Below are 144179 nucleotides of genomic sequence, written 5' to 3'. Positions count from 1 at the left end.
ATTACTAGGGAAGCAGGAAGTGGTGAGGTGTTGAGGGCTTAGCTATGGATCCTGCAGAGTGGAGGTAAGGGGCTGCCAGGGTGGGAGGCTAGGTGATCACTTACAAAATTGGGCTGGGCTCTGGATGTTGATCTGAGAGGAGGCAGGGTCACCCTAAGAGCAGGACAGGGCTGTGTAGGTGTATACTAGTTTGGGGTTGTGAGAGCTGACTGAAGAGTGGTGGGCTGAGCTCTCTTGCTGATGCAGGGCTTGAGTGAGGTCTGGCCTTTCTCTGAGTGCTGGATTGTGTCTGTATAACTTTTGATCCCTACTTAATGTTACCCAGAACTGCTGAAGGAGAAGGGGGCCCAGGGCTGTTTCTGCTGTGGCAGTTGTGGGCTGGGCTGTGTGAGTGGTGAGATAAGTGAACAGGGAATGCAGAGCACCAGGCCAAGGCTATGATGTGAGTGGTCACTTTCTGAGGAGGGGGCAGAAGGCTGAAACCTCACTTGACCTTCATTTGGCAGAGAACACCTGTAGCAGTGGGGCACTGTGACCTGCTGAGGTAGTGTAGGGGGTGGGGACTGTGGTTGCAAAGGTCAGGGAAGGGCAGTGGGTTTCAACCTTCCTAATGCTGTGACTCTTTAACACAGTCCCTCATGTATTTCCTTGCTATTTCACAACTGGAATTTTGCCACTGTTACAAATGGAACCATAACATACATGTCTGGTGTGGGGGCCGCGACCTATAGGTTGAGAATCCTGTCTGTTAGTGGATGGGTGGGTGAAGTATTGTACAAACTCAAGGAGAAGCTGTGAGTGCTGAGATAAGGGGCTGTGGACGTGTGTGTGTGGGGCCGGGAAAGAAGCTGTCTCTGCTGGGGTAGCTTGTGCTGGAGGTGTTGTGAGTGGGGCTGTGATGACTTAGGTAGTAGTGGTAGGTGGGGCTTGATGCTAAGGTGCAGCTGAGGCTGATGATGTAGGCATAGTGGGCAGAGTTACAAGCCAAGGTAGGAGCTTTGAGCAGTGACAGGTCTGCCTCCTGTCTTACCAGTTGATGGACAAGATGAGGGCTGGGTGAAGTGAAAAGTGTTGGCAAAACTACTGAATGCAGTGGAGAAGAGGGAGCCTGTTTGTGTGTGCTGCAGCAACTCTTGTGGGTGGGGCTGTGAGTGCTTTCCTAGGTGGGCTGCATTTGGACTGGATATTCCCAAGAAGGGCCAATCATCTTACCTATCTCCTTTTTGGAAGGAATATTAAGTGCTCACGTGTCCTGCTCTGGTTATCTTAAGTAGACATATTTGGAGTTATTAACAATGTTATGCCCAAATTTTGAGAGACTCTCCAAACACAGCACCGAAGGGCCGAGTCCAAATGCAATGGCAAGGATTTCTTTATATTGCAGGTTCGAACCCAGGACACACCTCCGATGTGCTGACACAGCAGGTACAGGGAAGTGGCCTGGAGTCTCCATTGAGAGGGTTGTTTTTATAGGTTTTAGACAAAGAAATGGGTTCTACAGTATAAGATTGGATGACACCTGGGCAGAAAAGCTGCAAGCAGAGAGTTACAAGACTTAGACTTGGATAATAGGTGTAGGGCAAGTTGGCCTATAGAAAAGATTGGCTGAAGCAGTCATGGGGGCATTAGGAACTTTGGCCTGGCCTCTCCTAATTGGTTGTTGCTATGTGCCAGACCACCTGCTGCTCAGCTTGACCAGCAGAGCATGTATTTGGACTTTCCCAAGGTGAGCTGATTGTGTTGCCAGGGAATGTTTTTTCTGTTTAGGCTAGTTTGTGCTTAGTCTGGAATCTGGGTTCAGCCCTTGGCTAGGTTTAACACAAAATGGAGTTTATTTTGCAAAATGGAGTTTTTTTTTTTTTTTTTTCAAAAGGGAGCTTGTTTGGTCCTTACAAACAAGATAGTTTAGACTGAGGGTTTTATTTTACATTTTAACCCATTTGTGTGTGTCTGTAGATGTAGGCAGATACCCTGAAAAACTTATTCAGTGTTTGTCATATGAGCCATTCAGTTGTAGAATAATAGAATTATCCATATCCTAGATGGCATTAAACAGGAAACTCTAAAAACCCAACATCTACAGGAACTCAGAAAATGCTAACATCAGGTTGTTTCAGTTTTCTTTAGGGGTTTTTAAACGATATTCAATAAGACTACAAATCCTGGGTCAGAGACTCTGAGTTCAATTTCCAGCAACTAACCATGTGGTTCACAAGCATCTATAGTGAGATCTGGTGCCCTCTTCTGGCGTGCAGGGGCACATGACGTCTAAATAACAAATACATCTTTTAAAATTTTTTTCTTTAAGATCCTAACCTACAGCTTATATATTAGCCCTCTGATGTCACATAATGTCTTTCCTTGGGCTGTTTAGCTTTGTTTTCTATATGTGTCCTAGTGTCAGATGGTCTCCTGACCCAGGACAGGCATGCTGGAGGATATTTTAAAACAAGCATGCTTGGGTTGGGAGACGGGGTGTCTAATCCAATTCCAGAGCCAGCTCTTTAATAGAGGAGTACAGCATGAAGCAATAGAATGTCAACCAAAATTAATGAAAAGAGATGGGGAAGAATACGCCATTCTCACCAAAGGAAAAGCCTACCCAGAGGGCATTCCAATTCAGAACATCTTTGAACAATGTACAAGAGCACACAGATTTATTTAAAAAAAAAAAAAACGAAAACAAAACCAGAACAAAGTTGCTACTAAAGCTAAAAGCATAGAACAGTGCAGACACCTCAAGTGTGGGAGAATTCAGTGCCCCATTCTAACCAATGGACAGATCACTGAGGCAGAAACAAAATAGACAAATAATGAAACCAACAGATGGAATGAATCCAATGGACCCAATGGTTATCTACAGAACTTTTCACCCAAGCACAAAGGAATATTCTCTCTTCGTTGCGCCAGGTGGAACCTTCTCGAAAATTGGCAGTTTATAATCGGTCACAAAGCAAACCGTAAGTTTGCTCAGAGTCTTTGTGTTATTGTCTTGAGGGTTTCTCAGAGCCTTTGCATAAACCCAGTGCTCTGACCTGTCTGGCAACCCAGGAAGTCTCATATGCCTGAGGTGATGGCTCTTTCCAGATAGCCCCTAGATCACATAGGAACTTTGGGTGTGTGGAAGTTGACTCGCAAAAGATGCCTTTTCTTATTTTGAGACAGAGTTTCTCAGTTTTCCGCCTGGTTGTCCTGGAACTCACTCTGTAGACCTGGTAGGCCTAGATAAAGAACACTAGCAAGATTTTGGCGTTATGGATGCGAGGTAGCTTGATAGAAGTTATTGGAAGCAGATGGCATGGGATTGAGGCAGGGATCCCATGCCTGCCCCACCATGGGAGGTAGTTTAGAGGATTGATATCTGCCCTGCCCCACATTAACTAAGGCCATTTTAAAATATAACACGTGTCTGTGTCTTGATTGATTGCCAGCAGGATCTATAGGCAATAAAGATAATTTAAAAAACAATACTGTTATACCCATAGTCTGTTTCCTGTGGAGCTCAAAGGGGAAGATGCTGTAGATGGCCTCTCTTAGGCATCTTGAGTTAGGATGAGCAAGGTATCTCTTGGTGGTGATGACTAGTACCTGGGATTTGAATAATATCAGCAGTTGGGGCCATCTTTGTAGGGTAAAAGGGATTCAAAGTTTGGACCTTCCCCCAAGGACTGTGGCTATCTGAAGCTAAGAAAAATGAGGTGGCACAGTTTGGCTATGTCCCGGTGTCCACCCTGCAAGGCACTAAGGGTCTTTCTTACTTAAAGGACCTCAGGAAGAAAGGTGGGGTGGGCGAGTCTTGGGCCAGTCTCATTCTGGTGGAAAGGGAAGACCTAAAGAAGAAGAGGTAAGATGAACGCACATCAGGTGTCTTGAGGAAACCCTATTTTTGATAGGCTTAGCTGGGTCATGTGCATGTCATGCAAGATCCGTCCCTCCATCTCCCCCCACCCCCCATGGTCGACAGATGACAGCACCAGCTCACTTCTCCTGAGAGGGTTTAGGATCTCGTGGAGGGGAGGAACTTGACCTGAGCTGGAGACATCTGTGAGGCTTGTGAGTTCCCAGTCTGGATACATCCAGGTGAGAAGTCCAGGGACTATTTAAGGAAACTCCAGGCAAGCACACAGGCAGGCACTCACAAAAGCCTTCCCAGGACTGCTATTACACAAACAGCCTTGGGCAGGGCTCTCAGTCTGAGCCCTCTGGCCTCTTTCCTAGATGAAGTTGAGCAAAATGACCCAGCTCATCTGAGGAAAGATCAGTGTGTCAAGATTCAAACTGAGAACTGACAGAGTTTCAATGTCCAAACACAGGATTCCAGGACCCTCCCTGCCCTCCTGCACCCAGACTGCTTCTGTGCCCCTTAGCTGGTCAGATAGGCCTTATCATGCCTGGTCTCCCCTTTAGGCCTATTTCTTAAGCTTTGTCCTGGTGACCCTGAAATCCAATTTTAGTTCTTCTGGTCTCTCATTCCCTCCCATTGACAGGTCCACATAAGACCTAATCACGGGTATCCTTGAAACTTATTCGCTGAGTTGGCCTGGTGTAGGGCCAGGTATTCCTCTGACTTGGCCTGTTGTAGGACCAGGTACTGTGCTCCCATGACCATTATCTGGATGGCACCCACTTTTTGCTCGATATGAGGTGGGCACAAAGCACGATTGGTTTAAACAGCACAAAGAGCTTTTTTTCCTTGTGGCCATTTGTCCCTCCTGCCAGAGAGTTGCCCTTGACTTAGCATTTCAGCCTATAAAGTGGGACAGTGGACAATGTCATTCTCTTTTGTCATTTTTTTTCTTGGTGACATTAGGGATGCTGTTATTGGGGCCTAGAAAGACTGAAAAGCTAGTCAAAGGCTAGGTAATGGGGCACTTACGAAAAGCATCTGTTTAGCTGATCCAGTTGAAGAGACAGGGAGTAGTCACATCTGGGAGACTGGTTTACATCAACTTCCAGCAGGTCCAGTTCTCAGCAGCTCTGGATGGAGTCTCTTAGCCAGGTAAAAACCTGCTGAGACAAATACAGACTAGGGACAAAAGTTAAAGTTGTGTCTATAAGACAGCTGGGGTAGGCTTATGCCTTTAGACCCAGTAAAAGCATGGACATTCTTTTCTCAGTCCAGAAGACTTGGTATACAGATTGGACAGACTTGTTTCTAGCATGATGAGAGGCGCCCTCAGGTCTATATTCAGAATGCCACCAAAGGGAAATTAAAATCTTGGGCTTGGGACTGATTAGTAAGGTGTCAGTGCTCCAGCTTATCAGAACTTTCATCCCTGATCTCTCCAAGGCCTTTATCATGAAGTGGTGTTAGATTTTGTCACATGGTTTTTAGCATCTAATGAGATGATCATGTTTGGTTTTTCCTTCCATTTGTTTATATGATGGATTACGTTGATGGATTTTTATATGTTGCATCACCTCTGCATTCCTGGGATGGAGCCTACTCGGTCATGGCAAATGATATCTTTGATGTGTTCTTGGATTCGGTTTGGGAGTATATTTTTCATCAGTGTTCATAAGGGAAATTGGCCTGAAATTGTTTTTCTTTGATGGGTCTTTGTGTGTTTTAGGTACCAGAATGACTGTGGCCCCATAGAGTGAGTTTGGCAATGTTCCTTCTGTGTCTATTTTGTGCAGTAGTTTGAAGAGTATTGGTATTAGCTCTTCTTTGAAAGCCTGGTAGAATTCTGAGCTAAAATCACCTGGCCCTGAGGCATCCCTCCCCCACTTCCCCACCCCCCCCCCCCCGGTTGGGAGACATTCAATGACTACTTCCTTTCTTCAAGGGTAATAGAGGTATTTAACTTGTTTTCCAGATCTTGATTTAGATTGGTAAATGGAATCAACCAAAAAATTTTTCCATTTCATTTAGATTTTCCAACTTTGTAGACTATGGTTTTTTGAAGTAAGACCTAATATTTCTTTGGGTTTTTTCCCCCAAGTGTGTGTTGTTATGTTCTGTTTTTCCTTTCTGATTTTGTTGATTTGGATATTTTCTCTATGCCTTTTAATTAATTTGGGTAAGTGTATCTTTTGTCTATCTTGTTGACTTCTTAAAGGACCGCTCCTTGATTCTGTTTATTCTTCTGTTTCTAATTTGTTGACTTCACCTTTAGCTTGATTATGTGGAGCCATCTACTCCTCCTGGGTATGTCAGCCACTTTTGCTGTGAAAGCTTCCATGGGAGCTTTTAAGTGGCTAGTATGGAATCTCCCCAATTTCTGCATGAAGGCGCTTAGTGCTACGAACTTTCCTCTTAGTACTGCTTTCATTGTGTCTTATAAGCTTGGGTATGTCGTGCCTTCATTTTTATTGAATTTTAGAAAGTCTTTAATTTCTTTTTCATTTCTTCCCTGGCCCAGTTGTCACTGAGTAGGGAGTTGCTCATTTTCCATGATTGTGTAGGGTTTTTGTTATTTCTGTTGTTGAGATCCATTTTAACCCATGGTGATCTGAGAAAGCACAATGGGTAAATAAAATTTTTTGTATATGTTACAGTTTACTTTGTGGCCGACTATATACTGCCAATTTTCTAGAAGGTTCCATGTGGCGCAAAGAAGAGAGATTATTCTTTTTTCATTGAGTGAAAAGTTCTGTAGATAACCATTGGGTCCATTGGATTCATTCCATCTGTTGGTTTCATTATTTCTGTATTTTGTTTCTGCCTCAGTGATCTATCCATTAGTTAGAGTGGGGCACTGAATTTTCCCACAATTGAGGTGGCTGCATCGTTCAATGCTTTTAGCTTTAATAGCAAGTTTGTTCTGGGTTTGTTTTCATTTTTGGTTTTTTTGTTTTTTGGTTTTTGTTTTTTGTTTGTTTGTTTGTTTTTTAATAAATCTGGGTGCCCTTGTATATTGTTCAAAGATGTTCTGAATTGGAATGCCCTCTTGGTGGGCTTTTCCTTTGATGAGAATGGCGTATTCTTCCCCATCTCTTTTCATTAATTTTGGTTGAAATTCTATTGCTTCATGCTGTACTACTCTATTAAAGAGCTAGCTCAGGAGTTGGATTACACACCCTGTCTCCCAATCAAAGCATGCTTGTTTTCAAATTTTCTACAACATACCTGTCCTGGGTCAGGAGACCATCTGACACTAGGACAAAGATAGTAAACAAAGCGAAAGAGCCCAAGGGAAGACACTAGGTGACTTCAAAGGACTGAAATATAAGCGGTATGTTAGGATCTTACAGAAAAAAATTTTCAAGATGTATTTATTATTTACACAGCATGTGTTCCTGCACGCCAGAAGAGGGCACCAGATCTCACTATAGATGCTTGTGAACCACATGGTTAGTTGCTGGAAATTCAACTCAGAGTCTCTGAGCCAGGATTTGTAGTCTTATTGAATATCATTAAAAATCCCTAAAGAAAACTGAAACAATCTGCTGTTAGCATTTTCTGAGTTCCTGTAGATGTTGGGTTTTTAGAGTTTCCTGTTTAATGCCATCTAGGATATGGATAATTCTATTATTCTACAACTGAATGGCTCATATGACAAACACTGAATAAGCTTTTCAGGGTATCTGCCTACACCTGCAGACACACACAAACGGGTTAAAATATAAAGTAAAACCCTCAGTCTCAACTATCCTGTTTGTAAGGACCAAACAAACTCCCTTTTGAAAAAGAAACTCCATTTTGCAAAGGAAACTCCATTTTGTGACAAACCTAGCCAAGAGCTGAACCCAGATTCCAGACTAAGCACAAAATAGCCTGAACAGAAAAAATATTCTGTGGCAACACAATCTGCTCACTTCGGGAAAATCCAAATATACTCTCTGCTGGTCAACCGTGGGTGGCGACCCCCACACCAGCTATGTATGTTGTAGTTCCATTTGTAAAAGTGGCAAAATTCCACTTGTGAAATAGCAACCAAGTACATGAGGGACTGTGTTAAAGTGTCACAGCATTAGGAAGGTTGAAACCCACTGCCCTTCCCTGACCTTTGCAACCACAGCCCCCACCCACTACTAGACCTCAGCAGGTCACAGTGCCCCACTGCTACAGGTGTTCTCTGCCAAATGAAGGTCAAGTGAGGATTCAGCCTTCTGCCCCCTCCTCAGAAAGTGACCACTCACATCATAGCCTTGGCCTGGTGCTCTGCATTCCCTGCTCACTTATCTCACCATTCACACAGCCCAGCCCTCAACAACTGCCACAGCAGAGACAGCCCTGGACACACTTCTCCTTCAGCGGTTCTGGGCAACATTAAGTAGGGACCAAAACAGATACTGACATAATCCAGCACTGAGCTAAAGGCCAGACCTCAATCAAGCCCTGCATCAGCAAGAGAGCTCAGCCCACCACTCTTCAGTCAGCTCTCACAACCCCACACTAGTATACACCTACACAGCCCTGTCCTGCTCTTAGGGTGACCCTGCCTCCCCTCAGGTCAACATCCAGAGCCCAGCCCAATTATGTAAGTGATCACCTAGCCTCCCAGCCTGGCAGCCCCTTACCCCCACTCTGCAGGATCCATAGCCATGCCCCCAACACCTCACCACTTCCTGCTTCCCTAGTAATTAGGTGGGGTCCCCCTATGCACATGCAGGTTGGCCCTCACACCCCTGCCTGAGTCTGTCTACCTCCCTGCCTCAGCTGTTAGCACTCCAGAACACCGCCCCTCCCCCACTGCTGGTCCCCCAGCTATTACCTGTTCCCAAGGGCACAAAGTGTCCTGCTCTAACTCTTACTAGGTCCAGATCCACCCACCCTTCACCCTAGCATACAAGCCCCGCCCACCATTATTGACCTCAGCAGTCACAGCCCCACCCACAAGACCAGCACCAGTCCTGATGCAGGGCACCCTATCCTACTTCCAAGTTTTCTCATAGACTCCTTCTCCATTCAGCCCTGGCCCATCCCCTGACACTCCTTTTTGACTTCTTTCTGGGCCAGGTGTTATGGAGCCTTGCCCCTGCCCTCTTTAGAGGTCCTCAGGATGAGCCTGATGCAATGGTGTCCCCAATGGTTAGAGCAGCCTGCTGCAGTGATCTCACAGACTGCCGTCTGCAGAAGACCAAACCTTTAGTCCCAGTACTTGGGAGGCAGAGGCAGGCTGAGAACTGTGAGTTCTAGGCCAACCTGGTCTACAAAGGAAGTCCAGTACAGCCAAGGATACATAGAGAGACCCTGTCTGGGAAAAGAAAGAAAGAAAAAAGAAAAAGAAAAGAAAAGATGTGTCAGGGGCTGGGCAAAGGCACCTGAGTGGATGGTTGTAAACATCCCTCAACAGTTTTACAGAAGCAGCTGGGGCAGGCCTGACGATTGGTACTCTGTGGGGCTGTGCATCCCCTCACCTGGGGTGGGCGTCTTTTGGCCTGACCCTGGATGCATGGCCAGGACACTGTGAGGTGGAGGTCTGTGCTGCCTGGTGACCAAATACCTGAGCCCACCCAGGGAACCTAAGACTGAAAGCCTTGGAATCCACTCTAAGGGAAGGAAATAAGGAAACTCTGGAGCAGAGTTTGTGCCCTTTGCCCTCCTGTGGCTGTGGTCTCCCTCCTGGAGGGTCTCAAGCAGTGCTGGGCCTGCCCCTTCTCCTGCCACCCACTCTTCCTCCTTCCTCCTGAGTGTGGAGGCAGCCAGGTGGCAAGCTCTGTGCTGCTCTTCCTGGGCCCTCCCCTTCTTGCCATTAGGCTGTGAGCTCAGTGAGGAGGCCCAAGTCACACGCCCTGTGTGCCCTGAAACTCCACTGACATTGATGCTCTGCTGCTTCTCAACAACATGCCCAGCAGTGGGGTTTTGCTTAAGGATAGGCCATGCAAACCTGGGGTTTGGTGCTCTTGTGCCTGTCTGTGCAGTTTGAGAGTCTGGGGTCAGGGAGGGGAAGTGACACTCACTGGATAGGATGGAGGCTTCTAGAGAAAGGCCCCCACAAGGTCTTGCCAATAGAAGTGGCCTTGTCTGAGGGAACACAGAGGAGGGAGTGTCCCCTTGCCCTATTCATGTGTCACCACTGTGTGAGTTGACATCAGCCTAGACACAGCCATGACACCTGGCCCTAAAATCTCTTTTTACTGTTACACAAAAAAGGTGTCATTGCTTTTAATGCCAGCACTCACTCAGGGGACGCCAAAGCAGGTGGAACTTTGTGAGGCCAAGGCTGGCCTGGTCTACAGAGTGAGTTCTAGGACAACCAAGCCTAAAACTGAGAAACTCTGTTTCGAAATAAGAAAAGGCATCTTTTGCGAGTCAATTTCCATACACCCAAAGTTCCTATGTGATCTAGGGGCTATCTGGAAAGAGCCATCACCTCAGGCATATGAGACTTCTTGGGTTGCCAGACAGGTCAGAGCACTGGGTTTATGCAAAGGCTCAGAGAAACCTTCAAGACAATATCACAAAGACTCTGAGATAATGATCACTGACCAAAGGCAGCCTCACAGCTTAGCTGCTGTCATTCCAGATTCAGGCCAGATATAATGGGTCTGCTAAAATTCTGCTGTGCACTAGCCCTTTTGTTCTGACTCCAATTCCTAGAAGGTAGGTCCCTAGGAGCCCTGACTCAGTGACACATGGCCAGAAATGTACAGCCTCACCCCATCTAATTGTTGTGATGTGACTAAGTGCATTCTGGCTCCTCTTAGCTGTCCAGAAGAGCGAGGAGGGCAGGTCTCACAGGGAACAGAAATGAGTGCTCCAAGCTGGTCTGGCTTTTGGCTGCTAAGCAGGGCAATGAGAGTTTCTGTCTCTGTGGGTCAAGGCCACAGGAAGCAGCATGCATCTAGGTAGATAATAAATTTACTCACATGTCCTCTCTTCCCTGGAAAACTCTGAAGTAGAATCCATGGGTTGATTTCCACCAGGAAGGACGAGAGGGAGGGGAAGGGGCTCGTTCCCACAACAAGAACCGCAGTATATGTTTATTCCAGTATCTTCATCCATGGTTTTGCTGAGGGTACTAGGGTTATTTTCTGAGGTGCCTGGAGCATGGACCATGCCTCCATGTTAAGGCCAGTCTGGAGGCCCTCCCCCACACTTCACAACACACATTCTGGTTGTTGGGAAACTAACCGCCATTTTCTGATGTTCCTGGAAGAGAGATGGGCTCCCCATGCTTACTGAGGGGAGGTGAGTACTTTAGGAGAGGTGGTCCCCTAATGAGGCAGCTGATAGCCCTGGTCAGCCAAGAACCAAGTGGGGCCCGCAATGATAAACAAGAACCACATGGACAAACAGGCCCCATATGCTCCTTGACTAGGGCCTTTGCAAAGGCGCCACATTGAGGCTTTCCCCCAGGGGAAAGAGGACTGCTTAAATGGCAGGATAAAACTAGGTCCCTAGAGGGGGCTGTGGAAGGTTGGCTGCGCTTAGGGTGACCCCAGGAGCATAGTTCAGTGACTGTGGTGTGTGCTGCCCCAGAGTGGGACTTCTTGTGGGAATGAGCCCCTCCCCCTCCCTCTAGTCCTTCCTGGTGGAAATCAGCCCATGGGATCTACTTCAGAGTTTTCTAGAGAGCAGAGGTCACATGAATTTCCTGGTCAATGTGCAAGTCAGGGCCTCAGGGCCAAAGCACAGGCCTAAAGGGTCAAGTAAGTGTATATCTTGTTCTGGGTCCTAAAGCAAAGTTCACAGTGACTGTGGTCATCAGCCCCCTCAAACCTCTGCATCTCCATCTACATCCATGGAGATATCAGAAAGCAGGACCTGGGGCATCAGGAGCCAATTTATGAGGTTCCTGAAGGGAAGGAGCCTGGTAGTTTATTCAGCATTCCGGGGACTAGGGCTGGGGATCAGAGCTATTTTGTGACACAAGTATTCCAGCATCTGGGGACTTGTTGGGGAAGCCATTTTGTTCCATGCCCAAAAGTGAGAGGGTGAGGGAAACAGGCAGATGGGTTTTTTTTGGCACCCAGGGACATGGGCAAGGGCTCAGAACCATTTTGTGATGCAAGAATTTCAGCGTCCAGGGACTTGAAGGAGGTGCCATTTTGTGCCATGTCCAACAGGCAGACTATGTTGCTGCCCTTTCTGAGTCACAGTGGGCAGTTTATAGCTGGAAAAGGCCCTTTTCCAGATCTAGACCTTTTAAGAGAATGCAGTATTGACACTGGTTAGTGTATGTCTAAGGGCCTCATGAGAGTTGGCATGAATGCCTTGCCTGGGGCCAGTCTCAGAGGTCTCAAAGGCTGCATGAGAGGGAGCATAGGGGGTGGGGAGGCCAAGCACCAGCCAGAGGGGCCCACAATGTTTCAGCTCTTCCCCTGTGTGATCACTGCAACAAACAGGGTCCCCTTAGCCAGAATCAGCCTTCACCTGCCACTCCCTGTGGACACAAACAAAAAAGGGCTGATTTTTGGAGGTGGGGTTACTCCCTACAGTGTCTTAGCGCTCATTGTGTGTGTGGGACCCAAGAGCACAGCAGAAGCCACACTCCACCTCGCAGGAACCTCTGGACTCGAGAGACAAGATTCATACCACACTCTCACCTGGTTCTCAGGCATGGGGCCAGTTTTGGGTTTCAGAAGCAGGCAGGGCCCCAAGACAGACCCCAGACAGACAGGTAGACAGGGAAATTGAAGCTACACTGTATTCTTTTGAGACTCTAAGAAAGCAGCCTAGGCTGACTTGAGGTATTTTCCCTGCTCTGTCTTCCATGTCTGTGTTTTAGGACTTGAGAGTGTGAGAGCTGTGTTGTTAGCTTCCTGCTGCTTAGAGGTTGCCTGAGGGCCATCTGACAGGGAAGATCTCCTTCTCTGCCATTTCCCATGCAAAAAAATTTCCTGGAGGGAAAGGCAGGCTCTCAGAGGCAAGGTGAAAACGCGAGCTGAATTGTGGACACAGTTTTCACACACACACACACACACACACACACACACACACACTCACCTCAGACAGCAGGCACTCACCGTAACACAGAAGAGACCGACACATATAGGGAGAGATACACACAACAGAATCACAAGACAGCTTTCAGGCAGGCACATGTTCAGACTCATACAATCAAGAGACCGGGGACCTTAGACACAGGGAGCATGAAGTAATGAATTCAAATCTGGGCTCATCCTTGGAGTTGGAGCTCAGTAAGAACAAGGAAGGGTGAGTTTATTTAGCAGTAGTAAGTCTCAGAGGCTGAAAACATCCTAGGCCTGGGTTAGAGTGTACAGAGGTAAGGAGCTTCCAGGACCAGGCCTAGGCTAGCAGACAGAGGCAATAGTCCTCTGAGACAACAGTTGAAACAGGCAAATAAAAGAACCTTTCACAGAACCCCATTCAGAGCTTCTGGACCAGCCTCCCTCTATTCGCTTTTGCTGCTGTGTCCTAGGTGGACACCTTCCGCATGTCCACTTCCCATCGCAATTCTTCCTTAGTCAGGCAAGATTCCTATGAGCCAACTGCTGAGCTGAACGTGCAGGCTTTATTATCTGTACCAGTGGCCATAAAACAGTCACCATAGCTAGGGGATGCACCATTGCAGGCCTCACAGAGGAAGATGCTCTTGCCTAGATTCCCCTGGCAGATACTGCACTGCAACCCATCTCTTTTACTCTGTCAGTTTCTTTTAGGTCTCATGTGCCAGGTGACTTTCACTGAGGAGTTGGGCAGAAGGGATTGTCCACCCCAAACACAGAAGACACATAACAAAGAAGAATTCCATTTAGTTGGGCTTGTAGAACCAAGGAGTTTAGTGAGGTCACTACAGGACTGTGGATAACTCCAAAGCAGCTATTTCACTGGGGCATCCTGTACTGAACTTATAAGCAGGCACACTAAGGAAACATTCCACTCAGCTTCATAAGAGGTTATAACACAGAGAGTCACCCAATGCAGGGGACACGGACACAAATGTATACCACTGAGGACTTCCTTCGGGCTATATACAGGCACATATGCTCTTCCAAAGATTCTTCCCCTAGGCAACTGTTTCATTAGGTGAAAGGAGGAGGAGCTTACCAACCAAGGGCCCCTTGAGGATCCCATGACGCCTGCAACATCCCTGAATTCTTTGAGGCCTCAAAGCTCCCCTTTCCCCTTTTGAGGAAACCTTAGTAGGCTCAATCTCCACAAGGACTTGTGCAGGTGCTTACAGATGTACTACTTAAACACCATGTCCAACCTTGTTCTCTGCCAAATGAAGTTCAAGTGAGGATTCAGCCTTCTGCCCCCTCCTCAGAAAGTGACCACTCACATCATAGCCTTGGCCTGGTGCTCTGCATTCCCTGTTCACTTATCTCACCATTCACACAGCCCAGCCCAGCCCACAACTGCCACAGGAGAAACAGCCCTGGGCCCCCTTCTCCTTCAGCGGTTCTGGGTAACATTAAGTAGGGATCAAAAGTTATACAGACACAATCCAGCACTGAGCTAAAGGGGAGACCTCACTCAAGCCCTGCATCAGCAAGAGAGCTCAGCCCACCACTCTTCAGTCAGCTCTCACAACCCCAAACTAGTATACACCTACACAGCCCTGTCCTGCTCTTAGGGTGGCCCTGCCTCCTCTCAGATCAACATCCAGAGCCCAGCCCCATTTTGTAAGTGATCACCTAGTCTCCAACCCTGGCAGCCCCTTACCTCCACTCTGCAGGATCCATAGCTAAGCCCTCAACACCTCACCACTTCCTGCTTCCCTAGTAATCAGGTGGGGCCCCTCACATCTAGTTTGGCCCTCACACCCCTGCCTGAGGCTCTCTACCTCCCTCTCTCAGCTCTAAGCCTTTCAGAACACTGCCCCTCCCCCACCCCTGCCAGCACCTGTTCCCAAGGGATTCCACAGTGCACAGTTTCCTTCTCTAGCTCTTACTAGGTCCAGATCCAACCACCCTTCCACCCAGGCATACAAGCCCCGCCCACCACTATGACCTCAGCAGTCACAGCCCCACCCACAAGACCAGTACCTGGCCTCCTGCTGCAGGGCACCTTATCCTTACTTCCAAGGTTTCTCATAGACTCCTTCTCCATTCACCCCTGGCCCATCCCCTGACACATCTTTTTGACTTCTTTCTGGGCCACCTGTTATGGAGCCTTGCCCCTGCCCTCTTTAGAGGTCCTCAGGATGAGCCTGATCCAATAGTGTCCCTAATGGTTAGAGAAGCCTGTGGCACTGATCTCACAGACTACATGTCTGCAGAAGACCAAGCCTTTAATCCCACCATTCAGGAGACAGAGGAAGGCTGAGAACTGAGGGTTCCAGGCCAGCCTGGTCTACAAAGGAAGACAGGACAGCCAAGGCTACACAGAGAAACCCTGTCTCAGAAAAAAAAAGAAAGAAAAAAATAAAAGGATGAAAGAAAAAAGAAAAAGAAAAGAAAGTATGTGTCAGGGGCTGGGCAAAGGCACCTGAGTGGATGGTTGTAAACCTCCCTCAACAGTTTTACAGGAGCAGCTGGGACAGGCCTGACCAATGGTACTCTGTGGTGCTGTGCATCCCCTCCCCGGGGGTGGGGGTCTTTCAGCCTGACCCTGGATGCATGGCCAGGACACTGTGAACTGCAGGCCTGTGCTGCCTAGTGACCACAAGGCTGAGCCACCCAGGGACCCTAAGACTGAAAGCCTTGTAATCCACTCTAAGGGAAGGAAACAAGGAAACTCTGGAGCAGAGTTTGTGCCCTTTGCCCTCCTGTGGCTGTGGTCTCCCTCCTGGAGGGTGTCAAGCAGTGCTGGGCCTGCCCCTCCTCCTGCTACCTACTCTTTCTCCTTCCTCCTGAGTGTGGAGGCAGCCAGGTGGCAAGCTCTTTGCTGCTCCTCCTGGGCCCTCCCCTTCTTGCCATTAGGCTGTGAGCTTACTGATGAAACCCAGCAACAAAGAGAAGGGCAGAGCCAACAGTTAAAAAGCCTCAGGATAAAGGAGGAAGCATGCACCCAGGTATGGGACATGAGTAAAACTGGTGAGCCGCCTGGACAGAATCTTATTCAAGTCCTCTTCCACTAAGAATGGGAGGCATCCTCTCTGCACTACCACTTTGAAACAGGGTGCTGGTCTTCAGAGAGGTCAAACTGTGCTACATACTGGGAGGCGGGGCACCACTCCTGTTCTATCTGGTGGTGTTTTCCCAATGTAAATCTGTATCTCCCTCTGCAGACTGGTGCTGGAAGCAAATGAACACACCACAGCCTCTGCTGTCCCTCATCTGAGATGGAGTGCGGCTTCCTTCCACTGCACCTTCCACACCTAGACCTATAAAATCCCAAGTAAATTATTTAAAGTACACAGAGAATACATAAGCTATGTAAGGCATATGAAGAATAAAAATTAAAGGCAATATTACGCTGTTAAAGATTATAACATCCATGTTTAGCAATTAAAAACAGGCTGTATAGGATATCAAATAAAGGTTTTAAAATATCTGACTCTCATTACATAATAACTGAAAGTATCAGACTGATGTAACTGATCTTCTGGGTGATTTTCATGTGCTGCCTTGCACTGCCCTCTTGAATGATTCTGGCGTGTCATCAACTATCCCTATTTGTTTGTCATTGGCAGGTCCCTATGTGTCCCTTGCATCTTAATGACCTATAAGGCTTATGGCTTTGGGGTCCATGGAGACTGATATACAGTCTTTAAAATACCACTTCATTCATCACTTGAATTTTCCAGTTTCTAACAACCCACAGGTTGTCCAAGCAGATAGATAGTCCCCAGGTTGCAATAAAGAGCCAATGCTCTGCTTTCAAAGCACAATCCCCCTTTGGGTGCTGTGTTCCATGGCTCTAACATGGTGCGTGGTGCTAAAGGACTCTGTGCCTCTGGATGGACAACCGGAGGGGCTGGTTCAATTGTCCTGGGTGTGCCCACCTGGTAGGGGTTGATATCCTGAGATCCCCTCATTGAACCCCATCCTATTATAATGTCTACAAAAAAAAAAAAAAAAAAAAAAGACTCAACTAGACCTTTGGCTGTTAGCCACAGCTCTGTACCTCGTGATCATCTATGGGAATTTTAGAGAGGAAAAACAACTGTAACATGTTTGGAATCAGTGCCTATGTTAGCCCTCCACATATATTATTTACTCGTGAAGGCCCTCTGCTCCATAAAGTAAGGAATGTTTCCAGATTATTTGTATCAGCTGTTTGTCCCTATTTGTATAGATTTCCCATCCAAACTAGCCAAAGACACATTGTACAAGCTCTGGGATTTAATCTGCTTTACAACCCTCCACCTCCATTCAATATTATGAATAGAATGAATAGAATATTGATAATTCTTTTCACAATGCTAGAAGGTATTTGTTTGTTGGAGGACATAATAGTCTTTTGGATATTCAGACACCGGTAAACTCATCTGGACTTTAAAAATAAATAATATTTTCAAAGGAGAGAACTTCTGAGGCCTGGCCTGATCAACTGAGGCTTTCCCTGAGGCCCTGACCTATGGACAAGGCACTATATCCTTCTTCTCAAAATTAGGATCCTGTTTGGCAGAGCCAGTAATAGCCTGGGCCAGGCCTTGGGAGCTTTCCCCCCAGAAGCACTGCTGTATATGAAGGAAGGAATGTAGCTCAGTCTCTAAAACTAGAATTATGCATAGTAGAGCTGGAAATGGCCTGGGGACTGGGCTGGTTCTTTCTCCTGCTGCTTCCTGCTCCTGGTGCTACCCTTGCTGGTTTGTCACTTGGTCATGAGAAAAGAAGTGATGAGGAGATTTTGGAAGCCAGGTGCTGTGGTGCAGGCCTGTAATCCCAGCACTCTGGGAGGCAGAAACAAGCAGATCTCTGTGAATTTGAGGGAGGCCCAAACAGCCAAGGCTACACAGAGAAATCCTGTCTTGAAAAACCAACTGAACAAACAAAATAATAGTAAGAAGAAGATGAAGGAGGAGAAGAAGAAGGCTGATGAGGAGAAGGAGAGAGGGATGAGCAAGACTCAGGATCCAGGGCTCCTCAGGTCCTCAGGGGTTGAGGCATCCGTTCCTAGCAGCAGCAGCAGCTGGAGAAGGAGCCCACGGAAGATTTTTGAGAAGGAAAGCTGGAAGACCTTTCTATGCCAGCTCTGCTCTGGAGAAGACTGGAAAATCATGTAGAACACTTGCCAATCCATCATGAAAGCTGACCTCTCAACCATCTCCCTAAGAGAGTCAGCTGAGGAGGAAGAGGAGGAGTGAGAGGAAGAGGAGGAAGGGGAGGAAGAGGAGGAAGAGATGGAGAAGGAGAAGAAATATGCAGATAACACAAGTATAATCTGCGCACTGTTCAAAACAAAACAAGCTCAGGAAATCAGGTCCACTAAAGACTGGGAAAAACTCACCATTTGTCTGAAATTGGGCCACTTTCAGTTCTTACTACATTACAACAAATCTCATGGTGCTAAATAAACATCTTAAAGTTGAGCCCAGAGTCTGAGTGGTATGCTAGCTAACCCTTGGCACTATTCCAGAGGCCTAGGCTTCCAAACCCTTGGATCAGCCTTGCCCTTCCATGGACAGCAGCCGCAGTTTTATGTCCTCAGCAAACTGGGTGCAGAAGGCTATAACTACTGACCTGGTGCTGTCTCCTCACACTGCTCAGGTATCTAGAAGCAGAACATTCCATTCTCCTGTGTCCCTGCCCTCTTCAGATATTGCCAGGAGGTTTCTGAGCAGCAGCCAAGGGTCATAGCCAAGCATCCCTTAGCCCTGTATAAGCACACCTCAAACTACTGCCTGTCTGCTAAGAGATGGACATTACTGTACCCTGGCCTGCGTGATGCAGACCTTTCTGCTCAGAGCGTTGTGGTAGGAAATTGCCTGATACATGAGGAAGACAGACACTAGAAACTGTGCAATGGAACCTGCAAAGGTTTGCCAGAAAATTTCCACCACTTAACACTTTTGGTGGGGGCATTTTGAGACCTAGCTTCTAGGAATCGGGGTCAGAACATAAGGGCTAGTGCGCAGCAGAATTTTAGCAGACCCATTGTATCTAGCCTGAATCTGGAGTGACAGCAGCTAAGCTGTGAAGCTGCCTTTGGTCAGTGATCATTATCTCAGAGTCTTTGTGTTATTGTCTTGAAGGTTTCTGAGAGCCTTTGAATAAACCCAGTGCTCTGATCTGTCTGGCAACCCAGGAAGTCTCATATGCCTGAGGTGATGGCTCTTTCCAGATAGCCCCTAGATCACATAGGAACTTTGGGTGTGTGGACATTGACTCGCAAGAGATGCCTTTTCTTATTTCGAGACAGGGTTTCTCTGTTTAGGCCTGGTTGTCCTGGAACTCAGTCTGTAGACCAGGCAGGCTTTGACCTCACAGAGTTCCACCTGCTTTGGCATCCCCTGAGTGAGTACTGTGATTAAAGGCAGTGACACCTTTTTTTGTTGTAACAGTGAAAGAGAATTTAGGTCCAGGTTTCATGGTGCAAGCCTGTCATCTCAGAACTAAGGGAAGCAGAAGCAGGCTGATCAAAGTGAGTTCAAGGCTCTGGCTTCAATTTCCAGCAACTAACCATGTGGTTCACAACCATCTTTCATGAGAACTGGTGCCCTCTAATGGCGTGCAGGCACACATGTTGTCTAAATAATCAATATGTCTTTAAATTTTTTTCTTTTATATCCTAAAGTACAGCTTATATTTTAGCCCTTTGAACTCACATAGTGTCTTTTCTTGAGCTGTTTAGCTTTGTTTTGTATCTTTGTCCTAGTGTCATATGGTCTCTTGAACCAGAACAGGTATGTTGGAGGAAATTTTAAAACAAGCATGTTTGGGTTGGGAGACGGGGTGTCTAATCCAACTCCAGAGCCAACTCTTTACTAGAGTAGTACAGCATGAAGCAATAGAATTTCAACCAAAATTAATGGAAAGAGATGGGGAACAATATGCCATTCTCACCAAAGGAAAAGCCTACCAAGAGGGCATTCCAATTCAGAACATCTGTGACTAGTATACAAGGGCCTGATTTGTGGAGTTGGTACAGTCCCATCAATGGTTAATTTCTTTTTTTAATTTTAATTTTATTAATTCATTCAGTTTACAAGTCAATTGCTATACTGTCACTTGTAGCCTCCCATTCCACCATCCTGCTTTCATTCTATTACCCTCCACTAGGTCTGAGATAGAGCAGGACCTCCTCCCCCACTATATGGTCATAGGCTATCAAGTCTCCATATGCTCCTTGACTAGGGCCTTTGCAAAGGCGCCACATTGAGGAATTCCCCATGGGAAAGAGGACTGCTTAAATAACAGGATAAAACTAGGTCCCGAGAGGGGGCTGTGGAAGATTGGCTGCGCTTAGGGGGACCCCAGGAGTATAGTTCAGTGGCTGTGGTGTGTGCTGCCCCAGAGCGGGTCTTCTGGTGGGAACGAGCCCCTTCCCCTCCCTCTAGTCCTTCCTGGTAGAAATCAGAACATGGGGTCTACTTCAGAGTTTTCTAGAGAGGAGAGGACACGTGACTTTCTTGGTCAATCTGCAAGTCAGGGCCTCAGGGCTGAAACACACAGGCCCAAAGTGTCAAGCAAGTGTGCATCTTGTTCTGGATCCTAAAGCAAAGGTCACAGTGACTGTGGTCATAAGCCCCCTCAAACCTCTGCATCCCCATCTACATCCATGGGGATATCTGAAAGCCCGACCTGGGGTGCCAGGAGCCATTTTATGAGATTTCTGAAGGGAAAGAGCCTGGTGGTTTATCCAGCATTCCTGGGACTTGAGTTGGGGCTCAGAGCTATTTTGTGACACAAATATTCCAGCACCTGGGGACTTGAAGGAGCAGCCTTTTATTGCCATGCCCAACAGAGAGAGGGTGAGGGAAATAGACAGGGTTTTTTTTTTTTTTGGCATCCAGGGACTTGGGGTAAGGGCTCAGAACCATTTTGTGATGCAAGTATTCCAGCATCTGGAGACTTGAAGGAGGAGCCATTTTGTGCCATGCCCAGCAGGCAGACTATGTTACCGCCCTTTCTGAGTCACAGTGGGCAGTTTATAGCTGGCAAAGGCCCTTTTCAGGATACAGACATTTTAAGAAAATGCAGTCTTGAAAATGGTTAGTGTGTCTCCAAGGGCCTCATGAGAGTTGGCATGAAAGCCTTGCCTGGGGCCAATCTCAGAGGTCCCAAAGGCCTCATGGGAGTGGAGGTAGGGGGCAGGGAGGCCAAGCACCAGAGAGAGGGGCCCACAATGTTTCAGCTCTTCCCCTGTGTGATCACTGCAACAAACAGGGTCCCATCAGCCAGAATCAGCCTTTACCCCAGCCAGTCCCTGTGGACACAAAGCTAAAGGCCTGATTTTTGGAGGTAGGGTTACTCCCTACAGTGTCTTAGAACTCATTGTGTGTGTGGGACCCATGAGCACAGCAGAAGCCACACTCCACCTCGTAGGAACCTCTGGACTCAGGAGACGAGGTTCATACCACACTCTCACCTGGTTCTCAGGCATGGGGCCAGTTTTGTGTTTCAGAAGCAGGCAGGGCTCCAAGCCAGACCCCAGACAGACAGGTAGACAGGGAAATTGAAGCTACACTGTATTCTTTTGAGGCTCTAAGAAACCAGCCTAGGCTGACTTGAGGTATTTTCCCTGCTCTGCCTTCCATGTCTGTGTCTTAGGACTTGAGAGTGTGAGAGCTGTGTTGTTAGCTTCCTGCTGCTTAGAGGTTGCCTGAGGGCCAGCTGACAGGGAAGATCTCCTTCTCTGCCATTTCCCATGCAAAAGAATTTCCTGGAGGGCAAGGTAGACTCTCAGAGGAAAGGTGACAGCACAAGCTGATCTGAACAGACAGTTTTTACACACACACACACACACACACATACACACACACACACGAACACACACACACACAATCATCAGACAGCCGGCACTCACCCTAACACAGAAGAGACAGACACACATAGGGAGAGATACACACAACAGAATCACAAGACAGCTTTCAGGCAGGCACATGTTCAGACTCATACAATCAAGAGACCGGGGACCTTAGACACAGGGAGCATGAAGTAATGAATTCAAATCTGGGCTCATCCTTGGAGTTGGAGCTCAGTAAGAACAAGGAAGGGTGAGTTTATTTAGCAGTAGTAAGTCTCAGAGGCTGAAAACATCCTAGGCCTGGGTTAGAGTGTACAGAGGTAAGGAGCTTCCAGGACCAGGCCTAAGCTAGCAGACAGAGGCAATAGTCCTCTGAGAAAACAGTTGAAACAGGCAAATGAAATAGCTTTCCATAGGACCCCATTCAGAGCTTCTGGACCAGCCTCCCTCTATTCGCTTTTGCTGCTGTGTCCTAGGTGGACACCTTCCGCATGTCCACTTCCCATTGCAATTCTTCCTTAGTCAGGCAAGATTCCTATGAGCCAACTGCTGAGCCGAACGTGCAGGCTTTATTATCTGTAGCAGTGGGCATAAAACTATTACCATAGCCAGGGGATGCGCCATTGCAAGCCTCACAGAGGAAGATGCTCGTGCCTAGATTACCCCAGCAGATACGGCACTGCAACCCATCTCTTTTACTCTGTCAATTTCTTTTAGGTCTCATGTGCCAGGTGATTTTCACCAAGGAGCTGGGCAGAAGGGATTGTCCACCCCAAACACAGAAGACACATAACAAAGAATTCCATTAACTTTGGCTTGTGGAAACAATGAGTTTAGTGAGGTCACCACAGGACTGTGGATAACTCCAAAGCAGCTATTCCATTGGGGGATTCTGTGCTCAGCTTATAAGCAGGCACACTATGGAAGCATTCCACTCAGATTCACAAGAGGTTATAACACAGAGAGTCACCCAAAGCAGGGGTCACAGTCACAAATGTATACCACTGAGGGCTTCCTTCAGGCTATATAGAGGCACATACGCTCTTCCAAAGATTCTTACCCTAGGCAACTGTTTCATTAGGAGAAAAGAGGAGGAGTTTACCAACCAAGGGCCCCTTGAGGATCCCATGACGCCTGTCAAGTCCATGGGTTCTTGAGGCCTCAAAGCTCCCCTTTTCCCTTTTGAGGACCAGGCCAAGGCTATGATGTGAGTGGTCACTTTCTGAGGAGGGGGCAGAAGGCTGAATCCTCACTTGACCTTCATTTGGCAGAGAACACCTGTAGCAGGGGGGCACTGTGACCTGCTGAGGTAGAGTAGTGGGTGGGGGCTGTGGTTGCAAAGGTCAGGGAAGGGCAGTGGGTTTCAACCTTCCTAATGCTGTGACTCTTTAACACAGTCCCTCATGTGTTTTGTTGCTATTTCACAACTGGAATTTTGCCACTGTTAGGAATGGAACCACAACATAAAAAGCTGGTGTGGGGGTCGCGACCCCTGGGTGGAGAACCCTGACTGTGGGGGGAGGGGTGAATTATTGTACATTTTCAGGGAGAAGCTGTGAGTGCTGAGCTAAGGGGCTGTAGATGTGTGTGTGTGGGCAGGACAGAAGCTGTCTCTGCTGGGGTAGCTTGTGCTGGAGGTGTTGTGAGTGGGCAGTGATGACTTAGGTAGTAGTGGTAGGCTGGGCTTGATGCTGAGGTGCAGCTGAGGCTGATGATGTAGGCATAGTGGGCAGAGCTTGCAAGCCAAGGTAGGAGCTTTGAGCAGTGACAGGTCTGCCTCCTGTCTTGCCAGTTGATGGACACCTTGAGGGCTGGGTGAAGTGTAAAGTGTTGGCAAAACTACTGAATGCAGTGGAGAAGAGGGAGCCTGTTTGTGTGTGCTGCAGCAACTCTTGTGGGTGGGGCTGTGAGTGCTTTCCTAGGTGGGCTGCATTTGGACTGGATATTCCCAGGAAGGGCCAATCGTCTTACCTATGTCCTTTTTGAAAGAAATATTAAGTGTTCACAAGTCCAGGTCTGGTTATTTTAAGTAGGCATATTTGGAGTTGTTAACAATGTTATGCCCAAATTTTGAGACACTCTCCAAACAGACCACCCAAGAGCCGAGTCCCAATGCAGTGGTAAAGATGTCTTTATATTGCGTGTTTGAACCCAGGACACACCTCCAATGCACTGACACAGGAGGTGCAGGGAAGTGGCCTTGAGTCGCAATTGAGAGGGTTTTTTAAAAAATAGGTTTTTAGACAAAGGAATGGGTTCTACAGTATATGATTGGATGACATCTGGGCAGAAAAGCTGCAAGCAGAGAGTTACAAGACTTAGAGTTTCATGGTTGGGTAATAGGCAAGTTGGTCTATAGAAAAGATTGGCTGAGGCAGTCGTGGGGGCATTAGGAACTTTGGTCTGGCCTCTCCTAATTGGTTGTTGCTATGTGCCAGACCCCCTTCTACTCAGCTTGACCAGCAGAGAGTATATTTGGACTTTCCCAAGGTGAACTGATTATGTTCTCAGGGAATATTTTTTCTATTTAGGCTAGTTTGTGCTTAGTCTGGAATCTGGGTTCAGCCCTTGGCTAGGTTTAACACAAAATGGAGTTTTCTTTGCAAAATGTAGTTTCTTTTTCAAAAGGGAGTTTCTTTGGTCCTTACAAACAGGATAGTTCAGACTGAGGGTTTTATTATACATTTTAACTGGTTTGTGTGTGTCTACAGATGTAGGTAGATACCCTGAAAAGCTTATTCAGTATTTGTCATATGAGCCATTCAGTTGTAGAATAATAGAATTATCCATCTCCTAGGTGGCATTAAACAGAAAACTATAAAAACCCAACATCTACAGGAACTCAGAAAATGCTAACATCAGGTTGTTTCAGTTTTCTTTAGTAATTTTTAATGATATTCAATAAGACTACAAATCCTAGCTCAGAAACCCTGAGTTCAACTTCCAGCAACTAACCATGTGGTTCACAACCATCTATAGTGAATCTGGTGCCCTCTGCTGGCGTGCAGGCACACATGCTATCTAAATAATAAATACATCTTTAAAATTTTTTTCCTTAAGATCCTAACTTACAGCTTATATTTTAGCCCTTTCAACTCACATAGTTTCTTTTCTTAGGCTGTTTAGCTTTGTTTTCTATCTATGTCCTAGTGTCAGATGGTCTCCTGACCTACGACAGGTATGTTGGAGGAAATTATAAAACAAGCATGCTTGGGTTGGGAGATGGGGTGTCTAATCCTACTCCAGAGCCAGCTCTTTAATAGAGTAGTACAGCATGAAGCAATAGAATTTCAACCAAAATTAATGAAAAGAGATGGGGAAGAATATGCCATTCTCACCAAAGGAAAAGCCTACCAAGAGGGCATTCCAATTCAGATCATCTTTGAACAATATACAAGGACACACAACTTTATTAAACAAAACAAAACAAAAAAAAAGACAAAACAAAACCAGAACAAACTTTTTATTAAAGCACACGACGATGCAGACACCACAATTGTGGGAGAATTCAGTGCCCCACTCTAACCAATGGACAGATCACTGAGGCAGAAACAAATAGAGAAATAATGAAACCAACAGATGGAATGAATCCAATGGACACAATGGTTATCTACAGAAGTTTTCACCCAAGCACAAAAGAATATTCTCTCTTCTTTGCGCCACATGGAACCTTCTCGAAAATTGGCAGCATATATTCAGCCACAAAGCAAACCGTAACTTATACAAAAATTTGAAATTACCCATTGTGCCTTCTCAGATAACCATGGATTAAGATGGATCTCAAAACAAAAATAACAAAAACCCTACACAATCATGGAAAATGAGCAACTCCCTACTCAGTGACTACTGGGCCAGGGAAGAAATGAAAAAGAAATTAAAGACTTTCTAAAATTCAATGAAAATGAAGGTACAACATACCCAAGCTTATGGGACACAATGAAAGCAGTACTAAGAGGAAAGTTTGTAGCACTAAGCGCCTTCATACAGAAATTGGGGGGGGGGGTGGTTGCATATTAGCCACTTAACAGCTCCTCTGGAAGCTTCCACAACAAAAGAGGCTAACACACACAAGAGGAGTAGATGGCTGCAAATAATCAAACTCAAGGGGAAGTCAACAAACTAGAAACAGAGGACAATACCAAGAGTGAACAGAAGCAAGAAGTGGTTCTTTAAGAAAGTCACCAAGATAGACAAAAGATACACACTTAGCCAAACTAACTAAAGGCAGAGAGAAAATATCCAAACCAACAAAATCAGAAAGAAAAACACAACATAAGAACAGACACTGGTGAAAAACAAAAACAAAAACAAACAAACAAAAAAACAAAGACACATTAGGTCTTACTTCAAAAAATCATAGTCTACCAAATTGGAAAATCCAATTGAATGGACATTTTTTTTTTGGTAGATTGGTAGATTCCAGTTACCAAACCTAAATCAAGATCAGGAAAAGAAGTTAAATACCTCTATAACCCCTAAGGAAAAGAAGCAGTCATTGAATGTCTCCCAACCAAGGGGGAGGGGGGAAAGCCTCAGGGCCAGATGATTTTAGCTCAGAATTCTACCAGACTTTCAAAGAAGAGCTAATACTAATACTTTTCAAGCTATTGCAAAAAATAGAAACAGAAGGACATTGCCAAACTCACTCTATGGGGGCCACAGTCATTCTGGTACCTAAAACACAAAAGACCCATCAAAGAAAAAGAATTTCAGGCCAATTTCCGTTATGAACATTGATGAAAAAAATACTCACAAACTGAATCCAAGAACACATCAAAGACATCATTCGCCATGACCAAGAAGGCTCCATCCGGGAATGCAGAGGAGGTTCAACACATAAAAATCTTATAGACACAACTTTAACTTTTGTCCCTAGTCTGTATTTGTCTCAGCAGGTTTTTACCTGGCTAACAGACTCCATCCAGAGCTGCTGAGAGCTGGACCTGCTGGAAGTTGATGTAAACCAGTCTCCCAGATGTGACTACTCCCTGTCTCTTCAACTGGATCAGCTAAACAGATGCTTTTGATAAGTGCCCCATTACCTAGCCTTTGACTAGCTTTTCAGCCTTTCTAGGCCCCAATAACAGCACCCCTAATGTCACCAGGAAAAAAAGTGACAGAAGAGAATGACTTTGCCCATTGTCCCACTTTATAGGCTGAAATGCTAAGTCAAGGACAACTCTCTGGCAGGAGGGACAAATGGCCACAAGGAAAAAAAGCTCTTAGTTCTGTTTAAACCAGTCGTGCTTTGTGCCCACCTCATACCAAGCAAAAAGTGGGTGCCATCCAGATAATGGTCATGAGAGCACAGTACCTGGTCCTACAACAGGCCAATTCAGAGGAATATCTGTCCCTACAGCAGGCCAACTCAGCGAATAAGTTTCAGGGAGACCTGTGATAGGGCCTTCAGGGGACCTTTCAGAGACAGGGAATGAGAGACCAGAAGAACTAAAATTGGATTTCATGGTCACCGGGACAAAGGGTAAGAAATAGGCCTAAAGGGGAGACCAGGCATGATAAGGCATATCTGACCAGCTGAGGTAGAAAGAAGCAGTCTCACTGCAAGAGGGCAGGGAGGGTCCTGGAATCTTGTGTTTGGACAACGAAACTCTGTCAGTTCTCAGTTTGAATCTTGACACACTGACCTTCCCTCAGATGAGCTGGGTCAAGTTGCTCAACTTCATCAAGGAAAGAGGGCCTGGGGCTCAGACTGAGAGCTCTGCCCAAGGCTGTTTGTGTAATAGCAGTCCTGGGAAGGCTTTTGTGAGTCCCTGCCTGTGTGTTGGCCTGGAGTTTCCTTAAATAGTCCCTGGACTTCTCACCTGGATGTGTCCAAACTGGGAACTCACAAGCCTCACAGATGTCTCCATCTCAGGTCATGTTCCTCCCCTCCATGAGATTCTAAACCCTCTCAGGAGAAGTGAGCTGATGCTGTGACCACGGTGGGGACCGATCTTGAGTGACATGCACATGACCCAGCTATGCTTATCTAAAATAGGGTTTCCTGAAGTACACCTGATGTGCGTTCATTTTACCTCTTCTTCTTGATGTTTTCTCTTTCCAGCAGAATGAATCTGGCTAAAGACTCCCCCACCCCACCTTTCATCCTGAGGTCCTTTAAGTAAGAAAGACCCTTCCTGCCTTGCGGGGTGGACACCTGGACATAGCTGAACTGTGCCACCTCATTTTCTTTACCCCCAGCAACTTTAAGTATTTTGTTCTTGGTGGTGTTGTTGAAGTTTCTCAGTGGTAAACTGTTAGTTATTGGAAGTACTATGTTACTGTTATGTATCCTGTAAAACTGTATCAAAATTAAACTAAACATAACATCAAAGTCATAACATAAACATCTCTTTGGTCCAGGAAGTTGATCTCATAGGTAGTTGATAGGCTGGGTGGAGAAGAGAGGAAGGATGGATACATTGTAACTCTCTTCAAGGACATGTTACCAGCTCAGTTTAAGCCTTTATTTTTTGTATTTATCTCTTAGGCTACTCTGTTCTCCTTGTCCCTGTCACAGAGCCAGAAGGCTATTCTGACAGACTGACCCAGGAAAGGGGGTTAAAGCATGCTTGTTTTCAAATTTCCTCCAACATACCTGTCCTGGGTCAGGAGACCTTCTGGCACTAGGACAAAGATAGTAAACAAAGCGAAAGAGCCCAAGGGAAGACACTATGTGACTTCAAAGGGCTAAAATATAAGCTATATATTAGTATCTTAAGGAAGAAATTTGAAGATGTATTTATATTTACACAGCATGTGTGCCTGCACGCCAGAAGAGGGCACCAGATCTCACTGTAGATGCTTGTGAACCACATGGTTAGTTGCTGGAAATTGAACTCAGAGTCTCTGAGATAGGATTTGTAGTCTTATTGAATATCGTTAAAATTCCCTAAAGGAAATTGAAACAACCTGATGTTAGCATTTTCTGAATTCCTGTAAGTGTTGGGTTTTTATAGTTTCCTCTTTAATGCCATCTAGGATAAGGATAATTATATTATTCTACCATTGAATGGCTTATATGACAAATACTGAATAAGCTTTTCAGGGTATCTGCCTACATCTGCAGACACACACAAACGGGTTAAAATATAAAATAAAACCCTCAGTCTAAACTATTCTGTTTGTAAGGACCAAACAAACTCCCTTTTGAAAAAGAAACTCCATTTTGCAAAGGAAACAGCATTTTGTGATAAACCTAGCCAAGGGCTGGACCCAGATTCCAGACTAAGCACAAACTAGCCTGAACAGAAGAAATATTCAGTGGGAACACAATCAGCTCACCTCGGAAAAGTCCAAATATACTCTCTGCTGGCCAAGCTGAGCAGCAGGTGGTCTGGCACATAGCAACAACCAATTAGGAGAGGCCAGGCCAAAGTTCCTAATGCTGAGACAACTGCCTCAGCCAATCTTTTCTATAAGCCAACTGGCCCCTACACATATTACCCAACCATGAAACTCTAAGTCTTGTAACTCTCTGCTTGCAGCTTTTCTGCCCAGATGTCATCCAATCATATACTGTAGAACCCATCTCTTTGTCTAAAACGTACAAAAAACAAACAAACAAACAAAAAAAAAACCTTTCAATTGAGACTCCAGGCAACTTCCCTGCACCTGCAGAGTCAGAGCATTGGAGGTGTGTCCTTGGTTCCAACATGCAATATAAAGACATCCTTGCCACCGCATTTGGACTCAGCTCTTGGGTGGTCTGTTCAGGAGTCTCTCAAAATTTGGGCATAACATTGTTAAAAAACTACAAATATGCCTACTTATGATAACCAGAGCTGGACTCGTGAACACTTAACATTCCTTCCAAAAAAGAGATAAGTAAGACTATTGGCCCTTCCTGGGAATATCCTGTCCAAATGCAGCCCACCTAGGAAAGCACTCACAGCCCCACCCACAAGAGTTGCTGCAACACACACAAACAGGCTCCCTCTTCTCCACTGCATTCAGTAGTTTTGCCAACACTTTACACTTCACCCAGCCCTCAACGTGTCCATCAACTGGCAAGACAGGAGGCAGACCTGTCACTGCTCAAAGCTCCTACCTTGGCTTGCAAGCTCTGCCCACTATGCCTACATCATCAGCCTCAGCTGCACCTCAGCATCAAGCCCAGCCAACCACTACTACCTAAGTCATCACAGCCCCACTCACACAACACCTCCAGCACAAGCTACCCCAGCAGAGACAGCTTCTCTCTCCCCACCAGTACTTACAGCTCCTTAGCTCAGCACTCACAGCTTCTCCCTGAAAATGTACAATAATTCACCCCTCCCCCCACAGTCAGGGTTCTCCACCCAGGGTCGCGACCCCCACACCAGCTTTTTATGTTGTGGTTCCATTCCTAACAGTGGCAAAATTCCAGTTGTGAAATAGCAACAAAACACATGAGGGACTGTGTTAAAGAGTCACAGCATTAGGAAGGTTGAAACCCACTGCCCTTCCCTGACCTTGCAACCACAGCCCCCACCCACTACTCTACCTCAGCAGGTCACAGTGCCCCCCTGCTACAGGTGTTCTCTGCCAAATGAAGGTCAAGTGAGGATTTAGCCTTCTGCCCCCTCCTCAGAAAGTGATCACTCACATCATAGCCTTGGCTGGTGCTCTGCATTCCCTGCTCCCTTATCTCACCATTCACACAGCCCAGCCCACAATAACTGCCACAGCAGAAAACAGCCCTGAGCCCCCCTCTCGTTCAGGGCTTCTGGGCCAACATTAAGTAGGGACAAAAAGTCATATAGACACAATCCAGCACTCAGTGAAAGGCCAGACCTCAATCAAGCCCTGCATCAGCAAGGGAGCTCAGCCCACCACTCTTCAGTCAGCTCTCACAACCCCACACTAGTATACACCTACACAGCCCGGTCCTGCTCTTTAGGGTGACCCTGTCTCCTCTCAGGTCAACATCCAGAGCCCAGCCCAATTTTGTAAGTGCTCACCTAGCCTCCCACCCTGGCAGCCCCTTACCTCCACTCTGCAGGATCCATAGCCAGGCCCCCATGCCTCACCACTTCCTGCTTCCCTAGTAATCAGGTGGGCCCCTCACACCCAGGTTGGCCCTCACACACCTGCCTGAGTCTGTCTACCTCCCTGCCTCAGCTCTAAGCATTCAGAACACTGTCCCCCGCCCCACCTCCAGTCCCCTGGCCAGTACCTGTTCCCAAGGGCACAAAGTTCCCTTCTCTAACTCTTACTAGGTCCAGATCCACCCACCCTTCCACCCTAGCCATACAAGCCCCGCCCACCACTATGACCTTAGCAGTCACAACCCCACCCTCAAGACCAGCAGCAGTCCTTCCTGCTACAGGCACCCTATCTTACTTCCAAGTTTTCTCATAGATTCATTCTCCATTCAGCCCTGGCCTGGCCAATCCCCTGGCACTCCTTTTTGACTCTTTCTGGGCCCTGCTCTTATGGACCCCTGCCTGCCATCTTTAGAGGTCCTCAGGACGAGCCTGATCCAATAGTGTCCCTAATCGTTTAGAGCAGCCTGCTGCACTAATCTCACAGACTGCATTTCTACAGAAGACCAATCCTTTAATCCCACCACTTGGGAGGCAGAGGCAGGCTGAGAACTGTGAGTTCCAGGCCAGCCTGGTTACAAAGCAAGTCCTAGGACAGCCAAGGCTACACAGAGAAGCCCTATCTCAGAAAAAAAAAAAAAAAAAAAGAAAGAAAGAAAAAGGAAAAGAAAAGAAGAAGAAAAGCAAAAACAAAAACAAAAAAAAAAAAAAAAAATGGAAAAAGAAAAGAAAGTATGTGTCAGGGGCTGGACAAAGGCACCTGAGTGGATGGTTGTAAAATTTCCTTCAATTGTTTTACAGGAGCAGCTGGGGCAGGCCTGACCAATCGTTCTGTGTAGTGCTGTGCATCCCCTCACCAGGGGTGGGGGTCTTTCAGCCTGAACCTGGATGCACGGCCAGGACACTGTGAGCTGGAGGCCTGTGCTGCCTGGTGACCACATAGCTGAGCCCACCGAGGACCGTAAGAAAGAAAGCCTTGGAATCCACTCGAAGGGAAGGAAATTCTGGAGCAGAGTTTGTGCCCTTTACACTCCTGTGGCTCTGGTCTCCCTCCTGGAGGGTCTCAAGCAGTGCTAGGCCTGCCCCACCTCCTGCCACCCACTCTTCCTCCTTCCTCCTGAGTGTGGCGGCAGGCAGGTAGCAAGCTCTGTGCTGCTCCTGGGCCCTCCCTTTAGTACCATTAGGCTGTGAGTTCAGTGAGGAGGCCCAGGACACATGCCCTGTGTGCCCTGAAACTCCACTGACATTGATGCCCTGCTGCTTCTCAACAACATGCCAGCAGTGGGTTTTGCTTAAGGACAGGCCATGCAAAACCTGGGGTTTGGTGCTCTTGTGCCTGTCTGTGCAGTTTGAGAGTCTGGGGTCAGGGAGGGGAAGTGACACTCACTGGATAGGATGGAGGCTTCTAGAGAAAGGCCCCACAAGGTCGTGCCAACAGAAGTGGCCTTGCCTGAGGGAACACAGAGGAGGGAGTGTCCCCTGGCCCTATTCAGGTGTCACCACTGTGTGAGTTGACATCAGCATAGAGACAGTCAGTCCTCTGATTGTCCTGCCTGCTGACTCACTCTGAGGTCACTGCCTCCAGTACCAACCCTAACTCCAGCTGAGAAGCATTTAAAGAAGAGGCCATGCTGCCCCTTTTGGTCAACAAATTCTGGACTGTTAGGTCCAAAGACATCTAGTTCCCCTTCACCAAAAGGAACCTCTTCCCTTCTGTCAGGCAAAATGGGCAGATAGCTGTGTCTGATGCCTATGAGCACAACAAAACTCATGCAGGCTTCCTGGCTACTTCAATATGACAAATGTCTGCTTAAATATCAGTGGGTTTCAAAAAACACACAGGAAGGATTACTAAGCATGGTTGCTGGGATCTCATTGAATGACTTACTTTGTGATTATCAAATTTTACCTGGGTAAAGCAATCTTTATTTTCCTTTATAGATAGGGTTTCTTTCTTTCTTCTCTTCTCCTCTCTCTCTCTCTCTCTCTCTCTCTCTCTCTCTCTCTCTCTCTCTCCTCTCCTCTCTCTCCTTCTCTTCTTCTTCCTTGCTTTCTTTTTTCCCAAGATAAGGTTCCTGTGTGTAGCCTTGACTGTCCTAGACTCACATTTTATACCTGGCTGGCCTTGAACTCATGTAGCTCTGCCTGCCTCTGTCTCCCTTAGTTCTGAGATCACAGGCTTGCACCATCACACCTGGTTATAAAATCTTTTTTTATTGTTACACAAAAAAGGTGTCACTGCCTTTAATGCCAGCATTCACTCAGGGAATGCTAAAGCAGGTGGAACACTGTGAGGTCAAGGCCTGCCTGGTATACTGACTGAGTTCCAGGACAACCAGACCTAAAACAGAGAAACCCTGTTTTGAAATAAGAAAAGGTATTTTTTGCAAGTCAATTTCGACATACCCAAAGTTCCTATGTGATCTAGGGGCTATCTGGAAAGAGCCATCACCTCAGGCATATGAGACTTCCTGGGTTGCCAGACAGGTCAGAGCACTGGGTTTATGCAAAGGTTCTGAGAAACCTTCAAGACAACAACACAAAGACTCTGAGAAAATGATCACTGACCAAAGGCAGCTTCACAGCTTAGCTGCTGTCACTCCAGATTCAGGCTAGATACAATGGGTCTGCTAAAATTCTGCTGCGCACTAGACCTTTTGTTCTGACCCCGATTCCTAGAAGGTAGGTCCCCAGGAGCCCTGACTGAGAGACACATGGCCAGAAATGTACAGCCTCGCGCCATCTAATTGTTATGATGAGACTAACTGCATTCTGGCTCCTCTTAGGTGTCCAGAAGAGCGAGGAGGGCAGGTCTCACGGGGAAAAGATTTGAGTACCTCATGCTGGTCTGGCTTGGGGCTGCTAAACAGGGCAATGGGAGGTTCCTTCTCTCTGGGTCAAGGACAACAGGAAGCAGCATTCATCTAGGCAGATAATCAGTTTGCACAAGTGGCCTTGTCCTTAGTACAAGCATGTGAGATGCAATAGAAGAAAGTGCATAAGTGTACCCTCATATACTGTTTCATGTAAAGCATTGGGGAAACTGAACCCCACTGGCCTTCTTATCTGAGCTGCCTATTGGACCGGTCTAGGATCCTCAGAGTGCAGTCTGTCTGTCAGGTCCTGGGTGCTCAGTGAGAAAGATCCAGGTTTCCTGTCAACCTGGTGACAGTCCTGACCATGGATCCCAGCAGATGAATCCCAGTGGCCCTGTTCTCACACAAGCAGTGGGCTTGGTGTACAGCATGGATGGAATGGAATACAAACCTTTGTGGGTCTCTGTCATTGGGTCCACAGCTTGTTACGATCAGGCCATTTTTGCTGTGCCCAGAACCCTCAGCATGCTACGAGGTTGTGTGGAGCTGGAGGCTCAATCGGTACTCACTAGGCCGCAGCTGAGGCACCAGAACCAAGTTTCAGACCCCAAAGCCCATACTAGAAGCCCATACCTAGGAGAGAGTAGGAGGATATATTCCAAAATGGATTTTTCCTCACTTGGGCAGGACGGTGTGACCACTGTGGGCTCAGAGGACCCGGGGTAGAATGGTGCTGAGAAGGCAGCTAAGTAAGGCCGTCAGCTCACTCTCACAGTGCAGACACTAAAGTCAAGGCAATATCCAGCCTCCATTGGCTTGCAGAACATGGCCCACTCTGTGTTGTTCCCAGACGCATCCAGAGTGCCATGCCCTCATGAAGGGGATGGCAAAGAGGCCCTCCCTCATGATGTGCCCCCCTGACCTTCCTGACATGGCCCCAATTATCTCAGTGTTTAGGGAAAGGGAGAACTCTGAGGCATTGCCCTCTGTGGTAAGGAGCTCCTGCTGCAGTGTGGATTGCACAGATAAAAAGCACTTAGTGTCTGTGCCCCCCCCCCCACATCATATGTGCTTCCTCATGACGTTATTTCAGCCCAGACCCATGTAGTGTATGAACAGCATCCAGGAGACCAGGTGCCAAGTCCAGGGCCAGGCACTGAGTAGACACCGATGCCCTGGCAAATGTGTGATGAACAGGGAAAGCCCCCAGTCCTTCTGCAGTGCAAGAGCTCTGTGGAGAGTGTTCCCCAGCAAGGAAGGCTGGCTCCCACCCAGCTATTTCTTATCCTACAAATCCTAAATATAGCTCTGATTCCTTGAGGTTGATGAACAAGTATTATGTGGCCAGGTGAGGTGGCTCACGGCTGCAATCCCAGCACCTGGGAGACAAAGGCAGGCAGATCTTTGTGAGTTCCAGGCCAGCCTGGTCTAAAAAGGGAGTCCAGGACAGCCAAGGAAAGATACACAGAGAAACCCTATATCAAAAAGCAAAGCAAAAAAAAAAAAAGTGTTAAGTGGAGGATATTTTGTAGCAAGCCTTTGCAGGTTCCTTTACAAAGTCTCTAGTGCCTGTCTTCCTCATGTGTCAGGCAATTTCCTACCCGGAAGTCCTGAGAGGAAAGGCCTGGGTCTCCCGGGCCAGGAGGCAGTAGTGTCCATCTCTTAGCAGACAGGCAGTAGTTTGAGGTGTGCTTATACAGGGCTAAGGGCTGCTTGGCCGTGACCCAGAGCTGCTGCTCACAAACTTCCTGGCATCATCTGAGGAGGGCAGGGACCCAGGAGAATGGAATCTCCTTCCTCCAGATACCTGAGCAGTGTGAGGAGACACCACCAGGTCAGTAGCTATAGCCTTCCTCACCCAATATGCTGAGGGCATAAAACTGCGGCTTCTGTCCTTGGAAGGGCAAGGCTGACCCAAGGGTGTGGAAGCTTGGGCCTCCGGAATAGTGCCAAGTGTTAGCTAGGATAGGATTCAGATTCTTGGCTCAACTTTAAGATTTTCTCCTGAAAGTATTCCCCAGGAACTCCAGTGTGTCCCTCTGGAAGTTGAAATAGCCATAGATCTAAAATAAAATTTGAAATGCAGCTACAGTGACCACAGGATGTTCTCCGGGTCTTCTTTTTTTTTTTTTTTTTTTTTTTTTTTGGTGACTTAAGAAATGACAGAAGTGTCTGGCGAAAGGTGTGCTGTGCTGCGGCAGAATCCCAGTAAAGAGAAATGACTCATGTGTAAGGTGGTGACACATGTATGTAACGTAAACTGGCTTCTCCTCTGCCTCCCTGACTGCCTGTCTTCAGACATCTAAAGGGACAAACGGGAGTGCATTGTCAAAGTCTTGTACCCTTTAGTAAACAACACTGTCTGCTGAATGAGGAGCTTGAAGCACATTGTTACTGGGGTGTGGAGATAGGAAGAGGTTCTCTTCACAAAAAGTGGGAGACAAAGAAAAGCTTTGTAACTTACCATGATTTTCCAGAGCAGAGCTGGCAAAGAAAGGTCTTCCAGCTTTCCTTCTCAAAAATCTTCCGAGGGCTCCTTTTCCTGCTGCTGCTGCTGCTGCTGCTAGGAAGGGATGCCTCAACCCTGAGGACCTGAGGAGCCTTGGATCCTGAGCCTTGCTCATCCCTCTCTTCTTCTTCTTCTTCTCCTCCTCCTCCTCCTCTTCCTCCTCCTCCTCCTCCTCCTCCATCTTCTTCTTACTATTATTTTGTTTAGTCGTTTGGTTTTTCAAGACAGGATTTCTCTGTATAGCCTTTGCTGTCCTGAACCCCCTCAAATTCACAGAGATCTGCCTGTCTCTTCCTCCCCAAGTGCTGGGATTACAGGCATGCACCACAGCACCTGGCTTCCAAAATCTACTTATCACCTCTTTTCTCATGACCATGTGACAAGCCAGCAACAGTAGCACCAGGAGCAAGAACCAGCAGGAGAAAGAATGCCTGTTGTCTGAGCTCTGTGTGTGTGTGTGTGTGTGTGTGTGTGTGTCCCTGAAAAAAGACTCCATTCTGTATTTTCTGAGGAGCATAGAAAGCCTCAAATGGGGAGGAAATGGGACATTTTACAGAATTCTGTCCTAGAGTTAGGTGTGCAAGGGATTAAAGTCACTGAGCCCAACTGATTGATTCCAAATGACCCACACAGCAAACATTGTTTATCAACCAATAACCATAAGCTGGTATTGTTTCTGCCTCTCTGAGCTGGGCAGGATTTTCAGAACAACATCTGGCTCCCAAGTCTGTATTGGTAAATTAGAATTATCTGGGATTTTCCATGAGAACAACAGAAAGGGGAAGCAGTTAAAGTGTAGGTGACAAAGGTGAAGGCTGCCCTAGAGATAGGCAGCCTTTAGACCCTCTGAGAGCATGCATTTGCCCTCTACAAAAAAGCCTATTGGGTTGTGCCTAGTACTGCAACAAGCTTTGTCTGTGACCACTGGAGTGTAAGTGAGATACTTTTTTTTGTTGCTGGGTTAAAACACCATGACCCAAAGCAACTTAAGGAAAGATCAGATTTTTATTTTGGCCTACATTCCAGAGGGAAGGTCCGTAATGGCAGGAGATGCAACATCAGTAAGTGCCAGAGAACAAAGCTGAGAGATGAAGTTTTCAACCACACACCGAAGAGAGATTTAGCTGGAAATAGGATGAGGCTGTGAGCACTCAGAGTCTATTTCTAATGACATCCTTCCTCCAGCAAGGCTGCACTACTTCCCCAAACAGTCTGCGGGTTTCTGCAGCAATGACAAAACACCGTGGCCAAATGTAACTAGGGCATCAAAGGGTTTATTTCACTTTGCAGATTATAAATCTGTGGTGGTTTGAATAAAAATGGCCCCCATAGGCCCAAGGGCATGCCATTATTAGGAGGCGTGGCCTTGCTGGCATAGATGTGGCTTTGTTGGAGAAAGTGTGTCCTTGGGAGGGGTGTGAGGTTTCAGATGCTCAAGCCAGGCCTAGTGCTCACTGTCTCTCTCACCTGTGGATCCAGAGATAGAGCTCTCAGCTGTGTCTCCAGCGCCAAGTCTGCCTACATGTCACCATGCTCCCTGTCATGATGGTAATGGACTGAACTTCTGACACTGTGAGCCAGCCCCAATTAAATGTTTCTTCTATGAGAGTTGCCTTTGTCATAGTGTATCTGTGCAGAAATAAAACCACAAGACACAAGTCTGCCATAAAAATGGAGTTTCTTTAGCTGTTATACTGATTTCTGGTCCACCTCAGTGACATAGAAGCCTGTTCCGAGATTTTTACCACAGGCAAGAGGAGGCATGCATAGGGAGAGCCATGTGTCTTCTCCCTTGAGGCCATCAGAGGAGCAAGTAGGAACAGAGTCCTGTGGCCTTAGGCCACCCCACCCCAAGCAAAATCCTTGAGCTCTTCCCAGGCTACAGCTGTCTCCTGACCTTTGCCCTTACTCCCGCAGACCTGTGAGTCTTCATCCTTTCCACAGCACAAGCTATTGCAAGGACCTCACTCACCCTGACTAGAAAAGGGGATGGGACCTTTGACCTCCAAGTCATTTTGATCTGGTCCAAAATAGAGCAGCTCCTGGACTGGCCCTCCGGAAGTGGAAAGCAGGCCAACTGCCAGATGCTGAATGACACAGAAGGGGAAAGAAATCTGAAACACTTCCCATTTTTCATATACCTTAAGTCATTTCCTTATGCCTTTGTAACTTGAAGTTACACATCTCACATCATTTCCTTAGACCCTCAGAATGCAATCTTTCATATTCTCAGACCTTTATGTTCCTGACAACACCTTTTTAGACCCTTAGGCTTTTATTGCTGTGAACAGACAACCATGAACATGGAAAGTTTCATACAGGAAAATGTTTTATTTGGGCTGGCTGACAGTTTCTGGGGTTCAGTCCATTATCATTATGGTGGGAAACATGGCGGCCTGCAGCAGACATGGTGCTGGAGAAAGAGCTGGGAGTTCTATATCTTGATCTGTATAGGCAGGAGGAGGCTGTGTGCCACACTGGACATAGCTTGAGCATAAATGACCTCAAAGCTGCCTTCCACAGTGACACACTTCTTCCAACAATGCTACAGGGACTCCAACAAGCCACACCTCCGAGCGGTACCACTCCCTACGGACCAAGCATTCAAACACAGGAATGGCCCCAAAGGGGACAAACCTATTGCAGCCAGCACAACCAGCCTGCTGTTTGTGATGGGTTCCCTCACTGCCTAAGCTTGGCTGTGCTGGAACTTTCTCTGAGTGCCTGAGGGCACCATTCCCTGTATTCCATTTAGTATCTTTAATCTATTTATCTCCTTGACCACAGGATTTACCTCCATTGCACTTCCTCCTTTCTCCTTGAACCCTACATTTTGTGTGTTTCCTTGCTCATGTTGCTCCTATTAACCAAACACTCTTCATACAAGTGAAGAGTAGCTGATGTGGTGGCCCACTCCATTAATCAGTGGTCTCTGACTGAGAGAGCATAAAGGTCAACAGGCCACAAAGTACATGTGACATCTATCTTATAGATGGTTTCAGTGTGTGGGGCACTGGTGTATCCACCCCATGGCCACACAGTTAACTCAAAGGGAAAACAAATCCTGGGGAGAGCCCACATTAGCCTCCATCTTGGGAAGGACCATGGGATTTCCCTGCAGCTTCTGGCTCTAACCGCCTGTCTGCTGCCTGCAGGATCCAGGACAGAAGGGCTGTGGGATATAGTCTATTGCTTGGCAGATCAGTGGACAAGGATCTCATTCCTGTATGTCAGTACTGAGCCATCTTCTAAGGACTCAGAACCACAAAGTATCACCCTTACCCCTCCCCACATGCCCTCACCCTGAGGTCCCAGCAGGCAGATGAGGAAGCTTGGTGAGGGGAGCACTCATAAAAGTCAGCCTTAGTTTCCTTCACCACTGTTAAACCTATGCACAGTAGCTTGAATATCCCAGTCTGTCTGCCTTTGTGCCTTCATTGCCTGTCTGCCTGTCTGCCTGTCTGCCTGTCTGTCTATGGTACACTTTCAAGGAAGCACTCAGAGCTCAGAACTTGACTAACAGACACTTGGTCCCCCCCTCTTTCTGAAGTCCCCAAATGGCATCATGCACTGAATGCTTGGAGAGGGAGTGGAATCAGCCTGTTCTTCCAAGTACACATCGGTGGAAATACCATTTGGGTGCCTTCTAGATGGGGTTGGGCTTCTGCCGTCCTCTCTCAGGTCCTACATACATGCCAAATGCAAAGCCACTGTCATGGATAACTGGATCTGTAAAAATAGCTCCTGTGTGTTTTTCTACAGTGCCCTACTGGGCAAAGGGCTGACACCAGCAACTGGGAACCTGTTTGGCACAGTGCTCCCTCACCACAAGGGTACAGCTGTGGGGCCCTCTCTCTGCAGTATATCTTCTACCATCCTCTCTCAGGTCTGACTCTCACCCTCGGGATGATGGGATCCTCTTTCAGTGAAACCAGACCATGTGACCCAGATGATCTGAAGTGCTTGATTCTGGACCAGAGCCATCACAATCTGCTCTCAGGCTGCTGTGTTAAATCCCCAAGGAGGAGCCTTGGGCACAGCCCTCCTGGCTGGCATGCTAACCACGGCATGAAGCAGCACTATTTGTGGCCCACCTATCCTGAAAGAGGCCCCTTCAGTCCACCGTAAGCTCTTGCGCATATACTTCAAAAGGGAATCCAGGCTCTCTCCACACAGGAATCTCACAAAATGGCTCTGAGACACCCCAAGCCCCAAGGTCCCTGATGCAGATGGGGATGCAGAAGCTTGGGGAGCTGCCCTTTCTTCCTCAAAGTCACATGAGATTTGTTGCCAGACCCACAGCAGGATACACTGCCCTTGACTGTCAGTGCCCATGGACATGTGTTGCAGCTTCTGAGACCCAGTCTGAACTTCAGTCTTGACTAAGTCCTGGGGCCCCTTTCTTTCTGGGAACCTCTCAAATGCCTTCTATCCACAGAGGCCCCAGATGGGGAAGGTACAGGGCTCACTGCCCCATGTTGGTACCTGCTGGGTGCAGCTCACCAGACCATCTGACCCAGATTATCTGAAGTTGTTGTAACCAGACCGGAGCTCCCACAGTGCCCTCTCAGGACCTGTGCCTACCCTACACGCTACTCACTCATCTTTTCCTCTGGGAGTGCCTAAAAATGGTGTCTCTGCTGGGTTCCCCAGAATGGAATGAAAGGGTTCATCCATAGAAGTGTGTGGCAGCTGGAGCTAGGCTGACCACAGGGGTGAAGTGGCATGACTTCCAGACCCCTGGTCCTCAAAGAGAGACCTTTAGGGTCCTTGCAAAGCGCCTACCTGAATTCACAAAACTCAGAGTGGCTTTCTCCATTTGAGAAAACTCACAAAATGGTTTGAAGAGGGGACATTCCAAATGCTAGGATGCCTGACAGTTCCTCATCTGGGAAGTGGGGTCCTGACTGTGAACCTCTAGGTGCAGTTCCTTGAGGGGAGAGAACCACAGAGAAAGGAGGGGCAGGGGACAGCCAAGTAGCCACGGTGAAGTTTCCTGAACAAACTTTACTAAATCCTCCTGCTTGTTGGACACATGTTAAGATCTCTGCCATCACTGCACTAGAGAACTGAGCTGCAATGCTATCTTATGGTTGTGGGGACAGATCACAGGAAAACAGTGGTAACTGCTCATGCCTGAGGATCTGTCTGATCACCTCCCTGGAACCTGCATAGACAGTGGGATGCAGCAGCTAGCACCTGATGCAGGAATCCTAGCCCTCCTTTGGCAAGATGGCAGGAGAGTCAGGAGAATGGGCCAGAATCTCCCAGGCAGCCAGCTTGGACTGCATACTGCAGCAGCAGCAGAAGCCAGTGAGGTACCAACATCACAAGGTGGAAGGAAGAGCCAACTTGAGATATATGCATGATTCCTCCCTCACACTCTCCTATACAGGGACTGAAATGTTTTTTTGTCTGTCTGTTTGTTTGTTTTTTAAACAAATTGGCCTGGTGCTAGAGCTTTGGCTGAGCACTTGCTGATATTGCAAGAGGAAGGTTCAGTTTCTAGCACTGACATACAGACTCACAAGCATTTGTAACTCTGGTTCATGAAATGTGTCACGCTCTCCTGTCCTCTGGGGATACCAGGGACACGTGCAGAACACTTCACATGTAGGCAACACACTAATACACCCTTAGTAGTCATCTCTGTCTCTCCTGACAGGAGAAGTGGAAGAGGCCCTGTCTAGGAGTTCTAGGCCTCACCTTCCCATGATTCTACCCTGTGTGAGAGGAGGAACACATGCAGAGGGTAAAGCTTGCCCTACACGTGCTGTGTCCTCTGTAACTCTAACACCAGGGCAGGCTTCCTGTCTGCACATTTTGCCTTTCCTTTTTGGGGGTGATGGGGATACACCCTTTCTGACTGTATGTGTTATCCTAGTGCTCAGTCCCCAAGGAGACCCCAGCCCGAGTCCTCCATGCCACGTCCAGCAGCACAGCAGCTTGGAGCAGTTTTCCCTTCTCTCAGCCCTAAGACATTCACAGCGCTCCAGGCCCTGCTCCTGGTGAATAATTACTCCACCGACTTGGGGCCACTAGCCGAAGGTGACCCCTCGCAAAATTGCTGTACTTGTGCTGTGAAGGGAATTCTCACCTGTCCTACTGACAGGGTTGGGGCACTTGAGTGACACCATTTCCTAGAAGAGGGTGGACCAGCCTTAAGGCTGCCTGCTAACCCAGCACCTCTCACAGAGCAGCTGGTACTCAGCGAGAGCATGCAGAAGAAATTGCTTTCACCTTCCATTCGCCTTCACTGCAGGTAACCAGAACAGGAGACTAAAACTGAGGAAGCAATGGAGATCATTTTATTCTGTTTGTCAGGAAAAGGCCAAGGCCTTCCCCACTGCCTGGGAACGTCCACTTAGAATGCCATGGGAGCTTGAGAAATAGTACAACTTAGACGGAAGTCATTCTCGTTGGTTTACACAATGATACCCTTCTCCTGAAGTGGATGAACAGCAGCATGGGCATTGCTAAATCCATTTGCACACTTAAGACATCCCAGGTCCATGAGCCTTGTAGTAAAGGTCACAACAGTCTATAGCAACTAGACAACCTCAAGCCACCCAGACGGGACAGAGTAGAGGGAAGAACAGGAGAGAGTGGTTCCCACAGCTCCTCCCACCATGTGTCACATGATGGCGTGGTACTTAGATGGCTGACTCTGCCTGTACTGGGGTTGGATGGGAACTGCCTGTGTGGGAAGTAGAACGTGTGCAGGGCAGAGCCAGAAGGGCCATCTGCCCGGCCCTCCTGGCCTAGACCCTGTCTATCTCCTCTCTCAGAGCCTCTGCATATCTAAAGGGGTAGGCTCTGGGATCCTGCTTAAAGATGCTGGCAAAAAACTTGAGTAATTTCATCTTGGTGGTTTCAGCGCGGGCCCTTGGGCCCCACAGGACCTCATAGGAAGGAGGATCGCTGTCAGGCACCTGCCTGTATTCCAGGTACCCTTCCTGCACAAAATGCTCCGTGATGAGACGTCTGGGCTCCCCGTACATGAAATGCTCACTGCCTGCATACACCCCCATGTTGTTCAGTACGCACCACAAGGCCTGCTCACTAGCGCAGTTGTCCTCTATGAAGATGATGCACAGCACGATTAGTAGCAGGCCTGTCTTGGGTACGCCTGGAAAACCTTGCTGAGTCCCATGGTAGGTGATCCCAAGGGCAAGGGCAACAGAGTAGATGTGGTCAGGGGCGTTTCTTTCCACTATCTCCAGGCCAAAGAGCAGCCTCAAACAATCAGATGCCTTAGAAAAGATGACCGGGTAGTATTCCTTGTAACCACGGAGGACTATGTACAGAATCTGAGCCTTAGATGTCAGCTGCTTCCTAGTGTACTTGATGAGAAGGAAGCGAACCACATCAATCATCTTTCTGTTGAGGACACCTTGTGAGGGAGAGTGTGGGTCATCCAGTTCTGTTCCTTGGCTGCCAGAAGACTCAACAGATGATGCCCTACTGGCAGGGCCGCTGGCATAGTCGGGAGAGGAGGCTCTCTGAGGCCACTGGGGAGAGCCCAGCATATCACCCACAGATGGATGCCCTGAGGGTGGTGGTGGCCTCCACCTCACCTGCCTCAGCTCCTGGGACATGGGCATGCTCCAGGCCCCTTGCCCTGCTTTGGGACTGAGTACTGTCTGGGAGGTAGCCTGTGTGTCTGCTGTCAGTTGGATCCATGCTAATTTCCTTGGGAACACAGGAATGGACTTGTTGCAGCTCAGAGGGATGAAGACTCACAGGCCTGGCCGGGGGGTGGGCGGGGGGGGGGGGAAGGGTGAGTTGAATCTGACACCTGTAGCTTGGGCAGCTCTCAAAACCTTTTACAGGGTTTTGCCTGGGGGGTGCCTTATGCCCAAAGGACTCTGGACCTGCATATGCCTCTGAGTGCCAGGATTCTCACTGTGGCACACTCCCACACCTGGCAATACTGTACCCTGACATGATGGCTGAGTGGAATCTGCAGTGATGGCCACTTAGCCTGGCCTCCTCTCTGCTCCCTTACGAGTTTCCAAAGTCCACCTGAAGTGCATCTTAGCTCCTGTTCCTAGAAACCCCTTTTTCCATGGCAGGAGTGGCAGCTCCCACTCAGGGTTCCCTAGGCATCAGCACAGAGCCATGCATGCTTTATGCAGTCCTCTCTCTGGGGGACAGAGCCTTCTCACATGTTCATTAATGACCATGACAGCTTACCTGGTTGCCAATACCTACCTCCTCTGTCAAACACGCCTGGCTCCCTCTTGCCTCCAGTGGTACCCCATGCTCATCTTCCTGAGAGAGGAGACAGAAGTCAAGATGAATCAGCTCTGGAAATGCCTGGCAGGGGTGACTTAAGAGCCAAAAGGTTGTCTGCCATGGTGGTGCATACTTTTAGACCCAGCATACAGGAAGAAACGGCTGGTGGATCGCTGTGAGTTCTAGGTCATTCTGGTCCACAAAGTGAGTCAAGGACAGGCAAGGCTATACAGAGAGACTGTGTCTGGAAAAACAAGAAAATAAAAGATCAAAATGGCTGGCCACTGTATTTTCCTGCAGATTCTGAAGACTAGTCTATCCATTCCCAGGAGCTCACCTCCAAAACCATTGCAGGAATTTAGAATGCTATGTCTATCTGTCACTCTTCCAGGAATTTAACTACTGTTTTGAAAGCTACAAGGCCGTGTATGCAAACAGCATAGTATGGCAACAATTCTTAAGGCACCTCAGAAAATGGCTCTGAGTGGCCTCTCATACCCAGTCCACGAATAAGTGAAACCCAGCTTTAGCAACACTCTTCCCCTGAGGGCCTGAAATCAGAAACACCTGATTGACACTCTCCATTCCAGAAACCTGATGAAATGGCTTCAACCACTGGGAACCAAGAGAAGATCTGTCCCCAGATAGAGTGTCCCTTGCCTAAAGGTACAGACACTTGACAAAATAGCCTCGAGCCCTTGGTACATGGAGCCCTCAGTCACCAGAAGTAGAGTCCCTTACATAAAGGTATAGACACTTCACAAAATAGCCTCGAGCCCTAGTGACCCAAAGGCCCTCAGTCCCAGGAGTAGTGTCCCTTACCTAATGGCCCAGAGAACAGACAAAATGGCCTCAATCCCTAGGCACCTGGAGCCCCTCAGTTCCCGGAGGTAGAGTCCCCTATGTAAAGGTTCAAGAATTCCATAAAATGGTCTCAAGCCCTAGGGACCAGGGGCCCCTCAGTCCCCAGATGCAGTGTCCCTTACATAAAGACACAGAAACTTCAGAAATTGGCCTTGAGCCATAGGGACCTGGAGCCTTTCAGTCCCCAGATGTAGTGTCCCTTACCTAAAGGTCCAGGAACCTGAAGGGTGTGGTGGCACACACCTTTAATCTCAGCACTCAGGATACAGAGGTTCCCTGTGAGTTTGAAGCCAGCCTGCTATACGAAGTGAATCCAGGAGAGCCAAGGCAACACAGAGAAACCCTGTCTAAAAAAACAAAAAACAAAAAACCAAACCAAACAACAACAACAACAACAAAAACCAAAAAACCCCCCCAAAAAAAACCCCCCAAAGCAAAAAAAGAAATCCAAAAAGCAAAACAAAAACAAAAAACAAAAAAACAAACAAACAAAAAAAAAAAAAAAAAAAAAAAAAAAAAAAAAAGGAAAAGTCCAGGAATCTGACAAAAAGTCCTGAACCAAGAAATTGATTCTGAACCATCCAAGGGAAGTAACATACTTCCCATTCCTGGAAACTCACACAAGTGACTGTGCCTCCTGCCCTCTAAACCCTGAATCCAAAAAGCACAGTGTGCCCTTCTCCATTCCTGACATGTCAAAAATTGGCTCTGATACCCTAGGGCTCTTGGGAATGTGAAACAAGCTATTGATAATTCTCTAGGCATATTGAAATATTGCTCTGGACGCCAGGTCCTGTATCCAGATCTCTCCATGGATGTAGATAGGGATGCAGAGGTTTGAGGGGGCTTATGGCCACAGTCACTGTGAACTTTGCTTTAGGACCCAGAACAAGATGCACACTTGCTTAATCCTTTATGCCTGTGCGCTTGGGCACTGAAGCTCTGACCTGCATATTGACCAAGAAAGTCACGTGACCTCTCCTCTCTGGAAAGCTCTCAAGTAGACTCCATGGGCTGATTTCCATTGGGAAGGACTAGAGTGAGGGGAAGGAGCTCCTTCCCACAAGAAGACCCACAGTATATGTTTATTCCAGTATCTTCATCCATGGTTGGGGCTTGTGGGATAGGGTTATTTTCTGAGGTGCCTGGAGCTTAGAGCATGCCTCCTTGTTAAGTCCAGTCTGGAGGCCCTCCCCCACCCTTCACAACACACATTCTGGCTGTTAGGAAACTAAGCACCATTTTGTGATGTTCCTGGAAGGGAGATGGGCTCCCCATGCTTACTGAGGGGAGGTGAGTACTTTAGGAGCGGTGGTCCCTAATGAGGCAGCTGATACCCCTGGTCAGCCAAGAACCAAGTGGGGCCCACAATCATAAACGGGAACCACATGGACAACAGGCCCCATATGCTCCTTGACTAGGGTCTTTGCAAAGGTGCCACATTGAGGCATTCCCCATGGGGAAGAGGACTGCTTAAATGACAGGATAAAACTAGGTCCCTAGAGGGGGCTGTGGAAGGTTGGCTGCGCTTAGGGTGACCCCAGGAGTATAGTTCAGTGGCTGTGGTATGTGCTGCCCCAGAGTGGGACTTCTTGTGAGAACGAGCCCCTTCCTCTCCCTCTAGTCCTTCCTGGTAGAAATCGGCCAATGGGGTCTACTTCAGAGTTTTCCAGAGAGGAGAGGTCAAGTGACTTTCTTGGTCAATGTGCAAGTCACAGCCTTAGGGCTTCACAGGCCTAAATGGATAAGCAACTGTGCATCTTGTTCTGGGTCCTAAAGCAAAGTTCACAGTGACTGTGGTCATAAGCCCCCTAAAACCTCTGCATCCCCATCTACATCCATGGGGATATCTGAAACGAGGACCTGGGGTACCAGGAGCCAATTTATGAGGTTCCTGAAGGGAAGGAGCCTGGTGGTCAGGAAACTCCTCCTCTTTTCTCCTAATGAAACACTTGCCTAGGGTAAGAATCTTTGGAAGAGCATATGTGCCTGTATATAGCCTGAAGGAAGCCCTCAGTGGTAGACATTTGTAACCTGACCCCTGCTTTGGGTGTCTCTCTGTGTTATAACCTCTTATGAAGCTGAGTGGAATGCTTCCATAGTGTGCCTGCTTATAAGTTGAGCACAGAATCCCCCAATGGAATAGCTGCTTTGAAGTTATCCACAGTCTTGTGGTGATCTCACTAAACTCATTGGTTTGACAAGCCAAATTAAATGGAATTCTTCTTTGTTACGTGTCTTCTGTGTTTGGGGTGGACAATCCCTTCTGCCCAGCTCCTCGGTGAAAGTCACCTGGCACATGAGACCTAAAAGAAACTGACAGAGTAAAAGAGATGGGTTGCAGTGCAGTATCTGCCAGGGGAATCTAGGCAAGAGCATCTTCCTCTGTGAGGCATGCAATGGTGCATCCCCTAGATATGGTGATAGTTTTATCCGACTGCTACAGATAATAAAGCCTGCACGTTCGGCTCAGCAGTTGGCTCATAGGAATCTTGCCTGACTAAGGAAGAATTGCAATGGGAAGTGGACATGCGGAAGGTGTCCACCTAGGACACAGCAGCAAAAGTGAATAGAGGGAGGCTGGTCCAGAAGCTCTGAATGGGGTCCTGTCAAAGGCTCTTTTATTTGCCTGTTTTAACTGTTGTCTCAGAGGATTATTGCCTCTGTCTGCTAGCCTAGGCCTGGTCCTGGAAGCTCCTTACCTCTGTACACTCTAACCCAGGCCTAGGATGTTTTCAGCTTCTGAGACTTACTACTGCTAAATAAACTCACCCTTCCTTGTTCTTACTGAGCTCCAACTCCAAGGATGAGCCCAGATTTGAATTCATTACTTCATGCTCCCTGTGTCTAAGGTCCCCGGTCTCTTGATTGTATAAGTCTGAACATGTGCCTGCCTGAAAGTTGTTTTGTGATTCTGTTGTGTGTATCTCTCCCTGTGTTGTCTGTCTCTTCTGTGTTAGGGTGAGTGCCTGCTGTCTGAGATGTGTGTGTTTGTGTGCGTGTGTGTGTGTGTGTCAGTGTGTGTTTGTCTGTGAAAACTGTCTTTACAGTTAAGCTTGTGCTATCACCTTGCCTCTGAGAGCCTGCCTTGCCCTCCAGGAAATTCTTTTGCATGGGAAATGGCAGAGAAGGAGATCTTCCCTGTCAGATGGCCCTCAGGCAACCTCTAAGCAGCAGGAGGCTAAAAACACAGCTCTCACACTCTCAAGTCCTAAGACACAGACATGGAAGGCAGAGCAGGGATAATACCTCAAGTCAGCCTAGGCTGGTTTCTTGGAGCCTCAAAAGAATACAATGTAGCTTCAATTTCCCTGTCTACCTGTCTGTCTGGGGTCTGGCGTGGCACCCTGCCTACTTCTCTAACCCAAAACTGGCCCCATGCCTGAGAACCAAGTGAGAGTGTGGTATGAACCTCGTCTCCACAGTCTAGAGTTTCCTGCAAGGTGGAGTGCAGCTTCTGCTGTCCTCTTGGGTCCCACACACACAATGAGCGCTAAGACACTGTAGCAAGTAACCCCTCCTAAAAAATCAGCCTTTTTGATTTGTGTCCACAGGGAGTGGCTGGGTTAAAGGCTGATTCTGGCTAATGGGACCTGTTTGTTGCAGTGATTACACAGGGGAAGAGCTGAAACATTGTGGGCCCCTCTGCTAGTGCTTGGCTTCCCCGCCCCCACCTCCACTCCAATGCTGCCGTTGGGACCTCTGAGATTGGCTCCAGGCAAGGCTTTCCTTTCAAGGCTCATGAGGCTCTTGGAGACACACTAACCAGTGTCAACACTGCATTCTCTTAAAAGGTCTCTATCCTGAAAAGGGCCTTTGCCAGCTATAAACTGCCCAGTGATACTCAGAAAGGGCAGCAACATAGTCTGACTGTTGGGCATGGCACAAAAAGGCTCCTCCTTCAAGTCCCTGATGCTGGAATACTTGCATCACAAAATGGTTCTGAGCCCTTACCTCAAGTCCCTGGGTGCCAAAAATACCCACCTGCCTATTTCCCTCACCCTCTCCCTGTTGGGCATGGAAAAAAATGGCTTCCCCATCAAGTCCCCAGATGCTGGAGTACTTGTGTGACAAAATGGCTGTGAGCCCGAACCTAAGTCCCTGGAATGCTGGATAAACCACCAGGCTCCTTCCCTTCAGGAACCTCATAAATTGGCTCCTGATGTCCACGTCCTGCTTTCAGATATCTCTATGGAAGCAGATGGGGAGGCAGAGGTTTTAGGGGGCTTATGACCACAGTCACTGTGAACTATGCTTTAGGACCCAGAACAAGATGCATACTTGCTTGACCCTTTAGGCCTGTGCACTTAGGCCCTGAGGCCCTGACTTGCACATTGACCAAGAAAGTCACATGACCTCTCTTCTCTAGAAAACTCTGAAGTAGACCCCATGGGCTGATTTCCATTAGGAAGGACTAGCGGAGGGGAAGGGGTTCGTTCTCACAAGAAGTCCCACTCTGGGGCAGCACATACCACAGCCACTGAACTATACTCCTGGGGTCACCCTAAGCGCAGCCAACCTTCCACAGCCTCCTCTAGGGATATAGTTTCTCCTGTCATTTAAAGCAGTCCTCTTCCCCGTGGGGAATGCCTCAATGTGGCACCTTTGTAAAGACCCTAGTCAAGGAGCATATGGGGCCTGTTTGTCCATGTGGTTCCTATTTATGATTGTGGGCCCCAGCTAGTTCTTGGCTAACAAGGGGTATCAGGTGCCTCATTAGGGGACGACCTCTCCTAAAGTACTCACCTCCCCTCAGTAAGCATGGGGAGCCCATCTCCCTTCCAGGAACATCACAAAATGGTGCTTAGTTTCCCAACAACCAGAATGTGTGTTGTGAAGGGTGGAGGAGGACGTCCAGACTGGCATGCTCCATGCTCCATGCACCTCAGAAAATAACCCTAGTCCACAAGCCCCAACCATGGATGAAGATACCAGCATAAAAATATACTATAGGTCCTCTTGTGGGAACGAGCCCCTTCCCCTCCCTCTAGTCCTTCCTGGTGGAAATCAGCCCATGGACTGTTCTTGAGAATTTTCCAGAGAGGAGAAGAAATGTGGCTTTCTTGGTCAATGTGCAAGTCAGGGCTTCAGAGCCCAAGCGCGCAGGCCTAAAGAGTCAAGCAAGTGTGCATCTTGTTCTGGGTCCTAAAGCAAAGTTCACAGTGACTGTGGTCATAAGCCCCCTCAAACCTCTGCATCCCCATCTACATCCATGGAGAGATCTGGATACAGGACCTGGGGTCCAGAGCAATATTTCAATATGCCTAGAGAATAATCAAGAGCATGTTTCAGATTCCCAAGAGCACTAGGGTATCAGAGCCAATTTCTGACATGTCAGGAATGGTAAAGGGCACACTGTGCTTTTTGGATTCAGGGTTTAGAGGGCAGGAGGCACAGTCAGTTGTGTGAGTTTCCAGGAATGGGAAGTACCCTACTTCCCTTGTGTGGTTCAGAATCAGTTTCTTGGTTCAGGACATTATTTCAGGTTCCTGGACCTTTCTTTTTTTTGTTTTTTTTGTTTTTTTTGTTTTTGTTTTTGTTTTGTTTTGTTTTGTACTTTTGAGACAGGCTTTCTCTGTGTACCCTTGGACTCACTTTGTAGACTAGGCTGGCCTCGAACTCACAGAGAACCTCTGTCTCCTGAGTGCTGGGTTTAAAGGTGTGTGCCACCACGCCCCTCAGGTTCCTGGACCTTTAGGTAAGGGACACTACATCTGGGGACTGAGGGGCTCCAGGTCCCTAGGGCTTGAGACCATTTTTTGGAATATTGGACCTTTATGTAAGGAACTCTACTTACAGGGACTGAGGGCCTCTGGGTCCCTAGGCCTCGAGGCTATTTTGTGAAGTGTCTGTACCTTTATGTAAGGGACTCTACTTCAAGTCCTTTTTCTATCTTCTCTCCTGCTCTGATTAATTTCTACACATCAGGTTTTACCACCTCAAACTTCCAATTGGAAACCCTCTCTTGGATGCAAGGAGGTCTAATGCGCTCCCATCAACCCAAGCAGAGCACCTGCTGCTCTCAAAATGACCTGTGGCATTTAAGCCAAAAGGCTGACTCTAGAATGTGGGATTTGACCCTCGCATTTCAGGTTCATAGGTGTTTTTTCTTTCTCCATATGTCCTTAACCCCCTTTCCTGGGTCAGTCCGTCAGAATAGCCTTCTGTCTCTGTGACAGGGACAAGGAGAACACAGCAGCCTAAGAGATAAATACAAACAATAAAGGCTAAAACTGAGCTGGTAACATGTCCTTGAAGAGAGTTACAATGTATCCATCCTTCCTCTCTTCTCCACCCACCCTATCAACTACCTATGAGATCAACTTCCTGGACCCAAAGAGATGTTTATGTTATGACTTTGATGTTATGTTTAGTTTAATTTTGATACAGCTTTACAGGATACATAACAGTAACGTAGTACTTCCAAAAACTAACAGTTTACAGCTGACAAATTTCAACAACAACAACAAAATAGTTCAAGTTGCTAGGGGTAAAGAGCTGCTAAAGGTAGGTAGCCTCTGTTGGCTCTCAATTCCCTAAGTAGTTAGTTGTTCCTAGTAGGCCTTCCCAGGAAATCTTATATAAAAGTGGGATGGGGCTTTCTCTATAGTACTATTAAATCTCATGGTATTAATAAATAAAAATGTGATGCAGCTAAATTAAAAATATTTTGATAAATAAGGGTTTGTATATTTAAAGATTGAGAGAGATATATATTTGAAAAAACCCCCAAGAAGCTTTCTCATTACCTATAAAATCCCAAGTAAGTTATTTAAAGTACACAGAGGATGCCTAAGCTATATAAGGCATATGAAGAATAAAAATTAAAGGCAATATTACGCTGTTAAAGATTATAACGTCCATGTTTAGCAATTAAAACAGGCTGTATAGGATATCAAATAAAGGTTTTAAAATATCTGACTCTCATTACATAATAACTGAAAGTATCAGACTGATGTAACTGATCTTCTGGGTGATTTTCATGTGCTGCCTTGCACTGCTCTCTTGAATGATTCTGGCATATCATCAACTATCCCTATTTGTTTGTCATTGGGAGGTCCCTATGTGTCCATTGCATCTTAATGACCTATAAGGCTTATGGCTTTGAGGTCCATGGAGACTGATATACAGTGTTTAAAATACCACTTCATTCATCACTTGAATTTTCTGGTTTCTAACAACCAATAGGTTGCCCAAGCAGATAGATAGTCCCCAGGTTGCAATGAAGAGCCAATGCTCTGCTTTCAAAGCACAATCCCCCTTTGGGTGCTGTGTTCCATGGCTCTAACATGGTCCGTGGTTCTAAAGGACTCTGTGCCGCTGGATGGACAACCTGAGGGGCTGGTTGAATTGTCCTGGGCGTGCCTACCTGATCAGGGTTGATATCCTGAGATCCCCTCATTGAACCCCATCCTATTATAATGTCAAAAAAAAAAAAAAAGAAAAAAGAAAAGAAAAGAAAGAAAAAGAAAAAGAAAAAAAAAAGACTCAACTAGACCTTTGGCTGTTAGCCACAGCTCTGGACCTCGTGATCATCTATGGGACTTTTAGAGAGGAAAAACAACGGTAACATGTTTGGAATCAGTGCTTATATATTATTTACTTGGAAAGTCCCTCTGCTCCGAAAAGGAGGGGATGTTTCCAGATTATTTGTATCCGCTGTTTCTGTCTAATTGTATAGATTTCCCATCCAAACTAGCCAAAGGTACACTGTACAAGTTACTGGATTTAATCTGATGTACAACCTTCCACCTCCACTCAATATTATAATTAGAATATGTATATTGAAAATTCTTTTCACAATGCTAGAAGGTATATGTTGGTTGAAGGACATAAGAGTCTCTTGGATATTTAGACACCAGTAAACTCAACTGGGCTTTAAAAATAAATAATAATTAAAAAGGAGAGAACTTCTGAGGCCTGGGCTGATCACTCGAGGCTTTTCCTGAGGCCCTGACCTATGGACAAGGCACTATATCCTTCTTCTGAAAATTAGGATCATGTTTGGCAGAGCCAGTAATAGCCTGGAGCTGGGCCCTGGGAGCTTCCCCCCCCCCAGAAACACTGATGTATGGGGAAGGAAGGAATGTAGCTCAGTCTCTAAAACCAGAATTATGCCTAGTAGAGCTGGTAATGGCCTAGGGCAGGAGCCTTCGAGGAGCTATGGCTCCACATCCTGTGACCTTCAGTCTTCCAATCACATGGGCCTGTGATTACCAGAACCAAGACCACTATGTGCTCAGTCTGTAATGCTCTAGGTGCCCTGTGTTTCCCCTGTGTTTCTCCTGTGTAATTTTAAACAGCTTTCTGCTGACTGTGTTCCACTGTATGGTGACATCTGCTGACTTTGTCCCTTCTCTCCACTGGAAACGGTGTATAAGGTGTAGTACTTCTTACAAACCTGCTTGGCCTAAGACAAAGCTGTAGCGAGATGTTTGGTGTCTTAAAAAACCCAGTTATGTTAGTCATCAGAGAAATGCAAATCAAAACGACTCTGAGATTCCATCTTACACCCATCAGAATGGCTAAGATCAAAAATTCAAGTGACACCACCTGTTGGCAAGGATGTGGAGAGAGGAACACTCTTTCATTGCTGGTGGGAATGCAAACTAGTACAGCCACTTTGGAAAGCTCTCTGGCACTTTGTCAGAAAAATGGGAATAGGGCTTCCTCAAGACCCAGCTATCCCACTCCTTGGAATATACCCAGAAAATGCCCTACTATACAACAGGGACATATGCTCAACCATGTTCATAGCTGCTTTATTCATAATAGCCAGAACATGGAAACAGCCTAAATGTCCCTCAGTAGAAGAATAGCCTAAGAAACTGTGGTACATTTACACTATGGAATACTACTCAGGTATTAAAAACAAGGAATTCCCAAAATTTGTGGACAAATGGATTGAACTAGAAATTATCATAATGAGTGAGTTCACCCAGAAGCAAAAAGAGACAAATGGTATATACTCGCTTATAGCGAGACACTAGTCCAAGGGGTATGTCCATGAAAAACTTTACTTACCAGGAAAGTGGGTCAGAAGAGAGGACATCCTATTGAGACTTTAAGCGAGAGTAGCATGGAAGAATGGGGAAATAGAAGGATCCACAGGGTCCTGGAAACCTACAAGAAGAACTTTATAACAGGCGGATCTGGGTCCTGGGGTCCTCCTCAAACTAAGGCACCAGCCAAGGAGAATATAGGCAGTAAACTTCGAACCTCTACCCAGACCTAGCTGATGAAGAGGATATTCTCCACCATTGAGTGGAGAGTGAGATTTGATTCTCAAAGGAACTCTGGTGCCCCTTTTCTGACCAGGTCCCCTGGATGGGGAGACCTGGTGGCACTCAGAGGAAGGATAGCAAGTTACCAAGAAGAGACTCAATATTCTAAGAGCATATATAGGGGAAGGAGGTCTCCCTCAATCACAGACATAGGGGAGGGGAGAAGGGAGGAAGTTGGAAGGAGGGAGGAATAGGAGGATACAAGGGAAGGGCTAACAATTGAGATGTAATATGAATAAATTAATAAAAAATATTATTCCAGGTAAAAAACAAACAAACAAACAAAAAACCAGTTATGCTATGTAAACATCTTTTGGTTTTAATCCCAGGCATGGGATAAGTGGCTGCTTCAGATTGTCCACAGCAGCAGAGTATTTGCCTCCTGTGTGCTTTGACAGGGGCGCAGTTCTGCCAACTGAAGATAGTTTAATTCTGGGGACTCTAGAGAGGGGATGAAAAGACCAGAGCTCCAAGAGAGCAGGCCTGGCTCTTTGTCCTGCTGCTGCTTTGTCACGAGGTCATGAGAAAAGACATGATAAGAAGAATTTGGAAGCCAGGTGTTGTGGTGCAGGCCTGTAATCCCAGCACTCGGGGAAGCAGAGACAAGCAGATCTCTGTGAATTTGAGGGAGTACAGGACAGGCAAGGCTACATGGAGAAATCTTGTCTTGAAAAACCAACTGACCAAACAAAATAATAACAAGAAGAAGATGAAGGAGGAGGAGAGGAAGAAAAGAGGAGAAGAAGAAGAAGAAGAAGAAGAAGAAGAAGAAGAAGAAGAAGAAGAAGAAGAAGAAGAAGAAGAGAGGGATGAGCAAGACTCAGGATCCAGGGCTCCTCAGGTCCTCAGGGGTTGAGGCATCCCTTCCTAGCAGCAAGCAGCAGCTGGGGAAAGAGCCCACAGAATATTTTTGAGAAGGAAAGCTGGAAGACCTTTCTTTGCCAGCTCTGCTCTGGAGAAGACTGGTAACTTACAAAGCTTTTCTTTGTCTCCCACTTTTTGTGAAGAGAACCTCTTCCTATCTACACACCCCATTAACAATGTGCTTCAAGCTCCTCATTCAGCAGACAGTGTTGTTTACTAAAGGGTACAAGACTTTGACAATGCACTCCCGTTTGTCCCTTTAGATGTCTGAAGACAGGAAGTCAGGTAGGCAGAGGAGAAGCCAGTTTACATCACATACATGTGTCACCACCTTACACATGAGTCATTTCTCTCTACTGGGGTCCTGCCACAGCACAGCACACCTTTCGCCAGCCACTTCTGTCCTTTTCTGCATCACAAAAAAAGACCAGTAGAACGTGGTGTGGTCAGTACAGCTGTGTTTCAAATTGGCTAGCCTAATCCATTTTGTTTTAGATCCATGGCTACTTCAACTTCCAGAGGGACAAGCCAGAGCTCCTGGGGAATACTGTCAGGAGGAAATCGACTAATGTGGCTGTGGTGAGCGAGGCACAATCTCCATTCACAAGTGCAGGGCCATATCCAAAAATGGATGAGGCTTTTACCTACCAGACATTCCCCTAGGTTACATAAGGCCAAGAAAGATGGCATGAAGTCCCAACAGTGGGTTCCCAACACACAGACACCCGCAGGCAAACTTTCCCCAGGGCCTTCTAGTACAATGAAAAAGAGCAAAATCCCTGTAAGTGCCCCTGACTCCTGCCCACCTCAGGAGACAAGTGGCCTGAGCAGAGAGGGCACATCTGATTGTGGGACAGTTTCTCCGTCGGCCACGGGTAAGATCAAAGAGGCAGTGCCTGCAGCTCCTCAGCACACCTCAGGTACACGATGTCTATGTAGAACACTTGCCATTCCATCATGAAAGTTGACCTCTTAACCATCTCCCTAAGAGAGTCAGCTGAGGAGGAAGAGGAAGAGTGAGAGGAAGAGGAGGAAGAGGAGGAAGAGATGGACGAGGAGGAGCAATACACAGATAACACAAGTATAATCTGCGCACTGTTCAAAAACCAAACAAGCTCATGAAATCCCGGTCCACTAAAGACTGGGAAAAAGTCACCATTTTTTGAAAATAGGCCAGTTTCAGTTTTTATTACATTAAAACAAATCTCATGGTGCTTAATAAACACCTTAAAGTTGAACCCAGAGTCTGTGTACTATGCTAGCTAACCCTTGGCACCATTCCCGAGGCCCAGGCTTCCACACCCTTGGGTCAGCCTTGCCTTTCCATGGACAGCAGCCGCAGTTTTATGCCCTCAGCAAACTGGGTGCAGAAGGCTATAGCTACTGACCTGGTGGTGTCTCCTCACACTAGTCAGGTATCTGGAAGCAGGAGATTCCATTCTCCTGGGTCCCTGCCCTCTGCAGATGTTGCCAGGAAGTTTCTGAGCAACAGCCCTGGGTCACAGCCCAGCATCCCTTAGCCCTGTGTAAGCACACCTCAAACCATTGCCTGTCTGCTAAGATATGGACACTACTGTACCCTGGGTTGGTAGACACAGGCCTTTCCTCTCATCCCTTCGGGGTAGGAAATCGCCTGACACATGAGGAAGACAGACACTAGAAACTTTGTAAAGGAACTTGCAAACGCTTGCTACCAAATGTCCTCCACTTAACACTTTTTTTTTTTGGCTTATTGAGATGGGGTTTCTCTTTGCAGCCTTGGCCGTCCTGGACTCCCATTGTAGACCAGGCTGGCCTGGAACTCACAAAGATCTGCTTTCCTTTGTCTCCCAGGTGCTGGGATGCAGCCGTGTGCCATCTCACCTGGCCACCTAATACTTGTTCATCAACCTCAAGGAATCAGAACTATATTTAGGATTTGTAAGATAAGAAATAGCTGGGTGGGATCCAGCCTTCCTTGCTGGGGAAACCTCTCTAGAGACCTCTTGCACTGCAGAAGGACTGGGAGCTTTCCCTGTTCATCACACATTTGCCAGGGCATCAGTGTCGACTCAGTGCCTGGCCCTGGACTTGGCACCTGGTCTCCTGGATGCTGTTCATACACTACATGGGTCTGGGCTGAAATAACAACATGAGAAAGCACATATGATGTGGAGGGCACAGGCACTAAGAGCTGTGTATCTGTGCAATCCACACTGTAGCAGGAGATCTTTACCATAGAGGGCATTTCCTTGCAGTTCTCCATTTCCCTACACATTGAGATAATTGGGGCCATGTCAGCAAGGTCAAAGGGCACAGCACTAGTAAGGGCCTCTTTACCATCCCCTTCATGAGGGCATGACAGTCTGGATGGGTCTGGGAACAGCACGGAGTAGGCCTTGTTCTTCAAGTCAGTGGTGGCTCTATGTTGCCTTGCATTTTGAGTCTGCACTGTGAGAGTGAGCTGACAGGGCCTTTACTTAGCTAGCTTCTCAGCACCATTCCACCCCGCCTCCTCTGAGCCCACAGTGGTCACACCATCCTCCCAAGTGAGGAGAAGTCCATTTTGGAATATATCCTCCTCCTTTCTCCTAGTTATGAGCTTCTAGTATGGGCTTTGAGGTCTGAAACTTGGTTCTGGTGCCTCAGCTGCAGCCTGGTGAGTATCGATTAAGCCTCCAGCTCCACACAACCTCGTAGGTTGCTGAGAGTTCTGGGTACAGCAAACACGGACTGATGATGAGAAGCTGCGGTATCTGTGGGTACACTTGTGCATTTTCTTCTGTGGCATCCTGCATGCTTGTCCTAAGGACAAGGCCACTTGTGCAAACTGATTATCTGCCCAGATGCATGCTGCTTCCTGTGGTCCTTGACCCAGAGAGAAGGAACCTCCCACTGCCCTGGCTAGCAACCCCAAGCCGGACCAGCATGAGGTACTCCTTTCTCTTCCCTGTGAGAACTGCCCTCCTCGCTCTTCTGGACACCTAAGAGGAGCCAGAACGCAGTTAGTCACTTCACAACAATTACAGGGGTGAGGCTATACATTTCTAGCTATGTGTCTCTGAGTCAGGGCTCCTGAGGACCTGCCTTCTAGGAATTGGTGTCAGAACAAAAGGACTAGTGCGCAACAGAATTTTAGCAGACCCATAATATCTAGCCTGAATCTGGAGTGACAGCAGCTAAGCTGTTAAGCTGCCTTTGGTCAGTGATCATTATCACAGAGTCTTTGTGTTATTGTCTTGAAGGTTTCTCAGAGCTTTTGCATAAAACCAGTGTTCTGACCTCTCTGGTAACCCAGGAAGTCTTATATGCCTGAGGTGATGGCTCTTTCTGGATAGCCCCTAGATCAGATAGGAATTTTGGGTGTGTGGAAATTGACTTGCAAAAGATGCCTTTTCTTATTTCGAGACAGGGTTTTCTCTGTTTTAGGCCTGGTTGACCTAGAACTCACTCTGTAGTCCAGGCAGGCCTTGACCTCAGAGAGGTCCACCTACTTTGGCATCCCCTGAGTGAGTGCTGGCATTAAAGGCAGTGACACTTTTTTTGTGTAACAATAAAGAGAGATTTTAGGGCCACGTGTCATGGTGCAAGCCTGTGATCTCAGAACCAAGGGAGGCAGAGGCAGGGAGATCTAGGTGAGTTCGAGGCCAGCCAGGTCTAAACGGTGAGTCGAGCACAAAAAAGGCTACACAGAGGAACTTTATCTTGGGAAAAAAGGAAGGAAGGAAGAAAGAAAGAATGAGAGAGAGAGAGAGAGAGAGAGAGAGAGAGAGAGAGAGAGAGAGAAAGAAAGAAACCCTATCTATAAAGGAAAATAAAGATTGCTTTACCCAGGTAAAATTTGATAATCACAAAGTAAGTCATTCAACGAGATCCCAGCAACCATGCTCGGTAATCCTTCCTCTGTGTGTGTGTGTGTGTGTATGTGTGTGTGTTTTCAACTCATTGATTTTTAAACAGACATTTCTTATACTGAAGTAGCCAGGAAGCCTGCACGAGGTTTGTTGTGCTCATAGGCATCAGACACAGCTATCTGCCCATTTTGCCTGAGAGAAGGGAAGCAGTTCCTTTTGGTGAAGGGGAACTAGATGTCTTTGGACCTAACAGTCCAGAATTTGTTGACCAAAAGGGGCAGCATGGTCTCTTCTGTAGGTGCTTCTCAGCTGAAGTTAGGGTTGGTACTGGAGACAGTGACCTCAGAGTGAGTCAGCAGGCAGGACAATCAGAGGACTGACTGTGTCTATGCTGATGTCAACTCATACAGTTGTGACACCTGAATAGGGCAAGGGGACACTCCCTCCTCTGTGTTCCCTCAGGCATGGCCACTTCTGTTGGCAGGACCTCGTGTGGGCCTTTCTCTAGAAGCCTCCATCCTATCCAGTGAGTGCCACTTCCCCTCCCAGACCCCAGACTCTCAAACTGCACAGACAGGCACAAGAGCACCAAACCCCAGGTTCGCATGGCCTGTCCTTAAGCAAAACCCCACTGCTGGGCATGTTGTTGAGAAACAGCAGAGCATCAATGTCAGTGGAGTCTCAGGGCACACAGGGCATGTGTCCTGGGCCTCCTCACTGAGCTCACAGCCTAATGGCAAGAAGGGGAGGGCCCAGGAGGAGCAGCAAAGAGCTTGCCACCTGCCTGTCTCCACACTCAGGAAGAAGGAGGAAGAGTGGGTGGCAGGAGGTGAGGCAGGCCCAGCACTGCTTGAGACCCTCCAGGAGGGAGACCACAGCCACAGGAGGGCAGAGGGCACAAACTCTGCTCCAGAGTTTCCTTATTTCCTTTTCTTAGAGTGGATTCCAAGGCTTTCAATCTTAGGGTCCCTGGGTGGGCTCAGCCTTGTGGTCACCAGGCAGCACATGCCTCCAGCTCACAGTGTCCTGGCCATGCATCAGGTTCAGGCTGAAAGACCCCCACCCCAGGTGAGGGGATGCACAGCAGCACAGAGTACCATTGGTCAGGCCTGTCCCTGCTGCTCCTGTAAAACTGTTGAGGGAAGTTTACAACCATCCACTCAGATGGTTTTGCCCAGCCCCTGACACATACTTTCTTTTCTTTTTCTTTCATTCGTTTCTTTTTTTCTTTCCTTTTTTTCCAAGACAGGGTTTCTCTGTGTAGCCTTGGCTGTCCTGGACTTGCTTTGTAGACCAGGCTGGCCTGGAACTCACAGTTCTCAGCCTGCCTCTGCCTCCTGAATGCTGGGATTAAAGGCTTGGTCTTCTGCAAACAGGTAGTCTGTGAGAGCATTGCAGCAGGCTGCTCTAACCATTAAGGACACCATTGGATCAGGCTCATCCTGAGGAGCTTTAACGAGGGTGGGGGCAAGGCTCCATAACAGCTGGCCCAGAAAGAAGTCAAAAAGGTGTGTCAGGGGATGGGCCAGGGGTGAATGGAGAAGGAGTCTATGAGAAACCTTGGAAGTAAGGATAAGGTGCCCTGCAGCAGGAGGCCAGGTACTGGTCTTGTGGGTGGGGCTGTGACTGCTGAGGTCATAGTGGTGGGCGGGGCTTGTATGCCTGGGTGGAAGGGTGGGTGGATCTGGACCTAGTAAGAGCTAGAGAAGGAAACTGTGCACTGTGGAATCCCTTGGGAACAGGTGCTGGCAGTGGTGGGGGAGGGGCGGTATTCTGAAAGGCTTAGAGCTGAGAGAGGGAGGTAGAGAGCCTCAAGCAGGGGTGTGAGGGCCAAACTAGATGTGAGGGGCCCCACCTGATTACTAGGGAAGCAGGAAGTGGTGAGGCATTGGGGGCCTGGCTATGGATCCTGCAGAGTGGAGGTAAGGGGCTGCCAGGGTGGGAGGCTAAGTGATCACTTACAAAATTGGGCTGGGCTCTGGATGTTGACCTGAGAGGAGGCAGGGTCACCCTAAGAGCAGGACTGGGCTGTGTAGGTGTATACTAGTGTGGGAGTGTGAGAGCTGACTGAAGAGTGGTAGGCTGAGCTCTCTTGCTGATGCAGGGCTTCAGTGAGGTCTGGCCTTTCTCTGAGTGCTGGATTATGTCAGTATAACTTTTGATCCCTATTTAATGTTGCCCAGAACCGCTGAAGGAGAAGGGGGCCCAGGGCTGTTTCTGCTGTGACAGTTGTTGTGGGCTGGGCTGCGTGAGTGCTGAGATAAGTGAGCAGGGAATGCAGAGCACCAGGCCAAGGCTATGATGTGAGTGGTCACTTTCTGAGGAGGGGGCAGACTGCTGAATCCTCAGTTGACCTTCATTTGGCAGAGAACACCTGTAGCAGGGGGGCACTGTGACCTGCTGAGATAGAGTAGTGGGTGGGGGCTGTGGTTGCAAAGGTCAGGGAAGGGCAGTGGGTTTCAACCTTCCTAATGCTGTGACTCTTTAACACAGTCCCTCATGTGTTTTGTTGCTATTTCAGAACTGGAATTTTGCCCCTGTTACAAATGGAACCACAACATACATAGCTGGTGTGGGGGTCGCGACCCACGGGGGGAGAACCCTGTCTGCAGGGGTGAAGTATTGTACATTCTCAGGGAGATGATTTGAGTGCTGAGCTAAGGAGCTGTAGAAGTATGGGGGGGTGACAGAAGCTGTCTCTGCTGGGGTAGCTTGTGCTGGAGGTGTTGTGAGTGGACTGTCATGACTTAGGTAGTAGTGGTTGGCTGGGCTTGATGCTGAGGTGCAGCTGAGGCTGATGATGTAGGCATAGTGGGCAGAGCTTGCAAGCCAAGGTAGGAGCTTTGAGCAGTGACAGGTCTGCCTCCTGTCTTGCAAGCTGATGGACACGTTGAGGGCTGGGTGAAGTGTGAAGTGTTGGCAAAACTACTGAATGCAGTGGAGAAGAGGGAGCCTGTTTGTGTGTGTGCTGTAGCAACCCATTTGGGTGGGGCTGTGAGTGCTTTCCTAAGTGGGCTGGATTTATACTGGATATTCCCAGGAAGGGCCAATTGTCTTACCTATCTCCTTTTTGGAAGGAATATTACGTGTTCACGGTCCAGCTCTGGTTATCTTAAGTAGGCATATTTGGAGTTATTAACAATGATAAGCCCAAATTTTGAGAGACTCTCTGAACAGGCCACCAAAGAGCCAAGTCCAAATGTAGTGGCAAGGATGTCGTTATATTGCAGTTTCGAACCCAGGACACACCTCCAATGCGCTGATACAGCAGGTGCAGGGAAGTGGCCTAGAGTCTCTATTGAGAGGGTTTTTTTTTTTTTTTAACAAAATACATTATAGACAAAGAAATGGGATCTACAGTATATGATTGGATGACATCTGGGCAGAAGAGCTGCAAGCAGAGAGTTACAAGACTTAGAGTTTCATGGTTGGATAATAGGTAAAGGGGCCAGTTGGCTTACAGAAAAGATTGGCTGAAGCAGTCATGGGAGCATTAGGAACGTTGGTCTGGCCTCTCCAAATTGGTTGTTGCTATGTGCCAGACCACCAGCTGCTCAGCTTGACCAACAGAGAGTGTTTTTGGACTTTCCCAAGGTGAGCAGATTGTGTTGCCAGGGAATATTTTTTCTGTTTAGGCTAGTTTGTGCTTAGTCTGGAATCTGGGTTCAGCCCTTGGCTAGGTTCAACACAAAATGGAGTTTCCTTTACAAAATGGAGTTTGTTTTTCAAAATAGAGTTGTTTGATCCTTACAAACAGGATAGTTCAGACTGCGGGTTTATTTTACATTTTAACCCATTTGTGTGTGTCTGCAGATGTAGGCAGATACCCTGAAAAGCTTATTCAGTATTTGTCATATAAGCCATTCAGTTGTAGAATAATATAATTATCCTTATCCTAGATGGCATTAAACAGAAAACTATAAGAACCCAACATCTACAAGAACTCAGAAAATGCTAACATCAGGTTGTTTCAGTGTTCTTTAGGGATTTTTAACGATATTCAATAAGACTACAAGTCCTTTCTCAGAGACCCTGAGTTCAATTTCCAGCAACTAACCATGTGGTTCACAACCATCTATAGTGAGATTGGTGCCCTCTTTTGGCTTGCAGGCACACATGCTGTTTAAATAATAAATACATCTTTAACTTTTTTTTTTCCTTTAAGAACCTAAGGTACAGCTTATGTTTTAGCCTTTTGAAGTCACATAGTGTCTTTTCTTGGGCTGTGTAGCTTTGCTTTCTATCTTTGTCCTAGTGTCAGATGGTCTCCTGACCCAGGACAGGTATGTTGGAGGAAATTTTAAAACAAGCAAGCTTGGGTTGGGAGACAGGGTGTCTACTCCAACTCCAGAGCCAGCTCTTTAATAGACTAGTACAGCATGAAGTAATAGAATTTCAACCAAAATTAATGAAAAGAGATGGGGAAGAATATGCCATTCTCACCAAAGGAAAAGCCTACCAAGAGGTCATTCCAATTCAGAACATCTTTGAACAATATACAAGGGCACCCAGATTTATTAAAAATAAAACAAAACAAAAAACAAAAGGAAAACCACAACACAGTTGTTATTAAAGGTAAAAGCACAAAACGATGCAGACACTTCAATTGTGGGAGAATTCAGTGCCCTACTCTAAGCAATGGACAGATTACTGAGGCAGAAACAAAATAGAGAAATAATAAAACCAAAGATGGAATGAATCCAATGAAACCAATGGTTATCTACAGAACTTTTTACCCAAGCAGAAAAGAACAGTGTTTCTTCTTAGTGCCACACGGAACCTTCTAGAAAATTGGCAATATTTATTAGGTAACAAAGCAAACCGTAACTTATACAAAAAATTGAATTAACCCATTGTGCTTTCCCAGATCACCATGGATTAAGATGGATCTGAACAACAGAAATAACAAAACCCTACACAATCATGGAAAATGAGCAAACTCCCTACTCAGTGACAACTGGGCCAGGGAAGAAATGAAAAAGAAATTAAAGACTGTCTAAAATTCAATGAAAATGAAGGCACAACATACCCAAGCTTATGGGACACAATGACAGCAGGACTAAGAAGAAAGTTCGTAGTACTAACAGCCTTCAATCAGAAATTGGGGAGATTCCATACTAGCCACTTAACAGCTCCTCTGGAAACTTTCACAACAAAAGAGGCTGACACAACCAAGAGGAGTAGATGGCTGCAAATAATCAAGCTCAAGCTGAAGTCAACAAATTAGAAACAGAGGACAAGACGAAAAATGAACTGAAGCAAGAAGTGGTTCTTAAGAAAGTGAACAAGACAGACAAAAGACACACACTTAGCCAAACTACCTAAAAGGCAGAGAGAAAAATATCCAAATCAACAAAATCAGAAAGGAAAGACAGAACATAACAACACACACTGGGGGAAAAAAAAAACAAAGACACATTAGGTCTTACTTCAAAAAACCATAGTCTACAAAATTGGAAAATGTAAATGAAATGGACAATTTTCTTGTTAGGTTCCATTTACCAAATCTAAATCAAGATCAGGAAAACAAGTTAAATATCTTCATAACCCCTAAGGAAAAGAAGCAGCCATTGAATGTCTCCAACCATGGAGGAGGCAGGAGAAAGCCTCAGCGCCAGATGATTTTAGCTCAGAATTCTACCAGACTTTCAAAGAGGAGCTGATACCAATACTCTTCAAACTATTGCACAAAATAGAAACAGAAGGAACATTGCCAAACTCACTCTATGGGGCCACAGTCATTCTGGTACCTAACACACAAAGACCCATCAAAAAAATTTTTTTTCAGGCCAATTTCCCTTATGAACATTGATGAAAAATATACTCACAAACCAAAACCAAGAACACATCAAAGATATCATTCACCATGACCAAGTAGTGTCCATCGCAGCAATGCAGAGGGGGTTCAACATATAAAAATCCATCAACATAATCCATCATATAAACAAACGGAAAGAAAAACAAAACATGATCATCTCATTAGATGCTAAAAATCATGTGACAAAATCCAACACCACTTCATGATAAAGGCCTTGGAGAGATCAGGGATAAAAGTTCTGATAAGCTGGAGCACTGACTACTTACTAATCAGTCCCAAGCCCAAGGTTTTAATTTCCCTTTGGTTGAATTCTGAATATAGACTTGAGGGTGCCTCTCATCATGCTAGAAACAAGTCTGTCCACTCTGTATACCAAGTCTTCTAGACTGAGAAAAGAATGTCCACGCTTTTACTGGGTCTCAAAGGCATAAGCCTACCCCCAGCTGTCTTATAGACACAACTTTAACTTTTGTCCCTAGTCTGTATTTGTCTCAGCAGGTTTTTACCTGGCTAACAGACTCCATCCAGAGCTGCTGAGAGCTGGACCTGCTGGAAGTTGATGTAAACCAGACTCTCAGATGTGACTACTCCCTGTCTCTTCAACTGGATCAGCTAAACAGATGCTTTTGATAAGTGCCCCATTACCTAGCCTTTGACTAGCTTTTCAGGCTTTCCGGTCCCCAATAACAGCACCCTTAATGTCACCAGGAAAAAAAGTGACAGAAGAGAATGACATTGCTCATTGTCCCACTTTATAGGCTGAAATGCTAAGTCAAGGACAACTCTCTGGCAGGAGGAACAAATGGCCACAAAGAAAAAAGCTCTTAGTTCTGTTTAAACCAGTTGTGCTTTGTGCCCTCCTCATATCAAGCAAAAAGTGGGTGCCATTCAGATAATGGTCATGAGAGCACAGTACCTGGCCCTACAACAGGACAAGTCAGAGGAATACCTGTCCCTACAGCAGGCCAACTCAGCAAAGAAGATTCAGGAAGACCCATGATTGGGCCTTCAGGGGACCTGTCAGAGGCTGGGAATGAGAGACCAGAAGACCTAAAATTGGATTTCAGGGTCACCGGGACAAAGGTTAGGAAATAGGCCTAAAGGGGAGACCAGGCATGATAAGGCATATCTGACCAGCTAATGGGGAAAGAAGCAGTCTGGCTGCAGGAGGGCAGGGAGGGTCCTGGAATCCTGTGTTTGGACAATGAAACTCTGTCAGTTCTCAGTTGGAATCTTGACACATGTGACCTTTCCTCAGATGAGCTGGGTCAAGTTGCTCAACTTAAGCCAGGAAAGAGGGCATGGAGCTCAGACTGAGAGCCCTGCTCAAGCCTGTTTGTGTAATAGCAGTCCTGGGAAGGCTTTTGTGAATCCCTGCCTGTGTGCTGGCCTGGAGTTTCCTTAAATAGTCCCTGGACTTCTCACCTGGATGTGTTCAGACTGGGAACTCACATGCCTCACAGATGTCTCCAGCTCAGGTCAAGTTTCTCCCCTCCATGAGATCCTAAACCGTCTCAGGAAAAGTGAGCTGGTGCTGTAACCCATCGACAACAGTGTGGGACCGATCTTGTGTGATGCCCACATGACCCAGCTATGCCTGTCTAAAATAGGGTTTCCCGAAGTACACCTGATGTGCGTTCATCTTACCTCTTCCTCTTGACCTCTTCCCTTTCCACCGGAATGAATCTGGCCAAAGACTCCCCTGCCCCACCTTTCATCCTGAGGTCCTTTAAGTAAGAAAGACCCTTCCTGCCTTGCAGGGTGGACACTGGGACATAGCCAAACTGTGCCACCTCATTTTTCTTAGCTTCAGATAGCCACAGTCCTTGGGAGAAGGTCCAAAATTTGAATCCCTTTTACCCTACAAAGATGGCCCCAACTGCTGATATGATTCAAATCCTAGGTACTAGTCATCACCACCCAGAGATACCTCACTCACCCTAACTCAAGATGCCTAAGAGAGGCCACCCACAGCAGCTTCTCCTTTGAGCTCCACAGGAAACAGACTGTGGGTATAACAGTATTGTTTTTTAAATTATCTTTATTGCCTGTAGTCCCAGCTAGCAATCAATCAAGACACAGACGTGTGTTATATTTTAAAATAGCCTTAGTTATCCTGGGAGAGGGCAGATATCAATCTTCTAAACTCCCTCCCATGATGGGGCAGGCATGGGATCCCTGCCTCAGTCCCATGCCATCTGCTTCCAATAACTTCTATCAAGCTACTTCGCATCCTGTGCCTTTAGGTAAGGGACACTACATCTGGGGACTGAGGGCCTCCAGGTCCCTAGGGCTTGAGACCATTTTGTGGAATTCTTGGACCTTTATGAAGGGACTCTACTTCTGGGGACAGAAGGGCTCTGGGTGCCTAGGACTTGAGGCCATTTTGTCAGGTTCCTGGGCCATTAGGTAAGGAACACTACTTCCAGGGACTGAGGGCCTCTGGGTTCCTAGGGCTCGAGGCTATTTTGTGAAGTGTCTGTACCTTTAGGCAAGGGACACTCTATCTGGGGACAGATCTTCTCTTGGTTCCCAGTGGTTGAAGCCATTTGGTCAGGTTTCTGGAATGGAGAGTGTCAATCAGGTGTTTCTGATTTCAGGCCCTCAGGGGAAGTGTGTTGCTAAAGCTGGGTTTCACTTATTCGTGGACTGGGTATGAGAGGCCACTCAGAGCCATTTTCTGAGGTGCCTTAAGAATTGTTGCCATACTATGCTGTTTGCATACACAGCCTTGTAGCTTTCAAAACAGTAGTTAAATTCCTGAAAGAGTGACAGATAGACATAGCATTCTAAATTCCTGCAATGGTTTTGGGGGTGAGCTCCTGGGAATGGATAGACTAGTTTTCAGAATCTGCAAGAAAATGCAGGGTCCTGCCATTTTGACTTCTTTATTTTCTCGTTTTTCGAGACACAGTCTCTCAGTATAGCCAGGGCTGTCCTTGACTCACTTTGTGGACCAGAATGACCTCGAATTCACAACAATTGACCAGCTTTTTCCTCCTGAATGCTGGGTCTAAAGGCATGTGCCACCAAGGCAGAAACCCTTTTGGCTCTTGAGTCACCGCTGCCAGGCATTTCCAGAGCTGATTCATCTTGACTTCTCTCTCCTCTCTCAGGAAGATGAGCCTTTGGAGCATGGGGTACCATTGGAGGCAAGAGGGAGCCAGGTGTGTTTGACAGAGGAGGTAGGTATCGGCAACCAGGTAAGCTGTCATGGTCATTAATGAACATGTGAGAAGGCCCTGTCCCCCAGAGAGAGGAGTGCATTAAGCATGCACGGCCCTGTGCTGGTGCCTAGGGAACCCGGAGTGGGAGCTGCCACTCCTGTGGTAGAAAACTGGTTTTCCCGGAAGGGGAGCTAAGATGCACTTTGGATGGACTTTGGAAACTCCTAACAGAGCAGAGAGGAGGCCAGGCCAGGTGGCCATCACTGCAGATTCCACCACAGGGTGTGATAGTTCATGCTCCAGGCTCAGCCATCATGTCAGGGTACAGTATTGCCAGGTGTGGGAGTGTGTCACAGTGAGAATCCTGGCACTCAGAGGCACATGCAGGACCAGAGTTCTTTGGGCATAGGGCACCCCCCCCAGGCAAAACCCTACAAATGGTTGAGAGTTGTCCAAGCTACAGGTGTCAGATTCAACTCACCCTTTCTCTCCCCCTCGCAGGCCTGTGAATCTTCACACGTCTGAGCTGCAACAAGTCCATTCCTGTGTTCCCAAGGATCCATGGGATCCACCTGACATCAGATACACAGGTGACCTCCCAGTTAGCACTCAGTCCCAAAGCAGGGCAAGGGGCCTGGAGCATGCCCACGTCCCAGGAGCTCAGGCAGGTAAGGTGGAGGCCACCCACTCAGGGCATCCATCTGTTGGCAATATGCTGGGCTCTCCCGACTATGCTAGCGGCCCTGCCAGTAGGGCATCATCTTTTGAGTCTTTTGGCAGCCAAGCTACAGAACTGGATGACCCACACTCTCCCTCACAAGGTGTCCTCAACAGAAAGATGATTGATGTGGTTCACTTCCTTCTCATCAAGTACACTAGGAAGCAGCTGACATCTAAGACTCAGATTCTGTTCATAGTCCTCCGCGGTTATGAGGAATACTACCCTGTCATCTTTTCTAAGGCCTCTGATTGTTTGATGCTGCTCTTTGGCCTAGAGATAGTGGAAAGAAACACCACTGATCACATCTACTCTGTTGCCCTTGCCCTTGGGATCACCTACCATGGGACTCAGCATGGTTTTCCAGGCGTACCCAAGACAGGCCTGCTACTAATCGTGCTGTGCATCATCTTCATAGAGGACAACTGAGCTAGTGAGCAGGCCTTGTGGCGCGTACTGAACAACATGGGGTGTATGCGGACAGTGAGCATTTCATGTACGGGGAGCCCAGACGTCTCATCACGGAGCATTTTGTGCAGGAAGGGTACCTGGAATACAGGCAGGTGCCTGACAGCGATCCTCCTTCCTATGAGTTCCTGTGGGGCCCAAGGGCCCATGCCGAAACCACCAAGATGAAATTATTGAAGTCTTTTGCCAGCATAGTTAGGCAAGGTGCCAGAGCCTACCCCTTTAGATATGCAGAGGCTCTGATAGAGGAGCTACAGAGGGCCTAGGCCAGGATCATCCAGCGCATGGCACTATTGCTCTGAGCAGCACACATTCTTTTGCAAGGTCAGTTGCCATCTAATATGAGGAGAGGCAGAGTCATTTATCTAAGTACCATACCATCATTTGAGAGCTGGTAGGAGGAGATGTACACCATTGTATTCTTCATGTTCTGTCTGGGCAGCTTGGATTTTTCTTGTTGTTTACAAAATGTTGCTACCTTTACTACAAGGTGCATTCGCTAGAGATAAAGTTGTAGATGACATTGGTGAATATCTATTAGTATCTCTGAGCTTACTTTGTCATAAAACAAGGATGCAGTCCAGATCACTGTAACCTGTCACAAGACATCATAGCATTCGAATTGATATTTTCTCAGCAATGGGAATGATCTTATCACTAATATTCAAATAATTAATGTCTTTATAAAAATGTTTTCTCAACCTTAGTCACTACTGCAATAAAAACAGAGAATAAAACTAATTTTTGATAGCCACATTACTTATAGTCCCTCATTCCTTCTGATTAAAGTAAAAACTAAATTATAAGTAAAATAAATAAAATCCCTCCCCCTCTCCCAAACCCCCATTGTCAGCAGTGCAAAACAAGAAGACAGACATTAACTGTTTTCCTTTGTTTCTCTGTTGGAAAAAAAAAAAATACTGACCAAAATCACTTAGGTGGAAGAAAGATCACTTGGCTTACAGGTTAGAGTCCTGAAGGCAGGAACTGAAGCTGAGACCACAGGTGAATGGTGCTTCCTGGCTGCTTGCTTGCACAGCTCACAACTACCTGCCTAGATGATGGTAGGACCCAACAGCCAGCTGGTTCCTCCTATATTAATTATCAAGGAAGAATATTCTTCATAGACATGACCACATGTCAATCTGATTGAGACAAAGCCTCGACGCTGATCCTCTCTTCCCAGGTATGTTTAGGTTTGTGTCAAGTTGACCAAAACAATGTTCACATTACCTGTCGACTGGTAAAAGTAAGAGCAACAGCAGCCCTACTAGGAACACAGTAGGAAGAGATGCTAGTAGACTAAAATAAACAACTCTGAGCAGTCTCATTTGCTGAGGGACATGGCAGGGAGGAGTCAAGGAAGTGCTTTGCCTCAGTGGCTGGACACATGCATAGCATGTACAGTGCTGTCTTTGATATCCCCAGCACTTCAAAATACAAACCCAAGACATGCAGAGGGAAACCCTGGCCTGGGACAGGGATCGGAGTTACAGCTGAACACACCACACCTACTGAATGGCTTACCCCAACCATCTACAAGGGATTCCTGATATATAAGGGAATCATGGGAAAGGGGGGCCTAGAACTCCTGTTAGGACCTGTTCCACTTACATGGTCAGAAGGACAGGGCTAACTTAAATTCACATTTTAGTTCATTTATCTCCAGTGAAATTTGCCCAACTGTAAGGAGGCACTGGGTGTCGGGTGTTGGTGAAAGATTGAATAATGACTTGAGTGGAAAAGCGCTGGGATGGAGGAAGGGAGAAAAGAGGGAGGGAGGGAGTAGAGGAGCTGGTTCGTGACTCATTTTGGAGCTTCTGTGTAAGAGAGAGTAATCTGCACCCAGATTTTCAAGCATGTCCAAGAAGAGAGAGAGTTAGGGAATTTTATTCCTGAAATTTCACCGTGGCTTGTTAAGCTCATCTGTGTCCTCTGTATTCTCTGGTCTGTCCTGGAGGAATGACAGCAACACCACCTGTACTAGTTTGCATAAGAATGAGCCTATAGGCTCAAATATTGGAGTGCTTAGTCACCAGGGAGTAGAATTCTTTTGATATATTAGAAGGTTTGGGGGGAGTATGGCTTTGTTGGAGAAAGTGTGTCACTGGAGGTGAGTTTTGAGGTTTCAAAAGCCCATGCCAGGCCCACCCAGTCTCCTGCCCCCCCCCCGCCCCGTGTGTGTGTGTGTGTGTGTGTGTGTGTGTGTGTGTGTGTGTGTGTGTGTGTGTGTGTGTGTGTGTGTCCCTTTCTGCCTATGGATCAGGAAATAGATCTCAACTACCAATGCATCACCATGCCTGCTATGCCTACTGCCATGCTTCCTGATATTTTAATGGACTGACTGTAAGTCACCATCCTGGGCAGGCATAGTGGTACACACCTTTAATCCCAGCACTTTGGAGGCACAAGCAAGTAGACCTTTGTAAGTTCAACACCAGCCTGGTCTACAAAGCAAGTTCCAGGACAGCCCCAACTACAGACAGAAAAATCTTGTCTCAAAGACCAAACGAAACCAAACCAAAACAGACACCATTCCCAAAAGACACCACCCCAGAGTTTTAGGGGCTAGAATAAAATCCTACCACTCATCTACCTTTCACTATGGTTCTTCTCACTCAAGGCACTGTACCAGAGGTTTTTCATGCAAGACATGTGTTACAGCCATCCAAATGTCACACCCATTTCCAAGGTGAAGAGGCCTGAAGCTCCCAGTATTGGGAATTATTTCCCTGATTCCTGCCTAGTAATTGACAAGGCTGGGAGGATACCAGGGATCTGCATACTGTGGTCCAGGCTATTCTCTCTCCTTCCATACCAAGGTGTTGGTACCGGTATTCAAATGTAGGACCTTTCACAAGTGATTTGGCTTTGAGGGCAAAACTCTCATGAGGACTAATGTACCTATCAAAGAGACTCAAGAGACCTTGGCTGCTCTTGAATCTATGGAAGGCATAGTTAGGTCTAGTTTTGTTTATTTTAATTCACTATTTGATTAAGCTCTGTTTGATGGCATTTTCTTTTAAGAAATCAGAAGAAGGCCAAGTGTGGTGGAACAAACTGTTAGTCCCAACAATAGGAGGCAAAGTCAGGTTTAATCCTAGCACTCTGGAGGCAGAGGCAGGGATATCTCTGAATTTGAGACCAGAATATACAGAGTTCCAGATCAGCCAGGCTATATAGTGGAGACCCTGCCTCAAAACAAACAACAAATAGAAGTCAGGATCAGATTTTCAACATTTGCTTAGAAAACCCCTCAGGTTAATGCCAAATTTGTCATTTACTAATGCCGTCTTCCACAAACCCATAGGATACAAATCATCAAGTTATTATTACTTTATAATAAAATAGCCTGATTTTCATTTTCCAAAAGCATGTTCTCTATTTCTGAGACTTTACCAGAATGGCTTTCAACATTCCATTCATGTTATTATGTGTATTCTCTTAGATGATAGGATTTCAATTCTTCATTTTACCAGAATAACTTAAATTCCTATCTAAGAAAATATTTTTCTAGCATATACTTCATAACTCTTCTAGTTTCTTATACTCATCGTCCAGTTCCAAAGCCAATTTCACTTTTGTGTGTGTGTGTGTGTAGGTTTTTATCAGCACTGCCCTCCTGGTACCGAAATCTGTCTTATATCAGATTTCAATAACAAAGCACCATACACTAAGTTAGATCCAAAGCAGGCCTCCAAAATGGCGTTGCTGCCAACAATGTTGTAAGATGCCACCTTGGATGTAACCCAGCCTGGATTCTGTCTGGGTAAACAGAAGGATTGTTATTGGGTAAACAGAACACTGAACTCAACTTTCCTCAGGGATCTCTGGTGGATTTCTGTTTACCTGGAAAGCCACTACTTCCATCCTCCTCCTCAATAATCAACCTAGAACATCTAGTCTCTAATTAGCCCAAACAGCCAACAACAGATCAAAGACCCCCCTGCTAACCCCAAAGCTGCTCTGCCCCTCATGCCACTCTCCACCTGGCACTAGCTTCCCAATAGTACGGCAAGGTTTTTCCTACTTGCAGCTGTCTGAGGCAGCCCAGCAGTTCGTATCCCAAATAAACTGTTCTTTCTATCCACGAAGCAGTCTAGTTTGCCAGTTTAACTGTGCCTCACTTACACATTGAATATTTAAATTACCAGAAATTTATTATTTTCCCTTCCAATTCTGGGTGTTAAAAGTGCCTTGAAAATCGCTAGTTGTATGAGTATCTGGTGAGGGCTCTTTTCATGGCTTGTAGTGATCACTTTGTTGCTATTAAGTACCCCAGTGGCCTTTTCTTAGTATACATGCATAATGAACTCTCTAGTGACACTTCTTACAAAACACACTTCTTTAAATAGGATCAAGGCCCCACATTTATAATCTCATTTAACCTTAATTACTTTTATAGAGGTCACATTCCCAACCATAGCCCCATTAGAGTGTAAACCTTTAATAAATGAACTTTGGGCTTGTCCTTTTCATCCTGTGCCCCTGGTGGCAGTGGCCGGTGATAACATCAGTGGTCGCTAAGCACCCTGGGGGCAGGTTGCTTCTATGCCAACATTCCTCTCTTTTCCTATAATTAAAAAATGAGGACATTGGGTTTCTTTTCATGTAAGGTAAGTTAAAGTATATAAATATAGGTTCATTGGATGCAGCTCTTGGCTGCTATGTAAGGGGGAAAAGAGTGGGGGGGGGGCGGCAAGAAGCAAGAGCACCAAACTGTCTAGATTATATGGGGAAGGCGAAGGAAAATCTCTACCATGGAAAGTACAGAGTAGGGGGCAGGATATGCCAGCCATGTCCTGCAGCAGATAGGGACCAAGGAGTGCTAGGAGAACCGGGAGCTGTTTGTCCTGGGCCTGGAGCACACCATTTTAGCCTTTTGTTGATAATAAATGGACAAGGAGTGAAGAAATCAATCCTCTTTGGCTGCTTCTTGCTGACACTAGGGAGGCAACAGGGAGTCAAAAGGCTGAAATGTTGGCCAGGTCTGGGAAGAGCAGGCTGCTATATTTGCTGTCCAGGGTCTGAGAACATCTGACATGATCTGCAAGTTTAGACTGGAGCACCTGTGGGTAGCTACTTTGGCACTGTCTTGACTGTAGGAAGTCTGGCAGGATACTATATATATGGACATAAGACAAAGTTAAGAAGAAAATTTCTTTTGGTGTAAATTTAACATTTTTGGGAAGGTGAGCAGAGACAGAAGTTTTGGAGCAAAGAATAGAACAACTTGAATATGGGTAACTTCCTTTCATTTACCTTAGGTGTACATTTGAAACTTTTGGGGGAGCAGAAAGGAGACAAGGCTTGAAAATAAGGAGCCTAATTCCATCTTTGTCTTATTTATACATTTGAAATTTGGGGGAGAGCAAAGAAGAGAAAAGGCTTGGCTATAAGGAGGCTACCTCCATTTTACCCAATTGCTAGTGGTAACTAAAAGTTTCATTTTGGATCTTTGGATCTGTTCAAACTTGGTTCCAGAGGTATGCAAGCTTAACAGCCCTTCATGTGGGCATAGGGATTTGAAATTCCCTAAAAGGCATCCCAGAGGAGCCTGGAGAGGCATCAAATGGACAATTTTCATGGGGGAGGTGAAGTCAGGTGCCCACTGGGGTGTCCCCCATTGCAAGGTTTAACTCAAAAGACTTGGTATAGACTGTCCCAGTGACACCTCAGTGCTGGTCAGCAACCAAGAAAGCACAATCCAAACAGGATTGAGCTGAGGCCAGAGACACAGCCACCTAGTGGACTAGGATTTTAGTGGAAGAACAGAAAGAAAACTGTGTTCGCAGTTGTCTAGCCCAATGGGAAAGGTCCTAGTTACAGGTTAGCTAGGAGGGTCAGCCACAGTCCTACAGACTTGGGTTGGGTACCTTTTCTCCCAGTGAACCAGAGAGATGTTGACAGTCTCTGGGACAAAGGAAAGCATTTATATTGAGTGGAAACTCACCGATGGAGCTGATATTGGGGCCAGAAAGGTGACAATCAGGTAGTTAGGGAGGGGAGTCCCAACACTAGTGAGAGGGAAAGAAATCCTACCCTCTGAATAGGCAATACATGGGAGACTGTTGATTGGCCGTACTTATCTGGATTCCATTTGACCTGAGAGGCTGATTTCCTGAGGCTTACAAGAATCATTTTAAGTTCATAAAGAGAGATAAATTTTAGACATGTTAACATCATTATTGTTTGAAATCTTCAGTGAAACACACATCATTGAAAAAGATAGTAAGCATACATTTTTGTGTTATACCATAATAGAGGCTTGGGAAAAAACATTGAGTTAAAAGCATGAATACTCTTTGAAGTAAGCTTAGGAGAGGCAGAAGCTTTATGGATGTTTCAGACATCTGTGGAACAATAATGTGAGGAGGACAGAAACCTCTTGTAGAGCAGAAGGGCAAAAGCTCACTTGATTTTCATTTTCAGCATCGGTACACATCATGAAAGGTACTTGTCCAGAAGACTGGAGTATATAAATTTAAGTACAATTTAAAACATATTAAGTAAAAGACAAACCAAAGGAAAATTTTAAATCCTGAGCTTGGAAATATGATAGAGGATCATATAGTGGAATATTTTACCATAGTTAGATTAATAAATCATAGCTCCATTGATCAGTGTCAATACTCTGAACACTTAATACAACAATAGCATAGCAACAGGAAGAAATAAAGCAACCTTTTAGACATTCTGACCTTAGTAACGTGCATTGATCAACTTAAAACACCTTCTTAGACCTTCTAACATTGATAAAATATTTTTTGGAGCTTTAAGACATAGGTGAAGTTGTTGTGAGCAGTCATGGTCCTTTAGCTAAAAGAATGGTAAAAGGTTGTATTTGTGACCTGGCCTTTAAGTCTGAAACAAGGTAGACTGTATCTAGACTTGACAGTAGCTCTAGGAGTAAGGCTTAAGGCCAGTCTCCTGCATATGAAGAGGACTAGAAAGGTATCTGAAACCTCCCATGATAGAATCTGGCAATGTGACTGTGTAACCTGAATATGAGGTTAAAATAGGCCTACAGTGTTACTCTAGGTTTGGTGAGGTTGCTGAATCTAGGAGCCATCTGTACTCTGCCAGGTCAAGGAGCTTGAAGGCTGGAGGTGTCTATAGCACTTGTGCTGGTTGAACCTCCAGTGGCTGGGCACAGAGAGCAAGCCTGGACTATCAGAGGCCAATCTGGCAGGCAGAACACAGCTTTTTGGCAGCTGTGGGACCAGTGTCCCTTCTGGCTACATCTGAAACAGGTCCCTACTAAAGCTGACTCAGGCTGGATCTGAGCAGGATGGGGCATTGCAGACCTCTATTACTTTGCCTCAGGGTAATGGCTAATGTCTGGAGCATAGTTTTCTTCTGTAGCTGAGCCTGTCAAGAAGGCTCCTCTTGGGCTTTAAAGATTTAAAAAACTATTTTTACCAGCTCCTATATAGGGATTTAGGAACCATCCTCAGCCTTTTAGTAAAGATGACAGTGAGACCATAATCTATCTTAAGAACATTTAGATAGACAAACTTTATTTAATTTTGAGTATATGTATAGGATGTTACAGTTTAAAGGTCTATAGTTTATTTTAATCATTAAAGAATAAGATCTTATGTTTTATCCCTGTTAAATTAGGGACTTAAATTTCATAAGCACAGTCCATAAAAAGAGAGCAGAACAGTTTCCTAGATGGTTTAATTTATAAAAATTCCAGTCTATAAAAGTCTAAAGCTATATTATAGATTAGCAAAAAACTGCTAAATATATTTATAAAGCAGTGTTTTTTAAGCTTTTGAAAATGAAGGCAGAGCATAACATTCAATTTTTAACATTGCAAACAAATTAATGTTGCCAGAATTAATATATCATAGTCTCCAGGGCTGGAAATATAGTAGAACGTTGTGGAATAATTTAAAATTGTACCAAACCCATTAGCTAGGAAGCATGTAGTTGAATCCAGGGCAGCTGGTGACAGGAGAAACAGTATGTATTTATTTGTCTAGGAATTAGTAAAGACATGAGTTAGAAATCTAGGGTTAAATTATATATGTAGAATGTTGCAAAGAGATAACCTTGAAAATGTAAAATCAGAAAGTAGGTCAAGCTTAATCCTGCAATTAATTACACTACTGCAGACCAAGCAATAAAAGACTTAAAAGGCAAAAGCTGTATTTGGGGTTTAGCAAGGATTTGAACAGGCTGGGTGCCCTTAGTAAAGATGGCTGGTGTAGCCATACTTTTCCGAAAACAAAGATGCCACTAGTTACATGATTGTCCTTAGCCAAGATGGCACAAGTTAATAGCTCCACCCCTTACCCCAAACCAGCATGGCGATTAGATCAGGCAAGTGCTGTGAGCAGCAAGTTGCAGGGGAGTTTAAAAATGCTACTGGGCTGTCATGGTGCCCAGCTGCTGTAGCTGCCAGCTCTGGGAGCACAGTCAGTCCAGCAGGCCACAGTGACTCTAGGTGGCTGCACGGTGTTCTAGCAGCCACAGGAAGTATGAGACAAGGAGGGTCCTGCTCCTGCCCAGCTCTGGCTGCTGTGCGTTCAAGCTACACAGTGCAAGTGACCTCCATGACCAGGGCAGCAGGAGAGCCCCAGCAATGCAGAGCAACACAAATCTCAAGCAGGCAGATGGCAGTGGAGACAAGACCCCCCCCAAATCCCCAGTCTCTGTGGCATGGGTCCCCGAGGGGTATTCACTGCAGCAATCAGGATAACAGCCCTGAGACTGGTGTCGCAGGGGGCCCAGCCTTGCAGCAGCAGCAGAGTGAAATCATCTGTGCGCCATGGACCTCTGGTCCAGGCTGCTTTGACTGTGCATGCCTAGCAGACTGTGGCCATTTCAAAGTCATTTGCACATCTTTGTGCAGACAGGACCAATCAAGAGGCTGGCACAGTGACTCCAGAGTCCAACCCAAGCCCAGGGAGTGAATTATGGGTTATGGTTACCTAACCTTGGATGGAATCCAGTGCAAACAATTTGGTGGTGCAGCTCCAGTTCACAGATCAGGAGTTGGAGGCTGAGGGTGGCAGGAGAGCTGAGCAGCTGAAGAAAGCTGAGCAGAAGAGAAGCATATGGGGATGAATGTAGATTCAGAGTGAAATTTGGTAGGTAAAGGGGTCCCAAGAGTATCGATCCTGGGTTTTGGCATCAATGTAATGATTACAAGATTAGATGCTAGGCAACAGATATGATATGGAGAAGTTTATTATATGAGCGTGGGAGGGCAGGGTAGTGGGAGGGGCACGCCAGAGAGAAAGACAGAGAGCTAGAGACAGCAGCAAGAGAGGAAGAAGAAAGAAAGAGAGAGAGAGAGAGAGAGAGAGAGAGAGAGAGAGAGAGAGAGAGAGAGAGAGAGAGAGAGAGAGAGACTACACGACTACACGAGGTGGGGTTTGCCATTTTTTTTTATATCATGGGAGCTGGCACAGCTAGTAGTGGGCAGGTAATGATGTCATAGGTTGCAAGGCAGACCAGGAGCAGTATGCTAACAGTAGTAACAGTTTCTTAGATAGGATAAAAAGCATAATCAGTTAATAATATATTGTGTTACATCAAAATGTAATATATCTGTTCCTTTAAAACCATGGTTAATGGAGTGGAAAGACAATGTAAAGGACAGAAGAAAATATTTCTGATGCATTCGTGCCAATCTATGCTGATAAGTTTCTGCAGCTATCCTTGTGGATGTTCATAACAGTATGGTCTTAACAGATGATAAAGAAGGCACTAAAACAGAATAGGAATTATAAGTAGTTCACATATAGAGTAGATATTTCTTAATATGTTAAGTCTAATAAAATAACTTATGCAGATATATATAGACACATAAATTGTATGCATCTATTAAAAAGATGTTTACATGTGTGCAAATGCAAATCACTAGAGTAGGAAATGTTAGATAATTTTAAAATAAAAATAAGACTTGCCAAAAATCCCCTTCAGTTTTTTTTTAAACTACCATGTATACTGCAAGCAGCTCTTTTCCCCCTGGAAGGCACTGGCCAGCACTGTCACCCTGACTATGTCCCTCACATTTCTGCCACCTCAGGAGACTTGGAAATTCTAGAGGGAGTGGACAGAGGAAATAAAGCAAGAAGAAGATGCTGAGAGCTGAGGGTTTCCAGATAACTTCATTCTGTCCTTGCTGTCAGCCCCGGGGGAACCTCAGCATGGTTCTGGACATGACAACTATTGAGTTCTGCCTGGCTGATCAGAGTGAAAGGAAAGCCTATTCTGTGGTCCCTAGAGCAGGTCTGCAGAGCAGAGGTGTCCCAGGCCCTGAAAAGGGTAAAAGCTGAGGCTGAACTTGGGTGGAAATACCCCAAATAGAGATATTCTAAATAATCTAGCATTCTTGTCATACCCGTACCAAATATGGGCAACCTTGTCAGGCAAGCACTTTCTCCATCATCTACCCAGGGAGCTCTGGATCTTAGAGCTTTTGTTGTGAGAATTACGGAGATGACATAAACATGACCCTCCCTCTTCTAAAGTCCTGATGACAAACCAAAGTCTCATTCCACCATAGTTCTCTCTGGTGACTCAGTGAGTGTATTAGGCTTACTTACAGAACCTGGGCTAGGAATCCTATGTAGGCAGGAATGTGGGTGCCCATAAAGCAGCCTTACTGGAAGGTCTTCAGTCAACATAGATGGCTGGTTTTCTCATGGCCACATAGATGGAGCCTCCTTTCCCTGGTCTTTCCCAGCCTGTGTATCCTAGCACCTCCTACCAACCCACAGACGCCATCATAGTTGATGCTTGTAAGCAGGTACAGCTGATCTGACCAGGATAGTGGCTGTTTTAGTCAGAGGATAACACTCTACAAAACGCCTTACTCCAGCTTGGCTCTTACAGTCTTTTTGTCATCCTAAAAGGTCTAGGACAGACTTTATAGATTCTAAGAGTAGTTAGTACCTCGTGAGGAACGAATGCCTTGGCAATGGAGTACAGAGGCTTCCTAATCTCTGATACATGTAGTATGACATATCTGTGAGGCCAGCGCAGCTGCCCCAAGAGAGGAATTGCAACAGAAAAATTACATGTGGGGACATCCATCATGTTAGCCTCTGATTTATCAGGAAATTGGTAAATGAGCGGATGAGATGGAGATGTTGACTTGCAACTTCTCATGGCACTGAGGAGAGGGGCAGGTGAAAGGTCAAGAGAACCCAAGTTGGATCTATACTAATGAGCCTTTCCTGAAATTTTAAAAACTGAAAGCTATGGGAGGAGGCAGAGAATTGAGGTTAGGGTTAAGCCTTATCCCAGAAAAAGGTAACCCCAATAATGTAGCTCTGCCCACAAAGGAGATAGACTTATAGGAAGGCACTCTGCTCGGTTCCACTGTAATGGACTCAGAGAAGTATGCCTTGTCTTGGAATCTGAAGAGCAGTGGGGGTCTGGCTGACTGAGTGGAAATGGTAGTATTCTGAGTATGGACTGAGGAAGTCCCACTACACAGATCCCAAGCAATCCAGCCTTTCCTCCATTGTCAGTCCTGTACCATTAGGGAGATTTCTCAGGCAAGACAACCCCATCCTAAACTTTCTAAATCCTTCCCACTACTTTTGGACTGAGTACCCTGGATAGGATCCAGCAATATCCCTGCTCTGAGCCCAGACAAGCACTGTGCAGAGGTGACATGCAAGGGATTTCTGATTTCTGTATCCAGGTCCGAGAGAGCTGAGGCGTTTTCCCACCAAGAGCACTGCCTCAGCAGAGGGAAGGGACAAGGTCCTACACAGTGAGGATGAGAAATTGAGAGTAGGGGTGCGAGGAGTTTGCACTGGAGATCACAGTTTTCATTTAAACATAGGGGCACTCAATGTTGGATCACCAAAATGTAATACTAGAAGAGGTGTGTGTGTGTGTGTGTGTGTGTGTGTGTGTGTGTGTGTGTGTGTGAGTTTGAGTTCATGTTCAGGAGCCCAAGAAGGCCAGTACAGGACACCAGATCTTGTGGAACTCAAGTTACAGATATTTATGAGCTGTCATGTACATGCTGAGAATCAAACTCAGTTTCTCTGCAAGAACAGTATTCATTTTTTTGTTGGGGTGTGTGTGTGTGTGTGTGTGTGTGTGTGTGTGTGTGTTGTTTTGATTTTGTTTTTTTGAGTCAGGATTTCTCTGTGTAGCCTTGGTTGGCCTAGACTTGCTTTGTAGAATAGGCTGACCTGGAACTCACCAAGAACCACCTGCCTGTCCCCGAGTGATGGGATTACAGGTGTGCGCCACTGTGCCCAACTCAGTATTCATTCTTAACTAACCAATCATCTCTCCAGCCCCACTAATATAGAACATTGATGCCCTGAGAGAAATTGGCCAAAGACAAATGGGGAAGGTTGTCTAATACAGACATGGACACAATAGGTACTTATGTAACATCTATGTAGCAAAGACACCAGCTAGTCTGAATCACAGTGAAGGCCTTGCTGGAGAGAGGGTCTTTCTCCGCTGGAGCAGCACTTCTATGTCCCTCTTGGAGTCTCTTGAGTCTAGAGGAAAAGGTACCGTTCCAAACTTAAAATTAGTCCCCAGCCTCAGGTCATTTTTTTCATGTGAAGCCATACTTAGTGATGGCCTGCCTTTGAGTGATGTAGACATGAAAGTGCAATGTGGGAAGTAGCACCCTTTGATCAAGATGCTGCCAAAGGTATCATAAAATGACTCAACTCCCCTGAGAGAGGAGCATCACAACATATCCAGCCGGCCAGCTCATAAATGACCTAGCTAGACAAGGGATGTGTCAGCATGTGAACCTTCTTCTGCTCCACAGTTATCATCATGAAAAAGACAGCATCATTGCCCTTTATTGTTTAAGGTTATATATCAAACTTTAAGCACAAGTCATGGAATACCTCCTTGTCTCAACACTCTTTAGGTCTGGCAACGTCACAGGAATGTAGTGGCTAAGCAATATAAGGCTCCAGGTCAGAACCCATAAACCATATGTCCTTGTACAACATTTTCTTATCAAAACACAGTTAATTCAAGAACTACGAACAATGATGGGTTTATAGTTATGTGCTTCTTCTGAACATCACATAAATAGGGAGTAGCATGAAATCCTGTAAAGACCCTCCTGACAAAGCTGGTCATGGTGTTGGCCAGGAGAGAAATGAGAGACAAGTCATGTAGGTATGAGCACCAGCTACCTGTTAGTGTCACAGCCCATAGAAAAGTAGATGGTGGCCTCCTTCCTGTATCTCTGTAGCCTGCATATGTGTCCCTCCTAAGCAAAACTACTATTGGGTCTTTGCAGTTATGCAACAGAAAATCTGGCAGTTGGCCTTCAGAAAGCAAGTCCCTTGGCCATGAAACATCTCAATAGAGAGAGACGTGGGTTGCGTTTTGTACCTGCATACGATCTATGCAATCATTCATCTACTCAAAGCAACTTTGATATCCCATTGTCCTCCCACATAGGACTATGTCTCTCCACACACACCCCCATTTCCATGAATAAACAAAATCTCCACACTGGAGACATAGTGACCTCAGAGTCCTGGGCCTTTGGGAACAGTAGGCTTAAGCAGTAGCAGCAGAAACCTCTTAATTTCCCCATAGGGAGAAGAGTAGTGGCATCCAATTACCAGGACTGAAACTGATGGTGCATAAAGCAGGAACAAAGCACCTGGCAGTTGAGTCTCAGCCACTGCTTCAGCTTAAGAAGGCATTTTCTGAAATTCAAGGAGCTCAAGAAAGAATTCATGCCTGATTTCTGGCTACATGCAGGTTGTCTCTCACCAACACTAACTGGCTGATCTTCCTGACAGATGCTGTCAACCATGACCTAAAAGACCACCCAGTAAAAGTCCCCCTAAACTACAGAGACAGCTAAGAGAGCGAGAGAAAACTGCATTGCAATTTCAGGCATGTTCTAGAACCCCAAGAACAGTCTAGAAGGCCTCCAAAGCTTTCACAAGCCACTGTGGATGAATGGCAAGAGTTTCTTCCCTTTGCATACCCTCTACTGATGCTTGGAGAAACTCAACAAAGGATGCTCACTCCACCTGCCTGCTTTACTTGCCTGTGGCAGCCAGAGGATATCCTTGTCATAAGGAAGAATAATTCCAGTTTTTCTACAGAGTGAAATATACACAGTACACATGTAAAATGAATCACTTTATTGAACTATAGGAGCAAAAAATAGTGGATTTAACCACATTTTTAACAGACAAGCAAAAAATTGCTGTACGCTGTTTCACCTTTCTCCTGAAACAGAACAGGCTCACTAGAGGCCTGTGCCAGGGGTAGAATCAGGGTCATAGTAGACTTAATTATGTGTCACTGAAGCCACTGATCAGGTGGCTATGAAAACGTACTGTACCTCTTCATTAGGGAGATCAAGTCTTCATTTACTTCCATTGGGAAATGAATCATTTGACTTAGACTGAAGGTTCTTGTTTCTTGTGTGATGGGTTCTGGGATGGCTTTAACATCAGAGGCTAGAGAAACTGCTGACAGGTAATAGCAGCTGCATGCCTAGTATGCAGTGTTCTTGCAGGTGAGCAGAACGTTGTGGACTTTGACAGGAGTCCCTGACAGTTCCTGGTCTGCCTTGGCAACCTTCTCCAGTGCTCTGGTCTCAAGTGGCACTTCTTGGGATTTTAAGTTGTTTCTCCCACACTCCATGTTGGAAAAGCACAGAACTTTCCTCACTTGTAGTAGCTGTGCTGGCAGCCATTCCAGGGTGTCAGTGGTTATGATAAGTGAAGGTGGAGCATCTGTCTTGGACAAAGCAGTTGAGCTATCTGCTTCTACCATGGCTTAACCCATCCATCTCCAGCACAAGCTTGTAAAAAAATACTTTAACAGAGAATATGCTGTACAGAACTAGGATTTGACACTGTATATTACAAGCTAAAATAGCTGTATAAATACTATACAGGCATGGAATCATGCCATTGGGAAGGGCTCACTGATGAGGCCCTGCAAACCTGCTGTCACCCTGCCTAAAGTGAAATCTCTGATTAGCAGGAACTAGGAAAGCAAGGCTGGCCTGTATCTGAACACAACAGGTGTGTACAGACTTAGTTACAGCCCCCACTGGCTACCTATAAGCAGCACAGCTGAGCCACAAATGCAAGTGGCCCCATAAGAACCACATCTTTCAATACTTTGATAGGAATTTAGCACTAGAAAACCTGTCTAGACCACAGATGTGCCTTCTGCAGGCCTAGGCAGCAGTCACCTGTGGGTGGGTACCACAGGACTAAAAACAAATTTCAGGTTCCCATACAGAAAGAAATGGGTTCTTTACTCATGTGTCCCTGGCATCCATATTGGTAGATACCCTCAGTCCCTGCCACTTATGTTCTGTTATGAGTGGCTGGTTGGCACTGTATGCAAACGAGGCTTCAGATGGAGGTCCGAGGTCCAGGCCTGGGTCGGGGCAAGGGAAGTAGGAGTGTGTGCTCCAGTACACTCACAATCCGGCCCCAGTGGCATTAGTCTGGCATTTCAATATTTAATTTGGGTGGAGGGAGGACATACTTGCCAGGGCTCTGGGTGATGACGACTCTGGTCTTCTTGCGAAACATAGGTGCAATTTTAGGAGGTTCTGGAACTGGGGTTTCTTCTGTTTCATCATTGTCTTCATGGTGGAGATCATATGAAATGTTTCCATACTCTCTCAAAAATGGGAATATTTCAAGCAGAAACTGGCAGAAATCTTTGCGAATACCAAACCACCCTGAAAAATAAGAATTTTCCCTTTCAAACACTAGGCTTTTGTGTCACATTTTTTCCCTGAACAAGGAGTTCACTGGCACTGTGTATCACTTCAATCAGGTTCCTCAGAAGTGAAGGCTGGGCAGGATCTAATTACCCAATAAGCAGAGGAATGGAGAGTTCCAGTTCCAAAGTTCTCAGAGGGCAACCACAGGCCAGTGGTGGCTGCACCTCCAGGTCCCTGTTGGGGTGATTGTCCAGCCTCTGGTGAGGCAGGCTAGAGAATACAGCTTTACCTGGCCAGCCATTGAGTCAGATGGAAGCTGGAGCTGCAGGGCCACTGACTCATGATAGCGATTCTCAAATCCTGACAAAACCTAGACATTTCCATGTTCTTCCAATCTTCTAGACCCACGCTAAATTAACTCATGACAGAGTGATACTTAAGCAAAGGATTCCCATAACCATCTAAAATCTGAGTAGGCATAAGAAGGAATTGGCTGAAATCAAGTCTGAGGTCATCAGAACCCCTCAAAGTAGGTCACTGGGTTGTGGTCTCCTTGTTTCCTAGGGGACTATCAAGCTTGGTGCTGGCTCTTGTAGGACACAAACAGCCGTTCACACTGCACTGCATTTTACACTTTCCCTTTGCAAGGATGTCATATGGGCAGTTCTCTACATTATACAAGGTAGAGCTCACAGCCTTACAAGAATAGTATCTTCCTCAATGACCACCTTCAAAGTGCATGACATAGAATATTGGTTAAGATAGTCTAGCTCCATGAAACTGAAAAGATTCTATTCCATTGAGGAGAGGGGGACAGAAAGGGACCTGAATGACTCTTGTCATTCTAATGGGAGCCATAGATTTCTGATGAATCCAGAAAGGATCTTGAACCTATTTTAAGGAACAGGGAATGGAAACTCAGAGACAACTTGCTATGTTTGGTGCTATGTCTATTTGTCCACTTGTAGTGTTCCTTGGGAATGAGGTATAATACAGAAGAGCATCCCAAAGCATATGATAGCATGCATCCTTAGAGCACACATAACAACTTTTAAAGTGAGGTCCTGAGTATTATTGCTTCATAAAGCACAGTGCATGCATAGACCACACACACACGCACACACGCACACGCACACACACACACACACACACAGAGCTTCCTAGTCTGTGAACGTACAGTGGTTTCCTCCTTTCTGTCCAAATGTTGTTGCCATCAATGTGATCAGTGAGAGCCACAGGGGAACAAATATTGGAATACAGGAGAAAGCATTGTGGCCATCCAGTTTGTGAACCAGCAGGATCTAGAGAAAGACAAAGTTAAAGTGGTACTGATGCATCACAAAAATGGACCAAGTCTGCAGTTGTCCCCATTGCTCTCCCTCTATGGATCATGTCTGGGAAGAGGGAAGGCCACCATAGGTAAAAGCCACAAACCATCCATCCAGGATGAAATGACCATGGAGATTTCCCATCTGTCCCCAGGGCCAAACAAATGTCCACCCAGCTGAAAGATTCTCACTTCTAGGAGTTTTATGAGAGGCTCCTCATAGGATTTGTTCAAATGAGCCAATAATATCTAGTTTAGATTTCTGTGTCAAACTCTAATACAAAACAAGGATATTCAATACTTTTAGAAAGTAGAAGCTGTATACGGGCAAATGCCTTGTGGCTAGAAATGTGTACTGCTCTCTGTGAATCCTGAAAGCACATTCTCGTGGTCCCCAGTTCCCTCTGCACTTTCTCTCACAAGGATAGTGGTATATTTACCTAGCTATGCTAGATGCTATCCAAGCTAAGGATAGACTGTGGGAATACAAGAGATTTCCTATAGAAAGCTTACCTCAAAAGTAAGAAGAGGCACGACAATGGTCATCCAGCTCAGTGCCATGGTTATATGTGTCCTGCGTTGTTCTGCGATCACGTCCATGGAGCGCAGGAACAGAACCGACCACACAATGTAATAGAGGACCACCAAGCACAAGAAGGACATGAGAATCCACAGAGGGACACATACAACCTTCAGAGAAGTAGAAACGTAATATGTTGAGAATTTCCCTAAGGCCTCTGATAGATGCCATTATCATTTTGCTGGGTCTCTTCAGGTAGTCAAGCAGAAGCATGACTAAAGACAGTCCTACTGCCCAGGACTGTCATGGAGATAGCACGGGAAACCCCATAGGACTTCCATCCAGGAAATGATGTCATTAGGCCCTCTTCCCTTCAGGTAACAACCTTCCATCTGGATCTCCAAGCAAAGAAATTTTAAATTTCTTCCTAACACATTCCCTCACTCTCAAGTCACCTATTTTGTCATTCACTCATTTTCATGCTCCCGCAAACCATCCCCACATTGCCTCACTCTGTCACTCCCATACTCCGTCATTCTCAGTTATTCCTAGCCCCTTACTTTCAGTAACTTCCTGCCACATTGCCATATCTCTCTCTCTCTCTCTCTCTCTCTCTCTCTCTCTCTCTCTCTCTCTCTCTCTCTCTCTCTGTCTCTGTCTCTCTCTCTCTCTGTCTCTGTCTGTCTGTCTGTCTGTCTGTCTGTCTGTCTCTCTCTCTCTCTCTCTCACACACACACACACACACACACACACCTTACTCCCAATCACTTATTAAACATGCACGCACACCCGGTCATTCTCTCGTTCCCACAGTCATTATTAACTCCATCACAGCCCCTCACATTACCCCCACTGTCATTGCACTCACTTCCTCATTCTTAGTCATTCATATATAATTATCTCTTCCTCTCCCACTCATTGCCACTCATGCATGCACTCCATCCCACTAGAATCACCTCTTCACTGTCGCAGCCATTCTGTCTCTTCCTCACTACTCACTCTCATACGTTCATTCGCACTCTCTTGCTGTCAGGCACTCTCACTCACTTCTTGACACTTACTCTCATTTACATCCTCACTTCCTCACTATCACACACTCATATTCCCTTATTTAAATAACCCTCATGCTCACTCTGTCTAGCCACTCACATAAGACGTATTGCTCACTTACACTCTCACTCTGTCAAATTTCCACTCACACTCCCTCACACATCCCTGCTCTCACATTCACTTGCAGACTCCCTCCATCAGTCGCATCTACTCTCACATATCCATTTGCTCACAGTTACTCAGCGCACTTGGCCGTTCTTCCACTCTTATTCTTACTTGGCATCAACACCAACAGTCACTACTCCCTCAATCACCTATGTATGTGGGGACTGTGTGTGTACATAGGAATAAGTCCTTATTATTTTAATTGGGTCCTTTGTATACATTAGTCAGAAGTTAAACTTTTTTAAAAATAAAGATTAAATAATTAATTTGTTTGTTTGTTTACTTATTCATGAGCACCCTTTCAAGCCAGAAGAGGGCATCAGATCCCATTAGAGATGGCTGTGAGACATAATGTGGTCCTGAGAATCAAACTCAGGACCTCTAGCAGAGCATGCAGTGTTCTTAGCTAATGAGCCATCTCTTTAAGCCCAAAGTCAAAGTTTTGATACATATTTACAAAAACGTTTCCACAGTCACACACCCACAAATACATGTATCTACACATACAAATGTACCGACACACACACACACACACACACACACACACTATACATTAAGCAGCAAATAAAACATAATCTATTCAAAAATTAAAATACTGTTATAACCCCTTGAGATATAGTCTTATGTAGCACAGGCTGGCCCTAAACTTGTCATGTAGCTAAGGCTAACCCTGAACTTCTGATCCTCCTGTCTATACTTCCTAGTACTAGCATTACAAACATGTGCCACCTGGCCTGGCTTATTCAGGAATGGTAATTGAACCCAGAATTTTGTACATGTTAGGTAAACACTCTACCAACTGAATTACAACCACAGCCCAATCTTCTTTCCTAAACTATTACTACTTGAAATAATACTATGTTGTCTAGTGTATAGTTTTTGTTATTTATATATGTATCCCCTTCATCTATGCAGCCACTTTTAACCAACCATTAGCTGAATCCATGTTTTAGAAAGATGACTTAAAACTCTACCCTTTAATAGTAGAAGCAGGTACAGGTTTTCTGAAAAGCAACTTGATAGTCTATGCAATGTACATATTTAAATAATTTACAAGCTTTCCACCCAATCTACATTTTTAAAGAATGGTTTATTTTAATGTTATGTGTATGGGATGTTTTCCCTGAATGTATTTCTTGAACCATATTTGTGCAGTGCCCATGGGGGCCTAGAAGAAGGCATCAGATTCCTTGGAACATGAGTTAAATCCAGCCTCATAATCTATATTTGTTAAAAGTATGTGTATAAATGTCTGTGTGTGTGCATGTTGTGTGTATGTGCACGTGCATGGTGTGTGTGTGTGTGTGTGTGTGTGTGTGTGTGTGTGTGAATGAATGAATGACATGAAAGTGAGTCTGTTAGGATAAAAGGGTATAAATGCAGGAACAAGAAAGGATAATAGACAGTAAAAGAAAGGCAAATATATGTTTTATATGTGGAATCTAGATTTAAACATGTGTATACATGACAGGAAAGTAGAAAGTGTTTGTTTGGAGAGAAGAAAGGGCTAGCAAGATGGAGGAACAAGAGACAAATTTACCCAAACAATAATGAGTGACATACACACATGAAAATAAATAAATAAATAAATAAATAAAACAAAAAACATTATTTTGTACACTAACTAAACATGGAAAAAAATCCTTTAAAAGGCTTCCATTTTGGGGCTGTAGAGAAGGTTCACTGGATTAGAATACTTGCTGGAGGGCCTGGGTTCAATTCCCATTACCCACATGGTGGCTCACAACCATCTGTAGCTCCAGTCCCAGAAAAATCTTATGCCCTCTATTCTGGCTTCCTTCTGAAGACATATGGTTCACTGACATACATTCTGGGAAACACTCATATACATAAAAATTACAGTCTCAAAACTTTTAAATTATCTGTAACTCAATAAAATATTTTCTAGAATACTTTCTAAGAAAACAATAAAATATTAAACAAAGAATTTTCATATATAAAATATTCCAGAAGCTTGAGGCAAAAAAATCTTTTTTATAAGATTATAAATGTTTGTAATGTTTATAGAACTGTAGGATAATTATGATTGATATAGTTAAATGGTTCAAAATAGCTAAAAGAGAATAGCATTTAGAACATGCCTTGCACAAATAAATGTCTGAGGTAATAGATACGGTAATTAAACTGATTTGATTATTATATATTATAAACACACAATGAAAGGTTCTAGTGTTCCTCATAAACATATATAACTAGGGTGTCAGTTTAAAGTTTAGAAAACTTAATATACATATACATGGGTACATTTTGAAATAACAAATATTAGCGGCAACTGAAGCATTTAGAAACAAGGACATGTTTCATAAGTGCAACTTATGAATCAATGAAGCCTTAACTGTTATGTTTACAATGATATTTATTGATATGAGCAAATGCTTATGCTATTCTAAAATTTAAAAAACAGGATAAAAATGTTAGAGTAATCTCAACTACTTGTGTACAAGGGAATAAAATCCACAATGTTAGCTCCCAGTGTTGGTACTATGTATGATCATTAGCCTGTTGTTCATGCTTGCTTGTTTTTTAAAACAAGTTTTCTGAAAGTAATATGAATTATTTCCATAATAAAATGTTTAAAGATTTAAAAAGCTACATACAAGCCAGGGCCAGTGGATGATCTTGTCCAGTCTTAAGGCAATGAATATAAATTGGAGAATGTTGACCGAACACAGGATTTCTAGCTAAAAACAAAGAAAAGAAGCAGTTAAACAAGTTGCATTTAATACAGTGGTTATTTGTTTAACACACTAATAGGCCATGGAAATTATAATATGGTAAAACTTTAATGATGTTATGATGGAAGCTTCTGATATATTTTGGTAATAGCAAAGCACAGTAGTATCATGCTGAGGGGAATTGTGCACAGTGTTTTGTCTCATACTTCAGGCCAGTTGGTACCTTGGCCCTTTGGTTGCTTAAGATCTGAATGTTATTGGCCCAGTTGTGACCTTTTTCTAAAAAAAAAAAAGAAAGAAAAAAGAGGCAATCTACAGTATATTTCCTCCAAGTCTCCTTCCTGCCTTTGCCAACAATAATCTATGCTTACAGCCATGCTCAAATTTCCTTTTACTTCTACCCAAGAATGTGCCCTAAATACCATGCCTTCTTTTCCAGCTCTTTGAGGACCTTGCCACTTCAATTATAGTTTTGGTACTGCATCATTAATTCTGTCTATGCTATTGACATTTCCCGATAAGAAACTAGTTGCCAATTCCCCATTAAACCCAAAATGTCCAAGTACAAGTAAGTTCACCTCTCCTGATTCAGCACCACCGGCCTAACTCCTTTTTCTGCTATAGTCCAGCTTTGTGAGGCAAGAATGGATACATGAGGCCCTACTGCCTCATCCCCTATTCTAAGTCAACGTTTCTGGGATGAGTGTGGCCAGACTCCAGAATAAATGCTGAAGAGACAGGCCTGAAAAGAGAGAAGATGGATAACATGGAAGTTCTTAAGAAAAGCAAAGGCTCAAATATCCCTGGGAAATTAGGGACCAGCTTCCAATTCTTTTATCTGCACAGGCGGAAACAAGACATTTGCAGTCACACTCTCTGCTTTTTTTCCTGGGAAACATGCTCTATAATTCCCTGTGGAAATCTCAGACTGCAGACAATACTAACCCTTTTATGTTTTGCTTTATTTCCAAGACACACACATCTATGATACAATTAAATACTAGTGTACATGTTCCTGTGACAGCATCAAATTTTTAAAGGAGATTATTCTCACTACTTTAGGGTAAGTGGCCCTCATCCAAACAGCTGGAGGCTTTAAAAGCAAAGGCAGATGTTTCCTAGAAAGGAAGAAATTCAGCCAATCTGGAGTGTCAGCTCCTACTGAGTCCCCAGCCTGCCTGCTCTACACATAGGTGGCCAGGCCCACAGCCATGTGGATCCATTCCTTAAAATCTCTCTCTCTCTCTCTCTCTCTCTCTCTCTCTCTCTCTCTCTCTCTATCTATATATCTCCATCTGTCCTACTGGTTGTCTCACAAGACTGACAGACACAGGTAGCTTAGAAGACAGGACACTAAGAGAAAGCTGAAGGTCTTTGTTCTCTTGTAAACCATGATCAAGAGTTGAGGGTTAGTCTGTTCCTTACAAAGGAGAAGAGAATGACATCAAGGTAAATGTTTTTAAAAGCATGATTAAATCCATAAGTCTCACCTCTAGTGACCTGTCATGCCTAAAGCCCCAGACACATGCTGCAACTGACACCGGGGAAACAAAGAACAACGGCATGAAGACTAGAAGCCAGAAATGGCTTCCTCTTTCAATCCTGTCACAGACCAAAACTTCAAACATCAGCAAGAGCAAATGAATGCCCACAGCAATCAACATGGCTTTAAACTCCACACACGTTTCTCCTTCTGCTCTAAAAGGGGATAGGAGGAGAAGGAGAGAAAGAAAAAACACATTCAGAATCCTTAGTACAGGTAAACTGTTCACAGTAAATACCAACTCCATTCACATTCTGAATTTCAACTGTAAATATAAAAACACACACATTAAAAAAACACAAAAACAAAAACAACCAAAGAGAAACCCAAAAAGGAGATGAAATAGAAAGCCAACTTAAACTTATCCTTAATGAACAATTGTTCAAATATCCAGGAGCACTTATGTTCATAACTTTCAATTCAACTCTAAGAGTGACTTCCAAGATTATTCTATTAATTACTTCTGTTGCAAAGAGTCTTCAGATATCTCTTAGGTCTCATGATCTTCACTTCTCACTGAGTTAAAAACAACAAAAATCACATTTCATGCAATATTATAAATATAACTTTAGCTTCATCTGCAAGTGTAGGTTACATTCAACAAGATATGGCAATTTTCTTAGGTGCTGCTTTAAAATGCACATAAAAAGTATTAAGAGTCTTTTTATTAAACTTTATTTCACTATAATAATTAATTAAAACCTGTAAATTAAAAAGAACAAATGAGTTAAAGTTTTGCTCAAGAAAAATGAGTTTAATTGGCTATATACATAAACTTTTAATAAATTAAATTTAAAAATACTTATAATGCATTTTAAAGGCCTACAATCTTCATTGAAAATACAGATAAACATTTCTTATACACTTGCCCTATGTGACAAATATTCCACACTGCTGAATAGTGGTCACAGAGGAATGACTGTATCTGTGCACACCATACACCCAAGCAGCCACAAACGCAACTTTTTTCTTTACTTGAAAAATATGAAAACAGAGAAAAAGTACATATAACTTTTAAGTATCAATTAGCATTTTTTTTCTTGAAAAATATTTGATATCCGATTTTTTCTCATACAAAAGAGATACATGAGCTGGGTATTGTGGCACACGCCATAATCTCAGCAAGCTGGAGGTAGAGGCAAGTGGATCTCTATGAGTTCGAGGCCATCCTAGTCTACAGAGTAAGTTCCAAGACAGAAAGGGCTGTTATATAGAGAAACTGTTTTGAAAAATCAAAAAAAAAAAGAAAAGAAAAGGAGAGAGATATACAGCCACAGTTTTGGGTTAAGAGTGGTTGCTATTCTTCCAAAAGACTTGAGTTCAGTCCCCAGCACTCACACTGGGTAGCTCACAACCACCTGTAACTCAGCCACAGGGACCCTTCACTCTTTTCTGGCCTCCATGGGTACCCTTATACATGGAGTATACATTCACATGAATAAAATAAAAAATAAGTCTTGAAAAATCATTCTCTTTCCTCTCTCCTTTCTCTTCTCTCCTCCCCTCCCCTCTTCCTCTTCCCCTCCCCTCTTTCTCCTCCTTGTACTCCCTCCCCTCCCCCCCCCACACACACCAAGAATCCACATTTTCAAAACCCTGCCCAGAAATGTTTGCTGGACTTTAGTTCTCATAAAACTTGAAATAGGAAGACACTGTCCTTATGTTATCTCTGGTGAGAACCATCAAGATTTTGTTCTCTCAAAATATAGACCAGTGGGTTTTATAAAGCAGCATTACCGATATTGAGGATTTCGTGCCCAGACTCCGGTTCCAACTGATGCTCCGACAATGACCATTAACTTCCACAACCATATTGGAGCAAAGACAGCCCAGTAGCTCCACTGAATGATGCCATCCAAACGAAGGGCCAGTAGCACAGAGAAGAGCAGCAAACAGGCATAGATGAGGAATTTACTAGGAGAAAAGCAAAATGATGAAAAAAGAGTTCATTTTTTAAACAAATATCTGATAATGAAATGAGGAGAAATAACAGAAACATTTTCAGCTCATAAAAAAGTCACTAATTCAGGGCAGGAAAGATGATTCAACAGTTAAGATAACTGGCTGCTTTTCCAGAAGGTTCAGTTCCCAATACGTAGAAGGCAGCTAATGATTGTCTATAACTCATATTCCATAAGGTAGAACCTCTTTTTCTAGACTCCAAGGGCACTGCACATACAGGGTGCACAGTCATGCATGCAGGCAAAACACTCATACACAGAAAACAAAACTAAGTAAACACACATTTTAAAGTCACTAATTCAATAACCATTTATTTAAAAGTCTATGTAGAAAACATATTGTGTTAGAGGTGATAAAACAAAAGTAATTACGTCTCTATTTCGAACAGTTTTCCAATATAAGTCTACATACCAAGGCACAGTTAAAATAAAGTATAATATTTGTGTAAATGGTAGTATGAAAAAAATGAGATGGTAGCTAGGAAAAGAAAGTATGGGATCTAACTGAGGCAGTAGGAAAGAGAGAGGTGGTGACCACAGCACTGGTTCCAGAGTTAATTGGAAGGTTATCAAAACAGAAAAACAAGTTAGATGAGGAACTGTCTCAGGTAGAAGCAACTAACTATACCACAACATGGAATGTTTAGGATAAGGTCAAGCTCTGTCATTGATTATTTGATCCTACTCTCAGAAAAGTATTCCTGGGGATAATAATATCCTATAAAACTCCTATCCTATAACCAAGTATGGTAGCTCATATCTATAATCCCAACACTTGGGTAGCTGAGGCAAGAGGAACATTGTGACTTCCAGGCTATCTTGTGCTAAACAGTGAGTTCCAAGCCAGCCTGTACAACAGTATGAAACCCTGTCTCAAAGACAGAACAAAGGAACCTAAAGAGGTGGATCAAAAGTTACGAGTACTTCTTCCTTTTCTGGAGGACCTGAGCTTGGTTGTCAGCATGCACACGAAGTGGGCCACAACTGTCTATAACTCCAACTCCAGTAGATTAGACACCCTCTTCTGTCCTCTATGGGCAAAACCACATTGGTGGCATATGTTCATATAAACATATACATATGCATGAATAAAAAACCTTTAAAAGCAAACAAAACCATACAAAACAAAAATGAGCAGTCATTTATATTTCCATGACATACATACATAATTATAATACTTTCAATGGCTGAGTAAATTATACACACATCTACACTCATGTCACAAATAGAAAAGAACTTTGATAGATGTCTTTGAAATGATATGAAATGACAATGTCAAGCATGTTTACTTCTAGGCTTGATATAAAAACAGGAATATGATTCTCCCTTTTTCTCCCCAGGACTTATGGGCCTATAGAGACCTCAGGAGGACCTATCATTCACTGACTCTCTACAGGTTGTTAAATGGTCCCTGAAGAAGGGAAAGATACTTTTTTCACTGACAGGGCTGCTCATAAGGAGCCCATGCTTCTGAAAATAAGCTCTTACCCGGGAGTCTGTAAGCAATCCTCATGAAATGCAGTGGCACATTAAGATATATTATACATGAAAGTGGAGGAGGGAATAGGTGGAAAGAAGGAGACTATCTGTGGGGGTGGGAAATGAACAGGAAAGGATAATGGGTAGTGAATATGATTTAAAAACAAACATTATATATGTGAAAAGGCCGTAAAAAAACTCAGTATTTAATATAATCAACATAGCTAACACAAATTAAAAATTATCTTTCTACCATAAAAAAAGGAACTCACCAAAATACGCACCACTTTGATAATAGGCGGTAAAGAACAGAAGGAAACAGGAAGGAAACAAAGAGGGTAAAGCCAGTATTGCCCTAGGTTACTGCGAGGAGGCAGTTTCTAGGCAGTAGCAAGAAGGTGGTTAAAAGTCTGTTTTCATTGGTGTTTAAAACAACATTAAGGCTCTGGAGAGATGGCTCAGAGGTTAAGAGCACTAGCTGCTCCTCCAAAGGACCCAGAGTCGTTTCCCAGCACCCACATGGCAGTTCACAACTGTCTGTAATTCCAGTTACAGGGGAGCTGATAGCTCACACAGATATTAAATGTAAACAGTCTAAATGCCAATATGAAGACAAAGATGATTATGTTGGATAAATAAGAAACTATATACTATACTATGTGTAAGAAATCCACAGGACACAATCAGATAACTTAAAATCAAAAGGATGGAGACGGGTATACCAAACAAACACTAACTAAAAGAATGCTAGAGAGACTTCATTAGTATCTTTTATAGGCTCTCCTATCTCAGAGTTCTTTATGACAGATGGCCCACTTGTCATAATTGGGTTTTAAACTCTCACTAGACTAAAATCAAGTTTGTCCCCCCCCCTTTTATTAAACAGATTCTTTTCTCTTACTCTCCCTCTACTCCTTTCAGCTCCTCTCCACCTCCTTTCCCATTTATATCCACTCCCTTTTTTCTCATTAGAAAAGAACAGGCTTTTAAGAGATAATAACCAAACATGACAAAATAAAATATGATAAGACAAAACCCATCATATCAAAATTAGGCAAGCCAAGCTAAAACAAAACACAAAAAACAAAAAACAAATAAAGGAGCCCCAGGAGAAGAGACAATAATCAGAGACCCACTTGTTTACACATTTAGGAGTCCCATAAAAGTATTAAACTGAAAGCTATAGTATATATACAGAGGACCTGACGCAGACCCAATGTAAACCCCTGCGATTGCTTCTTCATTCTCTGTGAGTTCGTATGATATTTGCTCAGTTGCAAAATACAGTTGTTTATCATCAGGAAATTCTGGGTGAAATCTTCTTCCAGGTTCATTTCAAGTTGCTGGAAGACCCAAGTATCTTATGATTATGTGACTAAGGTCCCTGTTTCTTTGTTGTTATCTGGAGACTACCCTTACATACTACAGGCATTTCTTCAGTCTTTGATCATAAGTTCCTGTATCCCCAAACCAACAACAGCATATTGAAACTTTCTCTTTTTTTTTTTTAGGTTTTTTTGAGACAGGGTTTCTCTGTGTAACAGTCCTGGCTGTCCTGGACTCGCTTTTGTAGACCAGGCTGGCCTCAAACTCACAGAGATCCACCTGCCTCTGCCTCCCAAGTGCTGGGATTAAAGGCGTGCGCCTCCACCGCCTGGCTATTCTTTGAGTTTTTTTTTTTTTTTTTTTTTTTTTAACTTCTCTTTCTACCACTTCTCCTGATACCAATAAATAAAATTTCTTAGTTTCTCATAGAGTTCATATGGTTATATTGGGTCCACTAAGATAAATCAGGCTAAAAATCCACCTCCCTGTTGTTACAGTGCCAAGGATTGACTCCAGAGCCTCATACATGCTAAATAGTCAATAAGTCACATCCCTGGACTAATACCCTATTCTACTTCTTCTACTTCCAGCCTCTCTCTCTCTCTCTCTCTCTCTCTCTCTCTCTCTCTTTCCTTGTTCTCTGTCTCCGTCTCTATCTCTGTCTCCCTCTGTGTCTCTCTGTCTCTCTCTGTCTCTCTGTCTCTGTCTCTGTCTCTGTCTCTGTCTCTTCTGTCTCTCTCTCCTGTCTCTCTGTCTCTGTCTCTGTCTCTGTCTCTGTCTCTCTCTCTCTCTCTCTCTCTCTCTCTCACACACACACACACACACACACACACACACACACACACACATTATTTTTAAAACAACAGAAAGAAAACCCAGAGAGTCAGAGAGATGTGGCAAAAGGGGGAGGGATGATATCCAACACATTCCAGATGTAAACAGTTCAGTATGCCATTGGCTACTGCTGGCTTTGAAGTAAAAGAAAGAAAAAAATGAGCCAAAGAGTAAAAGTAACATCCAAAAGCTAAAAATGAGTTTTGGCTGACAGACAGTAGAAAGGGCAAGTTTAACCCTACAATTGCAAGGAAATACATTTTGTGTTTTTATTTAAAAAATGATGTTTGTAATTTTTTTCTGTACAAGGAACTAAATTTTTACAACAGCTGATGTTACTTCAGAAATGGACTAATCCCCCAGAGCCTTCAGATGACTTGATTTTAATCATGCCACACTCAAAAGAAAAGAAACAAATAATACATGCTATCCCTCACCTTTTGATGTATAAAACTGTAAAATAGGTCTCTGTAAAGTGTAGCCACTAGACCTATGGCAATTTTTCACATTAACAATAGAAACTAATACTGTAAGTTTAAATACATCAATGAAGTTTCTTTGGTCATATAGACAAAAGAATTAGGACATGTATATCTTTGGGTAACCATTACATCAAACACAATATAACGGAAACTATGGAAGACAGTAGATTATGGAAAGACCCCCAATGTTTACGAATTGTCAGATTGCCAATTGTCAAGATGGTCATATTACCAAAAGCAATCTCCAAATTCAACGTTCAACTCTCATAAAAAATTCTAATGGCATTCCTCAAAGAAATGGAAAAAATAATCCTAATATGGAAACAGAAAAGGCCCTAAATATACAAAGTAGATCCCAAGCAATATTAGCAATGCTGAACGCATCACAATACCTAACTTCAAATTCCATTACAGAGCCACATATAACAAATGTTATGTGGTCCTAGCACAAAAGCAGACATGTAGAGCAATGCAATAGAACAGAGGACTGAGAAATAACTTCATGCAACTAGATGCATTAGATTCTTGAGAGATACCAAATACATACACTGGATATAAGATAGTTTGTTAACTAGTGTTAGAAAAACTGGATAGCCCTATGGAAAAAGCTGAAGTTCTACCCCTATCTCTTATCCTATACAAAAATAAATTAAAATGTTTGACAATACTTAAAAAACAAACAAACAAACCAATAAAGCAAAACCAACCAGATGGAACAATTAACAATGTAGTTAGAGGCAATGATTTTCTGAAGGATCCAATAGCATAGGAAGTTATAGCAAGGACAGAAAACTAAGATTGCATTAAACTTAAAAGCTTTTGCCCTTTTACACACACATGCAACTAAGTGAACAGACAGCCTGCCAAATGTGTGTAAATATTTGCCAGCTATTCACTTCCTTGGATTAACATACAGAATATATATAGAACTCAAAAGGTTAGGAGTACATAGGTCAATTAATACATGAACCAATAAACTAAACCAATAATTTCAAATGAAGAAATACAAATAACCAGTGAGTACACAACAAAAAGGAAAAGAAAATCAAAACTATATTGAGATGTAATCTCATCCCAGACAGAATGGTTATCATCAAGAAAACCAAAACAAATAAAAATAAATATTGGTTAGGATACAGACAGTGGGGATCTCATGTTCTACTATTGGGAATGTACTAGAGAAACTAGTATATTTAAAATAGAACTTCCATATGTTTCAGCTATGGTATATATAACCAAAATAATGAAAGTAAAATGCTAATAAGAAACTGGAAGAACCATGTTTGTTGTGGCAGTCAGTATTCACAGTAGCAAGATTATGGAATCAGTTAAGGTACCAATCAAGGGAATTAATAGAGAAAGAAAATGTGGAACATATACACAATACAGTCTTATTTGGCCAAAAGGAAGAATAAAACTATGTAATTTGCAAGAAAAGTTGATAGAATTATAGACTATCCTGTTATGTGAAATAACCAAGACACCCAAAGAGAACTGTTATATGTTTCCTCTCATTTGTGGAAAGTAGAAGAGAAATAGCCTGAGAGACATGGAATGGGAAAAGGGAGAAGGAAAAGGAGCGGCAAGAAAGGGCAATAAAAGGGCTGACACACTCTAGACATGTGTGAAACCTTTTATATGACAAAGTCATACAAACTACAACATACTTTATAGTGTTTTTTTGAGTCTGAGGAATGTGAACGACGGCTAATGATAATGAGGTGAATAATGAAAACATTCTCAATTTACACAGTACTGAAGGCTCCACAACTCTGGGAGTTTTCCAGAACCCATATAGCAACCCACAACCACCTATAAATGTAGTGCCATGGGATCCAATGCCCTCATCTGGTGTGAAGATGTACATTAAGACAAATCACCTATATACATAAAACACATAAATAAATATTTTAAAAGAGTAAATGTTATATGTAAGTTGAATATCAATAAAGTTGTTATTTTAAAAGTAAAGCAGTAAACACATTGCATACTACATAACTATAGTTTTACAAAAGTCCTACTCCAACACTACCCATTTCTAAAACTGTATTCCAAATCGTACACATTTAATATGTAGCACCAATTCTATAGGTTTACAAGCTGCTAAGTATCTAGCTTCATAGAGGCCACCTGAATTATATATAAGAACCATATCTCATTCATTCTACTGTAGTGTGTTATTTTAGTTCAAGTATATGAAGGATACCTGGCTTTCCAGAGATACATACTTAAAAAATAAATGAGTGTTTTAATAGTTCCTTCAGATAATGGTGGGAATTCAATAGCATAATGCAACTTAGTGCATGGTGGTGTACTTTTCTGTTCTGAAACATTTAACTATTTTAAATTACGTGTATGTGTGCTGGGGGAGGGTGGGCAGTATGCGCACATAAGTGCAGATGCCCATGGAGGCCAGAAGAAGACGTGAGATTCCCAGGACTGAACTTCTACAGGCAGTTGTGAGACACCTGATGTGGGCACTGGGAACTGAAGTATGGTCCGCTAAGAAGCAGTTAGATGCTTTCTCTAGCCTTGGTGATTTCTTAAAAGTCAACTGCAGTAAGTCTGAAATCTCGTCAGTAAATTTTTTGTACTCTGCTACTTTAAAGATACTTTCTTGTGTGCTGAGTGGCTCTTTAATCTCTCCATAGCTGTGTAACACTATGAAGGTTTACAGGAAATATCTGTTCACTGAGTTATGAAAATTTTGAAGTTTTCCTACAATATATATTTCACTATACAATAGCAAACACATCATTTATAACTACCTACTTCATTTAAGTGGTTGAAATGCTGAGAGGTTGTCCAAGCTAATGGTAGTATTTATAAGCTTTTGACAAAAATCTCATTTTTCTAAAAAAAATTCAGAGTTTAGCATTTTTAAAACTATCATGAGTTGTTTTTCCTTGAAATGTCAGAAACACCTCTAGTCTTTTGAAGATGTTTGCCAAAGACCCATATACAAATAATCAGTTGTGTCTGTTAGCTGTTCTTCTAAAACAGTCCATGTACACAATTAATTGAAAATTAGGCAAACCAGTGCTTTCTCCTCCACCCAACCACTGCTGCATCAATCTACTGAAGACTTGCTATTCCTCTCAATTCATCACTGAGTATTAAATTAATTTTATACTCAGGTGTCAAGATAAATAAAATTATTGTGTTTTTTCCTGTGTCTGAAGCTGGCAATTTTAATTACAAGTATGTAAATGTCATCAAGATTTTAATTTAAAGGGCTGAAGAGATGGTTCAGTACTGAAGAGCACTTTCTGGTCTTACAGAGGCCTCAGGTTCAGTTTGCAACACTTACAAAGCAACTGACAGCCTTCCATAATTCCTGTTCCAAGTCATCCAGTGCCCTCTTCTGTCCTCTGTGGGTATTGCATGCATATGGTACATAGGCATACATGCAGGCAAGACACTCATACAGATACATTAAAAATAATACATTTTTCTAATGATACTAATTTAAGGATTTTGTTTCCAAAAAAACAAAAATTTTGATGCTACATTCAAACCATAGAAATGCTTTTAAATTAAGTTATATCATCCACATCTGAATTAGTAACATTAGTATATTACCGCTGGGCAGAGTGTTCACGGGCCAGGCCATAAAAGCTACTGTCCTTTCTGAAATGTATAAGAAGCTTACTGCTCAGGCTCATGAAAAGAACTCCAAAGCCATGACTCTAAGTATAAAAGTTCGAAATATTGCTTTGTGAAAATTAAATGAATGCAGCTGAACTAGTTTTAGACCCATTGGGTTTCTCCACTGAAATCTATCGGCTTGACTAGAAAACAGGTATATATTATTGTAAGTAAGGCACCCCACACACACACACACCATACTCTAGGTGACAGATTCCTGTTTATGACTTGAAAGATTTGCTCCAACTGCCAAACTATTGATATTCTCACAAATTATTAAAAGGACTGTACCTCTTTTTTAAAATTATTTTATTTTAGGTCTGTACCTCTTAAGCTAAACAAAAATATATTACCAAACTGGAAATGTTTTGGTGGAAAATTTAACTTGTCTTTATTAAGATGAAAAATGTTTAGTAGCACACAATGAGTAGATATATATAAAAGCACAAAATTCAGATGAAAACAAACCATTCTTAAACAATAATAGAAAGAGTCTAGACCAGTAAGAAGATGGACACAAGTTCTTTATTTATCTCATCTAATTTCTTATACATTGATCCATTAAGATAAAGGCAAGTGAAAATATGGTGCAAGTAATGTATTCTATATATTGTTTCTATAGTATTATTAAAAGTTATAAAAATATCATTTAGTGATCATTTTTCCTCAAAATTGGCTCCTACAGCACCTACACCTAGAATTCAGTAGCTTTATCGGAAATCTTAGTTACCTTGTGCACTTATGACCCATCCCTAGGCAAAGCAATCAGGAAGTCATAGCATAGTATCAGTTAACTTAATTTCTGGTGTCCTAAGAAACTAATACTCCAATACATTGCTTCCTTCCTACAACAGAATTTTCCAGTAGTTCATGCCTATTTGTACTCAACGTGCACCCATTCAGCATATTTATTCAGTGCCTCAAAATCCTGGTCCCCAAAGAGATCATATCTAGTAAAAACGATGTATGTTGATTATCAAATAATGGAAATATTTTCAAAACCAGAAATTATGCATCTAAATGCAACTTGCATCCTTTGACCATTGCCACTGAAGGTTAAAGCATTAATTCCATTATGTCATCGCTCAAACCATCTTTACAGCAGGCCTTTCAGAAGTGCCTTACGAGCCTGAAGTACATTCTTTTGAATTTAATAGTGGACAAATCTTTTCTGAGAGTGTATTTGAGTTCTGGAAACTTCCAAAGTGCAACCAGAGCCAAATTTTGTGACTTGGATGTGTGATCAGACTAGGTGGCCCTATTTTGGTTGAAAAATGATTATTATAATGCACTGAGACAGACTTTATTAAATGATGTGTAAAACTTACTCTAAAGGGCATTCTAGAATATTAAGAAGGACTCTGAGCAGGAGAATAGGTATATTTTATTTTTCCCAACTTATTTGAATAGTAATGCGCATCTGAATGTATAAATAACAATATATGGTCTGCTTTGTATTATCATTTTTCAACTCATAAATAAAAGGTCCCTGTCTTAGTGTTTCTATTGCTGTACTAAAACCAACACGAAAAGCAACTTGGAGTGGAAAGGGTTTATTGCATTTTACAATTAGAGGGGCAAGCATGTGGGACATTTTCTTGATTAATGATTAGCATAAGAACGCTCCCACACGCTTGCCCAAGGCCAATCTGGTGGGGAGGGTCTTTTCTCGATTGATGTTTCCTCTTCCCAGGTGACTCTAGATGATGCCAAGTTGACAAAACACCAGATAGAATAGCCCCTCGGTATATTGGACTTACTCTGTCATAGGAAGAAGGGGCATGAAGGATGGATCAGTAGGTGGATACGCTTGCCACTGCCCTGATGGATGGCTTGAGTTTCACCTTCAGGACCCACATGCTAGAAGAAGAGAACTGACTCCTGCAAGCTGTTCTCTGATGTCCATATGTACACTGTGGCATATGTGCACCCTATACACACACAATCAATAAATAAAAATGTATTAAAATTAAAAATAAAATAAAGTACAGCTGCTATTTGATTTGTAGCTGCTAATTTCTGAAGAATAAAGATACTGAAAAATAAAGTGCCAATATTGTGTTGACACATGGTGGATGGAAAGTCATAGCTATTATTAACTATTATTCAGTAAAAGTCAAGACAATATTCTATCAGTGGCTTTATTATGCCCCAACAACAGATGTGCAGTCATTCAGATAGTAATTCATTATCAGTACTGACAGTACACTCATACTGACAGATCAGTGACCTGCTTTTAAAAATACAATCTGAAAAGATACAGAGGGTCCTAGAAATCTACAAGTAGAACAATATGATAGGCAGATTTGGGCCCAGGGGTCCCGCTCAAACTAAGGCACCAGCCAAGGACAATACAGGAGGTAAACTTTAAACCCCTTCCCAGATCTAGCCAATGGTCAGAATATTCTCCACAGTTGAGTGGAGAGTGTGATATGACTTTCTCACGTACTCTGGTGCCTCACATGTGACCATGTCCCCTGGAGGGGGAGACCTGGTGGCACTCAGAGGAAGGACAGCTGGTAGCCAAGAAGAGACTTGATACCCTATGAGAATATACAGGGGGAGGTAATCCCCCTCAGGAACAGTCATAGGGGAGGGGAATAATGGGAAAATGGGGGGGGGGGAGGAATGGGAGGATACAAGGGATGGGATAAACATTGAGATGTAACAAGAATAAATTAATAAAAAATAAAAATAAATAAATAAAAAAAATAAAATAAATAAAAAAAAATACAATCTGTAAGGAGTACTTGGAATAATTCACACTACGTATTTTTTTTTTTTTTTTTTTTACTGTGCTGGAGAATCAAATCTAATGCCTTGCACAAGTGCTCTACCACTGAACTACTCCAAGTCCAACAGCATTTATATATAAAACATTGCACACATTATATTCAGTAATCGTACCATACTGACCCTTGTTTTTAAATAATTTTTTCAGAAATTTTTGCTTTATTTTATACAAGTTGGTGTCCTGCCTGTATGTATATCTATACACCATGTGAATATATGTTGCTGAAGAGGCTTTTAGTGAACTGTTACCAGCAATCACATTCATTTTCCCTAATTTCAAATAAAAGACAATTTACAAAGACTAAAGAATGGCTTTAGAAGATGGAACATACAAGAAGTTTGAAAACATAAGTTATTTCACAATATTACATGTCCACACAAAGCAACTCCCAGAAAGGCATTTCTCAGTCTTTGTTCCAGTCTAGAGTACCCAAGGGATGCAGCACATTTCCCTCAGGAGCCCACTACAGACGAGTCAGTAAGCCAAGCTGAGTTCTCACAGCCTTCCAATTTTGTGTAGGTGCCAGGGCTGAAGCCTTCTCCAACAAATAACTATTCTACCAAAATAGTAGACAACCCTAAGGCTGTGTGATGTAGTTAGGTTGCCCACTTAAAGCCATGTATTATCAGATCTCTACCTCCCAGGGACATTCTGGAATCAGTTTTACAATTCTGTACACTTCTAATAGTCTGTTTAATCTATAAAGTTGTTAGAGGCTTCAGGCACTCAAGAAGGATTCTTGGTAGACACAGTATGTTTCAAGAACTGTAACTTGGGTAACTAAAAGGCAATTGTGAAAGGAAGTTCATGATCAACCAGTTCTGTGACAGATCGGTACTAAGCAGTTTGAATCATTTTGTGTTGCTACTATTTCTAGAAAGCTGACATACTGCAGTGACTTCTCACTGACCAAGCCTTGTAACGTAGGAAAGGTGGTCTTGAGCCACAGTCCATGCTTTGGGAATCACTGAACAATAACAGTGGCTATTTTTTACCTAAATAATTTCCAGAGTAAAGAAAGCACAGTCTCCTGTACTGTTATAAGGTCTTACCAATCTTGTCAATTGAAACAGTTGCAATCTGAAGGGACACAGGAAGAGAGAGGAAAAATAGTTCATACACTAGCAGGAAAGCAGTTCTTAAAAAAAGCAGCTCCAGAGAGTTCTTACAGGCTGTGGTGAGTTATCACTCATTTCACAAAAGCTTACTGAGCCAGCTATTATCTCATGGTTTTGGCCTCACATGGCTTGAATTCAGTAGGGGAGGGAAATGTTAACACAGAGACAAATGCAAGAGCACAGAGAAGTGCTCTAAAGGAGGACTCTGATGTTCTACAGAAAGTGAACCAACAGGGAGTGAACATGTTGGGGAAGCCAAGACAACTTCCTTTATCAACTACCAAGTGAGCAGAGATTTCAATGGTAAACAGAAACTGACCAAGTTAAGGAGAGAAGGAATCATCCCTGTTAAATAACCAGTGTATGAGGAAGTCCTGAAGAAGAGGGACATACATGAATTGGTTCAGAAAAAGAGACAGAACAAGACAGCAGCACAAAGATCTGAGGTCCTAGTACACAATGTTTTCCTGTCTATACTCTCAGTTTGCTCTTCAGATGTCTGAAAGGCTTTTGTCAGCAAGGGGCAAGATTAAACCACAATGTTAAAAACTTGATCATCAACAATACATGAAACACTACCAGCTAAGAAAAATCTAACCTGTCGGTACCATCTACCCATTGTATTCCTGAAACATCTGTAAGGTAATACTGTTCCTTCCCACTAGTAACAGCGAATCAGAACAACAGAGGGGCACAAGATACCTTTAAAATTTTCATGGAAAGATGCATTTTACTCCACTTAGAACTCAATCATTAATAAATGGGTTGATGATCATTATATATCTCTTTGAAGTACTTCATTTTAATTTTTAGACTTTAGTATTTGGAGCGGGGAACATACAGGAAAAACTGATTAAGGGTGTAATCAAGGGACCACTGCTTTCACAATTCTTAGGTAACTTAGAACATCACCTTGCAGCTTCTGGACTATCTGTCACATAATAAACTAGCCACGGAAATGTCTATTAGTAACACACTGCTCAGTCAGCCATTACTTCAGCTTCAATGGCCTTTTGAGCGATTATATTCCTTCTACAGATGGAACAGATACGTGAGGTGCCCAAGGAAACAAAACAATTCAGACTGTGGTTCTCTTTCTTATCGCCCTCTCCAAACAATGAAAATAAACAAGATGAGTCCAGCTTTGGTACCAATGCAGTTAGCTGTCCTTCAGACAAACCTTAATCCTAGGAGCAGTGGAGGGCAAACTACAGTTAGTTCTTGGATATTTACTCTAAATGAACTCTGCAGAATACTGTCAAGGCCAACAATAACCACAGATGAAGGCCAGACTATGGACACAAAGACAATAAGAGCACCCAGGCCACTACAGTGGCTTTATAATTTAAAATGTTACCACTCTCAAGGAAATCTCACTCCACATAGTGCCATCTCCCTCTCTCTCCAGCTCCTTTCATCTCCAACATCTGAGGGATTTCTCTGGGCTGGAAAAGTTCAGGATTGCCCAATTCAGCAAACTATCTAACCTTTCCTTCACTTCCAGGCTGGGAATGCCAGGCATCTTTTCTCTTCGTTGGTTTCTCTGTGTGGCCTTGGCTGTCCTGGACTCGCTTTGTAGACCAGGCTGGCCTCGAACTCAGAGTGATCTACCTCCCTCTGCCTCCCTAAGTGCTGGGGTTAAAGGCATGACGCCGGCTGACTGCCAAGCATTTTAAATTCCTACCGTAGGACATAGCGCATGGAGCAAGACTAGCTTACTTGAATGCATGTCTTCCCACTTAGAAATAAATGAAGAGATACTCCTTTTATATAGTAATGGACTTAAAGAGATCAATGAAATGAACTCATCTCACAGCTTATTAAAGAAAAGCAAAGAACCACTTGGTTACCTATGGCCTGGTCTCCAATCTAGGTCTTGACTCAGTTTACTTCCAAAGATGTTTTGTATCACAGATGAGGTGGGTGGGAGGTGCTGTGGAAGGGAACAGCCAGAAAGTGGTTTCTGCTTCAAGAGCTCATAGCCCAAAGAGGGAACAGTTTACAACAGCTTGGCAAGTGCAAGGACATAGATTTACACTTTTGCCCACTAGGTATTTCAAGTCCGGGAAATAAGCGGGCCAATATCTACTTCCTGCGAAAAAACTTATAGCAAAGGCTAAGAAAGTGCGTACGGGAACAATCAGGTTAGTCCCCAAAGGCATTACATAAGATTTACCATACCCTAGCCAAACAGCTCTAAAAATTTAGGATCTCAGACATCAGTTTGACAAAAAAAAGCAAAGAAAAGGCGGGCAGGCATGAATGCAAGGAAAACCCCAAGAGCTGGAACTAGAGGAAACATCTGGCAAGGTGGCTGGGGGTGTCCGGGTCAAGAGAAATGGTCCTGGCACAGAGAATGGGGGCAGGCAAAGCGGTAAGCAAAAAAGAAATCCAGAGAAGTTGGCATACCAATGAAAGAGAACGAGTGGAGAGCAATGGGCTTCCTTCCCTCCCGGAGGACACAGCTCCCAGCTGGGCAACTTGGGCTACAGCGAGTTGGTTCTAATTGGTGCGGGAGGGAAAGGCTGACAGACCGACTCTGAGGCCGACACTGCTTTCCCAAGAGCAACTGGCAGCCCTGAGGCTGGGTCCTCAGGGTTGCAGCACAGTGGCCGCCTGGCCTCTCCCAGCCGCTATGCGAACCCAAACCCCCGCCTTGCACCGCCAACATAACCCCCTCACCTCGGGTTGAAGTCTTGAAAGAGGCCCCTCAGGTTCATGGCGAAGAACTTAACCGAGGCGTCCTCCTCTTCCCCCCGCCCCCCGCGCCGCGAAGCTTGCGCCTCACAGAGGGTTCATGCTGCCAAAGGCAGCCTGGTAGCCAACGCCGCCGCCAAGAGACACCAGGGCAACCGAGCAACCAACCTTCCCGGACACTTCTTCCGGCTTCCGTAGCTAGAATGCGCATGCGCCATGAGACACCCCCTCCCTCCCCCTGCGCGCTCGCCAGAGAAGGAGGTTGCCTGCTGGCTTTTGTCTTTTTTGCTCCTAGGTACCGGCCTTCCGAGCAGCGCGACTACAAAAAGAAGAGGGAAGGAACGAAGAATCTCGGGGAAGTGGGGAGCGCTGACTGGGTAGAAGTCCGAAAGGAAGGAGGGAGGACGCCAAACTCGAGTCCTCTTGAGAGGTAATCTCAGAAGAGTCACCTTGGCCACTTGAGGTTTTCCTCCAAATTGAATGAACCAGAGTTGGCACTAAATCCAGTTTGCACATCAACTTCATTCTCGTGTCCTGAGCCTACTCAGATATGCTGACCATCCAAAACTCACATTACGCTGCACCAAAGTCATCTACCTTCTAGGGCGTCTTCTCTCCCTGGGCTCTCAATGGCCTTACCAGCAGTTCTGTCCATCAGAATGCCCAAACTGCCAGGAGACGGGAAACTCATCTTTACTTATCCTAATGCAGTTCAGAGTCTCCTTGGCTCCTGTCTAGACTTAGTGGTTACTTCAGATCTGGCTTCCTCCACTTGCAGCCATACTATTTAGAATTGCCAGATTCGTCTTATTGGGGAAGTTAACCTTTTGTAGGCTCAGATTTTTCCCCTCTGCAAAATAGAAATTAAAAAAAAAAAACAAAAAAACAAAAAAACAAAAAAAAAAAAAACATGCTTTTTGACCTGGTTAGGAAAACTCAGAGAGATCATGAATAATGCATAGCCTACTGTATGTTACATACACAAAGAATGCTGTTCTTTTAAGAAAACAGTTTACTATATTCAATTCCAACCAATTTCAGAATTGTTATTGTTTTCATGAGCACAGCGACACCTTAAACATTAATCTGGAATCATTATGGCTAATAGTCATACTTTGTTTTACAGTAGCAGAGTTTCATGAATGGCAATTTTATGATAATTAGCCCCAGGGGAAGCTTTAAAAGATCACAATTGGGAGAATCATACTTTGCCATGATCTATCATCTTTCTTCAGGAAAGTTGAAAACATTTCACAAGTGGTAATTATGCTCCCTAACACCCACTGAGAAATGGATATTGTTCTGGGAGCTGGTTTAAGGGTGAGTAATCGGAATGAAGCATGCTTCAGCTTCTGAAACGCCATGACCCACTCCCAGAAATTTTGATCCACCTTTCCTGACCATCCTCCAGATGATGCTCAATACCCAGCCCTGAGGACTCTCCCAATGCATAGGAAAGTGCAGAACAGTAACACACAGAGAAACTTCCATAATGTGCCCTGTATGACCTAGCTAATGAAGGTGGAGGAACAAAGACACAACTTAACATTCCAGCAAACCAGAGGTTACCCTGCGAACACAAGTTATCCACCATTAGACAGAGTGGCCAGCACTATATTATTTCCTTGAAGTTTCACCTCAAGCAGACATAAAGAAGACAGTTTGTCAATTTCAACTCTTGAATAAGTTGTATCATGGTTCTCATAAAAGCTTCATGGAGAATGACTGGGCCGGGTACTCAGAGCCCAATTACTACTTTTGGTGACTTCTTTTTTTTTTTTTTTTTTTTTTTTATGGTTTTTTTTTTTTTTCTTTTTTTTTTCTTAATTTATTCTTGTTACATCTCAATGTTTATCCCATCCCTTGTGTCCTCCCATTCCTCCCCCCCCCATTTTCCCATTATTCCCCTCCCCTATGACTGTTCCTGAGGGGGATTACCTCCCCCTATATATTCTCATAGGGTATCAAGTCTCTTCTTGGCTACTTGCTGTCCTTCTTGAGTATTCCTGGAACTGAGACCCTTTTCTAACAGGCCCACAAATTCAATTTCAGAATTTCCCTCTAGGGATGACTGGCCATGAGGACTTCTTATTCTGAGTATCATGACAAGAACATAATAAGTATTAGTATCTTCTTTTACTCTGACAAGCCAAGTTGCCGTGAAAAAATACTGAAAATATCTAAATAATTGGACTATCCTAAAGCCCAGTATTCAGTTTTCAAGAGAGGAAACTACCTTGACTGCCTCAAATGCAATGGAAATCCAGCCCTGTGCTCTACTCATATTCAGTATTCATGTTGGCCTTCTGAAGAGCAGAGACCTAGAGGAGAGAATCATGGTGCATTAGAACATATAAATTAGGAGACCTGGATTATAAAAAGAAAGTGGTTGCTTGTTGTCTAGATCTCCATGCTACAAAGGCTTCTTCCCTAGAATTCATTTCTAGAATGGAAAGAGTATAGGATTAGAAGACTTTGGCTAAACACTAGTTTTACCACTAAACTTAGTGTGAGAAGTGACAGATGACATCTATTCTTAGACCTATTAAATATGATCAACCTTTCTGGGAGGAAATATTGACAAATTCTTCAGATAGGAAACACAGAAGTGCCAGTACCCAAGACTGACCTACCCTAAGTTCCCTACAGTCCCACCCTTAGTGTTACCAATTAGAAAATTGCTGCAGACCTCAGGACTTTGTCCACTTGGGAAAAGTAAGCTGGGCTAGGTGTGGTGGCACATGCATTTAATAGCAGCACTCAGGAGCCAGAGGAAGATAGATCTCTGTGAGTTCAAGGCCAATCTGATCTACAAAGGAAGTCCAGGACAACCAGAGAGTAATAGAGAGATTGTCTCCAAAAAAGCAACCTGCACTTTCCTAAGAGAACCTATTGATTCTGACTTTAGTGTGATTGTCATAAGCCTTTGAGTTTTCTTGTACTGAGCTCTCACTGTGAGGTGGTTGTGTCTGACATCTGATCAGGATGAATTTGATGATCTAGAGGAGAAGTTGGGAGGCCAATGGAAGGGATGAAAGTATTTATGGTTCTGGTAGGATCTGCAACAGTTCCTTAGTCTTTTTCCAGAGACTATATGTAGCAACCAACTCAGGGAAGCTTCTCTTAGAACTTCTGACCAGAATTTCCTTAGAGATGGCAAAAAAGTTCCAAAGAGCTAGTGGCCTTCTTGCACCTAGGACAATACCAAAAGAAAGTAGATGACCAACCGTCGTAGAACAAATTTCCCACCTACTGAATTATCAGAGGCTGTTTTCTTTTTCTTTCTTTCTTTCTTTTTTCTGAGACAGAGTTTCTCTGTGTAGCCTTGGCTGTCCTAGACTTTCTTTGTGGACCTGACTGGCCTTGAACTCACAGCAATCCACCTGCCTCTGCCTCCCGAGTGCTGGGATTAAAGGCGTGCACCACCACGACTGGCCAGAGGCTGTTTTCTATTGTGAGGCAGAGTGGTAAAACTGAACGAGGACCTTCAGAGCCAACATGGTCTCCTTGAGTTGCCTCTCAACTTGAGAGTCTTTCCTTCATAGAATTTAGAATGCCTTCTCAAGTAGATGGGAAGGTTCCAGGGAACTTCTCTTCTGGGGCTCTATTCTGGCAATGCCAAGGTCAAATCAACATAGTCAAGCATACAGGGAAGACTGCTGCATCCAGCACTGCTTGAGTTCTGGAATCTTGACTGGGGTGGCAAGGGAATGATGAAAAAACAGGCACACAGACACATGTATACAGAAAATCTTGGATCAGGTGTCATGTGCACACTCCGACAGAATAGCACTTACTACTGCTATCAGCTGAGCCTCAGGATGTTTATTAGGAATAGCATGTAGGGAGGCACTAGCTAGTCCCAGTAGGAGGTATCTATAGGTGAGCAGTCCCAGGCTGTAAACAGCCAGAAAGAGGAAGCTGTAGTAGCTTGTTTCCCTACACACTGATCAATAGTTTGCTCCCAAACTCTTAGGAAACCCTCACCCAGGCCTGATGCATTGGAATCATTGACAGGATTGTGCCCATGCCATTCACTCAGGGCTTCCTATGCTCTCTACAGAAAACAGGATGGGCAGGCCTACCAGAGGTTATTGACTAGATTCCCATAGAACTTGATTTTCTTCTCATTCCCATCTTATTCTAATTTCTTAGTCTCCCTTTTACTGTGCTTTTCTCCCTGTGTGCTCTGTCATGTTCTTCTGGGATCTTCTGCCCCAGATTTTTTTCTCAGCCCATGCTTTAAACAGTGTTAGTGTGTGTGTGTATATATATCTTTTAGTCCTTCTATCTCATTCACCTAGAATATAGTTTCTAAACTCTCTGTGTTGTACCAGATGCTGTAGGAGGCACTGGGAACAAAAAACAAAAATGAATAATCAAAAACAGCATTGTGGCTAAGCTTCCAAAACTTGAGAAGGACAAATAATTCAGGCTGGGAAATGTGAAAAGGAAATAACAAGCAAAGAAAACAACACTTCAAAAGTGTCTGAACCTATCCTTGGCTTCTCTATGCACACTAGGTCAGAAAAATAAATTGAACAGCAATTGTTGAATAGCAGCCACATGGCCGGTGTTATGGGTCCAAGAATAGCTACACACTGACCACTTGAACACTAGACTCAGATTGAGGAAAGTTTATTTGAACACCAAACAAAAAGTGACCAGTCAGGACCACAACCTGAATTGAGGAATCAGACTATGACCCTAGTCCTTTCATAAGGGAAGTTTTTATGAGAAAAAAAAAAAAATAACCAGGTAACAACCAGGTAACCAGGTGGGAAGCAAGGAGGCAGGCAGCATTACATCATTTTGATTAGCTAAACACAAGAAGAATCAGTTTTGTTCTGAGCACAATGGAACCAGGTGGCTAGACAAACCATTTTAAACTGATTGGCTGGGATTTAGGCTAGGAGAGCTCTTGGAGGCTTAACAGCTCTCTGGGAGTAAGAAACATAGCAGGATGTTGCAGTCTTAACTCTAATAGAACATTTATCTTTAACCCAAGCAGAACATGCATTTATCATCTATTGTTTTATTTTAAGCACCAAGCATTGAACCTTCCTGGTTTCAGGCACTTAGGGCCTGAGAACTTGAACTTAATTTCACCTTATAATCAAAATGGAGGGTCGGGAGTAAAATGGCTTCTGATATGCTAAGAACAATAGCTGGTGTTAACAGAGGAGCCACAGTTATGCTAGGAACTAAAGTTGCTAACAATGGAGAAGCAACAGATTTTAAACAATTTAATCAGGTTACAACAGACAGAGGCACTTTTCTAGAAAGCTATCCAGTATGAAATCTGAGAGCTTATCACAAAATTGTTCTCCCTGACCTTATTCTTATGGTTAGCCATGATTAAGCTATGCTAAATTCAGTGTAGAAACAAAAGTATAAAAGAATTTGTAATTCAGGCAAATCATTTGGTCACAGTCTCCATTATATCTACAATGGAGTTCCATGATGTCCTGCACTTTTCTGTAGTGGTTGGAAACATGTTTTTGTTTTGATCCCAAGTTTGGGATGTGAAACTGATTTATGTGAAGGTGTACTGTGTTTGTCCACTGGAAACCGACTTGAGAGAGAACATGTGGTGTTTGTCCACTAGAAGAGTAACTGCCTCTTGCAGGGGCATGGTCTTTGCCAACTGATAAACATCCTCTGAGAGAATATATATATATGCACCAAAACAAGAGGGTCTGGCTTTTTGGTTGTGGCATTATTCCTATTGTTTGATTGCTCATCACTCCACTTTGAGATGCTCCTAGAGAGAAATGCTCCAGAGGATACTTCAAGGTTCCTGCTGCTGAGGTTTCAGTCAATCTTTGCTGAATTGCTGCTTTGGTGTTTAACAAGTCTGCTGAAATCTTAACTACAAAAAATAGAATCCCTCCAAGGAACTGAGTCCCAAAAGGTCTACTTCTCCTGTTCCCACTAAACTCTTTTCTCTCCTATCTAGGGTAGGTGGGTTGGAAGGGAGGTGTAAGCATTAAAGAACCCCAAATAAAGTAGGTTTGGAAAAGTTCAAAGCTGATACTTGGTTTCTTTTTTTCTGTCTTCTAGAGTCACCAGCTCTGATTCAAAATAACCCATGTGAATTCTAGCTTGTACTGAGATAGGTCTCTATTCCATGAGGATTCAGCTCAAGAAGTCTGATGTTTCTTGCCACCTCCTTGCAGTTCTTAAGTTTTTTCATACAATAGATGCGCAAGAATGTTGTAAAATGCATTGAGTATAATATATCTTTTCTTCTGACATTTCTAGAGGCTGTAGACATTACCTCTAGGCATGTGTGCACACGCATGCACGCGTGCGCATACACACACACACACTCCTGTTTTCATATGAAGTTCATCTGGGGCATGTACACAAAGAAGCTTTTTGTTTTTATTATAGAATAGCTAACTTTTAAATGAGTGTGTGCATACTGTAGGCATGTGCATATGTGCATTTTGAATGTACACGTGTGTGTGTGTGTGTGTGTGTGTGTGTGTGTGTGTGTACATGTATGTGGGCATGCATGTGGAGGCCAAAGATCAATCCTAGATGTTTTCCTCCTTCATTATTCACCTTATTTTTTGATACAGGCTATCTCACTGAACCTGGAACTCACAAATAACCAAGACTGTCTGACCAACAAATTTCAGGGATCCTATCATTTCTGCCTCCATAAAACATGCATTATAAGCACACATCACCATGCCTATCTGTCTTCGTTTTACATGGTGCAGAGCTTCTAAGCCCAGGTCATCATCTCTGTGTAGCAAGCATTTTACTGACAGCCATATCTTTCTAGGCCTAGAATAACTTATAACATGTTTGCACAGTTCAAAGTTTGGAGATGAGCCATTCATTTAATAACAGATTTCGAAGGAGAAAAAACAACTGCTTCAATTAATGTACATATGAATTGTATGCTATATGCTGACTCAGTCTTAGTCATATAGTCTTAGAGAGAAGACTTACATTCAGTATTAGCCACCTACTTTGTGTGAACTTAGGTAATAATACAGGTTGAAAATATTCCTTCAAAGTGGGGCGTGGTGGCGCACGCCTTTAATCCCAGCACTCGGAAGGCAGAGGCAGATGGATCGCTGTGAGTTCGAGGCCAGCCTGGTCTACAAAGTGAGTCCAGGACAGCCAAGGCTACACAGAGAAACCCTGTCTCAAAAAACCAAAAAACCAAAAAAGAAAGAAAGAAGGAAAGAAAAGAAAAGAAAATATTCCCTCAGGAACAGTCATAGGGGAGGGGCATAAGGGGAAAGGGGGAGGGAGGGAAGAATGGGAGGACACAAGGGATGGGATAACAATTGAGTTGTAATCTGAATAAATTAATAATAAAAAATTAAAAAAAAATAAGACATGAAAAGCTAAGTTAAAATAAAAAAAAAAAAAAAAAGAAAACCTAAAAAAAAAAAAAAGAAAATATTCCTTCAAAACGATTAATTGAAATCTCAATTCCAACTCACAAAACTTGTGAAAGAAACCTCATTTGGCAATCGGGACTTTGCAGTTGAGATGAGGTCATCAGAATGAGTCATTGATCCAATATGACTATGTTCTTATGAGAAAAGCTAAATCTGGATACCTACACAAAGAAAAGGCATCTATATGCTTCTTAGAGGCACATGATTATGGTTTCAAGGCCTCACATAAGCGCCACGGGGAACCTCAGAATCTTCATATGGTTGCCATGAAGGTAGGTGGCTTTTAGTTGTTCTGCCTTGAACAAGTCAGGCTCTGGATGGCACAAGTACACCCAGGAAGCTGATGTGGAGGACACTAGATGCTGGAAATGCTCCCATGAGGTGATGTATATTTGTAATCAAACTACTTAGAGATATAGGTAGGAGAATCAGGTATTCAAGGCCTTCTTCCACTACACAGCTTGAGGCCAGCCTGGCCTCGGCCATTTCTTTCTTTCTTTTAAATGAAAGTATCTTTTAAAACATAAACTCTCTTTCAAAATCAGTCCCTCAATGGTGAGCTCCTGTAAAATAAAAATAAATAAGTAAATAAATAAAATAAGTAAATACAGCCTTGCTTTGAGTGATGAACCAGGGCACAGTCACAATCAAATCAAAGCAAAACCAAACTCAAAATGTGTAAATAACTCAATGTTCAGTTATCTGGAATTCATTCATGATCTAGGCTCCTCCAAGAGCTTGGGTCACTTGTCCAGCTGTGCCCTCTGCCGCACACACTGCTTGTCTCCTAGGCTCTAGCTAGGCTCCACTCCACTACTGCTGCTATTCTTGGTGGTCATCCCATGATACTGGCATTCCCAAAATGCTGGGATCTTCTGCTGCAACTGGGCTGCACTATTGCCAATAACCTCTCCTTGGCTCTCTTTGTGGTGCCAAGCCTCAACTTCTCTGTATTGACCTCTTCAGTCCTCGGCCTTCAACTGCTGCCTTCACCAATGGCCTTCCCTGGCCTCTCACAGGGCCAAGCCTCAGCTGTTCTCCCTGACCCCTTCATGCCTTCAAAACCACTACCACCTGGGCGAATCTTTCACATGACCAAGTTTGACTACCAGCACAAGATACAATCGTGGTCACCTCTGAACCATGGCTTCCATGTGCTGACTCTCAGGACACATGTCCCAGAAGAATTCAGGTCAATGATGCTTGTTTCTTCTTAATCACTGCCAATTTCTCACCTCCAGCTGACCAGTTTGCCTTCTTTCATTAGGTTGTCCTATAATGCAATAGACTACTAATGGATAACTTTTTTTTCCCTAGAGACACACTGTACAATACTTGAGGGAGAGTTACACTAAAAAACACAGGTCTGCCTTGGGCAGGGAAGAATGGGAACACTCCAGCATGCATAAATGCATATGGAAAACTAGTCCTGGGTTTGTTGTTTACTAGGCAAGAATCCTGGTAATTTTCTAAAATATGTGCTACCCACTTGTTTTTTCATTTGTAAAATATATCTTATAGGCACTTTAACCTGGATGGAAGATATAAGGCACAAATACATAAATGCACCTGACAGAGTGCCTGTCATATGGGTTAGTCTGATGGTTCCAGTACTTTCTACTTCCATGGAAATGTATTGTATCTTTCTCAGGATATCTTAGGTAAGCCTCGTCTCACTGAGGGAAGCTGAATAGGGAATTAGACAGATATCCTGAAATAGAAAGAGAGGCCTTTAATTTATTAGGGAGTTTCCCTTCCTGAGTGGAGGAAGATTGTCTGGGATGAGCTCCCTGAAAGGCTCTACACTAGAACACATCTTCTCCAGTACCTCCCACATTTCCAACTGAGTTAATTTCAGTAAGCTTGTCATTTAGTTCTCCCAAGGGCTGGCCCCAGGGCACAGTCTTTCTTTCTGGGCTGTAGACACATGCACTCATCATGAGAGGTCCATGTCTGGGATCTGGCTCATGCTCAGACGAATCCTGAGACTCTTCCTTTGATCACTATCTGAGACCTTAGTATAAAGGCTGTCACATCCATGAGACCACCTATCCATAGTCCTGAGGCAGAAAAATAAGCCAGCCACAGTAACCACCTTTCCAGGGCTTCCCCGGCATTAGAACGAGGGCACGAGGGCTTTGTGTGGTCCCTTGTGTGAGGCGATGTTAGGCCCCTCCACACATTCTCTTCTTCCCATACTAGGCCACCTGGATTGCTAGCAGACACTGGACACCTCCTCTGGGTAACAGTAACACAACGCCCAGTGTTCTGTGGATAACAGCTCCTACCATGACTCACCTTCCTGAGAGAAGAGACAAGAGTAAGGATGGAGCACACCTGCACACACCTGGGCTGTATCTCTGTATCTCAAAGCTGGCAAAGGGAGCAGGGGACCATGGGGATTCTGAAGAGTTTTGTATTAACTCCTCACAGGCACTGGCTGAATCCTAGACAAATCTTTCAGGCAAGGGCCACCTCTGATCCCCACCTGTTCCCTTGAACAGGAAGTCCAAGGTGACAGCTTTGGTCCACAGACTTCCCCAGGACCAGGGCTGACAGCAGAAACAGCTTCCAAGTGTCTTCTATCAGGGGTCTCCTGGATTCTCCTTGAGGGCCCCGGCAGATCCCTGGTCTGACTCAGCAGGGAAATACCTAGGACTCCCTGAAGCACTCACACTACAGGATGATTCAAAATTGCAGTGAGTCTGGCTATTCTGCCTTAAGGTCTCCCAGGGCTCACAGGAGTACAGAGGTCCTGGTGCGATCTGATCACAAGTCCGAGGATGGGATTCCTACGTGGGCCCCACTCAGTACCCGTGGTCAGCCAAGAACCAAGTGGGGCCCGCAATGATAAACAGGAACCACATGGACAAACAGGCCCCATATGGCCTTTGCAAAGGCGCCGCATTGAGGCATTCCCCACAGGAAAGAGGACTGCTTAAATGGCAGGATAAAACTAGGTCCCAAGAGGGCACTGTGGAAGGTTGGCTGTGCTTAGGTTGACCCCAGGAGTATAGTTCAGTGGCTGTGGTGTGTGCTGCCCCAGAGCGGGTCTTCCGGTGGGAACGAGCCCCTTCCTCCCCCTCTAGTCCTTCCTTGTAGAAACCAGCCTATGGAGTCTACTTCAGAGTTTTCCAGAAAGGAGAAAGGAGAGGACATGTGACTTTCTTGGTCATTGTGCAAGTCACACCTCAGGGCCGAAGCTCACAGGCCTAAAGGGTCAAGCAAGTGTGCATCTTGTTCTGTGTCCTAAAGCTAAGTTCACAGTGACTGTGGTCATAAGCCCCCTCAAACCTCTGCATCCCCATCTACATCCATGGAGATATCTGGATACTGGACCTGGGGCGTTAGGAGCGATTTTACGAGATTCCTGAAGGGAAGGAGCCAGGTGGTTTTTCCAGCATTCCAGGGACTTGGGTTGGGCCTCAGAGCCATTTTGTGACACAAGTATTCCAGCATCCTGGGACTTGAAGGGGAAGCCATTTTGTTCCATGCCCAACAGAGAGAAGGTGAAGGAAATAGGCAGGTGGTTTGTTTCAGCATCCGGGGACTTTGAGTTATGAGCTCAGAACCATTTTGTGATGCAAGCATTCCAGCATCCGGGGACTTGAAGCGGGAGCCATTTTGTGCCACGCCCAACAGGCAGACTGTGATGCCGCCCTTTCCGAGTCAAGGTGAGCGGTTTATGGCTGGCGAAGGCCCTTTCCCTTTTAAGAGAATACAGTGTTGAAACTGGTTAGTGTGTCTCCAAGGGCCTCATGAGAATCGGCATGAAAGCCTTGCCTGGGGCCAATCTCAGAGGTCCCAAAGGCAACCTGAGAGTGGGGTGGGGGCTGAGAGGCCAAGCACCAGAGAGAGGGGCCCACAATGTTTCAGCTCTTCCCCTGTGTAATCACTGCAATAAACAGGGTCCCATTAGCCAGAATCAGCCTTTACCCCAGCCACTCCCTGTGGACGCAAACCTAAAGGGCTGATTTTTGAGGTGGGGTCACTCCCTACAGTGTCTTAGCACTCATTGTTTGTGTGGGACCCAAGAGGACAACAGAAGCCGGACTCCACCTCGCAGGAACCTCTGGACTCGGGGGACAAGGTTCATACCACACTCTCACCTGGTTCTCAGGCATGGGGCCAGTTTTGGGTTTCAGAAGCAGGCAGGGCACCAAGCCAGACCCCAGACAGACAGGGAGACAGGGAAATTGAAGCTACATTGTATTCTTTTGAGGCTTTAAGGAAGCAGCCTAGGCTGACTTGAGGTATTTTCCCTGCTCTGCCTTCCATGTCTGTGTTTTAGGAATTGAGAGTGTGAGAGCTGTGTTTTTCGGTTCCTGCTGCTTAGAGGTTGCCTGAGGGCCAGCTGACAGGGAAGATCTCCTTCTCTGCCATTTCCCATGCATAAGAATTTCCTGGAGGGCAAGGAAGGCTCTCAGAGGCAAGGAGACAACACCAGCTGAGCTGAAGAGACAGTTTTCACCTGGTAGGCCCCCAATTAATGCAGCCTGGGACCTAGAGAGGAAAAAGTAAAAAAAAAAAAAAATAATAATCTGTCATCCCCGCCATTCAGCACACAGTTAGGCCTCTGCATACTCTCCAGTCCTGAGAGGCCTTGAGGAGGCTACACTGACCCACTGTGCCTTTGCTTCAGACTGCAGATTGAGAAGGAGGAGGCAGATTTACCCTGAGGATAAGGCCTCAGGTAGACACAAGTAAGGAAGCAGGGGCAGCAAGGAGACAGAATAGGATGTCTGACAGAAGACATGCAAAGGCTGCCCTACCAGAACAGAGACTCTAGTATGTGGTTCACTCTAGACCAAAGATGCCACCTCTGATTTGTGCTTGAGGAGCTAAGGTGGGGGCTCAGAGGTGGCTTGGAACCTGGAAGCTGGAGCTGAGAGTCCTGAAGGGCTTTGTGGGATAGGAAAGGGAGGAAAGACTTCAGAGTCTGCAAGACAATGCAGGGGCATGGCCTTTTGGCTCTTGAGTCACCACAGCCAGGCGTTTCCAGAGCTGGTTCATCTTGACTTCTCTCTCCTCTCTCAGGAAAATGAGCCTTTGGAGCATGGAGTACCACTGAAGGCAAGAGGGAGCCAGGCGTGTTTGACAGAGGGGGTAGGTATTGGCAACCAGGTAAGCTGTCATGGTCATTATTGAACATGTGAGAAGGCCCTGTCCCCCAGAGAGAGGACTGCATAAAGCATGCATGGCTCTGTGCTGATGCCTAGGGAACCCTGAGGGGGAGCTGCCACTCCTGCCGTGGAAAACTGGGGTTCCAGGAAGGGGAGCTAAGATGCACTTCGTGTGGGCTTTGGAAACCCCTAAAAGAGCAGAGAATAGGCCAGGACAGGTGGCCATCACTGCAGATTCCTACACAGGGCATGATGGTCCGTGCCCCAGGCTCAGACATCATGTCAGGGTACAGTATTGCCAGGTGTGGGAGTGTGCCACAGTGAGAATCCTGGCACTCAGAGGCACATGCAGGACCAGGGAGGGTCCTTGGGGCATAGGGCACCCTGCAGGCAAAATCCCTGCAACAGGTTTTGAGAGCTGCCCAAGCTACAGGTGTCAGATCCAACTCACCCTTTTTCCCCCCAGCCCCCTTCCGCAGGCCTGTGAGTCTTCATCCCTCTGAGCTGCAACAAGTCCATTCCTGTGTTCCCAAGGAAATCAGCATGGATCCAACTGACAGCAGACACACAGGCAACCTCCCAGAGAGCAGCACTCAGTCCCAAAGCAGGGCAAGGGGCCTGGAGCGTGCCCACATCCCAGGAGCTGAGGCAGGCGAGGTGGAGGCCACCGCCACCCACTCAGGGCATCCATCTGTTGGCGATACGCTGGGCTCTCCCGAGTGGCCTCAGAGAGCCTCCTCTCCTGACTATGCCAGCGGCCCTGCCAGTAGGGCATCATCTTTTGAGTCTTTTGGCCGCCAAGCTACAGAACTGGATGACCCACACTCTCCCTCACAAGGTGTCCTCAACAGAAAGATGATTGATGTGGTTCGCTTCCTTCTCATCAAGTACACTAGGAAGCAGCTGACATCTAAGGCTCAGATTCTGTACATAGTCCTCCGCGGTTACGAGGAATACTACCCTGTCATCTTTTCTAAGGCCTCTGATTGTTTGAGGCTGCTCTTTGGCCTAGAGATAGTGGAAAGAAACACCCTTGACCACATCTACTCTGTTGCCCTTGCCCTTGGGATCACCTACCATGGGACTCAGCAAGGTTTTCCAGGCGTACCCAAGACAGGCCTGCTACTAATCGTGCTGTGCATCATCTTCATAGAGGACAACTGCGCTAGTGAGCAGGCCTTGTGGCGCGTACTGAACAAGATGGGGGTGTATGCGGACAGTGAGCACTTCATGTACGGGGAGCCCAGACGTCTCATCACGGAGCATTTTGTGCAGGAAGGGTACCTGGAATACAGGCAGGTGCCTGACAGCGATCCTCCTTCCTATGAGTTCCTGTGGGGCCCAAGGGCCCACGCGGAAACCACCAAGATGAAATTACTCAAGTTTTTTGCCAGCATCTTTAAGCAGGATCCCAGAGCCTACCCCTTTAGATATGCAGAGGCTCTGAGAAAGGAGATAGACAGGGTCTAGGTCAGGAGGGCCGGGCAGATGGCCCTTCTGGCTCTGCCCTGCACAAGTTCTACTTCCCTCACAGGCAGTTCCCATCCAACCCCAGGACAGGCAGAGTCAGTCATCTAAGTACCACGCCATCATGTGACACATGGTGGGAGGAGCTGTGGGAACCACTCTCTTCTGTTCTTCCCTCTACTCTGTCCTGTCTGGGTGGCTTGAGGTTGTCTAGTTGCTATAGACTGTTGTGACCTTTACTACAAGGCTCATGGACCTGGGATGTCTTAAGTTTGCAAATGGATTTAGAAATGCCCATGCTGTTGTTCATCCACTTCAGGAGAAGGGTATCATTGTGTAATCCAACGAGAGTGACTTCCGTCTAAGTTGTACTATTTCTCAAGCTCCCATGGCATTCTAAGTGGACGTTCCCAGGCAGTGGGGAAGGCCTTGGCCTTTTCCTGACAAACAGAATAAAATGATCTCGATTGCTTCTTGAGTTTTAGTCTCCTGTTCTGGTCAACTGCAGTGAAGGTGAAGGGAAGGTGAAAGCAATTTCTTCTGCATGCTCTCGCTGAGCACCAGCTGCTCTGTGAGAGGTCCTGGGTTAGCAGGCAGCCTTAAGGCTGGTCCACCCTCTTCTAGGAAATGGTGTCGCTCAAGTGCCCCAACCCTGTCAGGAGGACAGGTGAGAATTCCCTTCACAGCACAAGTACAGCAATGTTGCAGAGGAGTCACCTTCGGCTAGTAGCCCCAAGTCAGTGGAGTAAACCAAGGCCCTTATGGGTCTCAGAATTATTAACCAGGAACAGGGCCTGGGGCAGTGTGAATGACTTAGGGCTGAGAGAAGGGAAAACTGCTCCAAGCTGCTGTGCTGCTGGACTTGACATGGAGGACTCGGGCTGGGGTCTCATTGATGACTGAACACTCGGTTAACACATACAGTCAGAAAGGGTGTACCCCCATTACCCCCAAACAGAAAATGAAAAATGTGCAGACAGGAAGCCTACCCTGGTGTTAAAGTTACAGAGGACACAGCACGTGTAGGGCATGGTTCACCTCTGCCCTCTGCACGTGTTCCTCCTCACACACAGGGTAGAATCATGGGAAGGTGAGGCCTAGAGCTCCTAGGCAGGGCCTCTTCCCCTCTCTTGTCAGGAGAGACAGAGATGACTACTAAGGGTGTATTAGTGTGTTGCCTCCATGTGTAGTGTTCTACACGTGTCCGTGGTATCCCCAGAGGACAGAAGAGGGTGCCACATTTCATAGAAAGAGAGTTACACATGCTTATGGTCTGTATGTCAGTGATGGAAACTGAACCTTCCTCCTGCAATATCAGCAAGTGCTCAGCCAAAGCTCTAGCACCAGGCCAATTCATTAAAAAAAAAAAAAAAAAACCTATTTGTGTCTCTGTATAGGAGAGTGTGAGGGTGGACTCATGCATGCCTCAGTGCTGGTAGGGAGCCAGAGGATATATCTCACGTTGGCTCTTCCTTCCACCTTGTGATGTTGGTGCCTCACTGGCTTCTGCTGCTGCTGCTGCAGTATGCAGTCCAAGCTGGCTGCCTGGGAGATTCTGGCCCATTCTCCTGCCTCTCCTGCCATCTTGCCAAAGGAAGGCTAGGATTCCTGCATCAGGTGCTGGCTGCTGCATCCCACTCTTTATGCAGGTTCCAGGGAGGTAATCAGACAGATCCTCAGGCATGAGCGGTTACCACTGTTTTCCTGTGATCTGTCCCCACAACCATAAGATAGCATTGCAGCTCAGTTCTCTAGTGCAGTGATGACAGAGATCTTAACATGTGTCCAACAAGCAGGAGGATTTAGTAAAGTTTGTTCAGGAAACTTCATTGTGGCTACCTGGCTGTCCCCTGCCCCTCCTTTCTCTGTGGTTCTCTCCCCTCAAGGAACTGCATCTGGAGGTTCACAGTCAGGACCCCACTCCCCAGATGAGGAACTGTCAGGCATCCTAGCATTGGGAATGTCCCCTCTTCACACCATTTTGTGAGGTTTCTGAAATGGAGAAAGCCAGTCTGAGTTTTGTGAATTCAGGTAGGCGCTTTGCAAGAACCCTAAATGTCTCTCTTTGAGGACCAGGGGTCTGGAAGTCGCACAGCTTTGCCCCTGTGGTCAGCCTAGCTCCAGCTGCCCCACACTTGTATGGATGAACTCCCTTTCCTGCCGTTCTGGGGAACCCAGCAGAGACACCATTTTTAGGCACTCCCAGAGGAAAAGATGAGTGAGTAGCGTGTAGGGTAGGCACAGGTCCTGAGAGGGCACTGTGGGAGCTCTGGTCTGGTTACAACAACTTCAGATAATCTGGGTCAGATGGTCTGGTGAGCTGCACCCAGCAGGTGCCAACATGGGGCAGTGAGCCATGTACCTTCCCGATCTGGGGCCTCTGTGGATAGAAGGCATTTGAGAGGTTCCCAGAAAGAAAGGGGCCCCAGGACTTATTCGAGACTGAAGCTGAGACTGGGTTCAGGAGCTGCAACACATGTCCATGGGCACTGACAATCAAGGGCAGTGTATCCTGCTGTGGGTCTGGCAACAAATCTCATGTGACTTAGAGGAAGAAAGGGCAGCTCCCTAAGCTTCTGCATCCCCATCTGCATCAGGGACCTTGGGGCTTGGGGTGTCTCAGAGCCATTTTGTGAGATTCCTGGAAGGAGAAAGCCTCGATTCACTTTTGAAGCATATGGGCGAGAGCTTAGGGTGGACTGAAGGGGCCTCTCTCAGGATAGGTGGGACACAAATAGTGCTGCTTCATGCTGTGGTTAGCATGCCAGCCAGGAGGGCTGTGCCCAGGGGCTCCTCCTTGGGGATTTAGCACAGCAGCCTGAGAGCAGACTGTGATGGCTCTGGTCCAGAAACAAGCACTTCAGATCATCTGGGTCACATGGTCTGGTTTCCCTGAAAGAGCATCCCATCCTCCCCAGGTTGAGAGTCAGAACTGAGAGTGGATGGCAGAAGACACAGTGCAGAGACAGGGCCCCACAGCTGTACCCTTGTGGTGAGGGAGCACTGTGCCAAACAGGTTCCCAGTTGCTGGAGTCAGCCATTTGCCCAGTAGGGCACTGTAGACAAACACACAGGAGCTATTTTTAGATGTCCAGTTATCCCTGACAGTGGCTTTGCATTCAGCATGTATGTAGGACCTGAGAGAGGACTGCAGAAGCCCTACCCCATCTGGAAGGCACCCAAATGGTATTTCCACCGATGTGTACTTGGAAGAGCAGGCCGATCCCACTCCCTCTCCAAGCCTTCAGTGCGTGGTGCCATTTGGGGACTTCAGAAAGAAGAGGGGAACAAGTGTCTGTCAGTCAAGTTCTGAGCTCTGAGTGCTTCCCTGAAACTGTACCACACACAGACAGGCAATGCAGGCAGACAGGCAGCCAGGCCTACAGACTGGGATAATCAAGCTACTGTGCATAGGTTTAACAGTGGTGAAGGAAAGTAAGGCTGACTTGTTTGAGTGATCCCCTCACCAAGCTTCCTCATCTGCCTGCTGGGACCACAGGGTCAGGGCATGCATGGAGGGTTATAGGTGATGCTTTGTGGTTCTGAGTGCTTAGAAGATGCCTCAGTACTGACATAAGGGAATGAGATCCTTCTCCACTGATCGGTCAAGCAATAGACTATATCCCACAGCCCTTCTGCCCTTGATCTCGCAAGCAGCAGACAGGGGGTTAGAGCCAGAAGCTGAAGGGAAATCCCATGGTCCTTCCCAAGATGGCGCCTAATGTTGGCTCTCCCCAGGATTTGTTTTTTATTTGAGTTAAATGTGTGGCCATGGGTTGGATACACCAGTGCCCCACACACTGAAACCATCCATAAGATAGATGTCACATGTACTTTGTGGCCTGTTGACCTTTATGCTCTCTCAGTCAGAGACCACTGAATAATGGATTGGGCCACCACACCGAGCGACTCTACACTCCTATGAAGAGTTTTTGGTTAATAGGAGCAAGATGAGCAAGGAAACACACAAAATGTAGGGTTCAAGGAGAAAGGAGGAAGTGCAATGGAGGTAAATCCTGTGGTCAAGGAGATAAATAGATTAAAGATACTAAATGGAATACAGGGAATGGTACCCTCAGGCACTCGGAGAAAGTTCCAGCACAGCCAAGCTTAGGCAGTGAAGGAACCCATCAAAAATGGCAGGCTGGTTGTGCTGGTTGCAATAGGTTTGTCCCCTTTGGGGCCATTCCTGTGTTTGAATGCTTTGCCCATAGCGAGTGGTACCACTAGGAGGTGTGGCTTGTTGGATTCCCTGTAGCATTGTTGGAAGAAGTGTGTCACTGTGGAAGGCAGCTTTAAGGTCATTTATGCTCAAGCTATGCCCAGTGTGGCACACAGTCTCCTCCTGCCTATACAGATCAAGATGTAGAACTCCCAGCTCTTTCTCCAGCACCATGTCTGCTGCAGGCCGCCATGTTTCCCACCATAATGATAATGGACTGATCCCCAGAAACTGTCAGCCAGCCCCAATAAAACCTTTTTCTGTATGAAACTTTCCACGTTTATGGTTGTCTGTTCACAGCAATAGAAGCCTAAGGGTCTAAAAAGGTGTTGTCAGGAACATAAAGGTCTGAGAATATGAAAGATTTTATTCTGAGGGTCTAAGGAAATGATGTGAGATGTGTAACTTCAAGTTATAAAGGCATAAGGAACTGGCTTAAGGTATATGAAAAATGGGGAGTGTTTCAGATTTCTTTCCCCTTCTGTGTCATTCAGCATCTGGCAGTTGGCCTGCTTTCCACCCCTGGAGGGCTGGTCCAGGCCCTGCTTCATTCTGGACCAGAACAAAATGAACTGGAGGTCAAAGGTCCCATCCTATTTTCCAGTCAGGGTGAGTGAAGGCCTTGCACTAGCCTGTGCTGTGGAAAGGATAAAGATTCACAGGTCTGTGAGGGTAAGGGCAAAGGTCAGGTGTCTCTGAAAGCTATAGCCTGGGAAGAGCTCACAGATTTTGCTTGGGGGTGGGATGGGGTGGCCTAAGGCCACAGGACTCTGTTCCTGCCTGCTCCTCTGATGGCCTCAAGAGAGAGGACACATGGCTCTCCCTGTGCATGTTTCCTCTTGCCTGGGGTAAAAATCTCAGAACAGGCTTCTGTGTCACTGAGGTGGACCAAAAAATCAGTATAATAGCTAAAGAAACTCCATTTTTATGCCAGACTTGTGTCTTGTGGTTTTATTGCTGCAGAGATACATGTTGACAAAGGCAACTCTCGTAGAAGAAGCATTTAATTGCGGCTGGCTCACAGTTTCAGAAGGTCAGTCCATTGTCATCATGGCAGGGAGCATGGTGACATGTGGGCAGACTTGGCACTGGAGATGCAACTGAGAGCTCTATCTCTGGATCCACAGATGAGAGAGACAGTGAGCCACTAGGCCTGGCTTGAGCATCTGAAACCTTACAAACCACCCCTCCCAATGACATACTTTCTCCAACAAAGCCACATCTATGCCAGCAAGGCCACGCCTCCTAATAATGGCATGCCCTTGGGCCTATGGGGGCCATTTTTATTCAAACCACCACAGATTTATAATCTGCAAGGTGAAATAAACCCTTTGATGCCCTAGTTACATTTGGCCATGGTGTTTTGTCATTGCTGCAGAAACCTGCAGACTGTTTGGGGAAGTAGTGCAGCCGTGCTGGAGGAAGGATGTCATTGGAAATAGACTCTGAGTGCTCACAGCCTCATCCTATTTCCAGCTAAATCTCTCTTCGGTGTGTGGTTGAAAACTTCATCTCTCAGCTTAGTTCTCTGGCACCTACTAATGTTCCATCTCCTGCCAGTACGGACCTTCCCTCTGGAAATGTAGGTCAAAATAAAAATCTGATCTTTCCTTAAGTTGCTTTGGGTCACGATGTTTTAACCCAGCAACAAAAAAAAGTATGTCACTTACACTCCAGTGGTCACAGACAAAGCTTGTTGCAGTACTATGCACAACCCAGTAGGCTTCTCTGTAGAGGGCAAATGCATGCTCTCAGAGGGTCTTAAGGCTGCCTATCTCTAGGGCAGCCTTCACGCTTTTCACCTATACTTTAACTGCTTCCCATTTCTGCTGTTCTCATGGAAAATCCCAGATAATTCTAATTTGCCAATACAGACTCGGGAGCCAGATGTTGTTCTGAAAAACCTGTCCAGCTCAGAGAGGCAGAAACAACACCAGCTTATGGTTATTGCTTGATAAACAGTGTTTGCTGTTTGGGTGATTTGGAATCAATCTGTTGGACTCAGTGATGTTAATCTCTTGCACAGCTAACTCTAGGACAGAATTCTGTAAAGTATCCCATTTCCTCCTCATGTGAGGCTTGCTATGCTCTTCAGTAAATACAGAATGAAGCCCTTTTTCACGGTTACACACACACAGACACACACACACACACACACACACACACACACACACACCCCTCAGATAACAGGCACTCACCATAACACAGAAGAGACAGACACACATAGTGATAGACACATACAATAGAATCACAAGACAGCTTTCAGGCAGGCACATGTTCAGACTCATACAATCGACAGACCGGGGACATTAGACATTAGACAGAGGGATCATGAAGTAATGAATTTGAATATTGAATCTTGGATTGAAAAAAAAAAGGATTCCAAGGGGGAAGTGGTTTTATTTCCTAATGTGACACCAATGCCTTATTGGTGACTCAGCATTAATCACTAATGCATTACATCTCTGCCCACCTAGGAACTTTCCAGATTTCTTTCTGATTGGCATACAGAGTTTCCATCTGTTGTCCTTTAGGTTTCTCACCCAGATTGTCAGAGACACTATTGACATAAAAAACGAAAAAATAAACAAAAAACCAAGCCTTTTGATTTTACCAATGAAGACTCAGGAGCCAGATGCTGGGGTAAAAACCTACTAGCTCAGAGAGGCAGAGAAAGCACCCATCCGGCCTTCCTACTCAGCTCACTTCCCATAGGAAATGGCCAAAGGCCAAAAGCTTGTGAGCTCATCTGACAGCCCAAAAGGAAAATGCCAAGAGCTAAAATCTATCTAAAAAGACAAAGAGCCAAAGACCTCTCCTCCTCCTCCTCCTGCTCCTCCTCCTCCTGCTCCTCCTCCTCCTTTTCCTTCTTCTCCTCACTGCTTTAAAAGAACCTTCTCTCAAAGTCCCTCCTATCTTCTTAATCCCTGTCAGCTGGTTTTTTGCTCTCCCTCTTGGGCTAGGGTTACCTTTATTAAATCCTGTGTGCAGAAAGCCCTTGGATTAAGGGTTTGTGCTAGGATTGAGCCGTACCATAATCACCTGTTTACAATGAACACAATATTCTTGGACTAAGGGTATGTGTAAAGGCTGTCTGAACAACACCATAGCCATAGTGACCTGTTTACAACACACAGATTGTTGTTGTTGTTGTTGGGTTTTTGAGACAGGGTATCTCTGTGTAATAGCCCTGGCTGTCCTGGAACTCCCTTTGCAGACCGGGCTGGCCTGGAACTCACAGAGATGCATCTGCCTCTGCCTCTTGGGTTCTGGGATTAAAGGCGTGCACCACCATGTCCGGATCCAATGGAATGTTCTTGGATTAAAGGCGTGTGTTGGGGCTGAACCACAACAAACAAGAATAATAGAGAATCTTCTAAATGAGAAGCAAAACTCAAGGAAGAGATACAGAAAGACAGCAGTGTAGAGGTGGGGAGGCAGTTTTACTGGGACAGTTTAACAGAGAGAGAACTCTGGTGAACACAGAAAACGCTAAAGAATTAGAATGACATAGGAGAAGAAAGCCGATTGCTGGAGTTAGTTTGGGGCCAAGCAGAGCAATTCATAGGCTAAAAGAGAAGCCAGATTGTATAAGTCAGCTGGGAGAAGAGTTTGAGCCAGAACTCCTGAGTTGAACCGCCAGCTGGAGCTCAGTAAGAACAAGGAAGGGTGAGTTTATTTAGCAGTAAATCCCAGAGGCTGAAAACATCCTAGGCCTGGGTTACAGTGTAGAGAGGTAAGGAGCTTCCAGGACCAGGCCTAGGCTAGCAGACAGAGGCAATAGTCCTCTGAGACAACAGCTGAAACAGGCAAATAAAAGAGCCTTTCACAGAACCCCATGCAGAGCTTCTGGACCAGCCTCCCTCTATTCGCTTTTGCTGCTGTGTCCTAGGTGGACACCTTCCGCATGTCCACTTCCCATTGCAATTCTTCCTTAGTCAGGCAAGATTCCTATGAGCCAACTGCTGAGCCGAACGTGCAGGCTTTATTATCTGTAGCAGTGGACATAGAACTATCACCATAGCTAGGGGATGCGACATTGCATACCTCACAGAGGTAGATGCTTGTGCCTAGATTCCCCTGGCAGATACTGCACTACAACCCATCTCTTTTACTCTGTCAGTTTCTTTTAGATCTCATGTGCCAGGTGGCTTTCACCGAGGAGCTGGGCAGAAGGGATTGTCTACCCCAAACACAGAAAACATGTAACAAAGAAGAATTCCATTTAGTTTGGCTTGTCGAACCAATGAGTTTAGTGAGGTCACCACAGGACTGTGGATAACTCAAAAGCAGCTATTGCATTGGGGGATTCTGTGTTCAACTTATAAGCAGGCACACTATGGAAGCATTCCACTCAGCTTCATAAGAGGTTATAACACAGAGTGTCACCCAAAGCAGGGGTGACAGTCACAAATGTATACCACTGAGGACTTCCATCGGAGTATATAAAGGCACATATACTCTTCCAAAGATTCTTACCCTAGGCGACAGTTTCATTAGGTGTAAAGAGCAGGAGTTTACCAACCAAGGGTCCCTTGAGCATCCCATGACGCCTGCCAAGTCCATGGGTTCTTTGAGGGCTCAAAGCTCCCCTTTCCCCTTTTGAGGAAACCTTAGTAGGCCCTATCTCCGCAAGGACTTGTGCAGGTGCTTAGAGATGTAGTAATTAAACATCATGTCCAACCTTGGGCAAACAGCCCCAGCAGGCTGAGGGAGGCTAGCTTCCCATGGTGACCCTCCTGGAGTAGACTGAAGTCAGCTCTAAGTTCTGCTCAGGGTTTACACTCCCAATCCCTTGGTCCATTCACAGACATTCTTTCTACAATCTTTTGGGGATTTGTTTGTGTTTCTTTGAGACAAGATTTCTCTGTGTAGCCTTGCCTGTCCTAGAACTCAATCTGTAAACCAGGCCTCCCTCAAAGGCACATAGATCTGTCTGCCTCTGCTGCCTGAGCTCTGGGATTAATGGCATGTGACATCACCAGCAGCTCAGACACTCCTTAAAATGGGAAGGATTCTATAGCAGCTGCAGTGTCCACATCACCCCAAATGAATAAAGACACTTCAATAATGGTGACTTTCACAACTTCTTCCCCACCAGTCCCTTCCCACTCAAGGGCTCTGTCCCTGTACGTGAGTGGTCACCAGAGTTAATAGGCTACTGCCATAGTTTTGGTCCTTGAGTATCCTCCAGTGGTCCATTGTGGCAGGGGTTTGCATTACTAAGGCATGCCTCTGACAGACTGTGGTGGCTCAGGGCAGAATGTCTCCCTCTTTTCTACCCTGTTCTGTGCTTTAAGCACTTGGCCCTGTCACTCTCACCTGCCAGGATGTGTTATTGTCTCCTGAGCAGAAAAAGGCATGGGAAGAAACTGAGATTCCTGTCCTTGCAAACTGCCTCAGGTGTTTCACTGTGGTAATATGAAGCTGGCTAAGGCAGCTTGTAAAGACCCCCAAAATGTGCCAGCCTCAGTCTTAAGGACATGTGTAAGAAACGTGATGTTTTTCTACGTGGGAAGGACACAGACTGCTTAACTGAAAAAACCCACAATTCAGAGGCATCCAAAGCCCTACACTTTATTTGTTCACATGCAGGGGCTTACTGATGAAGCCCAGCAACACAGAGGAGGGCAGAGCAGTCATTTAAAAATCCTCAGGATTAAGGAGGAAGCATGTGCCCAGGTATGGGACATGAGCAAAACTGGTGAGCCGCCTGGACAGAATCTTATTCAAGTCCTCTTCCACTAAGCATGGGAGGTGTCCTCTCTGCACTACCACTTTGAAACAGGGTGCTGGTCTTCAGAGAGGTCAAGCTGTGCTACATACTGGGAGGCGGGGCACCACTCCTGTTCTATCTGGTTGTGGTTTCCCAATGTAAATCTGTATCTCCCTCTGCAGACTGGTGCTGGAGGCAAATGAACACACCACAGCCTCTGCTGTCCCTCATCTGAGGTGGAGTGAGGCTTCCTTCCACCACACCTTCCACACCTAGACTCAGTCAATAAACACACGCGCAGTGGTACCTATTACTATGTTCAAAGTAGCACCCAACATGTCAGTGATGGTGCAAGCCCTAAGCAGGAGGACTTTGGCTGGGTGAGCAGAAGGATTGTTATTTGGTAAAGGGAGGCCAAAAGCCTGTTTTCTGCTTAGGGGGAGCCTCGCTTAAAGTAACAGCAACCTCCCTTATCCTGCCCCAGAGGACATAATTCTTGGGCAAGGGCAGTAGTTCAGGGTCAATCCAAATATCCTGTACCAGTTCAAACAACCCACCCTACGGACCGTCGCAAAAAGAAATGTGCTTCCTTACCTACCATGCCTTTGCAGCTTAATCTCCAACAAGCCTTTCTTTCTACTGATGTAGCAGGCTAGTTAACTGTGCCCTCGCTTATACCTATTAGGTTTGGATGGCTTCAGTCATGTCTAGCTAAGCAAGTAGAAATTCTCCTTAGGATTTAACTAAAGCTATTTTATTTTATTTATTCTCCTCCTCCTTCTCTCTCTTTCTCCTCCCCCTCCTCCTCCCTCTTCTCCTCCTCCTCCTTGTTCTCTCTCTCTCTCTCTCTCTCTCTCTCTCTCTCTCTCTCTCTCTCTCTCTCTCTCTCCTCTCCTCTCTCTCTCCTCTCTTCCCTCCCTCCCTCCCTGAGTGGGTGTGTGTGGGTTGCTGTCAGGCAGGGTCCATATGAAAATAATCAGTGAACAACTTGTGTGAATTGCTCTCTCCTGTGGAGGGCTGGGTTGAGCATCTGAGGCTTTCCCTGAGGCCCTAATATATGTGGAGAAGAGGCATGGCTCCTTCTTTAAACCAAGAATATGCTTGGAGGAGCCAGTAATGGTTTGGAGCCAGGGCCTTGAGGACTTTTCCCTGAGGCCCCAATGTAACCAGGAATATGCTTGGCAGAGCTGCTAACGGCCTGGGGCAAGCCTGGCTACATATTCTGAGAACCCCACTTTTCCCAACATTTGGGGCTATGGTTATCAGACCAAAGGCCACTGCTGTGTGCTTTGCTCTGTCATGCTCTTGAGATGACCTGTCCTTGGGTGGCATTGTTTGATTAGCTTCTTGCTGATTTTATCCCATTTCACTCCTGTAAATAATCTATAAGATGCTGTACCTTTTTTTTTTTCTCTTCAAGACAGGGTTTCACTTGGTAGCCCAAAATGTGCTGAAACTTGCTCTGTAGAACAGGATGGGCTTGAACTCAGAGGTCCCCCTGCCTCTGCCTACAAACATTGGGATTAAAAGTGTGCACCGCCATGTCCAGCGATGCTGTGCTTGTTAAGAAGCTTGTTTGGCATAAGAGATCGCTTTTACAAGATCTCCTGCCCACAGTTTTTCTGTCTTTCTCGTCTCCTGGCACCTCCCTCTCAGGACCTTGTTACTGAAGAGTGACCTGCAGGTTCAGTCAAACTGCTACCCGAAGGGGTGTACCTGAGTACAGGAGAGAGACTAGGCATTCCTGGGATACCTCTATCCATATCTGTATACTGATTACACATATATACATAAGAAGTCGTGCCCGGCAGAGAAGAATCAGCAGTAAACGTGGGACAGCCAAATTCTGAAGAGGACGTTAGCAGCATTAGATCCTTTGCTTCTGCACTCTAGTTCTTATAATGAATTATTAAAGCACTTCAAAAGCTTCTTTATTTTCATTCTAAAGCCTGCCCTTGCTTCCCTGACAAAGTTTCTGTGAATTTAAAGGCAAGAGAACATGCAGGTAAAACTCACAGACAGAACACCACCTATGAGGGCCAACTAAGCTTCTGCACCACCTACCCCCAGCAGGGGCAGAGCTTAGAGCAAGGGAGGAGCAAGCAAGGGAGGGATAATTTGCACTAGGAAATTTGCTTTAAAATTGCTTAGATCCACAGGGTGAAGTTAATTTAACTGTAGTACAACACCCCCAAATTTCTGGTTACTCCATAGTCCAAAGCAGACTGGAGGAAAAAACAATTTTTAAAAAAAATTAAAAATGGTGTAGGAAAAAAAAAAGTGACATCAGTGCTTAAATTACTTCATGATGCGAGATGGAACAAGGAAAATGGATTTCTTGTGTTGGTGTTATGTTTTTGTTTTTGTTTTTGGTGAAACAGTCATAAAATCTCCAAAAATGGCTCCTTCTGGTTCCTCTGAGCCAATGCTCCTACCACAGCAGGGGTTTTCAGACCAATGGGCCAAAGACAGAAGAGATACATGAAAAAGTAAGAAATTAGGAAAACATGCAGTGGCTGGGTGGCTCTGAAGGCTCCTGCACTAGCTCCAGGAGGTGAGCAGAACCTACAGCAGGGGAGGAAGCTTGCCTGTGTGGGGGCTGTTGTTTGGTTATTCACTCACTCACTCACTACATCACTCACTCACTCACTCACTCACTCATTTTTTTATATCCCTACTGCAGCCCACTCCCTCCTCTCCTCTGGGTCCCACCCTCCTACCCTCTTTTCTCTCTCAGGCCCCTCCCCTTCTCAGAAAATGAGAGCCCCCACCCATCAACTCACCTCAGCACATCAAGGGTTTTTTAAAGGTGACCTAGATCCTGGTGGCTGGGGGCACAAAGGGTGGGGTGACTGGCAGCCTGGCAGCCTAGCCTTAGGCCCCAGACCCTCCTCCACCCAAGCCTCTCAGGAGAGCCACTTGCTAGTGGAGGTGAGCCAAGGCCATGGCCTAGCATGTGACACAGAGCAGGCAGGACAAATGTGCCTGAGAGGACACAGGCAGGCGCTGACACACACAGCTTCATAGTGACAATGCTAAAATATCTCTGACCTTCAATCCTTTTCTATTTCTCTCTCTCTGCTCTGATTAATTTCTACACATCAGGTTTTACCACTCAAACGTCCAATTGGAACACTCTCTTGGTTGCAAGGAGGTCTAATGAGCTCCCATCAATCCAAGCAGAGCACCTGCTGCTCTCAAATGACCTGTGGCATTTAAGCCAAAGGGCTGACTGTAGAATGTGGGATTTGACCCTCCCATTTCAGGTTCATAGGTGTTTTTTCTTTCTCCATAAGTCCTTTAGCCCCCTTTCCTGGGTCAGTCCATCAGAATAACCTTCTGGCTCTGTGACAGGGACAAGGAGAACAGAGCAGCCTAAGAGATAAATACAAAAAACAAAGGCTAAAACTGAGCTGGTAACATGTCCTTGAAGAGAGTTACAATGTATCCATCCTTCCTCTCTTCTCCACCCACCCTATCAACTACCTATGAGAGCAACTTCCTGGACCCAAAGAGATGTTGATATTTTATTTTAATTTTGATACAGTTTTACAGGATACATAACAGTAACACAGTACTTCCAAAAACTAACAGTTTGTGGCTGACTAATTTCAACAACAACTACAACCAAATAGTTCAAGTTGCTAGGGGTAAAGAGCTGCTAATGGAAGGTAGCCTCAATTCCCTAAGGAGTAGTTAGCTGTTCTAAGCAGGCCTTCCCAGGAAATTTTATGTAAAAGTGGGATGGGGCTTTCTCTATAGTACTATTAAATCTCGTGGTATTAATAAATAAAAATGTAATGCTGCTAAAATAAAAACATTTTGGTAAATACGGGTTTGTATATAAAGATTGAGATAGATATTTATTTGAAAAACACACACACAAGAGGGTTTCTCATAACCTATAAAATCCAAAGTAAGTTATATAAAGTACACAGAGCATACATAAGCTATATAAGGCATATGAAGAATAAAAATTAAAGGCAATATTACGCTGTTAAAGATTATAACGTCCATGTTTAGCAATTAAAAACAGGCTGTATAGTATATCAAATAAAGGTTTTAAAATATCTGACTCTCATTACATAATAACTGAAAGTAGCAGCCTGATGTAACTGATCTTCTGGGTGATATTCATGTGCTGGCTTGCCACTGCTCTCTTGAATGATTCTAGCATATCATCAACTATCCCTATTTGTTTGTCATTGGGAGGACCCTAATGTGTCTCTTGCATCTTAATGACCTATAAGGATTAAGGCTTTGGGGTCCATGGAGACTGATATACAGTCTTTAAAATACCACTTCATTCATCACTTGAATATTCCAGTTTCTAACAACCCACAGGTTGTCCAAGCAGATAGATAGTCCCCAGGTTGCAATAAAGAGCCAATGCTCTGCTTTCAAAGCACAATCCACCTTTGGGTGCTGTGTTCCATGGCTCTAACATGGTCCATGGTTCTAAAGGACTCTGTTTCTCTGAATGGAAAACCGGAGGGGCTGGTTGAATTGTCTTGGGTGTGCCCACCTAGTCAGGGTTGATATCCTCAGATCCCCTCATTGAACCCCATCCTGTTATAATGTCTACAAAAAAAAAAAAAAAAAAAAAAAGACTCAACTAGACCTTTGACTGTTAGCCACAGCTCTGGACCTCGTGATAATCTATGAGACTTTTAGAGAGGAAAAACAACTGTAACATGTTTGGAATCAGTGCTTATGTTAGCCTTCCACATATATTATTTACTCAGGAAGGCCCTCTGCCCCCAAAAGTAGGGAATGTCTCCAGGTTATTTGTATCAAGTGTTTTTCTCTAATTGTATAGTATTTCAAATAAAAGTTTTAAAATTTATGACTCATTATATAATAACTGAAAACATCAGACTGATGTAACTGATCTTCTGGGTGATTTTCATGTGCTGCCTTGCACTGCTCTCTTGAATGATTCTGGCATATCATCAACTATCCCTACTTGTTTGTCATTGGGAGGTCCCTAATGTGTCCCTTGCATCTTAATGACCTATAAGGCTTACGGCTTTGGGGTCAATGGAGACTGATTTACAGTCTCCATCCAATCTAGCCAAAGACACATTGTACAAGTTACGGGATTTAATCTGCTTTACAACCCTCCACCTCCATTCAATATTATGATTACAATATGTGTATTGATAATTCTTTTTACAATGCTAGAAGGTGTTTGTTGGTTGGAGGACATAAGAGTCTCTTACATATTCAGACACCGGTACACTCATCTGGACTTAAAAAAAAAATAATTAAAAAGGAGAGAACTTCTGAGGCCTGGACTGATCAACCAAGGCTTTCCCTGAGGCCCTGACCTATGGACAAGGCACTATATCCTTCTTCTCAAAATTATCATCCTGTTTGGCAGAGCCAGTAATAGCCTGGGGCCAGGCCTTGGGAGCTTTCCCCCCAGAAGCACTGATGTATGGGGAAGGAAGGAATGTAGCGCAGTCTCTAAAACCAGAATTATGCTTAGTAGAGCTGGTAATGGCCTGGGGCAGGGGCCTTGGAGGAGCTATGGCTCCACATCCTGTGAACTCAAGTCTTCCAATCACATGGGGCTGTGATTACCAGCACCAAGGCCACTATGTGCTCAGTCTGTAATGCTCTGGAGGGGCCCTGTGTTTCCCCTGTGTAATTTGAACATCCTCCTGCTGACTGTGTCCCACTGTATGGTGACATCTGCTGACTTTGTCCCTTCTCTCCACTGGAAACGGTGTATAAGGTGTAGTACTTCCTACAAACCTGCCTGGCCTAAGACAAAGCTGTAGCGAGATGTTTGGTGTCTTAAAAAATCGAGTTATGTAACCATCTTTTGGTTTTAATCCCAGGCATGGGATATGTGGCTGCTTCAGATTGTCCACAGCAGCAGAGTATTTGCCTCCTGTGTGCTTTGGCAGGGGCGCAGTTCTGCCAGCTGAAGATAGTTTAATTCTGGGGACTCTAGAGAGGGTATAAAAAGACCAGAGCCCCAAGACAGCAGGCCTGGCTTTCTCCTCCTGCTTCCTGCTGCAGCTGCTACTGTTGCTGATTGGTCACCTGATAGTGAGAAAAGAGGTGATAAGGAGATTTTGGAAGCCAGGTACTGTGGTGCAGGCCTGTAATCCCAGCACTCAGCGATTTGAGGGAGTCCAGCCCAGCCAAGGTGACATGGAGAAATCCTGTCATGAAAAACCAACTGAGTAACAAAATAATAAGAAGAAGATGTAGAAGGAAGAGGAGGAGTAGAATGAGGAAGAGGAGGAAGAAGAAGAGAGGAAGAAGAGGAGGAGGAGAGGAAGAAGAAGAAGAAGAAGAAGAAGAAGAAGAAGAAGAAGAAGAAGAAGAAGAGAGGGATGAGCAAGGCTCAGGATCCAAGGCTCCTCAGGTCCTCAGGGGTTGAGCCATCCCTTCCTAGCAGCAGCAGCAGCTGGAGAAGTAGCCCACGGAAGATTTTTGAGAAGGAAAGCTGGAAGACCTTTCTTTGTCAGCTCTGCTCTGGAGAAGACTGGTAACTTACAAAGCTTTTCTTTGTCTCCCACTTTTTGTGAAGAGAACCTCTTCCTATCTACACACCCCATTAACAATGTGCTTCAAGCTCCTCATTCAGCAGACAGTGTTGTTTACTAAAGGGTACAAGACTTTGACAATGCACTCCCGTTTGTCCCTTTAGATGTCTGAAGACAGGCAGTCAGGGAGGCAGAGGAGAAGCCAGTTTATGTCACATACATATGTCACCACCTTACACATGAGTCATTTCTCTTTGCTGGGGTCCTGCCACTGCATAGCACACCTTTCGCCAGCCACTTCTGCCATTTTCTGCATCACAAAAAAAGACCAGTAGAATGTGGTGTGGCCACTATAGCTGCGTTTCAAATTAGCTAGCCTAATCCATTTTTTTTTTTTAGATCTATGGCTACTTCAACTTCCAGAGGGACAAGCCAGAGTTCCTGGGGAATACTGTCAGGAGCAAATTGACTAATGTGGCTGTGGTGAGCGAGGCACAATCTCCATTCACATGTGCAGGGCCACATCCAAAAATGGATGAGGTTTTTACCTACCAGACATTCCCCTAGGTTACATAAGGCCAAGAAAGATGGCATGAAGTCCCACCAGGGGGTTCCCGACAAACAGACACCTGCAGGCAACATTTGCACAGGGCCTTCTAGTACACTGAAAAAGAGCAACATCCCTGTAAGTTAAGTGCCCCTGACACCTGCCCACCTCAGGAGACAAGTGGCCTGAGCAGAGAGGGCACATCTGATCATGGGACAGTTTCTCCATCGGCTACTGGTAAGATGGAAGGGGCAGTGCCTGCAGCAGGTAGCTCCTCAGCATACCTCAGGTACGTGATGTCTATGTAGAACACTTGCCATTCCATCATGAAAGCTGACCTCTCAACCATCTCCCTAAGAGAGTCAGCTGAGGAGGAAGAGGAGGAGTGAGAGGAAGAGGAGGAAGGGGAGGAAGGGGAGGAATGGGGAGGAAAGGGAGGAAGAGGAGGAAGAGATGGAGGAGAAGAACCAATATGCAGATAACACAAGTATAATCTGCGCACTGTTCAAAACAAAACAAGCTCAGGAAATCCCGGTCCACTAAAGACTGGGAAAAAGTCACCATTTTTCTGAAAATGCGTCAGTTTCAGTTCTTACTACATTAAAACCAATTTTGTGGTGCTGAATGAACATCTTAAAGTTAAGCCCAGAGTCTGCGAGCTATGCTATCTAACCCTTGGGTCACCCTTGCCCTTCCATGGACAGCAGCCGCAGTTTTATGCCCTCAGCAAACTGGGTGCAGAAGGCTATAGCTACTGACCTGGTGGTGTCTCCTCACACTAGTCAGGTATCTGGAAGTAGGAGATTCCATTCTCCAGGCTCCCTGCCATCTGGAGATGTTGCCAGGAAGTTTCTTAGCAGCAGCCTAGGAAGGGTCACAGCCAAGGATCCCTTAGCCCTGTATAAGCACACCTCAAACTACTGCTTGTCTGCTAAGACATGGACACTACTGTATCCTGGCCTGGGAGATGCAGGCCTTTCCTCTCAGAGCCTTGGGGTAGGAAATTGCCTGACCCATGAGGAAGACAGACACTAGAAACTTTGCAAAAGAACCTGCAAAGGCTTGCTACAAAATATCCTCCACGTAACACTTTTTTTTTTTTTTTTTTTTTTTTTGCTTTTTGAGACAGGTTTCTCTGTGTATCCTTGGCTGTCCTGGACTCTCTTTGTAGACCAGATTGGCCTGGAACTCGCAAAGATCTGCTTTCCTTTGTCTCCCAGGTGCTGGGATTGCAGCCATGAGTCACCTCACCTGGCCACCTAATACTTGTTCATCAACCTCAAAGAATCAGAGCTATATTTAGGATTTGTAAGATAAGTAATAACTGGGTGTGGGCCAGGCTTCCTTGCTCGGGAAACCTGTCCACAGAGCTCTTGCACTGCAGAAGGACTGGGGCCTTTCCCTGTTCATCACACATTTGCCAGGGCATCGGTGTCGACTCAGTGCCTGGCCCTGGACTTGGCACCTGGTCTCCTGGATGCTGTTCATACACTACATGGGTCTGGGCTGAAATAACGACATGAGGAAGTACATATGATGTGGAGGGGGCACATACACTAAGTGCTGTTTATCTGTGCAATCCACACTACAGCAGGGGATCCTTAGCACAGAGGGCAATGCCTCGCAGTTCTCCATTTCCCTAAACACTGAGATAATTGGGGCCATGTCGGGAAGGTCATGGGGGGGCACAGCAAGAGGGAGGTCCTATTTGCCATCCCCTTCATGAGGGCATGGAAGTCTGGATGGGTCTGGAAACAGCGAGGAGTGGGCCATGTTCTGCAAGCCAAGGGTGGCTCAATGTTGCCTTGCCTTTAGAGTCTGCACTGTGAGAGTGAGCTGACAGGGCCTTTACTTAGCTGCCTTCTCAGCACCATTGCACCCCGGCTCCTCTGAGCCCACAGTGGTCCCACCGTCCTCCCCAAGGGAGCAACTCTAAAAGCCACTCTAGTCACTCAGTGTTCATGCTGCCTGTCACAGGCATTACAGTTTGCACACAATCGAGCACACACAGTCCAATGCAATAAAAACAGACTCTTTCCTGACACTCGCTCTCAGACCACAAACAGGAACAGAGGCCCAGAATGGAGCAGTAACTACTCAAGTCTGAGAAACCCTGGCCTGTGCACCCTAGCCCAGCTCCTCTGGTGGGCCTTAGAAGGATAACTGCTGTTTCCGGAAGATTCAGCACACATTCTACAGCTCATAGCAAAACAGAAACACCAACTTGCTGAGCAGCATCCTAAGAACTCCCCCCCTAAGCTGTCAGCACTATGTTCTGCACACCCTCATGGAGTACCTGTCACTGCTTTGTCAAACCTACACCTTGGCCAGGGCAAGGCCTCAGTTTCCTTGGGGATCATTCAGAGCACGTCCTCCTATACCGTTTCTCATAGTGTGCCCATCTTTTTGAACATTATGATTGCTGATGGTACTGTTCTGGTAGGTATTCAGCAGAGAACACCAACACAACTCACAGTTTGACCTGTTTTAGTACAAAACCAACATAAGGCTCTTGGGAGGGGAGGCAAGCAAACCTTTTCTTCCTCCGACTTCCTGGGCCCAGCCAGAAGCACACCACAGCCTACCCCTTCAGTCTCAAAGCTACTTTCCATGTGACCAGAAACTCCATTGAACTTGACGATCCACTGCCTCACCTTGTCACAGGTCAGTGGGTACCTGCTTGGGGACAGATCCAACGCAAATAAAGGGCTGAGATAACTGCTGTCTGTGGAACTTGGGAGACCTAGCAGGATAGGATACCAAAAGGACAGTGTATAGTCAGCTCTGACAGAAGCCACCGTTCCCTAGGGGAACACACAGGAGGAACAGCCCCCTTGGCCTAGGAGGGGCTTTATGGCTGAGTGAGCTGACATTAGCACAGAGTGATATTCTTGGAGCCTCTGTTTTTTATGCTTGCCTATGTCACTGCCACTGATCTTCTTAGCTCACCAGAAAAGAAGTGAACAGATTCTTTGAAGAAAAGAATGATTGCCTCACTCATTACTTGGTTCTGGACCACAGGAGGCACCCACCAGCAGGTCAGAAAAAAATGTTCAGTTAGTGGGCCGAGCTATTATACCAAGAAGGCGGGATCTAACAGGAGAAAAGCTGTATCTCTCCAGATTAAAGACATCTCTTCAGATACAGCTGCGGGCAGGGATTTGCTGCATTAAATCCCATTGCCCTTAATGCAATTGGCAAAACATACACGGCATTAGATCACAGACCACAGACCTTCACTCCTCAAAATCTCGTCTTGATGACTTCACAACCTAAGGGCAAAGAGGACCTGGTTCATGTGGAGAAGCACCCGGGCTTCCCACTTGTGTGCACCCACACTTAGAAGGAGAGAGGATGTGATGGGCTCGTAGGGGGCTTGGACTGACAAGGCCTGCCTGGACACTGAGTCACACAATACAAACAACTGCAGATAAGGGTACGTTTATGGAGGTTACAGCTCACAGGCTCTGGGCCAAAGGTTCCTTCTTCTTTCCCTTGCAGTGTGTCCCAGAAACTTCCCACTCAGGATCACTCAGTCTTCGGTGATGGGAAAGCACAGTTTTCCACCTCCAGAAATCCCAATAATATTTCCAGTACAAGGATGGATGACTCCCACACCCAGGTGAGGGAGTGTCCAGGGCTATGAATGAGAACATGCAGTCCAGTTCAGGCCCACATGGTACCACCACTGATGTAGATTCCTGAGGCTGCCCCCACCTGACTGGGATTCCAATGTATAAGCTCTAATGCTTTTGCCCAAACTCTGGTATCTCTTATACAAGAAGTATAAACTGACACACAGCCGCACATCTACTTGCACCCACACCTAATTATATATCCACTGCCCCGACGTGTAAAGCCAACACATACTCAACCAATGAGGCCCAAAGCCACCACCATTCTGCATCAAGGACTGGAAAGCCTTTCACTTAATCATGCACGAATCTGAATTGGCCGCTAGGGGACTCTTTTGGACTCAATAGACTCTGGGAAGCTCTGACTAATCAGTGCTGGGGACCAGGTCTGTAGTACTCAGCCAGGAAGAAAAGAGAACTGAGGGGAAAAAAAATATCAGAAGATTAAAAAAGTCAGGATGAAGCCATGCAAGGGTGGGACTGAGAGTGGTAAGGCCTTGGTGAGAAAGGCCTGGAAAAGATGCAGAGGAGAGCTGCTGTGAGCCTGATGTAATGAGTTGGGAGGCTGGGCTGTGGAAGGAGCAAGGCAGGTTAATGAGTGCTCAGAACAACTGGGGTCTAACAGGAGCTGTGGACTGTTTGTTGAGGTAAAGTAGAGGTGGAGCTCCGAGCGGTGACATAATAAGTCACCTAATAGGTGGGGAACTGACTACTGACATTGGTAGGAACGATATGGGAATAGCAGAGCTAGGATGTGCTCAGGGGTAAGAGCGATGATGTAGAACTGGAAGGACTGAGGAAGGAAGAAAGTTGGGCTATGAATTTTGAGGCAGGAATTGGAGGTACGGCTGTGAACCCTGACATATGTAGGCAGACACATGGAGTACTAAACAGAGGTTGGGGCTGGAGTGGTGAGCTAGGAGTTGAAGATAGGACAGTGAACGGTGACCTAGTGGGCAAAAT

At 45.2% G+C, this 144179-nt stretch overlaps 3 protein-coding genes and 1 pseudogene across 5 annotated transcripts; 2 read left to right on the top strand and 2 right to left on the bottom strand.

Moving 5' to 3' along the window:
* Positions 1-42575: 42575 nt before the first annotated feature.
* Positions 42576-43607, bottom strand: LOC127185505 (melanoma-associated antigen 11-like). The gene has a single exon (XM_051141939.1). The coding sequence runs from the start codon at positions 43605-43607 to the stop codon at positions 42765-42767; it is 843 nt and encodes a 280-aa protein (XP_050997896.1). The 3' UTR covers positions 42576-42764.
* A 25176-nt stretch (positions 43608-68783) lies between these two features.
* LOC127185503 (melanoma-associated antigen 10-like) lies at positions 68784-69576 on the top strand (annotated as a pseudogene).
* A 13772-nt stretch (positions 69577-83348) lies between these two features.
* On the bottom strand, positions 83349-108773 carry Tmem185a (transmembrane protein 185A). 3 transcript variants are annotated; one of them, XM_051142460.1, is made up of 8 exons: positions 108562-108773; positions 103728-103898; positions 93975-94151; positions 92185-92392; positions 90617-90700; positions 86777-86953; positions 86114-86237; positions 83349-84951 (listed from the first exon to the last, which is right to left on the bottom strand). In XM_051142460.1, exons 2-8 carry the CDS (start codon positions 103748-103750, stop codon positions 84707-84709), a joined length of 1038 nt encoding a protein of 345 aa, XP_050998417.1. In that variant the 5' UTR covers positions 103751-103898; positions 108562-108773; the 3' UTR covers positions 83349-84706. The 3 variants fall into 3 exon arrangements, with proteins under 3 accessions (XP_050998417.1, XP_050998415.1, XP_050998418.1); XM_051142458.1 differs by lacking the exon at positions 103728-103898; XM_051142461.1 differs by lacking the exons at positions 103728-103898; positions 108562-108773 and adding an exon at positions 107730-107917.
* Positions 108598-122611, top strand: LOC127185502 (melanoma-associated antigen 10-like). Its single transcript, XM_051141938.1, has 3 exons — positions 108598-108770; positions 108872-109006; positions 121606-122611. Exons 1-3 carry the CDS (start codon positions 108598-108600, stop codon positions 122594-122596), a joined length of 1299 nt encoding a protein of 432 aa, XP_050997895.1. The 3' UTR covers positions 122597-122611.
* Positions 122612-144179: the final 21568 nt, after the last annotated feature.

The sequence above is a fragment of the Acomys russatus genome, chromosome X (assembly GCF_903995435.1).
Source record: "Acomys russatus chromosome X, mAcoRus1.1, whole genome shotgun sequence".
NCBI classification, from domain to species: Eukaryota; Metazoa; Chordata; class Mammalia; order Rodentia; family Muridae; genus Acomys; species Acomys russatus.
The sequence above is the reverse complement of the archived record's forward strand: the minus strand, read 5'-3'. Positions and strand labels throughout refer to the sequence as shown.

Excerpts from the sequence above, each read along its gene's own strand:
- LOC127185505 (XM_051141939.1), bottom strand. The coding sequence starts at position 43,607 with ATGCCCATGTCCCAGGAGCTGAGGCAGGTGAGGTGGAGGCCACCACCA.
- LOC127185502 (XM_051141938.1), top strand. The coding sequence starts at position 108,598 with ATGGCGAAGAACTTAACCGAGGCGTCCTCCTCTTCCCCCCGCCCCCCG. Across the intron at positions 108,771-108,871 it reads GGACACTTCTTCCGGCTTCC|GTACCGGCCTTCCGAGCAGC; the intron begins GTAGCTAGAATG and ends TTTTGCTCCTAG. Across the intron at positions 109,007-121,605 it reads AACTCGAGTCCTCTTGAGAG|GCCTGTGAGTCTTCATCCCT; the intron begins GTAATCTCAGAA and ends CCCCTTCCGCAG.
- Tmem185a (XM_051142458.1), bottom strand. The coding sequence starts at position 108,599 with ATGAACCTGAGGGGCCTCTTTCAAGACTTCAACCCGAG. Across the intron at positions 86,954-90,616 it reads TCATCCACTGGCCCTGGCTT|GTTGTATGTGTCCCTCTGTG; the intron begins GTATGTAGCTTT and ends ACTTCTCTGAAG. Across the intron at positions 86,238-86,776 it reads TGCCTCTTCTTACTTTTGAG|ATCCTGCTGGTTCACAAACT; the intron begins GTAAGCTTTCTA and ends GTCTTTCTCTAG.